Source organism: Colias eurytheme, chromosome 1 (assembly GCF_061535395.1).
Source record: "Colias eurytheme isolate Ceu_HAF_F1 chromosome 1, ilColEury1 Martin Lab GWU primary, whole genome shotgun sequence".
In the NCBI taxonomy this organism is placed as follows: Eukaryota; Metazoa; Arthropoda; class Insecta; order Lepidoptera; family Pieridae; genus Colias; species Colias eurytheme.
In genome coordinates, this window is record NC_142980.1 from 3,586,491 (window position 1) to 3,704,718 (window position 118,228).

Below are 118,228 nucleotides of genomic sequence, written 5' to 3' on the forward strand. Positions count from 1 at the left end.
AGGAGGTCGTTAAAATCTTAAATAATTAATAAATCATCACCTCCTTTTGAAATATAGGTGATATTTCAAAAGTTCCTCATACCGCAATATTCAGAGAAAGTTAATAAATTATTAAAATAAACTCTTACTAAAATGAAGTTACGGGAAACTAAATATAATTAATTATATGAGCATACGTAAATAGGCAAGTTAATGCCATTTAAAAGATATAAAACTTACATACAGCTTAAAATTATCTGAAAAATTATTACCAAAGTTGATCAAACCTAGATAACGTAAAAATTAAACTAGGTATGTACCTATATCTCCAACAGATTTAATTTTATTCAAATTCATTCAAAGGATGATGATGATGGTGATGCTGGTTGGATGATGATGATGCTGGTTTACTCTAAGGTTTACTCACAGTTTTTATATTATACACTAGTGGTCCGCCCCGGCTTCGCCCGTGGTACATATTTCGCAATAAAAGGTAGCCTATGTCCTTTCTCGGGTATTTAAATATCTCCATACCAAATTTCATGCAAATTGGTTCAGTAGGTTAGGCGTGATTGAGTAACAGACAGACAGACAGAGTTACTTTCGCATTTATAATATTAGTATGGATCAAATGGATATACTTATATATATGCGTATTATGCACTTCTACGGCAAGTACACTATATCTTATCTACACCATAATTACCTATAGAAATAGAAAAAATATATTCTGTCACAGGTGACTTTCCTACAAATCAATAATAGTGGTAACGTCTGTTCAAGAATGCAAGGAACAAAAATAATAATAATCGATCAATTAAATGGATTACACTATAGCATTGTACATGTCATCGTTAAACATAAGAACGGTCTTTCCGAATCTATTATCTGAAATATTTATCCGAATCCTGCTGCTATTAAGTGTAATAACAGTGCACCAACATTTTCAAAGACAACCCTACAGCATAACTCCAGAAGAATTAATTGGCGATTATAAAAAACCGAGACGAGATTCAATAGTTCCTGCATGGGTTATGATGTCTGTAATACTATTTGTGCCACTAGTAATCCTATGCCTGCCGTTAGCACTAGCAAGGAATTCCGTAGAAAGTACGCACGCATTACTTGCGTGGTCTTTAGCGTTGTTGACAAACGCGCTCCTTACGGAGTCGCTCAAAGTGGTAATATGCCGTCCTCGACCGGACTTCTTTTACCGCTGCTTTCCTAATGGCATTGTCACGTTTGAATTAGTATGTACGGGAAATATTAGGGACGTAATCGACGGAAGGAAGTCGTTTCCGAGCGGCCATAGTAGCTTTTCGTTTTGCTCGCTCGGCTTTTTGAGTTTGTGGTTGTATGGGCGACTTGGAGCGCAGTATAATGATATAAGATTTGCTATTTTGTGTGCTGTGCCGATAGTGCTGGCTACTGTGATAGGAGTCAGTAGATGTTGCGATAATCACCATCACTGGCAAGATGTAGTGGGCGGCGCTATGCTCGGCTTTGTTACATCATACATTTGTTATAAGTGTTATTGTGCACCTATCTTGGTGCCTGTAAGAATGTAAATTTGAATAAATTTCTACATATTACATACTGTAATTAATTGTAAGCGTACCTAATATGCAAATTTTTAACATTTCCTAGTTTAGTAAGTAGGACCAACACACATTCATTGAGGATTTTTGGGGTATTGTGAAATAAAACAACAATTTAAAATATTTATTTATTACTGAACATCAAGTAAGTACATACATTGTTTCTTCAACATCTTATGTTAATTTTGATTTCTTAAAGAAATAGAATTTAAACATCAATATTCAGTATAATGTTATCATTGAATCTAAGATTATTTCATAATATTTGGAAGAACCTGATGAAAGTACACCTAGTATACATGGAAGAATTTACTCGTAAAGTATAATATTAAAAAATTATTTTATCATCTCAAATAATATGGAAGAAAAATATCTTGTATCAACAGCTGCTTTACGGAATTAACACTGAATATAAAATATAAGAAAATAATATTCCTCATCATAAGACATAGGTTTCACGCTCAGTCTGGCGTCAGTTCAGTCCATCAGTCTGCTCAGAATGACAGGAGAATTATCGTCTAACCCAAGAAGCTTATATCTAATACACTGGAGATTGCACTATGACCATTACCTTGTAACAAGAAAATATGACGTTGAATGATGCCTGTATGTTTTTTTATCCCTTTCACACCTAACTTGGCAAGTTGGTATTTTCTTGTTACAAGTTAATGGTCATAGTGCAATCTCCAGTGTATCAGATATAAGCTTCTTGGTCTAACCGGTTGACTGACGGACTGTTGGTTCAGAATACCCGTGTTTTTCATCTATCATTCTCCGCCTAACTCCGCCATGGCCGGTCTTAAGCCCGGGTGAGAAAGGAGGAAGGTTGGTTCTTGCGTATTCGACCTAGCAAACCGTAAAACCGTCAACGCCGAGTATCGGGCGGCGGTCAAATAACCCGAACACTCTGCCTACCGACAGAGAGGGCTACCACAAGCCCAGAGGAGTAAATACCCTCTGAAAGAGTGGACTCGCCAACTTGCAGTAGCCAGCACGGCGTTTCACGGCTAAAACCCCTCATGATTAATATTCTGGCATCAGTCTAAGCCGGATCAAACTGATGGACTGAACTGACGCCACACTGAGCGTGTAACCTATGACTAAAGTTAAATATAAATGCATAAACACAAGCGAGCTTGGAAGACTATATTATGCTAATAAATTAATAATTATCACGTTAAAAAAATATAAGCTATTAAAATGCAACAAACTAGAAATTTCATTTCGTTAAATATATTCAGAATTTAAAGTCCAGAAGTTAAAAGAGAATCGTATTTTCTTTTTTTAACGTAACAATAATAGTCCGGGATACATCGCCCATTTTTGCAAGTGATTACTATCAAGCAAATTTTTCGTGAGTAGCTTTATTTTGATGAGATGCCCAATAATTTCATGTACGAAACTCTCGATTGTGGTAGCTACCAGAGGAAACAAGGATAAAATATTTTAATTTGATGGTTCTTAAATATTAATTACTAACTGAATGTTTTTTTTTGTTCAATCTCAAGATAATTATCTAAATTATTCGAAAAAATATTTGTCCTACAAAATCTATGGTTTGATCAAAGAGTCCCCCTTTCCAATGTGTATCGATAACGAAGTCATTATAAATGATTACTAACCAGCTGATTTTTTTATTTTCACTTATTTCATACTTATATAATTCAACAGACATATTGTCCTACAAATTGCGTAATAAATATTTGAGAACCGTCAAATCAAAAATTTTTATCCTTGTTACCTCTGTAAGCTACCACAATCGAGAGTTTCGTACATGAAATTATTGGGCATCTCATCAAAATAAAGCTACTCACGAAAAATTTGCTTGATAGTAATCACTTGCAAAAATGGGCGATGTATCCCGGACTATAATATTGTGATACAAACAAACAATACTACAAATATAATATGTAATAATATGTACTAAGTTTTCAAACATATACTGAAATACTTTCTCAACTACAAGGATTTACATACAAAAATATATATTTTAAGTACAATAATATACATAATTATTATAGTAAAAAATAATTGTCATATAAATTTCACAAGCATTCAAAAAACATTAAATTATTCCTAATACGTTTTACTTAATTGAATGTAAATTCATCAACATAATATAAATGTATATATTAAAAATGTCTGTAAAGTTAAAATCGTTTAATTGTGCGATCGTTTGTGAGGAAAACAAATTCGTTGTAAATTTATTTTTTCTTTAGTCCGTTACGTCGATTACAGCATCGAGTACTTTTCAGGAAAGGCAGTAAATACTTTAAAACATTCAATAACATTCAAATGTTATCGATTACAATGCAATTATTCAATACATTTAACATCGAATACGTATAATAAAAGCTTTCTCCATAGATAAAAACCACGCATTTCCCGTCTCTTAAAATACCTCACACAGCCCAAAATTTTTGCTTACCGCGAAATTCAGTTCATAGTTATTTTTATTTTAAAAGTTTTTGACTCCAAAAGCGGTTTTTTGAATAATTTATTTGTTTATAAATATTCGCCAACTGTAAACATGGTGTGATGTATATAACATTTATAATATAATAGACCCGTAGCAAAAATCCCTTATTCGGTTACCTTTCCTTGACCAACATCCAACATACCAATAAAATACAGATAATATAAAGAAGTCAGAATTCCTATACCTAACTAACACCTAAAACATTGGAATGAGAGTATTTTTATTGTAAATATTATAGTAGTACGGATTTTTTGTTTTTTTTTTGTATATCGGTTTGATTAAGTATTTTACGTGTTCCAAGTTCATGGCAATTGCATAAAATATTTGACACTACTGACTTAAGATACAATTTTTTTTTTTTTTTATCTTTAACAACATCGAAATACAGTAAAGTATATAGCCATTTATAACTATGTAAACTTTGATATGGAATGTCAATTTCATTAAGCATACTGAATATATTTTTTCAAAATATCTTATTATATAACATCCAGTCTATAAATTTCATTACTTACGAGATTATTTTGTTCAAGACATACATATAATTTGATACTAGTATATCCAAAAATAGTATGTAATTTTTTAAAAGTCAACTACATACTGTTTAAGCTCAAAATTATGCGTATAGTTCTTTTTTTTTGTTAATAACTACGCGCGCTATTTCAATTCTACAATACAGACTATTATAAAAATACCACAGATAATTAATGTCTACATTATCTATACCAAAAGCATAGATTTATATACTAAGATAAATACCAATACATTCGCAGGACTAAATAAATATTAAAAATTATTTTTACGTATGTTGTGATGCATCAGTATTTTAAGTTTACTGTATATAGATGTGAATTTACTATAATGTGCTTCAAATGTAAGGAGTCAATTCTAAATAGTTCAGTTGCTACCCAGACGGCCCGCTTATGCGAAAAGAAAACTATAGTTATTATATATTATGTAAGTTATTTCCATGTATCAATAGACCATAATATGTATATTGTGCGTGTTTTTAAAATTCGTAGATTTTAATTTGGACTCCATTCAGGTAAACATTCTAATTTCAACCAACAACCAACTTGCAGAATAAACATTTTTAAAGAAAATTTAGTCGAACATCAATAATTTATATTCAAGGAAAAAAAAATGTTTGTTTGTTGACAAAAATGTTATTTGCCAAAAACTTTACAAACAAGTTAGTTCATTATTAAATTAATACGTTTTAAGAGCAATTACGCTTCCCGACTTAGAAACTGCTTTTTCAAAGTAGGCGTAATTATTATCTATTTACTATTCTGCAAGTTGACCTACCAAATGTTTACACTGAATCCTTTACTTGTAAAGTCATGAAAAGGGTCAAACACGTTTAGTCCCTGAGGACCATCACAATAATACATATCATGGCACACAAGGTTCATTCCGCCACCTCTTGGTATATCAGGTCAATAGGGTTGATCAAGTATACTTGTATTCCCCAAAACGGTAGAGCAAATACGAGGAAAACAGCGACGAACTTAATCATCCTGTAGGTAGTTAGGAGTCACAATTCCTCGTTAACCTTCAACGAGCGTCGGCAAAAAGCAAACATGTCCTCAACGCTTCGATCACCGTCGTATACGCCGATTTCAGTAGCTTCGGAGTAGAGCTTGAATGTCGGCAAAGTTTTGATTTGGCCGAAATCGGTGGCTCGCAGGCTGTTGGTCACGTCGATGGCGACGACTTTGACAGACACGTTCTCGTTCTTCATTTGGGTCGCGAGGCGGCTGAACGCTGGTTTTGCTTCATTGCAGTGGCCGCACCCTGTTGATAGTTGGTTCAATCAAATGAAATAAAATACATCAATTTTATATTTTATAGACCGGAGCTATTAAAAAAAGACGGGTTGCACTCCGGGAGTGCCGGCAGAAGTGAAAACTTGATTATTAACGTTGAGCATGTTTGATATTTTGGAATGGTATCCGTCTTACGCTTTTTCGATCAGGTCACGTGTCCTGACGCGAGTTTAAGATTTTATACCCATTACAGAAAAAGTGCTCAACGCCGCTATAGAAGTTTTCACTTCAATATTGTCTGTTTTAAAGTAAAAGGTGGTATTCAAATAAAATAAAATGTAAACAATATAATGCCTTACAATTTCTTTATAAATATAAATTGAAAATATAAATTGGCCAATGTTTTTAACATGCCATTTTTTTATTTTGGGTACAAATAAACACTTGAGCATAAGTAATATGTTTTTGTGTACGTGTTATTTGTAATGTATTCGTATTTGTATACGTGACATGTCACGGAGGACATGTCCTTTAAGCCCTAAAGAATAATGCAAAATTACTAATGACCCTGTAAAAAATAATTAAGATAAAAAAGCAACTCACATTGAGCATGGTACATAACAAAGCTGGGCTCAGTATCGCCGAGTATCTTAAGAAAGTTGTCATCATTTGCTATAATAACGTTAACTCCGAAACCTTCCGTGGTGTGACTCTTGATGCCTCTCTCTTGCATAAGAGTGGCGTCTAATTGTGTGTGGATATATTGAACAAAGTCCGCCATCTGAAATTAACAAAAACTTGTATGCAATTTGCGCAAAATGTGTAGGAATAAAAAAATGTTATGTGGTTTTATGAAACCACGGTAAAAGTGAAACTTAGGCACAAAATTCTCGTATTTGTACGAAAATTATCGTACGGTTCGACCGTCAAGCGACATGCGCTACACAGAGCAAAAAGTTTGAGACGATGTAATAAAAGTTTCACTTTAATAAATAGGCATGCAGTTTAGATTATTTTAAGCTATTGCATAGCTTCTATCGCGGGCCTTTAGCGCGGGGACTGAATCGAGAAATTCCGTAACGAAAAATCCTCACGCTCCCCACTCCGACGGGCGGAGGTGTGGCTTGAAGGCATAGCATGCAATAGCTTTACCGCGGCAGTCCCCGAGTGCCACACGTCTTTTTAAGGTATTAGTATTATGCTAAAGCTAAGATGACGACCTGCTCAGAATTTAGAAAGATAATTTTTCTTTTCTCAAACTCAATAAGAAAGTATTGTAAATTTAAGGCACTTAAGTTTATCTAAGATACCGTTTTCTTTTGCTTTTTCCTACTATAATTTGCCTGTAAGCTTGTATTTTTGACAAATCGAAAATCCTATAAAAGACCACCAAAACACAATTCGACATTGGTGTCGAGCAAGAAGCTTATATCTAATACACTGGAGATTGCAGTATGACCATTAACTTGTAACAAGAAAATATGACATTGAATGACGCCTGTATGTTTTTTTATCCCTTTCACACCCATTTGCCAAGTTAGGTGTGAAAGGGATAAAAAACTTACAGGCGTTATTCAACGTCATATTTTCTTGTTACAAGGTAATGTTCATACTGAAATCTCCAGTGTATTAGATATAAGCTTCTTGATCTAAGATAATTTTCATGCAACCGTTTTCTTTTGCTTTTCCCTACTATAATTTGCCTGTAAGCTTGTTTCATTACTAAAATTTGCCTGTATTTTTGACAAGTCGAAAATCCTATAAAAGACCACCAAATCACAATTCGACATGTCAAGTAAGGACGGCTTAAGGACACATCACCAAATCCCCCAATTACCAATTGAATAATTTACCTTCCGACCCCCGGTATAGTCGTCAATCTTTTCGTAATGGTTAAAGTACTTCAATGTGGGGTACCCCTTGATATTGAACGTGGCACAGAGCCCTGCCTCCTTGGTACAATCCACGGCACCGAACATTATCATCAGATCGTCAGAGAATTGTTCCGCTGCTTTCACGAACTCCGGCTTCATTGCTTGGCAGTGGCCGCACCCTGGGCAAGGAAATTTATAAGAAACTAGCGGTCCGCCCCGGCTTCGCCCGTGGTACATATTTACGTTTTCTCTACATAAGAACCATCCTCGTACTTCAAGGAATATAATAAAAAAAGAATTAACGAAATCGGTTCAGCCGTTCTCAAGTTATGCGCTTACCAACACATTTTGGGATTCATTTTTATATTATAGAGAAGATTAATAAGATGATAAGAAAAGTAAGGATATTTAAGGGTTTTAAAGATAATTTTGACGCCCGCGCAGTCAAAGAAAAACCCGCATAGTTCCCGTTCCCGTGGGATTTCCGGGATTGCGTCATTTTCCCGGAATAAAAAGTAGCCTATGTCCTTTCTCGGGAATCAAAATATCTCCATACCAAATTTAATGAAAATTGGTTCAGTAGTTTAGGCGTGATTGAGTAACAGACACACAGACAGAGTTACTTTCGCATTTATAATATTAGTATGGATAGTATGGATTAATAAGGAAAAAGGGTAGTATGCTAAGAAAAGTTAGGATATTTAAGGGTTTAAAAGATAATTTTGAGTGACGATTGAATCTTTAATTAAACTACTAACTAGCTGACTAGCTTTTCGACAGCGGCTTTCCTCGCATGGGCAAAGAAATTTTCAATAAGAATTAGATGTTATAAAAAATAGTCTAGTCTCCTACTATCTTCAGACCTCATAAATCTTAAGAATCATAAACAAACCTTCAGAATCATATCGTGAAATCGTACCTTATTTTTTTTATCATCGAGTTCAGAAAACATTTTTTAAATCACCATCTCTACTTACATCCAGTACATTTTTTTTGTAATTTCTACTAAATAAAGTGTATAATACTTACATGGTGCATAAAACATGACGAGTGCATGTTTAACCTTACGCAGTGCATACTTAAACGTGTCGGTAGTGAGATGACGTACTGCTGTTTCTTCTTCAGACCATGGCTTCTCTATCAGTGTTGGTGGCGGTTCTTGGGGATCCTGGATAAGTATTTTTAGAATTATTAGAAAGAAAGAAAAAACATTTATTTCAAGGACATTAAAAATAAAAACATTCACATAAAAAAAAAACAACAAAAAACTTAAAACATAAAAAGCAAACATACATTACAATTTAACTACAACATGCTACAACTTAGAAAAGAGGAAAAAATAATAATAAAAATAAGGAGACAAACAATTACACTAAATTAGTACAGTATTAGTTTTTACATGATTAAATATATTGAGTTACTGTTGTAAGAAATGCTATTGAAAACATGTTATGTTTTTTAGGTTCAATCAATAATATCAATGTGGTGTAATTTATAACCCGTCTTGTATATCTATACGTATATAAAATAAATCTGTAGAAGGGTCAATTCTGTACATTGAAAATATGGAAAAAATAAATAGCAGGGGGTGTTACTGGATCGATACCAAGCCCAAATATGTGATTAAAAAAATTTTTGTCTGTCTGTCTGTCTGTCTGTCTGTCTGTATGTGAAGACATCACGTGAAAACTAACGGTTCGATTTCGATGAAACTTGGTATAATTATACCTTATTATCCTGGCCGTAAAATAGGATACTTTTTATACTGAAAAAATACGAAGAAAAAAAATAATCTTAATTTTTCAGTTTTATCCATAGACGTTGTTCTGTAGAACAGCGAACACACGTTGGGTATTATTATAGGCCTAGCCGTATTTGAGTCCAATAGATATTTATAAGATGTTATTGTCAGAGTTACTCAAAATGGAGAAATAAACCATCCACGCGAAGACCGACATCCGCGCGGACGGAGTCGCGGGCGGAAGCTAGTTTGCAATAAATATACTTATGAATAATTACAAGTAGGAAATGCATGATTTAAATTTTCTTATTTTTTACATGAATTTCTACTTTTATAAGTAAAGGAATAGCAGTAAGTAAACTTTGTATTCAAAATTTTTGTTTCTCAATCATTCAAAAACCTTAATCAGTTTACATCCTAAATTTTACATAGTTATTGTTGATTAAACCTACGTACACGACAAACAGACATACAAAAAAAATACCACAAACTCACCAGGAAAAACTCGACGATCTTCTCATGAGTGCGGTGATTAACGTCGTACTTGAATTTGCCGAAATGGAAGTACTTCATGGTCGGGTAGCCCTTGACGTTGAAGCGGGTACCTAGATCCTTTTGTTGAGTCACATCCACTACTGCTATGAGACCTTTGATCTAGAAAAAATTAGGTGCAATTATGGTTTTAAGGACTTTCAAAGGGTTATATGTTTGAGTATTTTGATGTTGAGTAACAAAGTTTAGTGGGAAATTGGCATAGTTTAAGCTTGTTGCAAACAAGTCATTTAAAAGTCAGGCAGTTTATAGTCTTCAAAGGATTCTATTTTTGAGTGTATGTGTTTTTTGATGTCGAGTTTAATGTTAGTGGGAAAGAATCTGCAATAGTTTTAGTTTTAGCAAAAAAGTCAATATTTTTTTATCTAGCGGTTTATAGTTTACTAGCGGTCCGCCCCGGCTTCGCCCGTGGTACATATTTCGCAATAAAAGGTAGCCTATGTTCTTTCTCAGGGTCTAAAGATTATCTGTGCCAAATTTCATCAAAATCGGTCCAGTAGTTTATGAGTGAAAACCATACATACATACATACATACATACATACATACATACAAACCTTTCCTCTTTATAATATTAGTATAGAAGTATAGATTGGGAGTAACCACAAATTGAATTTCATTCAAGGTGGAAAATTATCACGTAACGAGATATCAGAGTAGACGTATTTCAATTAATGTTTTTAGATTGTTTAAAAATGTGTATTTTACAGTTATTTTTTACTAGGTTTCCGCCCGCGGCTTCGCCCGCGCAGTCAAAGAAAAACCCGCATAGTTCCCGTTCCCGTGGGATTTCCGGGATTGCGTCATTTTCCCGGGATAAAAAGTAGCCTATGTCCTTTCTCGGGTATCAAAATATCTCCATACCAAATTTCATGAAAATTGGTTCAGTAGTTTAGGCGTGATTGAGTAACAGACAGACAGACAGAGTTACTTTCGCATTTATAATATTAGTATGGATTATATTGTGTTAACTACACATTATGATAAGCTTCACCTTCTATGAAAAAAGATCACAATATAGGTACATAAACATACCTCTTCAGCCTTCATCAACTCTTGAGCCTTGACAAGAATCGGCTTCAGTTTCTTGCAATGGCCACACCACGGCGCATAGAACACCACCAAGGCATTCTCTACAGCCACGAGCGTGATCTCAAAGTTGTCGACTGTCGAGTAGAAACATTTTAAATTTAGTTTTATAGAATTCAAATGCTTTGTAATGAGAATTTTAAAGAATATAAAAAGTTCGATTGCGAGGCAGGATTCGAACTCGCGAAAGAGAAAAGACGCGAAAAAAGGCTAGATACTCATCGAGATGTACATTCTATCTCGATGTAGATACTGTAGGGGCTAGTTATGTGCGGGTGTAATAAAAGATGAATAACTACGCAAAGGTTATATTTCGTTAACTACATATATTTATTCGTATGTAATTAATATTCAACCTATGTGACCAACCCGCGTCCCGACAAGCCCGTAACTATCTATGTATAACGCACAAACTGTTTATATACGAGTTACCGTGTGAACCTGTGGTGTGAACTTTCTTAGTAGGTACTACACTTGAAATTCGATAACTCGTAAATTGGCTTGTCGTCGCTACATCATTGATCATTCCCCCCATAAAATAAAAAGGGTATACAAGTAAAAAAATCTTACAATAAAATTAAACAATAAACAGAGGGGTGTATATAAAGTGTCGCTATATAAGGTTACAAAATGTTTACAAAATAAAGTATAAAAAATGTTCACAATATAAATCAATCCTAACGTATACAAGTGGTTAACAGTTAACACCTAATTTAGTTATACTATTTATGTTATTACAAAAGCTTGGTTGGTTCTTCTAAGTGGCGTGCGATAATTGTTACACGTCATCTAACACTTAGTAACATTAACATTTCAATTCTCAATACGTTCTTTACACTTGTATCGTTTAATATTACCAAACACTCATAAGCCATAAATCAAAAGTACTTAAATTTCTAAGTAGTAAACATTTCAATCAAAACTCAACACAAACATAAATTTATGTGAAATACCATACTTAAAACGTTAAACAATGAACTCGTTTCAAAATTACTTAAGTTCTATTATTTATTAAATACGATGTGTTGATTTCTATGAAGTCTTATGAATACTTATAATCATCGTGATTCTAATAAATATAAAATAGTTGAAACAATTACAAATACAATACTATTACCTAAATCGTACCGGTAATCGTATAGCTCTTCAACTACGCGTGGTATGTGTATTAGGCAATTCGCTACTTGGAATTTGTAACGGAACCTTAGTATCTGCCCCAGATGTCGTATCACTATCATCATTCAAATAATATGCAGGTTTTAGACGGTCTACAGATATTCTAACTTTCCTGCCAGTCATTTGAATGTAAAATACCTTTTCCTCTCGACTCAACACACGATAAGGACCGTCGTATGTTGGTTGTAAAGGTTTACGTGCAGCGTCGTTTCTTACAAAAACATAATCGCACTTTTCTAAATCGGGGTGAATAAATATGTTCCGTCTTTCATTCTGCCTAATAGCTACTGACTGATATTTCCTAATAGAGTCTCGTAATTTACTTACATACTCAAGACTGCTATCTATTTCAAAACTCGACTTTTTATCGTAATAATCACCTGGTAATCGTAAAGTTGTTCCGTACGTAATTTCTGCTGCGCTTATGCCGGTATCACTTCTTACTGCTGTTCTAAGTCCTAGCAACACAGTTGGTAATTCCGTAACCCAAGATGATGATATATTGCATAAACGAGCCGTTAATGCCGCTTTAAGCGACCTATGCCAACGCTCTACCACCCCGTTACTCTGTGGGTGGTAAGGTGTCGTACGCAACTTATTAATACCTAATAACTTCATTAGTGTAGCAAATAATTGACTTTCGAATTGGCGTCCTTGATCGCTTGTTAGCCTTTTCGGACAACCAAAACGAGAGATCTATCCTTCATATATTACACGCGAAACCGTTTCAGCCACAGGTTTCAGCAGTTATATCTCTCGTAGGAAAACATTCTGGCCATCGCGTCCCCCTGTCACTATGGTTAGGCAATACGTCCTAAAACCTTCGGGTGAAGTGGGTAAAGGTCCAATTAAATCAACATGAATATTTTCAAACCTATCGCACTGCAGAAACGATCCTAAACCTGACATTGTATAGGTCTACCCACAGAACAGTAAAAACATATAGAAGTGCGATAATGTCATAATTAGTATGAAAACCAGTGTCGCCAAACCCACACATTTAAACCGATAGTTATACAGTACACTACAAGTAAACCATTCCTTTGATTGGACAGCTTAATTTGAGTAAAAACTGACTTAGGTTATAAATTCAGCATTTATGTACCCTAACGCACCATGTTACGGTTTATTTTAGTATAACATCCCTAGGTATATTAGCTGTTTTGTTTCTCATTGCACAGAAATTCCAAATTCGAAAACATTCAGCTACTCCACAACAGAGGGCGTTAGTTTTTAATAAATATAACTTTGAAACTCAACACATAGAGATAAGGTTGAAATTTGTGTCACTCAACAATAATGACATTAACTTGATATTTATCTGATGCTATGCCCTGAGGGATGTCAGCCTTGTTATCGATAATTCACAAATAAATATTTTTTGTGTATTTTTCTTTTCTTTCTTTTATATGAGTATAGTATAATGTGTCACATTTTGGAGTATGTTTATTACTACTAAGTACATCTTTTTATATTATTACTACCGGTCCGCCCCGGCTTCGCCCGTGGTACATATGAAAAATAGATGTTGGCCGATTCTCAGACTTACCCGATATGCACAGAAAATTTCATGAGAATCGGTCCACCCGTTTCGGAGGAGTATGCAGACTAACATTGTGACACGAGAATTTTATATATAAGATTATTAAATAAAAAACGTAATAGAATAGTATTAATCTATATTTACAAAATACAAACAGAAAATATGCATTATTTTAAATCTTGGAACTGCCGTAGGTTTGCTGTATCGGTGGCCTTTGTTAGACCGCTTGCTGTTCGGCATCCAGTTAACTCGTCACGTTGCATTTATCCATTTCTCTTTTAAATTAGCCTCTTTGGGAAATCTATAAATAAATTGGACAAATGAAAGCTAAGGAAAAATAAAATAAAATTTAATATTTATAATGTTTGTCTTTTCTAAAGTATCGATACTGTCGATATGCGCCACAAGCATCACTAAAGCGACATTCGTTTGTTTATTGCAATAATATTCCAGAAAGTCTTGTTTGCTGTTCAATCTATAATAGTACTAATTTCTTACGGATTAAGGTTCATTTTGACTAGATATTTGTATACAATTTTGACAAATTACGACAAGCGAAGTTATAACATAAAATATAATTAAAATAAATAAAAATAAGACTTACCGATGGTATGAAATGCCTCCATTGCTGATATTATTTCGTCTGCTATAATTTTTGCACTCTAATACCGAACAACACGTCCTAATTAATGAATAAATATGGAAAAAAGGTTTGACAGCTGACAACCGACTCGAATATTTTTCTGCGCACAACTGAGAGCAAGTTAGGTGATCTTACCTTACAAGTGACACGTGGGCCACGCCCACATCACACTTCTATCTACTTTACTGTTCTGTGGGTCTACCAGAATCTGATGGCATATTTATATTTACGAAATAAAAGATTTTCATATGGCAATTTTATTTGACAACTATCAAATTGGTTGTCAAATTCTCTTTGCAATTGATGAATAATTTTTAGGATTTTGTCTAAAAAATCTTCGAAAATGTCGAAAAAGCCGCTGCGATCACAAGCAAGAGGTGTTGTTTATAATGTGTATAGAAAAACATTCGATGAAGAAGGGTCAAACACATCACAATTTTCAATTTTGAAGATTTTATTGGTAAATTGGACTTACCCGTTTTGATGCTTAAAATAAAAAATATTATAAGTCGGTAACTATAATATTGTTTGTTGATTACAATACAATTTTATGAAAACTTATTACAGGAGTTTCCAATACGGCTATTCGTCAAGTCCAAGCTGTCCAAGTCAATTTTTTATAATGTGTGTATCTTTAATACTTACGAAAATAAACATAGTTTTATTTTATTTTTTATTTTATTTTATAAAAAATTATTAGTTATCTAGTTTTGATTTGCATTATCATTACATCCATATTTTTAGATGGCATAATGATAATGAATATACAAATATAGGTATGTGTAAATAATAATATGTATTACATAGATAAAATTAGTAATATGTATATTATACATGTAAGTATGTACCTACATAATATTAAGTGGATATCTCATTATTAAGTACAGTATTGTTCACTTATGTAATGTGACTAATGATGTTGAGGACAAAATAAAAAATAAGCAGTATCAAGATCGTTCAGTCCATTTTCCCTAGGGTTGCACACTCAAAATTTTGATTTCCCAATTTGCCATCAGATTCTGGTTTACCTATATGTCGATTAAACTTCGATCGTTGACATTCAATGCATGTTTTAACCCATTGGCCAACGTGACGATTCATATTTGGCCAATAAAAACGATTTTGAATCAACTTGCGTGTAGTCCTTATTCCGGGATGACATAAATAATTATGTACACTATCAAAAGCAATACGTCGAAATTTATCAGTCAAATAGGGTCTAATTTTATCATTATCTAAATTACAATAAATAAATGTACCGCTTTCAAGTAACATTATTTTCTTTAACCTATTATTAGCGTCTTTCGAATTATAGTCCTTTCCACCTAAGATGATTTCTGTGACACATCGATTTTTGACACGTGTAGAGATGTCGGTTACTGAAATTGTATCAATTGTTTCCGATAATCGATAATATTCTATATGGAAATGAAATCGATTTGAATAAAGTACCAAAATTAGTTTTTTCGGCATTTCGCCAACAATTAACTAAGGAAGCTTAGCAAACAACAGCAACAAAAAGTCAACAATAACAATTAGTAAAAATAACAGAATACCACGTAAAGTATCAATATAAAAATGCAACTTGTATACAAGGCTGACGTACTCGTACAGACGATTGACTCGATTGACAAACGATCACAAGATGGGCGCCGATTATATGATTTTCCAACTCTATGATTTTTCAACGATCCATTTCATGTACACGAATTGCGTAGGTATTATATTTTTGTGTTATTTTATTTTATTTTTCATTATATTAAACTAAACAATACTGTTTTTGATTTATAAGCTTAAGATGTTCCATTTTTATATTTTTGGTAATAATGCCGCCATAAAATAAAAATATTATGCACTAAAATTATTTTGACTTTTTAAACATAAAATACGTAATTCAGAACACGATGAAGTGTCACAGGAATCATCCTAAATGAAAAGGACTATAGATAATTGTAACATATAAGAATCTTGTTGTTGTTCCTTAGCAAGTTCTGCGTAATCTATTACAGTGGGACAACTTATTGTTGCGACTCGTGATAACGAATCTGCAACGACATTATCTTGCCCGCTAACGTGTCTCAAATCCGTTGTGAACTCGCTAATGAATATCAAGTGTCGTGTACGTCTGGGTAACTCTTTCTCGCTATTTACTTTAGAAAACGCGTAAATTAACGGTTTGTGATCCGTATACACCGTTAACTGTCGTCCTTCGACCATATTCCGAAAATGACGAATAGCCAAGTAAATTGCTAATAACTCCCTATCATACGTACTATACTTGCGTTCAATCTTAGATAGATTCTTAGAAAAATAACCTACATGAGTATCCGATGCGTCCGTCATAAGTGCGAGCGAAAAAATCTGCACTTTATAAACCAAAACATAGGTTGTTACCTCGGCGATAATAATTAATGACCATTTATACGGTCGCCGTAAACTAAGATCTATAGTTATTAACTTAGTACCAAATGTCTTAATTACACTACCGTTTGCCGCGTAAGGTTTATAATCACTACACAGTACACTCACTCGCGGATAGGTTATTTTTCGACACTGGTAAAATTAAAACATTTTTTTAGTCGGCTCTCCTGCTGCTTCTGCCACGCACAAGGTTGAATGTACTTGCTGGCGTTATGCTTATAGCAGTAATGAAAAAACATAATTGATGAAATGAAAAAATGAAAAAAGTAATTTATTTTTCCTTACATTTTTAACATATTTTCCTCCATTTCTAATGGGTTTCACCCTACTGCGATTTTTTTGCACTTTTTGTTATTTTTAAAGGGATGGATTGCCATTTATCATAATTGCCGAATGTCCGAAGAGTTGTGGGCAAAAATTACCACTATGTGAATCCCCGACAATGGAAAAAGGCTGCGTAGCAGGCCTAAAATCAGATTGCGAGACCAACTGGACTCTCATTGCAAGGAATAGACTAAAATTTCTCGCAATAGGAAGACGTGGCCGGAGGGAAAAGAGGTCTTTGCCCAGCAGTGGGACAGCCAAGGCTGAATAAAAATAAAAAAATACATCATATAAAATACAAGAAATTGCGTCGTTACATTTGAAAATGTGGTGGCGAAGTTAACCACTGTCGTATAATATAGACTTATAACAATGAATTCGATTCAATAACGAAACAGTATTCTGTACTATTTCAATTTAAAATTTAATATTCTTAATCTAAATTTCATATAACAAAACCGTAATATATGTAGGTGTGCAACGTGCAGTTAAAAGCATCCTTGGTCGATAAAATAAATTTGTTAAATTAAATAATCTCACTACGCATGTCAGGAAAGGGATGCAACGTGTTTGCAATAAGCCAATAGAACCTCGCTTATTACTCGACCCCATCTTGTTTTAACGTATTGATTTGAACTGCATTACCGACAAAATGGAAGGTGCAAGCCTTTGTTACCTTATTGGATATATAATATATATATTTTATTACGATAAGAAAATTCTTGATTGAATTATGAATATAAGTTGAAAATATGCAGCTTTCATAAGGTTTGATTAGATTTCTTAAGAGTGCCATGATTAAATTTTAAAGTGCACTTTTCTAGGAGAATTGGATGTCTACGTTATTTAGATGTGCAAGCATGATTAAATTCTTTATGAATATATCTTGATAGAATTTGCGGTTTTCATAAAATTTGATTAGATTTTATAAGAATTCTCTGATGAAATATGAAAATGCGCTTTTCTAGGAGAATTGGAAATATATTTTATTTAGATATGAAAACTTATGATTGAATTATGAATAAGAGTTAATAAAAGATGCTTTCATAAGGTTTGATTAGATTTCATAAGAATTCCATGATTAAAATTGAAAATGCGCTTTTCTAGGAGAAATGGAAATATATTTTATTTATATATTCATGCATAATTAGTTTCTGTACGAATATGATTTGCAAAAATATGCGGTTCTTATAAGATTTGATTAGCTTTTATAAGAATTCCGTGGTAAAATTTGAACATGGACTTTTTAGTAGAATAGTATATAGTTACATATATATCATGGAATTCTTATTTTTTACCGAGATTAACTTACTACCAATAACTAAAATATAATATGAATATTGTTGCGTTTATCACGATTTAGTCAACCACACCTCTGTTTTGGGTTAATCTAAAAAGTTCGTTCACTCGTTAAATCGAGTTATATCCGAGCTCAGTTTGACCTGTTGCTGAACGCAACAAGTGGTAGTTACCAATGTTTGTTCTCTAGTAAACTTTTCTTTGTTAACCAATGAGTTTTCAGTTCATTATACATTCGAACCAACTTCATAATGGAATCCGTCATAGTATGGAAGTAAAGTCGTGTATTTATGGTACATAATGTGTTGGAAATGTAATTGAATATATGATTAATATCATACTTGATTACAAAATCAATTTTTTTGCAGGAGGTTTGGGTATCAATAAAATTATAGGTGTTAGGTATGTATGTTTGTTAAAGCATTTTTTAAAAACCAGAAGTCGGTTTACGAAGTGCTCATTTTAGCCCCCGATTAACAAAGGGTGTTATAAGTTTGACGTTGATTTCTGACTGTCCTTATGTGTGATGTTTTTGGCATCGTAACTCTCAAACGGATAGTCCGATTTCGATGCTGTTATTTTATTTGAAAAACAGTCTGATGGCGTAGGTTTATAGGTGTGTTTGATGAAAATCGGATAATTTCATCCGAACGTTGGACACCTATTTTAATTTAAATTACCTACACAGTTTTATACTACATAAATAATGTATACTATGGATAAATAATTGCCAATTTAACATTTGTTAAGTACAGAAAAGTCTGTCATTGTTGAATGGAATCATTGTTACAAGTTTATATTTATACGAAAGGATAACATCGCCAACACTTTTTCCGATATAACGACGTACTTTTCATAAGTTAAATTGCCAATTATTTATTCATATTGTATGATGTGATATAAAAATTGGAATATTCCCAAGTTACGTTAATAGGACACGCCTACTAGACCGGGAGATACTGACACAAAATTTCGAGTCATTTGTAACAGGATGGCGGTTCTACAGGGTTCTTAGTACGCAATGACAAAAAGAAAAATGATGGTGTGAACGCTGGTACCAACTGGTGCTAACGCCCACGCGACTAAGCCGCCGGGCTTAGTCGCGTGGGCGTTAGTCGAACTCGTCGGAAAATAGCGAAAGTCAAACGATTTGTAACAGTATGGCACTTATTTTTCCTGTAAGTTTGAGGATCAACGAATATAAATACAAAATTTCAAAGATCTAGGTGTTGGAAATCTTCACTTATATAAATTAATAATAAATTTATTTTTCAAGTATGACAGCACTTTTTCCCCCTACTAGAAGTATGGCAAATATAATAATGGTCACATTTTATCAAATACTCTCCAAAAAGCCAAATGCAATACTGGTACAAAAAGATAGGCGAAATAAAAAAATTTTGCAGATTTTCGGCGGTATGGCGACTATTTGGAATCGTCCGAAAAGTATGGCATGGCGATTTTCGTAAATGGCTGCACGACGATGGTTACCTGTGCAAAAGTTAGCTTGGTACAAATGGTTGAATAATTGTTTTTTTTAAATCAACACATTCGCGTCGGTATGGCGGGCTGTAAGTCATACCGGAAAAGTATGGCATGACACTACCGCCTACTTCTTTTTTATGGGCTATCGGTAAATTCTAAAATTTTTGTGTTACAAATCGTTTGACTTTCGCTATTTTTCCGACGAGTTCGACTAACGCCCACGCGACTAACCCACCGGTACCAGCGTTCACACCATCATTTTTCTTTTTGTCATTGCGTACTAAGACCCCTGTAGAACCGCCATCCTGTTACAAATGACTCGAAATTTTGTGTCAGTATCTCCCGGTCTATACATATAACATACTGCTACAATTTGGTACATTGATCTGTTTAATTGATTTTGATAAAACCTATCCAGTTAATTAAATTAAAATTTTAATACCCCGTCACTATTTCGTGATGGTAAGTATTTTAAGATGGACAAAATTAAATCTGCACGACGTGTAGGTATTGTATTTTACTATTTCATTTGATATTTAGGTACTTAATTGTGAAAAAAATATTCAATCCGACGTTGTGGGGTGGCCGCCATGATGGACAAATTTTCATGGAACATATCTAAGAAGCAAGGAAACTGGATTTGAAATAAAGAAAACTGCATCGAAATCGGTTTATCATTTTAATAGCTACGATACTACAAGCATAACACACAAAGACAAACAGAAATTAACCTCAAACATATTACACTTTTGTTTGTTCGTCGGGCGTTAAAAATGAGATACGTTTGAAATTGACTTGTTGTGTTTGAAAAATGCTTTGACATACATTCAATCCTCATACCTACCAATTGCCTACAAATATGCAGTTAAAAAAAATCGAAGCCCTAATCCGTCATGATATCAATAAATACTATATTCCATTGTATTTCCAATATATTAGATACCATAAAGGCATTATGAATACCATATCGCAGTTGTTCAAATGTAAAATAAGTCTCACAAATAAAGAAAAGTTTTCCAACTCCAATCGAGTATCTTTTCTACAGTAAAACGTTAGTACGACCTGTTGCATTCAGCAACAGGTCAAGCTGAGCTCGGCTATAACTCGATTTAACGAGTCAGCGAACTTTTGAGATCAACCAAACACCAGAGGGGTAGGTGACTATATTGTAATAAACGAAAGAATGTTAATATTATTTTAGTTGTAAGTAGTTAGTAAAGTAAACCCTATTATTTTTAATATTCCCCTAAAAATGTCCATTTCCTTATTTCTACTATTATTCCCCTTAAAATATACATATCTAATATGTAAAGTTATTTCATAATCCATCAGTATTATAATCCCCAGAAAAATATATTCATCCTCAATGTATCAGAGTTTTTATGAAACCGCATTTTCCATTTCATATTCATAATTCAATCAAAAGTTATATCTGAATAAAATATATATCAAACAAGCCAACAAAGGCTTGCCTAGGCTCCATTCTCGGTATCGCAGCATCAAATCAATACGGGATACAAGATGGGGCATAATCAGAGCAGCATCGACTATTTGCTCGATGCAAGTATGTTGCATCCTTTTCATTGACATGCGCAGTAATACAACTGCGTCGAAGGATTCCAGGTAGCCTAGCTGTATCTAGGTCATCCAGGGAGCTGGGGAAAATCAATGATAGCTGCTACCCACGCTTTCCAGATTTTACTGCGTAGGATGTTCCAACCCTTGATATTTTATGTACTTGCAAATGCAACCTACACTTAATAGATATTAAATATAATAGATATTGCCGTGTGGGCGAATTACTTGATATAATAATGCACCCAACATCCATCTCTAACACGTAATCGAAATACTTAATTACAGTATTACACTAATTCACATATAATATCAATAAAGGAGTCAAATATGTTAATGTAACTTGCTATACCTTTTTGAACCAAGCTATTCCATAAACGCTTTAAAAACATTACGAAATCTCTTGATATTTCTTAATTCTTGACATATTTCAATAATGATATGATATTTCAAATGCAAAATAAAGCAAAAGAATAATTACGTAACATTTCAAAAAGAGTTTTTACGCAATTTACCCGAAGCAATAGATTTCATGAACAATTCTTTCCGAGTTGGTAACTTGAAAAAGTTTATCGTGTGGGCGTTTTCATTATCATTGGCATGGTGACCAAAAGTTTCAACTGTTTTGGTGGATTTTGCAATTACCTTCCAAGTACTTAAAAATGAAGGATTTTAACTAATTATATTGAAGAAATTTATAACGAAATGTTACTTGAGTTTAAAAACCCCCGACTTTTGTGTTTTCAGCCATCTTGAAGTTAACATTTAACATAGTATAGCCAAGCCAAGCCTTACTTGTTGCTTGCATTTGATATTCACACGATAACGATTGCAATTTCAAAGTCAAATTGCTGAATAGTTAAGTTTAAAAAGTCGCCAGAGTTAAACTTTAAATTTTTGAAAAAAAACAACGTAGCATTTGGGGTCCATTGTAAGATTTTTTAAAATAAGTAGACATATTGTATAAAAAATGGTTAGTTTAGTTTAGGCGCTAAATTTATTAATTTGCCAAATTTCATAACGATCGGATATAATAAGGGCCAATCGGAAGTAGATTCAACAAATTATTTCACGTATTTCCTAGGTTACCCACAAATGCAATAACAACTGTCGATCACCATGTTTTATGATACACTTTTCAAACTCAAATTGAGCTCGAACTCATTTTTTTTTTCATGTAAACGTTTTTTTAAACTTTTCTTTTGAAAGTCACTTTTACCGAGAAGAATCGATAGTTAAAAAACTCTATAGCTAGGAAGCCATTGTACAAAATATCAACCCGAAATAAATTAGTGACGAAGGATCCTTGTGCATATTACCCGGTTCATGAAAAGCAGCGTACAGAAACCAAATGTATTTCATATTATAGAAATTAGTTTTACTTTTTATTCAATATTTCTTTTGCTACGCGATGCAAATGGGAAAAAAGATTTTCTACGTCTGTAAGTAATAATGAATATTATGTATATCGAGTATCGACACGACATACAGCAATGCCTTCCACTTTATGGAAGCTGAAGCTTTCCCATGGTACTTAAAAGTGCTCGACAAGCTTTCTACATAAATTATAAAACTTCAAATTTTTTTTTGTGATTTATAAGACATCTAGACATGATAAAAAATGCCATGTCAAAACCCAAACCTATAAGTGCAATAATCTCAACAAAGTGTACCATAAATTTTTTAGATTGTGGAATAGTATAAAGCTCGCTTCGCCAGCCTAATTAATTATTAAAGGCAAATACGTTTAAAATAAATTTCATCGCCAATTTTCTAATAGAATTTGTAATAAGATTAGTACAGAAATAGAATGCCAATATCACAGTGGGTAGCAAAATAGTCTGTGAAGACTGGTTATATAAATTGAAATCTGCAAATAATATTGAATGGCATAACACAAATTTCAAAAGAAGATATTTTAAAATACGTCTACCCAGGAGTAATGTAAAGCATATTCGCAGAGGCATCCGAGAAAATTCGCACATTGTTGGACATTGGCATTCGCATTGCAAAATATTGTAAGAATGCTTCGCGAATATGACAATCGGAATTGAAGTTTCTGAATAAGCTGAAGCCCGTAAGGATTTCAGAATGTCTAATCATAATAATAGTACAGTTCTAATTCAGCTCTCGAGAATTTCATTTCACGTCCACTGCGGTCCAGATCACATTATCTCGATTCCTATTTATCGTCTAAATTAATTCTACTACTAAAATCAAGATTTTTATTTCTATTAAAATTTAAAATCGAACCAGAACTACATAAGGGCCATTAAGTTACTATTTAGACTATTTTCATATTTTGAATTTTACTCCCTTTGACTTGTGAGAACAAGGGGTTCATGCTGAGTATTGATTGCGAAGTATTTATAGGATACTAGCGGTCCGCCCCGGCTTCGCCCGTGGTACATGTTTACGTTTTCTCTACATAAGAACCATCCTCGTACTTCAAGGAATATAATAAAAAAGAATTATCGAAATCGGTTCAGCCGTTCTCGAGTTATGCGCAAAATGTGTTGGTACACATTTTGCGATTCATTTTTATATATAAGAAGATAAGACTTCCGAGAATCTCAAAGTGTTGAAATATTGAGTTTATAAACAAAAGTTTCTCCTTTTTTTAAAGCTATAATTTATTTCGACATTTTCAAGTATTATTTATTACAACGACCTTTTTCTTATCGTAAACATTTGGTAAACTAATTATAAGCCCTGTAAGTACCACGTCATTTGAGTAACACATGTTCACAACTTGTGAAGATTTATATTATAGTTTCTTAGTAGTAAGGAAAAGAAGTAGCCAAACACGGTCATAAATAAAAGTGTAATGTTGAATACCTTCGGTACTCTATTTGAAGTTAAATAAAGTGATAATATTAAAACAACAAAGTTCTTAAATTATTTAGTGAAAATTAATCACACCACCACCCATAATCCCAATATAAAGCATACCAAGTCTTATGGAATTCTGCAAAATATAAAGGAATAGACGCTACGTTATTTTCCTATGTGTGGAAGGACAACAATGTGTGAGGAATAGCTTACTATTAAAATAAATAATAAATTGAGATCGATATTTAGTAATTTTCACCAACATCACAGAGTAGTATATTCAACAATGATAATTTACTCATTTCTTTATTCAAGGTAGTACAAAAGTAATTAAAACATAGGATTGTGACTTAATTTCTGAATAACAAAACCTTGAATTTATTGTAAAAAAAAATTCTCAGGAAAACGAACAAGTAATAGTTAAGGGAACCTGAAAAAAGTGTGTGGCAAGTTTTATATGAATTCGCTCAGTAGTTGCATTAAGACATGATGTAATGAAACACACAGAAAACACAGACAAACAGTATTACAGACTACAAAAAAAAATTGCAGTTTTAGGTTCAGTACCATTTTACTTTGACCTGTTGCATTTTAATAACAGTGAAGATAAATTTTAATTCTCATTACAACTAACAATTCCTCTGAAAATACAACAAAAGCCTTATTTTTTTTTCAAACACAACAGTAATATTCGCATTGGCATTGGTGAACGTCGGCAGCAGCTATTTGAATTCGCATATGCATTCGCGTGCAATGTTCAAAATATTATGGGCCCTCTTCACAATGAACAACGTTGGCCCAACAAATTATCTTCGATGTTTGCTGCGATTGCGACGAATAATAATTAATAAACATCTACAATGACGGCCGATCATTAAAGCCCTCTACACTATCGAGTTTGCCTCTACTCGCCCAACGCTGCCCATTTTGAAGAGCGCCCACTAGCGCCCATAACATACGTTACATCAGGCCCAGGCTGTCAATTAATTAGCTTACTTCAATAATAATATAACAATCTGTGATAACAATAAAGTTATTCGCATTATTGGAGACAGCTGTCAGAGACAAAGTTTCAAGTGCACGTCATTCACATTCGTACAAATACCACAGAATACATAATAGTAGCTAAACGCTACAGAACGGACACTCTCCGCCTCCCGCCAAAATTAAACTTACCTCACCCCCGCGCGATCAGACATAAAATGGGCCATATTTTTCTGCAAGGACGATACGCAACGAAGATTGACAACATTAATCAAATTGACTTAAAGTAATTTTATTATTTTGGATTTGTGATTATATCGTTTTTTGTAGAAAATGGTTAGATATTGTGCTGTTTACGGATGTATTTCATCAGAAAAACGCGAATTTTTTTTTACGCTAGTCACAAATCTGCCAACCATAAAGCGTTAACCCACACATTTGCAGTCTCTACAGTGTGACTGTCAAAACGATCATTTTGTATGGAGTGTCCGGGGTGTGCAAATACGTAAACACAAGTGAACGACGTCATTCGAAATTCGTGTTTTTTTTTCATACATGAAGGTAAATACTCGTAAATTGTCCGAATGTTTGCACGAAATTGAGTGCCCCGTTGTCTATTACAGTAGAATTAGCGAAAGAGTATAAAAAGAAATAAAACTTTTATGAGCTTTATAGTGAGACTAAATAAAAATCGTCCTGAATTTTTTATACTTACACTTGGTAATATTGAAGTGCTATGTAAAATTGTATTTTATAGAAAAAAATATTTTAAAGAGTAAATATCGAGACATATTTATGTGCAATGTGCAATCATAAACAAACCGATCGATTCGAACGGTTGTATGAAGCTATGTCAATTTATTTACATTACAAGGTTTAAGATGAGCATACGTTATGTACGCTATTCATTGCACGTTTTCTTGAGCTTGTCAAGTAAGAAAAAGAAGCAAAGCTGCAACTTAATTCAATTTATGAGACATAAACACTGATTTTACTCGACTGCATCGGACAGCGAACTAACTGCAGGCATTAAGCTGGGCTTACATGTGTCACAAGTTACGCATCGCGTCGGTTGAAAATATTTCCTTTTATTTAGATAAATCTGGGCTTTACTTCGGCATACTCATATCTTTGTAGAAACATTACAACGTATGAAGTTAATTTTATTATATTATGTTTATATATAGTAACGATGCACACATTACAGACTTTTACTAATAATTGATAAAATTTTTCGAACAATACGAATAATGGATGAAAACCGTTAAGCCGGGCACACGGGCTCACGACGCGATCACACAAACAAATTTTATATAATTATTGGTTTTAAATGCTAACCAAAAAATTAGAAGGCACCCTGTGTTACTTTATCTAAAAAAAATTCCATGCATCAAGAAGACTACGAAAAACAGTAACTTGTTACTTTAAATTGTGAAAAGGGCATTCGATATAATGGCTGAGTATAATGGTTAGGTTTAGTTTATTTGAAAATTGTGTCCACCCACGGCTTCACCTGTTTAGGTATTAGGTAGTATAATTGTCCGTATTTATGCAAAATGGAACCACTCGACAAATTTCGTTTTTTACTTTTATTGAAGAATACTCATTCAAAAGTGGTCTAAATTCTTATACAAACAAGAACCACATGATTTTTACGTTGGAAACAAGGTATACTAAAAGCAGAAAGGAACCACCAGCAACAACGAATAATACCATATTAAGCAAAACCGAACCACAGCACCACGGGACTGCTTTGTTCAAACAAATAAACGATATTACTATCATGTCATTTTATACAAAACAGATCCACACCTACTTGGTACCATTATACATTACACATATTTCTATTAATAACAATTATTTTTAATACACAAAATGGAACCAGGTTTCTGTGGTATGGTTATGCGTAAAATAAATACACAATTTGATTGTAATTTTTTATTGCAAAATAAAACCACAAGCATTCGGTTCTATTATGCATAAATAAATATTGTAAAACATTGTGAAACCCATCATCGCTATATGGAACCAAATGCCTTGACTTGTACAATGCTTCTCATCTTTAAACAACGTATTTCATTACTTAAATAGCTCAAAGTGCAAAACTCCAATTTTTTAAGTAAAACGTCGAACATCTGTCAATATAGGTGACATTCAGCGAAGTAGTTCGAATACGTGACGGTGTTTTTTTCCTCCGCGAAGTAAGTTCTATTGTTTTTGTTAATTACCTTTAAAATTAAATGTGAAAATGTTTAGTAATAAATAAATAAGCAAGCAATGGGTAAGAAAAGCATTGGAGACGAACACCGAAGATAATAATGAAGATACAACGGGTAAGTAGTTATTTAATGCATTTAAGTACTTATTGAATCTGAGATGCAGGTACGCTTTATCCACTTTTGATTCATTCCCGATTGTGGTGTGATTTTAAGAAGATAGTTCATTAAGTAAGTACAAGAGGAATCCTCTGTGGATTTACGTATTTTTTAACGACAATGTCGTTGTTCACGGAGGCGCGGCGAGTCGAATTAAGAGTCATTTTGTTACGATTCATCTGTCATTGTGAGATGAAACTACTAAAGTCTAAACCCTGTTTTAAAAATAACTGTCGATGATCTAGGTACCTACCTACTATTTTGGTAAAATACGTTTAGATTCAGATTCAGTACAGTACATTCAGCCACATCATTCAGCGCATATAATTATTATTTGTTTGATTTTAAAACTCGCGCGGCTACTGTTTTGACCGGAACAAGGCCCTAGCCTGCGAAATTCAAAATTTTAACAAGTTTATTTAATTTTTTGCTAGGGTTGCCTCTGTTGCGTATGATTTTTAGGGTTTCGTACCCAAAGGGTAAAACGAGACCCTATTATTAAGACTCCGCTGTCCGTCTGTCTAGTGTCTATCCCTCTGTCTCATGAACCGTGACAGTTAGACAGTCGAAATTTCATATTATGTATTTCTGATGCCGCTGTAACAACAAATACTAAAAAAAGCAATAGCAAATGCAATAGCTTAATAAATATTTAAGGAGCTCCCATACAATAAGCCGTGATTTTTTTGCCGTTTTTATAGATAATGGTACGGAACTCTTCGTTGCGCGAGTCCGACTCGTACTTAGCCAGTTTTTTGTACATGGCGCATGTACATACAACATATTCATAGACACGGCTTTATAAGAACTAATAATATTTTGCTGTCGCCATATACCTACCTACGTATAAAAGCCACGCGGCTTTATTGTTTTGATTGAAAGCTTTTTTCTTTTTATTACAGAAGATAACGAAGAACCTTATACGTCGCTGCTTCTGGAGAAGCTTTCTTCACCTTCTAGCGATATTCAGTCCATATTACATCTCATTCCACAAGATGCACAGTTTTTATAAGGGTCTCATTAGTGATGATGCAATAGAAGACCACATAGATGGACTAGACACGGTGGATTTCGAAATCCAATTTGATGATAACGTCGAATAAACGTCCTATATAAGTATTATTTTATATATTTTATTAATTAAAGCTTTAATTACGATATTATAAATACATAGTTTCATTTATATCATTAAATCCCTGGGATGTGGTTCCTTTTTGTATAAGAGAAAACCTATCAATTGATAAATGTTAAAAGGAACCACATGCACATTTTCTTAATTATCTAGAAAGTTTAAGAATATTCAGTGCAAATTTATATACACATACTTAAATAAGTAATTTATCAATGAATTTAAATAAAATAAATTTTAATTTTACTTCATCTAACAGAGCTGCAAATGTTTTTGTAAATCCTTTGATATCTCAGAAGTGCGTTTTTGCTGGGTGGTTCCTTTTTGCTTAAATACGGACAATTTGTATAGATTAATTATAGACTAAACACAATAGACGCCTCTCAGCGGGGTCGACAGATCTATCACCTAACTGACGTTAGGGAACGGGAAATTTTTGGTATTGAATAAATAGCAAAGCTCGATGTATTTGCATTATAATCTAATGAAAAATATTCCGGGAATTAGCAAAAAATGTTACAGATAATTTTTGTCGACAGATTATAATCTTACTAACGGTGACACATACATATTGTTAATATAACAATATTAAAAAATTAATATACCTACGTAAAGATGTAGATTATATTTAGACTAAAATACTAATAATAATCAAACACCAGAAAATTATAATAAAATTAGTCAACGTTTATAACCATACTTTAGCGAGTGTCGAATATTATTCAACATTTCGATTTCAGTGACAAAAAAATATTATAATAGAAACCCACTCTAAAAGGAAGAAGACATAACAAAAACAATCGTCCAAGGGCGCTCGTATACCTAGGTTCCGTATACATATTAGATCTTTTGATCGCGTTGACCTATAAGCACCTATAAGTTACATTTTTCAGACAAGATAGACTCAAGTCTTATTATTTTAAGCTTCATATCTTGAGCGATTATTGAGAAAAAAGTCTTGACTCTTGACTGACGGCCAGACGGAGCGATGAATAACGTAATATGTATAATAAATGTTCAGTTTTTCCTTTGGAAGTACGGATACCTGAAAATGAATCCTACAGGCTATCGGATGTCGGGAAGTGGGAAAGGTTGTTAAAGGTTTATTACATCGTTTTTCTCTATTTCCTGCAAAACGTCCTACAGAAAAAACTGACTGGCAAAGTAGAAGTGACTAAAAGATCTACAAATGGTGTTTGCGGCAAAGTTTCAAACTTTAGCAAATATATGGCGAGATATCGTTAAATTGAATTTTGAAAAAGTGTGAATATTATGCGTGCAGTAGTTTTTGTGTTTTTCTTTTCCAATTTAAGTAAAAAATATATCCTGTGTATTTTAGACATAAAAAGATAATTTTTATGGAATTTCGTAATAATATAAAAAAAATTGTAAGTAAGATAAAAATAAAAAACCAAAAACTGTTACTTACCAAAAAATATGGGAAAAAGTGTTCACACAAAAGTTTCTTTTTGTTACTTACAACTTTACGATTTTGTTTTATTTTTTTGGTACCTACTTATATTCCTTTCCTTTTCCATAAGGTTTCCCATTGCTGTTTTTTTTTTCAATTTCAAACGGCTTGGAAATACAATTTCGAAATAACAAGATTTCAAAAAAATCTTAATTACACAAAAAAATCTTATTTTATAAAAATTGTTATTATGTAAATAAATATCTCCTAATGTGAAGACTGCAAAAAATATTTCTTCAGTTTCTCGTCCATCTCCCACTCCGCTTTCATTATCATCCTGATATAACCATAAAAGATACAAATCGACCTATAAAAAACACAATAATTGCGCTATGGAACATTTTCCTCACCTGTCAAATGCTGCAACTGCGTATCCTCAGACCACGACGCCGGCGAGGCCTTCGGGACCTCGTTGATGCTGTTCGGATCACGCACAAACTTGACGATCGCATCCCTTTTGTTATCGCCGTTGTAGATTGTGCGAAAACGGCCCTTCCTGTGTAAGAATTAGATTATAAAAAAAAATAAATAAAAAATCTAGTCAGATTTTTTGATCGAGAGCTTAGCTTAATTTGGACGGTATTCTTTTTCATATAACCTAAAAAATAAAGTAAAAATTTTAATAAAAGAAGATAATTGAACTTACTCATAAAAGAATATTGTTGGAAAGCCTGTGATGTTGAATTCGACGCGAATTTTTGCATTGTCCGGCTTCGACACATCAATAGCGGCCAACATTGCTTCACCCTAAGAAAATTTATATTTAAATTTATTTGTTACGATATTATAAAGCAATGAATAAGATAACCAAAACCAAAAATTAAACAAAAAATTTAAAAAAGCCATTTTTACATTCATTTCAATGTTGTTTAATGTCTAAAACCACACCATTCCATATACAAAATAGTAACTCACCTTCAAATCGTTCGCAGCCTTTGCATATTCGGGTTTCAATACTTTGCAGTAGCCACACCACGGCGCGTAGAACATGATCGTTGCCTTCGTTTGCGTCGCCGATGCCTTCTTCAAGAAGTTTGTTATTGCCTACCCAAATAAAATCCCTATTAACATGTATATAAAAAATTCGGGAAACTCAATTCTGAATACGTATAACAAAAGCAATTTATTACAAAGCTCTCGTATATATCCGCAAGAAACCAAAGTAGGTATATTGTAATGTACATATATGTATATTACAAAAAATACTACAACTCACTCATTTTTTGTGACTTAACATAATTTCTCAAATCAGACATAACCACATAAACATAATAGACTACAGGCCCGTGTTGAAAAAATTATGGGTCATTTGACCCACCAGGTGACCTATCTAGAACGATATAAGAGAATAAAATAATAAGATTCAGCACTATGACGTCACTTGTAAGCTGTCCACCTGAGTGCAGATGAGAATTCGAAGGTTCAGGTAGAGATTTTCTCCCCTTGTCACCATGATTTTTGTACGGCGTTGCGGAATAATTGATTAAAAGTAGTATAGAAATAGTATGACACAGATGCCGTACAAAATCAAATGACCAAATTTACCCCGGCAACTGTCGAAAAATAAAAATAAATTTCGACTTTGTGGACCACAATTTTTGTACGGCATCTGTGTCATACTATTTCTATACTGCTTTTAAGCCATTATTCCGCAACGCCGTACAAAAATCATGGAGACAAGGGGAGAAAATCTCTACCTGAACTTTCGAATTCTCATCTGCACTCAGGTGGACAGCTTATGAGTGACGTCATAGTGCTGAATCTTATTATTTTATGCTCTTATATCATTCTAGATAGGTCAGGTGGTGGGTCAAATGACCCATAATTTTTTCAACATGGGCCTGTAGTCTATAAGTAAAACAAAAGCATTCTCCTACATTTCTCACTTTGTCATAATATGGTCTCTTTATATAAAGAGGGACCTACCGCAGAATTGGCAAGGTGGTACACATCAGTTGCAGTAGGGTCTTCCTCCCACGGCGCATCACCCGTTGGATCCAATAGGAAACTAACAATCGAGTTTACAGTCTCCGATCTCTCATAGTCTTTATGTAATTCACCATCCTTATAATGTTTTATATAATATGCTGCGGCATTGTCGATTTTAAGCTTCTTACAGAGCTTTTTGCCTTCACTCCCAACACAATCAATCAACACCAATGTAGCTCTACCTTTCAATTTGTTAGCTGCCTCGCTAAAAGTAGCGAGTATGGTTTTGGCATTCTTATGATTATTTACGTACAGTACTAATACATTTGTTTTTGATCTCATTAACTTTTTAAATTCTTTGAAGTCATCCACTTGTGTCACGGACGATGTCTGTTTTTTGACTTCTTCACTGTCTTCTATACATAGGAAGAGCAAAAGTAGCTGCAAAGAAAATGAATATGTAATGTAATAAAAAAAATATTCCTATATGAATAAAAGTTTGTGTTCGCCACCCAAATCTTTTTTTTTTTTCAAAAACTTATTTTCGTATTTATTTTTTTTTGTCAAAAACTTATTTTCGTAGCTTAACGCAGTAAAAGGTAAGTAAATAGTAATGCGAACAAAATTGTAGACAAGTCAATGAAAATCAATAAATGTAACTTTGTACTACGTGACCAAGCCAACTAGACCCTTTTCAACTGTGACGTCACCCGCCCATGTCTCGGGTACAGATAGCAAAAAAAAATTAATAATATCACTGTTCGCTCTCCGCTATGAATAGTCTTATTTTTCCCCATTTCGAGGGCTGTCTATGAATAACAACACAGTAAAAACTTAAACAAATAACAACGAAAAACTTAACAGTCAACAACAAGCTTTAACGATTAATAATAAAAAGTACAGAAATAACTAGCGATGCGAAACGTACGAATGCGTCGATGCTGCGAACCGTACTAAGGCGAACGCGGTACCTGAGGCGGTAAGCGGGCGGGGAGGCCGCATTCCACCCGAGCGTCTAGTTGGCTTGGTCGAATAATAAGTGAATGTACAACAAATAATGTCGTGTTTAATTTTCTAAAAGGGTTGCTAGTTTATGAAACAAAAGCCGGAAACCCTTTTTCCAAGAAGAAGAAGAAGATTTCCATTTCATATCCACAAATCATTCATTGAGGCATATAACAGCTTAGCAAAGAAACAATTTTAGCTCTTATCCTTTCTAACGATAAACTCCCTTTAATGTAGAACCACAGTAGACAGAATAAACAGTATGGATAGTACATACAAAACGTTCGAAACGGCTCACGCACCCAAACATGCGCGGACGCAGCGGTGTTGTCAGATTTACTAATAACAAGTTATATGGATCACCCTTCTATCTCCTAAAATATTGTGCGATAAAAATGTTAAAATTACGAAAGAGGAAATTGAAAATTTAAGCAACTTCTAAACTAATTACCTGATTAGTTGAGAAGTTGCTTAAGTATGAATTATAATTAATAGTTTTTGTCACAACAAAAAACTTTGCCTCTCTCTCCCACCGCTTTTTCTCGACGGCTTTTAGTAAATTTTGGACACCTTAAGGTATTACTTACTGTAAGTACCAGCTTTCCAAGATATAGTAATTATTTGGAATTTATCGCGGAAATGACATACTTATAAAGTTTATATATAAGTAAAAAAAACCTTTTTAAAAATAAACTTTTATTTAAGAGACATAATCCGCTAGTTTGGTTCAATACATGGCATAATTTTAGCAATCCCTTTTATTTGACACTACAATAAATACCTAATGTGTCCGCCATCTTGGATATGCCGCCATGTTGGATTTAGAATGACGTCACACATGCAAACCGAACATAGATACATTGCAAGTTAATAAAAACTGAAAAAAAATGTTAAAATAGTTAAATCTCAATAAAGCTGAGTTTTTTTTTTAATTACATCAATTTCTTTAAATCAAATGTTTAACAAAGTAAAAATAAAAAAGTAACAGCCCTATTGAGTCAAAGGCATAGTTGCTTTACTGTTTGTTCTGTCTACTGTGGTAGACATGTGCAAATTCCATATATAAACTCTTTACAGTGATACAGGCATTATTTATTACAAAGAATACTAGGATGGTAAACGTATAAAATAGATTTTTTCCCTAAGCACAGGTACATTTGGCCTGCCTATAGCAGCTGTCTCGCTTTAGTGATACCATACCAAAATGCAAAAAAGCCTAAATGATCAAATTTTCAAATTAAAATTAATGTTCATTATAATCTATTGTATTGTATAGTGCTTCGCATACACATTGGCTCTCCGAAACAGCTGAGGTCCGAAACTCTTCTCCGTTTAGTCAATCTACTGATAGGAAAAGCGATGAATATTTTATTTCCATTTGGCTTGGTTCCTTAGCATATTGTAATTTAAAGTTTACACTATATATTTTAATAATTACAGGTCTGTATTTAGGAAAGTGAAGTAAAAATCTAATAAGTAATTCTACAATTATTATGAGTAGAAAGTTCACTTAATTGATACATACTTTCAACTAGATACACTAAAATTTAACAAATTTAAAAAATTAAACATACTTAGGCATCGCTACAAAATAAAGAAGATATACTTATACTATTATCTGCATCTAATTAGGTATCAACTGTGGTAGTGTGTAGTGTAAGTTTTTTTCTATATTTTAATTGCATTAAAAATTATTTTTTATTTCATAGACCTCAAAACATCATAAGTATATGCTTAAGGTTATAGTATACAAATGACTTCATTCTTCCAGAATGTTACTCGATATTTCGTCTTTTTGTTTATGTTAGAAAGTTGGTATTTCTAAATAATATCAAAAAGTGTTTGCATTATATATTTATTTACAAATAATAGCTATAACTTAACAAGAATACAACAAATAACATTGTTGTGCGGCCGGCATGGCTTGTCTATCCGGCACTCCGGCAGTCGCCTACATATTTATAAATAGCGAAAATCAATAACCTATGATGGTTAAAAAAATGATAAATAACTTACCGTAAAACACAGAAAGGATATAACACGCATTTTGAAGCTTAATAACTAAATGTCTTCGCGAAATAAGAGTAGAATCTCTTATTTATATTAATAACACCTTGATAGAGTTTTACATTTGCACAATACAAGTCAACGTTTCGACTTCCACCCGTTATCTGCCCTAAAACCTCTCCTCTCAGTCGCAAGCTGTGCCTGTCTAGAGTCAAGAGCGGCAAGATTCAATCGTTTAAAGTTATACGTTTTCATAAATTAATAACTACTGTGCTTCGTCACCACACCTGCCATCTTCATGTTCCTAAATATACAAAGAATTATGCAATGATTTATTTTGTTTTTCTCGAAATTGAAAAATATAATAATTTAAATACATAACAAGTCAAATTTTTAATTATATTCAAGATTTCAAGACTGGACTTTTGAGGTGTGATTTGTCAATATCCTATACGTCAAAACAATAAGTCAATGTGAATTGTGAACAGATAAATAATGACATGGAAACAATCATTTTTCTATTTTATGATGTTGTACAATTCCACTACAATTCTGTTTAAGATGAAACGAACCCACTACTGTCTGACCTATGCCCGACTCTATATTATATTAATTATATTAGCTGAACCTTAGAATATCTTATAATTTTAACATATTATTTCAACTCTTTGTCGTAACTAAAAGATAAGGTACGAAAGGAAATAGGTACCTATCATAATATTGTATTTCAAGATCCTATAGATAGCTATAATACAATCGACTTGAATAATTACATGTAAGAAACAGATTTTGTTTGTTTATCAAAATTTAACTACCTAGTTAGGTAGTTACTACTACATAATTTATTATATGATTTTAAAAATGACTATTCTGTGAAAGTAATGTGTACTAATCGAATATAACCCGGGCAAACTCCCAATTTATTATTACTTTATTTATTACTATTGAAGACTTATAAAACAATATAAAGAATAGTATTTTGATTCTAAAAATGGGTTCTTTTATGTTTTACTAGCTGTGCTTCGCGGTTTTATCTACGTAGTATTTGGATTCTCTTTGGTTTTACCACGCATTGTTCTGCTCCTATTGGACCCGTTAGTAAAAATATTCATGCAAAACTTGAAAATCCATGCAGTACGTAGGTACTTTTTGAGTTTAGCCCGGATATACGTAAAGACATACAGACAAACATTAAACGAATAGTTTTGACTTTCCTATGATTTCAATATTTGTGTAGATATACAATGTAGGTACCAAGAAAATAATTATTGCTCGTTTTTGTTCGATATTGGAGACGGCACCAAGTAGATGCTTGAAATAATCACAGAATGTCTAATTATTACATTAATACATATTTAAGGGGGAGTCTGATACAGCATTACGTGATTTTATGTCGTTCTATAGGTACGATTTTATGGAATCTTTTGTGCGCGAATCGCACTAGGTTTGGCGTGTCTGTCTGTGGCATAGGAATTTTTTTTACTATGTTTGATGAAAATTTGTCAGATAGCTGCCGCCACAAAGTGGCGGATTAATTGCTTTTCACAACTAACTCAATATGGGTATTAAATAAATAGTAACTATATACCTACCTAAAACTACATATGACAAATTTCAATTCCAATATGACGTCGAACACAAAAGGATAAGTTTTTTCTTCAGTTACTTTACAATTGTAATTTTTTGTATTTGTGAAAAAAAGATGTAATTTTTTGTATTTGTGGAAAAAATGTAGGGTATCTAAACAAAGGGAAAATAATACAACATTTTCATTTTTAAACATTTATTATTCATTTTGTGATACATACATTAACATAAAATAATTAAATCTACCAATGGATTACACACTTGGGTCATTAAATAACATAATAATAACTAAAGAACGCTAGTAATTAAGGTACTTGTAGGGACATTATTGGGTAAATATTTAAGAGCTGATGTTCTGAGATTCATCGGAGGCTCCCAAATCTATTCCAGTGTCGTTGGCAGCATCATCCACTTCCTCCTGAAATAATATTCTAGCTTAGATTTAATATTCTAGAAAAAAAATTTATTTTTTTTTTTCATTATAACTCAAGAACGGCTGAATAGATTTTAACGAAAATTGGAACTAAAAAATGGAAAAAAAAAACTCATAAGAATTAGAAAAAAATTACAAAAAATGTTAAATTACCCAACCGACCGAGGCAAATAAATCCATAAAAGAATTGTTCTCTGTTTCGAACATTGTTTTTAAAAAGCAATCATTAAAAAATGAAATAAAAGTGCATGTTTTTATTGAAAATATTATTTTAATTCTTGGAAATTTATCTATTCATACCAATTGGTGTAACTCTGAAAATATTTTTGTTCAATCAGGGAGGACATTACATAGGCATCAATATAACTTTTTTTTTTATTGTCGATTAACTAAAATTTACACGATATATTTACCTTATAGACATCCACGAAGCTCTGCACTTCTTCCAACATTTGCTTGTAGTGTAAATTCTCCTCACGCAAAGCCGCTTTAATCTGGCACAGTCTTTCATTCTCTTTAAGAGCCTCTTCCAACTCTTTTCTATAAAAGATAGAAAGACGTTACACATACTTAATATTTTTTAAGACAATACTTAACCGTCAATACTGGACAAAATTTGACTAAGCAGAAGTTACTAGGTTTTAAATACAAAAATAGTTGTCAAAATCGGTTCACCTAGTTGATAGTTTTGAGTTAATTAACAAACTCACAGAAAAAACAGTCGAATTGAAAAGTTTTTGAAGCTGGTTGCGTCCGCACTTTAACTCGTGTAATATTCTGGTTAAAAGTAGGTCTAGGTATGAACGCGTAATAAAGCGTTTTTTTTTTTATATTTAGGACTACCGTTATTAAATAACCCACGGAAAGAAAACATTTGGAAAAAAGATATTAACTACAGACGTGATGTCCACAAATTCGAGGAAAGTGTGATCTTTCTTAATTTTCAAAAAAAAATGACTTAGACCTCAAGACGTTTGGGATAGTTATAGTTTATATAGATGGGAAATTACCCCATCCATCACCCGCACTCACGTACTAGACTACTAGAGTATCCACCATTCTTGGAACCCGGTATAATATTTCAATTTTATAAAATCTTGATTGATTGATGTCTATTTTTTTCAAATAAATGAGTGGGTAGTGCTTATTATAATTACTAGATATCAAATTATTTTTCGCATTCAAGTGCTATTTGCGGTTTTGAATTCGATGTAATTACGAGTGTGGGCCTAAGAGATTTTGATTCACAAAGCGCACACCATTCTTATTATTCCGAACGAAAAACAAAATATGAAGAGTTTGCTTGAAGGCGCTTATCTCGGGAACTATTGATCCGATGAAAAATTCTCTCAGTGTGAAGTCACATAAATAGTTAGCTCATTTATCGACGAAGGCTATTTATTAAGGCGATTATAGATAAGATCATTCACTATTCGCTCAAGTGAATATTACACTGAGAACATCGAACACATTTCCACGTTATTTCCAAATTTTTTCGAACCACTTCTCTTACATGACATTAGACCTATCCAAATATACCTTACAAGAAGCTTGTATCTAATACACTAGATATAAGCTTCTTGATACCTTATTAATATTCTCATTCCCATTTTAAAACTCGACAACTGGCATTCACAACAGATTTTCGCAACCTCTACCACCGTTTTCGTATTCAATCTATATATTTTTAGGGTAACTTAACATGTGAACTTTAATTAATAATTAATTTTTAATTCAATACTAAAAACTGGTGTTTAAAAAAATATATTTTTTAAATATTTAATTAATCTCATTCTGGACTGCAATTGTTTAGGCAGCCCTTTTGCAATCAATTTAGTTGTTCTAGACCGGGATCCTATATTAACAAGGTATAAGAAATGAGGCTTAGAAGCTATTTTGTGTGTTATCTCATATTTGTCGTATTTTAAGTAATCCCATCGCTATACAGACTAACATTTAATCTTATATATTTGTTTATTAATTATCAACCATTTTAAAAAAGCAGAAAGTTTTCATTTTAACTGTCTTTTTTTTGGGTTTGTACGCAAGACTAAATGAACCAATTTTGATAATAACTATTTTTTTATTTCGAATTTAATTAAAAAAAAAATATATTTTTATTTTAAGTTTTAACCTTTGACAGATTTTTTCACATTTTTAATTACATAAAAGAAGATTCTACAGAATTTAGCAACCCATAGGATTGTTAAACAATGCTCTATTAATATCCACAATTAACTAATTGTGGATATAAATAGAGCATTGTTTAGGAGTAACTACTCTTTTTAAAACTGAAAAAGCACCAAATTAATTTTAATTCCTTTGTTTGATTTGTCTTCATTTGGATAGAGACAATGACTTTAAAAAATGATAGTAGATTATCCTACAGATTATAACAAAGACTTGTATGAAAATTAGAACCAAAAATTGGAATTCTTAACTACAACCAACACAACTATGAAGAAGCTCTTCAAAAGCTTCTATATCTTCCGGAAAACTCTTAAGTATTTTAAAAACGTGATTGATCAATAGAAATTTCTTCTTCTCCTCCTAAAAGTATGCAACTAAGAAAAACAAAAGAATACTGGGATCCATTTTTTGCTTTCTGCAACCGATGCTGGAACCTATAATAAAACACTTGGAAAAATCAATACTATAAAATATCTTACCTTTTCTCTTCAGCTTGTTGATACCAATAGTTGTTGCTATGCAGACGCAGAGCTATACCCCCATCATCCATATCAACTTGCACACTCCTAGTCTCCGACTTCTCATTTTTCTTGTTCTCACTATAACAAAGGAATGTGATTTTTTTATTCAGAAAAATCAGACCAATAAACCAATGTGCAGTAATCAATATTATTACGTAATTTGTGCCTTCTTTATTGATTGAGCTCAGAATAAAATTGTCATATTAACACTTAATTTATTTATTACACACTAAATTAAGGAATTATTAAAGGGTGATTAGAACAATATATCTATGTATACAATGAAAGTTAATGCACTTATTAAATATTAAATCAAAATATTCATTATAATTAATTAAATTCAGACGAAATTCAGGAGAAAGGGGAAAGGTATCCACCAATATTACTTTCTCCTGCCATTACATATATAAGTAAGCAAAATATATATTAAAGCAAGCATACTCTTAAAATTTTATTAGGCTTTACATATTAATTTCACTACAAAAATTATTAAAACATCAGCTTTTGACCTTTTGGTAAGAAAATAGGTAGACAAACAATGTGATTTATTGCATTTATGTTGCGATCTATTTTCGTCCCTGCTTCAAAGTTAATATTATAATTTTATGAAGGGTTTTATACCTACAATGATATTAAGTAAAGCGTAAAAAGCTGTTAGAATATTTACCGGACAAAGTAATCTTCTATTTTCTGTTTTCTCAATGGTGTATTTTTGGTATCATTTTCAGTATTTTCAGACTCCAATAAATTGGATGGCTACACAATTAAAAATAAATTAATAATAGTTAATAAACAATATATTATATCTAACACATCGAATTAATCACTTACAGCACTCATTTTGTTTTTTTTTTCTAAATGCACGGAACACGAATTATTATCAAAATCAAAAGCAGTACAAACAATTAAAATATAAATATTTAAGTTTAGAACTGGAAATGGAAAATATTCAAAAATCAACTTTGTTTGTTACTTTGTAACGTATTGTCAAAGACTAAGCACCGACACAGACCAAGTAGAGGTTGGACACTGACAGTTAAAAAAATTACGGCAGATGTCAAGCAGATGGGCGGGTCCGTAAAAAATTGATTCTTCCGTTCATAAACTTATGCACAAACACAGATCTAGTAGATCTGTGTGCACAAACAAAGATCTATAATTTCATTTATAATAAATTGCACTGTGGCTTTGTAATTATTTAAAACATACAAATAAAACAAAATTATTATTATAAGTTACTTTTTTTGCTGGTTCAATTTTAATTACTGTTATCAGTTTAAAAACCTCAAATTTATAAAGCTCAGTTTAAAAAAAATTGAATGCTTAATCTTAACGTAGATTTACTTAATCCCTTCTAATTTGTGAAATTGAGTTCACACTAAATTCTGAATTTCAAATTGAGTTTGTTTGTCATTCTTTCACATCGCAACAGAGCGATTTAGAGCAGGCTCCAAGGAGATGTTCGTTTGCAAAAATAGCGGACCTAAATCTGACTTCTGATATATATTTTATAGATCTCAGACATCCTATAGACAGATGTTGCCAACCAGTTTTGTGGTCCCCCTCCCCGCACCCCGGTAATTAAATATGGCATACAAAGAAAAAAATAAAAATTTCCAAAACATGCCGTGTGGGCTATCAAAATGTCTCAAATTAACAATTATAGTCCATTGTTTATTGAATCGTAAACAATCGACTATTGTTAATTATTTAAAATAATAATTTAAAGATATTCATGAGTTTTCAATCTATAGTTGGTTTAAAGTTAACTCAAAAATGGAGCATTTTCGTAAAATTTCTAAAAAATCTTAGAGAAAGTGTAAGAAATGTTATAGTATGCTATATATTCGTGATCTACTCAATAAGCTCTTTCATTTGATACCCCACACGGCATGTTTTGGAAGTTTTTATTTCTTTCTTTGTATGCCATATTTAATTACCGGGGTGCGGGGAGGGGGACCACAAAACTAGTTGGCAACATCTGTCTATAGGATGTCTGGGATCTATACAATATTTATCAGAAGTCAGATTTAGGTCCGCTATTTTTGCAAACGAACATCTCCTTGGAGCCTGCTCTAATCTTCACTACATAGTATAAAACAAAGTCGCATTCCCTGTCCCTATGTCCCTATGTCCCTTTGTACGCTTAAATCTTTGAAACTACGCAACGGATTTTGATGCGGTTTTTTTTAATAGATAGAGTGTTTCAAGAGGAAGGTTTATATGTATAATAACATCCATTAAATAGTGGAGACGTACTGTTATTTTTGAGGTTTCTAATGTGATGTCATGAAATTACATTTTTTCCGCTTACATTGCAAACGCAGGCTGAACCCTACGAGTTTTATCAAAATAATGTACTAAGTATTATACACATTGAAAAGGTCTATAGAAAAGTCCGCGATGGTATATGTCTATCTCTTATGGATAACCCACAATAACTTTTTTTTGTCATTTACTTTTTACGACAAATAATGGCTAATTTTCGATGTGATTTTAACCAATACAGCATTAATCCTTAACCAATTAAATACCTGGCACAGATAATCTTTAGATCCTGCGAAAGAACATAGGCTACCTTTTATTAGGCGAAATATGTACCACGGGCGAAGCCGGGGCGGACCGCTAGTAATATATATAAATCTCGTGTCACAATGTTTGTCCTCAATGGTCTCCTTAACCACTTAACCGATTATAATAAAATTCGCATACCATGTGCAGTTCGATCCAACTTGAGAGATAGGATAGTTTAAACATGTAGGTACCACGGGCGAAGCCGGGGCGGACCACTAGTTATACTATATAATTTTGGCATCTGGAGATAGTTCGATGTGAGCTAAATAGATAAAGAGTGACAATTTGTTTCCGTGGTGAGCAAAAATATTTAGATTTCAAAATCACAGTATTTCTCTTGGATATTAAAATATGTCATAATAATACTTTTATATTAGGTACCTTAGTTAGGTACATATTATTTCACTCAAGAGAGTGAAATAAGTGCCGTGGTTATTTGTTATTAAATCCTCAACCAGTACCTAATTTACATAAATGTTTGTTCTAATCACGTTTTAATTCACGAGCGCCTGAGCATCATCGACCAACCACTTTTCACGACAGTGACATTTCAAGTGAGTGCTGTCACATTAAGTGAATACTTAATTTATTAAAAAACTTATTCTCCACCTTTTATTGTTATTATTTCGGATAGTGTAGAGTTTTTTATCTCAGAAGTGTTTAAAATAATAAACACAATTTAAGATTAATTTAAAAATTAAAGCTAATTTGATGTTGTGTCATTCGCCACGAAAGAAGTCCTACGGTACCTAAAAGTACGAACTAAATTTGACAGATCGGACATATGGTTCAAGTCGCTGCAACGTGTTACCGAAACATTATAATTGGTAGGCAATTGGTAGGTATTGATCCTATAAATTTTCTCAATGTCACATAGGTCATAGCTAGTTAGTCTGTTCTCTTTGCACAGTACGTTTATGTCACAATTTTATTGGCTGATTTGTGTATCGAAAATCTGTTCACCAATCGCAGTGAGGGTTTTTAATTTTAATTTTTAACTCTGCGAGTTAGAAGTAGATAACGTATTTATTCTATTCTACCGGCGAGGTGACCCAGCTGACCGCTACCTACCTGGTGATCGCTACTTGCAACAGATAGTTGTTTTACTAAAGGCAAAAGTAAGTAAAATCTTTACTTAAAGCTATACATTTAATCAATTAAATCTATGTATATCTTGAGAAAAAGATTAATATAGGGATTATAAGTTATCAATGGCCGCTTTGATAGCAGACAATTAATTTCATAACTTTTATTACTCTGATTAAATCACGTATTATTACAGGCTAAAAATCAATCATGGGTCGTAAATTTGTCGTTGGTGGTAATTGGAAGATGAATGGTGATAAGAACCAAATCAATGAAATTGTCAACACCTTGAAGAAGGGTCCTTTAGACCCCAATGCTGAGGTATGTGCTATATACCTATTCGTACAGATCGTTGTATCTCTACAAATAATAAATACAATAATTTTAAAAGTGAAACTTTTATTACTTCGTCTCAAACTTTTTGGTCTGTGTAGCGCATGTCGCGTGTATCGCGGCTGCCGAGTAGGTATACCTACTCGGCAGCCGACCGTCACGCGACATGCGCTACACAAAGCAGTGTTCGGAACCGTTCGAACAGTTTCACTTTTACCGTGGTTTCATAAAACCACACAACATTTTTCAATTTTCAGGTGATTGTTGGTGTGCCGGCAATCTACTTGTCCTACGTCAAGGGCATCATTCCTGACAACATCTCGGTGGCCGCCCAAAACTGCTGGAAGGTGCCCAAAGGAGCATTTACCGGTACATATATTATTCTAGAACTTAAAAATATTTCCTCATCATGATTTTAACTCGAATTTACTTAAATTTTTTTGTATCAAATTAGGAAAATTTTATTTTGGTTTTATGATATATGACATGTACAATTTTTGGTACAGGTGAAATCTCTCCGGCTATGATCAAGGACATTGGTGCGAATTGGGTGATCCTGGGGCACTCTGAGCGCAGAACCATCTTTGGTGAAAAAGACGACCTGGTTGCTGAGAAGGTATTATACAGACTTCATAAATAATAGATGTTTTGGGATTACTAACTGTCATTCATAATATTATTTTGACTACATGTAAATAGGATTTCGTTGTATTTACAGTCTTTAATATCTAAATACATGTACAATATATCTTATGATTATTTTCTACTAACTTTCCGCCCGCGGCTTCGCCCGCGTTCTCAAAGAAAAACCCGCATTGTTCCCATTCCCGTAGGATTTCCAGGATAAACCTATCCTATGTGTTTATCCAAGTTACCCTCTATACTATGTGTGCTAAATTTCATGCAAATACATCCAAGGAATAAAGTTTAAGGTTAAAAGTTTCATACAAACTTCTATCCCCTTTTTTACCCCTTTAGGGGATGAATTTTCTAACATCCTTTCTTAGGGGACGCCTACGTTATGACATCTACCTGCATGCCAAATTTCAGCCCGATACGTCCAGTGGTTTGGGCTGTGCGTTGATAGATCACTATATCAGTCACCTTTGAGTTTTATATATATAGATTACATTATTTTATATTACAGGTGGCCCATGCCCTTGAATCGGGCTTGAAGGTTATCGCTTGCATCGGCGAGACGCTTGAAGAGAGAGAGGCTGGTAAAACCGAAGAGGTGGTTTTCAGGCAAACACAAGCCTTGGTGCCAGCTATTGGCAACAATTGGGACAAGGTCGTCCTGGCCTATGAGCCTGTCTGGGCCATTGGGACTGGCAAGACTGCCTCCCCTGCTCAGGTATGTGAACATATAAATTATTATTCGATTTTCAAAAGCAATTCTTATTAATGTGCTATTTTCATTTAAATGTCTTCCTCAAACTCAAACATTCATTTATTCAATTAGACTACTATTTAGTAGCACTTTCGAATCGTCATTACGTAAGTTTTTTTTAACATTTACCACTGTAAGTATGTAACATTACGTAAATTTGGATTTTTTGTATCAATTATTATTAGATTTTCAAAAGCAATTCTTATTACTGTGCTATTTTCATTTTAATGTCTTCAAAAATATTTTTCTAATCTTATCTATTTAATTTGATATAATGATAGAAGATATTTTTATTAGTCGTTGTTACTTGCAAATTATCTAATAACTATGTTTTCGCCCGCGGCTTCGCCCGCGCAGTCAAAGAAAAACCCGCATAGTTACCGTTCCCGTGCGATTTCCGGGATAAAACCTATCCTATGTGTTAATCCAAGTTACCCTTTATATGTGTGCTTAATTTCATTGTAATCGGTTCATTAGTTTTTACGTGAAAGAGTAACAAACATCCATACATCCATACTTACAAACTTTCGCCTTTATAATAGTATTAAGATCTAATTATTTTGCCATAGTATTGTTTTTTATTAATCATTCTATATGTCCACAGGCTCAAGAGGTCCACGCATCTCTCCGCAACTGGATCTCCAAGAACGTATCAGCTGATGTAGCGCAGGCTGTACGCATTCAATACGGGGGGTCGGTGACTGGCGCGAATGCCAAGGAATTAGCTAATTGTGCTGACATCGATGGGTTCCTCGTTGGGGGCGCCAGCCTGAAGCCCGAGTTCGTGGATATCGTGAACGCCACTAAATGAGTGTGTACCTTCCAGATATTCCCCCCTTGCTTGATGTAATGGTTATGAGGCATTGCGAAGTTTGTAGCCAGCGGCGAATTTTTTTATAAGGCAACATCGTAGGACGCATATTTTTGAAGTGTTTACCTACATATACAATTTTTTCTAATTGAGCAAAACTTTTTGAAGGAAAATTTTGGCCATTGTACCATCAGCGATTTATACAAACTTCCATTGCATTCGTGACCACATACAAGGGAGGAACCCGTTCGTACACGGTTATTTCGTTCTCGAAAATCAGTGTACCCGAGAGATTAGAGAAGAAATACTCAGTGATATGAATGGGCAGCGACTGTGTCGTATGGACTGATTCTACAAGTCAAAGTGACATGCATAATCTCGTGAAAAACATTTAATAAGTGTCTATTTAACCACCAACAATATTTAGTACTGGATATACATGCATACATACATACATAAAGTATGAATTCTTATTGCATTTAAAATTTAAACAAAAATCTTCATTTTATCAGTACTAAATGTTGTATCAACTTATTACTAAGTAATCATGTATTGGAACTTAAAATAAGTGTATTTCTACGCACAATTATGATTTGATTTGTTTTATCAGTCAGTTTGCGTTAAGTCAGTTTGTTTGTCATATGTTGATATTTTTTCGACTGTTATTTTTTATCGGCTCGTCTGATAAATCGTTAAGGTTAAGTTTATTTCCATTTGTTTTAAATGTGCGTATATTTAAATAAAAGTCTATGTCGTATATAAATTGTTTTTTATTAACAAGCCCGTTACACAATTAAATCTAGTTTGAGCGATGCTTATTTTAATAATATCTTAAGTATCAAATAACCATTTATCCATTGTACCATTTTCATCCCGTTCTTAATAAAAATACACAATAATTTTTACACCTCAATTCATTGCTCATATTTTTATGCAGGTACAATTAACGTATAAGATTATACAATACAAAATTAATAGTCCTATTATCCTATACAATACCATAGTACTACATAATTGTATTTTATATAAAAATATGGAATGAAGCAAATGCATATAATCTCATACATAAAGTATGTTTACAATATTTTCTGACAAAGTACTATGTTTTTAATTTTTTTTTTTAACATTTTAACTGGCCTTCAGCAGAAAAATTAAGGCGTCATTTATCTTATTGAATGCGTCAGCGATTGTATTTTATACTCGTACCACAGAATACCTAATAGTATCTAACGCTACTATACCACAACAATATTGATAAAACTGTTGATGTAAAATATACAAGCTAAATAAAAGATGCAGAGGCCAGAGGGTTATATTCATGTAGACATTTTTAATGTTCCCTCCACGAATCGCGATGCTATCTTTTCGTACTACTTGCTGTCGAATGTATGTTTCATCGCGAGGACGCAGGAGAGTCGCTCTTGAATGGTTGAAAGTTGAAACTTATTTAATTTTATCGCCTTAATTTTTGAGGTAGATTGGGTACTCAAAAATGCTATAGAGTAACATTTATTTTATTATCCGCTTATCCAAATAGAACTATCCTAGATTAGACTTAATTATGTTGGATGATTAAAATATTTTTGATTCCACATGCCACCTTAATAAAATTAAATATTTATAAGTGTTTCTAATTTTTATAACTCCACATAGGTACTTGTTAATATAGCAATGTATTATGTCAAATGTGGCCCACCAACTCCTAATACATATATTAACTATAAATTTTAAAATCACAGGAGCAGAGGCACTTTATAATACCAAGTACCAACTCCATTCATATGATAATATTGATCATTCATACGTCGTTAAGAGTAAAATTATAACTAAATGAATGTAAAATTTCAAGTCTGGTAACGCACTAAAATCTAAGATGTAAACCAAAATGCTAGTGATTATCTAAAACTGCTGGTCCCAAAAACGGCAGATGTTTAACCACAGGCTCTCCGTAACTAAATAAATCTCGGACAGGTTCGAACCATCTTGCTATAAATGACAGTATCAGTAGCCAGAATAAAATCTTGACGATCCAGTCGAGGAAGTAAAGACTGAAAAAGAAATAGAAGAATATTATATCAAGAATCAAAGAAATTTCATTGCTCATTAGTCATTACTAGTCAAGCATTTAACAATAGGAATAATAATATTTTATGAGCCAATCTAATACATTAAGATACAGTGCAAGTTAAAAGGATGTCTCTCTAAGAGATCACGAGAGGAGATTAGATGTATACTTACAAGTTGTGATAATGTCTGTTTAAGTAGATCTTGTTAGGATCTTCCTTGAAGCAGAACACTCGACCGCCCTCAACACAGCTATGCAGATATTGCACTTTATCCACCTCCGTCAGATCTGTGTTAAATCTTTTGTTATCCTCCTCTGTTAGTTGTAATTTAATGTTATCATAATTCGGGCAAGGGAAGCTCCATGGTCTTATTGTGAAGTATTGCAGTACTTCTAGACCTTGACTTATTCGTTCTTGAACTCGAAGCATGCTGAAAAAAAAAAATTGTTTTTTTAAGTACCTAGAAATACTTTTCCATTACGTTGTACGAGATTACGATAGAATACATTAAGCTGTAATGTAATTTATTCCTCACAAAGTTATTACATTTTTTTTGTTACTAATTGTGATGTTATCTTTATTATTTATAATCTAATGTAGTTGCTGTTTCTGTATGAAATTCTGTAAAGTTACAAATACGTATTTTAAAATATATCTTTATCACTTACAATCGCTTTTGTCCGGTAATAAGCAACAGAAAGTCTATGCAATAAGCTGGCAATAGGTGGTAAAATATTCTCTTGAACTCGTGTAATGCATAATTCGTGGTTATGTCACCATTGGGGTACCACAGCGGCCACGCGAGAGGGTATTTGCGGCCATAATCCTTAGCAATGGTGAGCACCTCTCCCCAAGTTGTAGGCTTCTGATGGCCAATGTTAATATTGTATATTGGGATCACCTCAGGCCTGTTGGAGAGTAACTTGAATTAACAATAGTGAAGGAAGTAACAAAATAAAGTGTGATGGAAAAATATCGTGTCAAACTTGCATTTCTTGCAATTATATCTCCTTTCACAACCGGTGTTTCTCCGAAAAACGTTATCTGATTGGATTAAAAAACTCTATCTTTATGTAGACGTAAAGCGTGACTTCGTTAAGATAAGACATAGTTTTGTCATTGTGGTAGGGTATCCATGGGCGTAGCCACGGTGGGGCAGGGTGGGGCACTTGCCCCACCCTGGCTCTGACCTGGAAGGTACCTAACCAAATCTAAAAATCGAAATTATCTAGGTACTGACTACAAAACTTAATATCCGTTAAAAAATTCTCACTCTAAACTTGTCAGTCGACACAAAAAAAATTGCGATCTAAACAAAAAGCTTGCGCTTCTATGTTACATGATTTACCTAAACCACTTTTGGTGCCAGAAAAAGTAGTGTAGTACTGTTACCCCATTCAAAGCTGTTTTTTTTAGCCAAATTCGCACTAAATTTCCCATCCAATTTCACTTTTGTTTAAGGATAAGTTACTGACCATAAAAGCACAAAATGCTGACAGATCCAGGTGGAGCTACGCTCGAAATCTTACATAAAATATTTTGGCCGATGTCTCGGAAACTATCCATTTTAAGGCAAAAAATATTGGGATTTTTTTGTAGGTAGTAAAATTTTACATCTTTTATACTTTGTAAACTTTTTGTAAAACTTTCCGTTTACGATTTATGGCCTATTTAATGAGCCGGTTAATCATCTTTGGCAAGTAACTCTTTAAATATTGGATTAATCAATGAAATGCATAGGCATTAATATACATATGCATTATCCATTTATTAAGATTACTTTATTTGAAACTTTTTTTTCTAATGCTTTTTTTAGTTATTTAAAGTTTGGCGATAAATAGTAAATTTCAAGGTACCTATGTATGTTTCGTATATAATATTTCGTACAACTAAATAATATTGAATAATTATTTCATATTCGGATGCAAGAATAAAATAAAGGAAAATATTTAAAAAAATGTATTAAAAATTTTCTATAAGAAAAATATCAAAAATTTTGCCGTTTCGGAAACGGTGAAAATCCACTTGCATTGGAAATTTCTTCTTCGTTTTTATTACATCCATAAAAAAACTTTTGGCCTGCCACGTCACCCGCCGAGCGGCGGCATTTCTACATTTTATGTGGAACAACTCAAAAAATATGAGCACTAGAAAAAAATTTCAAACAAAACTTGAAGAGAATAAAGTGACCCAAAAACTATGTACATATATGCATTTTATTCATTAATCCAATATTTGAACGATCAACCGGTTCATCAAATAGGCCATAAACCGTAAATAGTAAGTGTTACAAAAAATTTACATGATATAAAATATGCGAAATTTTACTTTCTACAAAAAAAATCTAAGCAACTTTTGCCCTAAAGTAGATAGTTTTCGAGATATCGGTCAAAAACTATAAGATTACGAGCAAAGCTCCACCTGGATCTGTCTGCATTTTGTGTTTTTATGGCCATAACTAGCTTTCCACCCGCAGCTTCACCCGCGCAGTCAAAGAAAAACCCGCATAGTTCCCGTTCCCGTGGGATTTCCGGGATAAAACCTATCCTATTTCCCGGGATAAAAAGTAGCCTATGTCCTTTCTCGGATATCAAAATATCTCTTTACCAAATTTCATGCAAATTGGTTCAGTAGTTAAGGCGTGATTGAGTAACAGACAGACAGACAGAGTTACTTTCGCATTTATAATATTAGTATGGATATGTGACCATTAACCTAAAACAAACATGAAATCGGAAGTGCAAGGTTTTGCTTTATTTACTGAGTTATTTAAAATGGTTTATTTTTCTATTTACATAGACCTATATTTTATGGTAAAAAGGAATTATATTATTGTATTAGACAGATAAACTACATATATAATATAGGGATGAAATTTGCAACATAAACGGCTGTAGGTATCTTTTGTTTGTTTTGATTTATATTCATTATTATTTCAGCTTGATACCGCCACGCGTTCTTGAAAAGGTATTCGCACAACAAAGTTTGCCTGTCGGTTTGTCTGTCAACACACTTTTTCTCAGGAACGCGTAGAGTTATCAAGCTGAAATTTATATCGAATACTCAAGTCTACGGTCTAATTCTAAAGCTGTAAAAAAATCAAACTTATAAGCCAACGCAATCAAAAGATACAGACATTTTATGCTACAAATTATCGCAAATTTCGACATTCGCAAGGGAATCAAAACCTGCATTGTACTTCCCGTGAACACAGAGTCTTGAAATTTGGTTAAAAGCAATGTCTTATAGCACAGATAAAGGAAAATTGCTCAAACATACATTTTAGAGTTACAACTTAATAAAAAGTAGGTTTGTTCGGAGCCCTCGGTGCGCGAGTCCGACTCGCACTTGGCCGGTTTTTTTTTTGCCCCACCCTGTGCCCATGGCTAGCTACGCCCATGAGGGTATCTATGGTACTCACTTTTCTTTCCTGTTCGACTCAATCATGCCCAAAGCAATGATAGCATTGATTGCGGTGTCCACTGGTATGACCTGTGCGAGCAAGCTCCCGTCGCAAAGCATGCTTCGGATCGCGCCCTTACCAGCACCCAGCATCAAACCCACGGGACCGTTGAGGTTATCCACCCAACCTGGCAGAGGTTCTGCTAAAGCTGGACACACTGGAAATAAAATAAATAAATTGTTTACTTCTTTCCGCAACTTACATGCCAAAATATTCATAACTAGCTACGCCTCATGGTTTCACCCGCCTTGCTCTTCTCCTATTGGTCTAAGCGTGATGATATATGTATAGCCTTCCTCGATGAATGGGCTAACTACTTAACTCCGAAAGAATTTTTCAAATTGGACCAGTAGTTCCTGAGATTAGCGCGTTCAAACAAACTCTTCAGCTTTATAATATTAGTAAAGATGATATAAGCTTCTTGGTATAGATTAACGTACAAAATACAGGCTATATATAATAATATGGTAGAAATACCGCGGTAAGAGTTGCAGTCGCCGCGGTCGCCTTTTCCTTTGTAAAGGGTTATGATGTTAGCGTCACGCATATCCAGTGGCACTTTACCCCGATTCCAACACGCAAAACAGGCGATAACTTAACTATTTCGGGGAGGATTCCGTCAGGATCCAAGTCGTTGGAGGATGGTGGCATTCGATTTAAGACATCTTGATTTATGTCAGCAGGTTGCGAATATAGCGCTGATAGTGTTCAACCCATCTTGATAATTGGCGGTCACCATTCGTAATGAGAGTCCCATCCACTTCCTTTAGAATTCCGGTCTTCTTCGGTAGAGGTCCAAGAGCCTTTTTTACTACAATGCTAGTTTTTTATGTATGTACATAGGATACTAGCATTGTATTATTATCATATACATTTTACATTGAGACCGCTACGTCATATTTCAATAGAAATTTCTACTCTTTACGGACATTTTGATACGCTACGTTTGCGTAATGATGATATCAGTATTCCTAGAATAGCTTTTCAAGTTTAGGCCTTAACGCTTTCTCAGTACGAGAGGTAATGTTAGTTTACATTTAATTATAACATTGTATAATGGACATGTTTTTATTATTTTTTGCTATGAGTCTCTTTTAATTGATGGATTTGTATTAAAATGTATACCTATCTTCTTATATATAAAAATGAATCGCAAAATGTGTTGGTAAGCGCATAATTCGAGAACGGCTGAACCGATTTCGATAATTCTTTTTTGATTATATTCCTTGAAGTACGAGGATGGTTCTTATGTAGAGAAAACGTAAACATGTACCACGGGCGAAGCCGGGGCGGACCGCTAGTTTTATATATCTAATAAAGCATGCATATATGTATAGGCAAAATCGTGTTAAGTCTATATTTTATATCTCAGTGTTTACATGTAATAGACATCTGTAATACGCATGTACGCATGCAGGTATTGATCGGTCAGTACTTACCTGTAAAGTGTAAACCCTCATTATCTATGGCTACCTAGTTATCTATGAGTTGCAATAGACGTAGCTCTGCACATTCTACGAGATAAATTTTAAATGAATGCAACTTAATTAATTAAATTCAACGAATCGGTACTATGTATAAATAATCTTGATATGACACGATTGTAGTATAGGTACCTTTTAGTAGTATGTAGTTTTTGTATTTTCAATAAAATTTTCTTATTCTAAAAAATTAAGTATTCAAACATTATAGAACTAATTGTATAAAACGGAGCTTTATAATCTCGTTCATAAGCTGATTTTTAATTATTATCTTGGAAGTCAAATGTAACAAGCTTATGAACTAATATAATTTAATTCTAAATAGTTTCAAACGTGAAACTATGTAAAAAATTGCATAAATCGTGAATTACTTACGACTACGTTAACACTGTAAGATCGTGTGAATTTTAAACTAGATTATTTATAATTTTTTCTCATAAACAAGTTGTCACGAACAAAACATTTGATATTTATAACCTTTGTTATCAATGCATTAATAATAACTTCCATACACTTACCTATACTCGGTCTTGCAATAACCACTGGTAAAGATTCAAACGCTTCCGCGACAATGGATTCGGCTAGTCTCTTAGAGAAGGTATAGCAGTTTGGATGGGCGCCCAAAAGTGAAGGAGTCAGGAGCGCTAATTGCTTATCATCCAGCCATTCTATGAGTCTCATTATGTCAGATGGTTGTACGGTTGGTGCATGGATCTGAAATCATTGTAAATATCAATTAATAAAAATAATACAATCTTTGTTTTACCAAAACATCATAACCTTACATAATAATTGCACTGTCTCTTGAACTAGAAAAGATCTGTATCTCAAGAGCAATCAGTTTTTATTTGCAAAAAAAAATATGTAGCTTAAATCAAAGACTAACTGCAAACTATTGTAAATTTTTTTTAGGTACTTTGAAAATCTTTTGTATTTGATAAAATCTAATTGATTATGTAAATGATGGCATAAATTATAATACTATGAGAATATAGCTTTTATGGCTTTTTTTTGTGTAGTGTTTCTCGATGTTAGCCAGAAGTGCTGCTACATCGTAACACGAACGCGTTGGTGAACAGCCCCCCTACATTACGACGACGACGACGATTGATTACGTCAATCTCATACATTCCTAATCTATTCTATTTAACTTTACGCTAATAGAAAGCCCCTTGTCTAGGGGGGCAGATTCACACTGTTAGCGACATACATGCGACATACGCAACGGCGTCCCCACTTGATAGGAATCACGAACCTCGGCTTGGGCTGTCGCTTGAGTGGAGGAGGCTGGAAAGGCCGGCATCGGTCGGGCAGTTTTTATGGCATAGTAACATAAAACATGAAGATTTTTTCATTGCTAGTATTATAAGATACTACCTAATAGTCGTTAATTTTGAACTCGTAATGTTTTGCGCGATTTTATTAAGTATTTTTTGGGGCTTGACTTTTGTGTTAAAGATGCTTACAATACCTTTACCTTTTCCTCCAAAACCGTATAATCAGGATAGCAGAACGCGGTAGATAGATGCACCACCAGTTGCAGCTTCTTCAATCTTTTAGCCACATTTAGAGTCCTTTGAGTGCCGCAAGTGTTCATATTAACATTGTCCTTTAATGGTGCTTCTAGCCTTAACGTCGCAGCGAAGTGAAACACTAAGTATATTTCTTCGGATAGTTTTTCTATATCATTGTCCGATAGACCAAAGTTCTCGAAGAGCACGTCACCCTGTAATGCCTTTATCTTCTTGAAGCTTGTTGGACGTTCGTTCCTTATGCGGTCGAAGAGCTGGAAACAAAATTTAGGGTTTTATACTTTTTATGTATTTTGACGAAATGGATGTTTGTCTATTTAATATTGAAAGCAGTTAAAAGTATTACAATTTTGAAGTGAAACTTCTTTAGGCGTGTTGAGAGTAATTTCAAAGTCACGTCATGGCAATACCGTCACGTCATGGAGTAAGGCGACCATTTTGGTATCTTTGAATCTTACCAAAGAAGTTTGACTTCTGACACGTGTGCTCGGCACTCACGCTCTTTTTTATTTGTCTTGTACCTAATATTTTACGTTTTCGCATATTGGTAGAAAGCATAGTGTTTCTAGCGTAATAATGAATGAAAGGAACTTTTGATTCTTCGACATGCCGGCCGGTTGATGATGATGTTGATGATGTTTTCCTTCACCGTTCGAGCAGTGGTGTATATATGTTATGTGCAGATAAATTGGAAAATCAAATCATTTACTGCACGCCGCGCCACCGCTTGGTCTCGAACCCCTAGCTTATCGATTTGATGTCCGAGGTCCTCACCACTAAGCCACCACTGCTTTATTTTTATTCACGGATTGGATTTTATGTATTCCGACGTAATTGATGTATGGAATATTTAAAGTGGAAAAAGTGTTATTTTTTTATTTGTTATGTTCAAGGGTATTAAAATATAAATGAATGGAACCCACTTTTTGCATCAATAAGTTAAGGCTGGAAGCATAACATAGTAATAGAGATTTTCTAATGTATTTTACTATATCAGAAAATTCCAACGTAGTTTATCATACCAGTGACCTATTTAGGCTGAGGTAACGTGGAGGTAACCTATATTATGTTTTGCACTAGATAATTAAATATCTCCATTGAAGCAAATCGAGTCAAGCACTCGGTAATCATTCCGCTCAGTCGGCATAGCAATATGTTATTGTATCCGAAAGAGACATAATATTTATTATGTTAATCCGCTTAGAGGCAGCTTTTTTTTTAAATAACATTGGAGCGTCTGTGTTTAATATTGAAATAGCCGATTTTTACCAAAATAGAAATTTTAAAAATATTTATATGTCTGTCTGTTTGTTTCGGAACGACTGGACTGATTTTGACAGGACTTTCACTGACAGGCAGCTGCTTATAATGGGTAATTTAGGCTATTGTCTATACCGATATTCCCACATGAACATTAGGATTCAAAGGAATAAACTCAGTCACGCGCGCGGGTGAAACCGCGGGGTGCAGCTAGTGAATGATATTTCGGAAGTCTAAGTTCGGAAGTATAATGTAAGTATTACATGGTATTACGTTACGCTGCAACAGAGTCGATTACCAAATATGTAGTACCATAGAAGTGAATGGCCGTAGATGGAATTTTAGAGGTTTTGGCATTGAGAAACTATTTAAAATATTACGGCACATATTTTAAACGTGGTATCATTAATAATGTCCAATAACACTGACACTAAGAATAGCAAAGCCATAGCTAGTTATTAATTATTACAATAATAGTCATATTTAAATTAAAGTTGCTCTCTCCAGAATATAGCAGTCTGAGTTAATCGAGCGAAGTAGGTCGGGCGATGGATCGGGAATATAATCCATCTTCCGGTCACAGATTAGTAAATAGTTACTACGGTCCGGTGAGGCGGCGTAAGACGTGTCCCGCTCTCCGCCCCGGGAGGGTGAGCCACAGTAAATTGAATACGAAAAGTACGGTAACTACTTTACTAAGCGGCTTTCATAAACATGCGCATCAACGAGATTTGTAAATAGTCCGAGTCGTCCCCGGTCCCGGTATTGTCAGTAGCGAGTGAACTCTCAAAGAGCGCACGCAACGACTTCAACGGCCGCGGCGTATCGCGAAAAAGTTACGCCGATATATGACAAGTTAAATTGCTTGCTTCAAGGGTGCGTAGGTATATTTAATTGAAATGGTTTCGTTGCTTTACTGTTCGTTGTCAATAAACTATGTTAGACACGCAAACCTACAGCTGGCAATCCGCCTGCCCCTGTAGGTTTGCGTTTGGGCTGCCGCCGAGGGGGTTACGTCTATCCACCTGTTGCCTCAAAAGAATACAGTGGAGTTTAGTCCGGTACACTTCTATTTTTCTCCACTATAAAAGGCACAGAAAAGTTATACACGTTGTTGGGCTTTTATGAATTTTTTGCTTTGTTTTGGAATAAATTAATGTTCAGTTATATCCTAACGGGGAGCTAAATACCCACAAATATAATATTTATGTCAATTATATGTAATATACATGAACGTTTCTCTCAAAATACATAAATTCAGATAATCTATTAGATGCAACTCTATCTTTATGTGATAATTATGTTAAATGTGATTTTATATATATTTTAGGTACATTTTTATTCTCTAAACACAAGAGCATGATATGATTTATGTGTTTATTGTTTCTTGAAAATAATTTAAATTTAGTTAATATAAAATAAGTAAAAATAATAATTCTCATGCATGCACGTATTTGTTTAGCTATGAAAAGAGAAACAAAGGGTTATTTTTTATCTACATTCAATATTTAAATAAAGAACAATTACTTACTGGCAACCTCTGCATTTCCTCTAACCTCTGATTGACGGATTTCCCGCGCTTTGGTCGCATTAGTATATAAATGTTGCCAATGTCAGGGACACTGTAGAGAAGCTTCTCAACCAGCACCTTCCCCATGAAACCGGTGCCTCCGGTCACGAGGACACTCTTGCCTTTATAGAACTCCGCCACAGACATCCCGGCCGGCATCCTGGAAAAAACAATTCATTTAGAATCACATCAAAGCATTTTTTTCGTGTTTCAATGTTTCGAGAACACTGGATTGATTTAAGCGGATTGTTTTGTATTTCCTTGAATGGTTGTCGCTTAGAACATAGGTTAATAATTGGTAAACGATTGAAAAAGTAACAGATAAATGTTGTGTAGATGTTTGATGTCACATCTAGCGGGAGAGAAACAAGCGGCAAGAGATTAAGTTTCCTCTGTACCTAGGTAACCTAGGTCCTAGTCTTCTTCTTAAAAGTCGACTGTGAGATATTTTGTCAGTCAAAGAACTTTCATTTAAAGCACCGTCATACATAAATAAATGTATTGTTTATTGTTTACTTATGCAAATAAAATCTAGCTAGTTATGGACACTTTCGGGTCTTTTTACGTGTTGCATGCAGGATGCTTTATATGTGTTTCATTGGTGTGATATTTTTTTCTAAAAAATTCCCTGAAAAACTTACTAAATTATGAAGTTTAGAATTTTTTACACACACTTCTTTTTGTTCAATAATTACATAGTAATTTAAGTAATAAACAACATAAACTACTTATTTAAGTTAACAACATAAACGTTGGATACATAGCGGAAATTAACACGTCAATTCTCATGTGCTTTGCGAAGGCAATGGGTGAATTAGATTACTCAAGATAATTGAATCTGAGCGTGCGTTCCGTTAGAAAGTAATTTATTTGGAACAATTTTAGGTAATGCTCGTTGAGAGAAAGAGCGAAGCCAGCTGTAGTTAAACGCACGTGGTTAGCCACGTTTTGACAATAAGTTTCAAAATGGCGTGTCGAAATTTCTCGGTGATTTAAATCTTTGTTTGGATAAATATGGCGGTACAATTTTTTTGCAATTGTTAATAGATTAAAAATGTAGTGTAGTTAAATAATAATTATCATATTCACGACATTGATAGATTATCTTAATATATATAAATCTCGTGTCACAATGTTTGTCCTCAATGGACTCCTAAACCACTTAACCGATTATAATAAAATTCGCACACCATGTGCAGTTCGATCCAACTTGAGAGATAGGATAGTTTAACTATATGTTTAAACTATCCTATAGTATCACGGGCGAAGCCGAATTTCATAAGTTTTAGTTATATTTTTTTTGCTTATTTTTTCGTTTAGACTTTGGGAGTGTAAAACTGTAAACTTGTACTTAAACACTTAATTAGGAACTTACGTGAATACTTTTTTGTTTTCATACTAGGTATTATTGTATTCCTCTTACTATATTATATCCTAGCCGAATATACATAATATTTCAGTTTTCGATCGCTCTATGCTAAATTACTTAGCTGTTTTTGTTTTGAAAAAAATATCATGTCTCAATGGTGAAACGTAATAACTAATAACACCTTTAACACACACATTTTAGACGATCCTCCTTGTAATGATAATAACATTACTTAAATAATGAATAATTACTAAGTACACCTAGGTACATAGGTATTATAAACTATGCCATACACCATTTTATTGGTAAAAACTAAAAATACATACTACAAATACACTTTAAACGAGTAACATGTAAACTAAGTATATGTCGTGGCCATATCGTAGATTTGCTCATTTCATGATATGATCGATCATTTCACGAAATGGTCGCATTTCATGAAATGGCCAACATAGTTTGATCAGATCGTTAAATCGTCAACGTTTCACGATTTGGCCATCCACATTTGGCCAGATCGTATAAAATATAAAGAGTCCATAAGATTTTTAAAAAAATCAGAATATTCTAAAAACTTGTTTAATGTCATTTATGTTAGTGCCGCGGCAGCGGCCGGCGAATGCCAGAAGCGAATCGTTTTTGCAATAAAAAACAGTTAGGTTAGGTTAGGTTAGACTGATAAACAACGCACGAGCCGAGCGAGCAAAGCGAGCGTGCCGCGCTAGCGGCCGGCGAGTGCCAGAAGCGGATCGCTTTTTAAAAAACAAACAATTATAATACTATAGTAGGATATATAAATATATACCCTAAAAGAAAAAATGCGTCTTAAATTATTTTATTTAAGACGCATTTTTTCTTCAATACATATAAGATATCCACATTTTCCATAGTACTCGAACCGTCGTAAATTCTTTGCTATGACTTTCTTCATATTGTTATTAAACGAATTATGAAGTTTTTAACTGCGAATAATTAAATTTTCGCCAACAGCCGCCATCTTATCACATAAACACAGAGCTTGCAGCGCCTCTACCAATGATTAATGTAACTATTTCACGATATGATCAAATAATTTTGATCATTTCATGATAAAACCGCGCGTTTAGTTGGCCATATCGTGAAACGATTTCTTATCATTGATCTGCTCAAGCCACATCATGATGTGGCCAAACGAAATTGGCCATTTCACGAAATGCGACCATTTCGTGAAATGGCCAATCATATCATGAAATGAGCAAATTTACGATATGGCCACGACATATATATGTATTAAAAAACGTCAGGTTAGCCATCACTTATGAGTATAACCACAGAAATACATCGAGAGTACATATATTAACCCAAGAATGGCAGAACGAATTTTGTAATGATTTAAAAAAAATTTCATAAGTGGGTTGGGGGAGCAATAAAAAAAAATCTTTATTTCACCTTTAGATTATACAAAATTGAATATGAGGCTCTGGTTCTCTTGCTAGGCATAGCCTGTGTTAAGAGAGCCAGTCCCTTCCCTTGATACATCTTGGTCTTGGCAATGAGTTACTACCTAGGAATTTTATAAAAAGCTAAACTTTGTAATTTTACTGAGGTATTTGTTTAAAACAAGATCCTATAATTAAACCGATAATTATATACAATTCAATAAATATAGGTACACATTTTATATGATATTTTGAAAATAGGTCATAACGTCATTTACCCCGTGGTTAGGGTGGCCCATTCCAACTTCCAATCGCGATCGTTATCAGAAATAATTAAATATGGCTTTTCGTACCTAGCTATATAGTATATCATTGCATGTATATTTTTCTCAAATTTTATGGAATCATAGTATTGGTACTTAGCTATTTTATATTATGTACCGAAGTTTTTAAAGTGAAACTTTTATTACATCGTCTCAAACTTTTTGGTCTGTGTAGCGCATGTCGCGTGTTTCGCGGCTGCCGAGTAGGTATACCTACTCGGCAGCCGACCGTCACGCGACATGCGCTACACAAAGCAGTGTTCGGAACCGTTCGAACAGTTTCACTTTTACCGTGGTTTCATAAAACCACACAACATTTATTTTAGTGGAAACTTCTGTGAGGTGTTTTTGCAAAAATTTTGTAGGTTTTATTTTGAAAAGAATAATGAATAGTGCGTAGACAAATAGTTTGAGCATTTTTAATAGCCTATTGTTTGACATACAATAATTATTATTTAACCATGTGCATGTCAAGGCTATGTCATTATAATGATGTAGGTAGTATCTAGACAGAATACAAATTATTATTTACGATACCTACCTATTTTATCCGTTGAACGTCGTAACGTAGGATATTAAACGTATGAAGATTAGGGTTGTTGAGGATTCCTCTTCCGCTTCCTCATAATGCGGAAGTTCCGCAATATTTTGGGTTCCTCTACCGTATATTTTGGGTTCTTACCGCATCCTCAAAAATGAAAATAAAAAAATCCTCTTCCGCTATCGCTTCCTCAAAATTCACACTAACGCTAACACTTCCTCAACAACCCAAAAACATTGTTAGCTTATTAGGTATTATTATTAATATTGTTTTCTTCGATATATTTTTGTTTGGAACTTTTTATTTGAGAAAAAAGGATAGTTTCATACGAAGATTTCGTCTAAATTTTTAAATTATTTATAATATTTGTTGTAACTAATATAAAGTGTGTGTAACTAGTACTATAGCTAGTAAATAATAAATTAAAGAAACTTTTATAATTTTTAAACAGACACAATTCAACTTAAAGGCTGCATAGATGAAACGTTTTTTTGAAGAAAGAAACTATCACACAAGTTCCATGTTTCACCCATATGTTTAGTCGAAATTTAGCCTTTTCTCATCTTGCCTTGACCGAAAACGGTATTAAAAAACGGTATCTAAGTAGTATATTTCTATATCATGTTTCGGTTAAATATATCATCATCACTACATAGTATAAAACAAAGTCGCTTTCTCTGTCCCTGTGTCCCTTTGTATGCTTAAATGTTTAAAACTACGCAACGGATTTTGATGCGGTTTTTTTTTTAATATATAGAGTGATTCAACAGGAAGGTTTTAGTAAATAATTTATTAGGTTTTAGACAAAGCGGGCGAAGCCGCGTGCGGAACGCTAGTTTACTTATAATGTTAGGATGTTGATTCACACATAAAATGCGTTATATTGTGTGATTAAAATTAATGGTTCACTTAGTACAAACTTAATTTGCTTTAATCATACTCCTATGAGATAAAATCATAAATAAGGTATTATGTTAAAATTAGCCATATTTAATAATGTTGAACAGTCACTCGAGTAATTGTTGGTAATTTTTTTATAATTGTTGTAAAAATGTGCTAACCTGTGACATTATTTTGTATCTCTGCATCATAATTATGTATGTGTATATTGTATACACAATTACATATCTAGTATAAATCTAATTTAAGTCCGACGTAATACACATTATAATATGTTAAGGTTGAAGACACCTTTTGTTAAAACCTCATTAGAATATGAGGGGATCTTGCATATTTAACGAGGTAATATTAATATTATAACGTTTTTTTATAATACGAGAAGTTGTTTATGAAATTGGTATTAACTATTAGGCAGGTAAAGCTATAGTATTCTACAAAAATTTCTTCCTGTCTGGAAATTTGTAGATGTACCTCGATTTTTGTCTTTGATCTATTTGTGTCTCGTATTTGTATAAAATTATTATGATGAAATTGGAGCTTCCTTATAAAGCAAAGGATTAGATAGATTATCTCTTGCTATGTCATTATATATTTATAAACATTATCGTTACATACATTACGTTATAATAATACCTATAGCTAGTAAATAATAAATCACATTACATCATCCTGTCAATTAAGTTAAATTTATGTTGTTTATTAATATTTGAAATCAATGGGTCAAGTGGGAAATTAAATAATGGGTATCAATATATAAATATATATATATATATATATATATATAAGTATATATAAAAAAATATATATAAAAAAAAATTAAACCAATTCATTTAATTTTTTATCACTTACTTACTTATAACTAATTAAAAGGTTAAAAATTATCACTTCAAAATCAGGATTGCGATATTTAACTGAACTACGTATTAGCACAGACTAATAATAATATACTACGTAGGTATATTAGTAAGCTGCAGAAAAAAAATCTTCTGTATTTATTAAAAACACAACTTACATGCAAAAATCCTTATACAGATAAATCAATACACTCAAGTGTAAGTCGGCACTTGCATTGTTGATATATGAAAACTGGTTCAAAGCTCTTGTGAGTAGAGTGTGAAGGCTCTTGTTGGGCAATGACCTGATAACGATTAGCTTTGGAATTTCGTGTGTAGTGATTCTATGATTAAATAATTGTATTTGTACTACAGTCAAAAAGTTTATAAGTAAATAACTACTTACCTAATTGATTTTTAGGGTTCCGTACCTCAAAAGGAAAAAACGGAACCCTTATAGGATCACTTTGTTGTCCGTCTGTCCGTCCGTCCGTCCGTCCGTCTGTCAAGACCCTTTTCCTCAGGAACCCGTGGAGGTATGAAGCTGAAATTTATATCAATTACTCAGGTCTACTGTCCCTTGAAGCTGTGAAAAAATCAAACTTCTAAGCCAACGCAATCAAAAGATACAGCCGTTTATGCCGCAAATTTTCGACACTTGCAAGGGAATCAAAACCTACAGGGTGCTTCCCGTGAACTCAGAATCTTGAAATTTGGTACGAAGCAACGTCTTATAGCATAGATAAAGGAAAAATTACGAAAACCATAAATTTTTAGTTACATCACATAATATATATTTTTTTAATAATTTTAAACTTACTACCACGGAACCCTCGGTGCGCGAGTCCGACTCGCACTTGGCCGGTTTTTTTGATAAAGTTCCTAAAATATTAGCGATTCAATTCGTAATGACTTATTTAAATTTTTCGAAAACAAAATATGCATTACCAACGAAATTGTTATTGCCCACTCGGCATATAAAAAAATATTATGTAGGTATATAAAAACTCGTAAATCGTAATATTTTATGCTATTGGAAATTTTCTGAAAAAAATAATTTGTAATATTCTTAATCATAAATTTTGAACTTGTATAAGTAGAGTAGAGACTTATGATCAAATCAGTTGTTTTTCAGAGATATAAAAAATACCATTCATATACTTACGCGCTGGCTTTCAACAACGGAATACGGATACAAATAAAAATAAAAATATTATTATTTTCAAATATGGGAATATGTTTTATCAAAAAGACTGGTTTTGGTTTCAACATTGAAAATCAAAACCAAATTTACAAAATTCCAAATCAAGTTGAGAAATCCGATTTGTATGAATTTATGCCCTAAAATACATCGTAATTAAACACCATTATAGTTAGATAGGTATCATATGTTTTTCATAATTGGCAAGTTCAGCTAGTTTAAATAATCTTATGTTATATATTCTATTGTCTAGTATAAATTACCAATGTAGGCAATCGTTTTATGTTCACAAAAAATAATGAGCGTGTATCATAGTTCTCACGAGAAAATTAGCAATTTATAACCAAAAAACTAGATTGATTACAATTTACAGTAAATATGCCATAATGTTGACTCTGTAATACGTGCATTATCAATAAACAGGGACGTAATTAGCATGTAAATAAATATAAATCAAATATAAATTTATATAAATGTATTTAAACGTGATTTAAACAGTATTGTGTAATTACTAATTAGTATTTAGTTGCAGCAACAAAAATCGTTAACAAGTTGATTTGTAAAGTAATATTTTGAAAAGTAAATTTTAAATAATTTTATTTTAAAATCTATCTATTATTAATATTTAAGTTCTGGATATCATACCTAACTTTCAATTTCGTGTGTTATATTATATCTGTAGAATCAAAAATAAAATTAAATAAAAGTTTATTGACATAATCAAAGTAGTAAGTACAACATAACCCAAAGAAGATGGAATAAAAATATCATACAATTGTACAGCCACAGATTGATCCATATTCAGATTTCAGGTCACTTGGTCAGGTTACAGGTATCTATTTCTCAGGGACCTATTTAGGTCACAGGTTCTATTACCAGTGACCTAAATATGTATCCAGACTTATTATTTATATAATATCTAAGTATTCAAATGAGTTATTTTTATAGTCGATTACATATTCACAAGATCCAACCCTGTTGCTTGCAACTTTGTAAGCTAACCACTCGCTATGTTACACTCAATCTACAACCAAGCCGTCGATTTCCATGTTATCAAAGTAAATTACATCGGAAAGTGAACCTATATTATAAAATTATGGTTCATTACGAATCTATTACGGTTGTAATACACTAGAGCAATTGATCTGAATTCAGCTAGGACTGAAATATCCTTTTATTTTATTAATGATTCTATTTCTAATAATACGAATATATTAAAGTTAACAATTTAATGTAAATACTCCCGTTTGTTCTTCTTTCAAAAAAAGTAAATTAAATAAATAAAAAAATCAAACAAAAATTACGATTGACGACGATTACATGAATTTCGATCAAATGTTTTTAAACACTTATAAGTATTAACGTATATTTTGTTTACTCGTGACATTATGAAACTTATGGTGAAAATAAAGTTCAAAGGTCTTCCACGACTGGCAATGAGGAGCTCGTTTAGATCCTGTTCATGCGGTTGTATTTACTTATATATTGTAGCTGATCGACTTGTTCTGTGAATGTATGGATAGTTTCTTCAATTTCTCTGTGAACTGTTTATATTCTAGCTTGTATGCTACAACTAAGTATGGTAAAGATATACTATAAATTTTAAAGCAAGTATTTTCGTTACAATAGTGACAAAAGCTACAGTTTAAATACATATCAAAAAATTTACTAGTATTTCTTTAAATTTTATTATAGTACTAGCGGTCCGCCCCGGCTTCCCCCGTGGTATATATTTACATTTTCTCTACATAAGAACCATCCTGGTACTTCAAGGAATATAATAAAAAAAGAATTATCGAAATCGGTCCACCCGTTCTCGAGTTATGCGCTTACCAACACATTTTGCGATTCATTTTTATATTATAAGATCATTCAATAGTTCATTAACTTATTTGATAGACAATTTTAAATTAAAATTAAGGTAAAATCACACTATACACAAACTGTACAGTGTACACGTAACACGACTGTAATATAAATAATAAAAACGAATGTAGTCCGACCTTCTAGGTAATCATATTTTGTCAATGTCGCACGTGTTATTGCCACTATATACTGTTTACACGCTATTTTACGAGCTTCCACAGTTGTAGAGCAACTATTTAGTAATCTCTGCTTGTAGTACGGTTGTAGTGTACTAGTGATTTAGTGAATGACGAAGGGTCAATGATCCCATTTGGAGCTTTTCCCTTTTCTTACCGCAATCACTCTCCGTGAACTAAATTACAGAAAATTAGGATTATATGGGTAGTGGGTATTCGAGGTAATGATGTCGCGGTTTTATTGTTAGGGTCGACTGTGGTCGAAAAGGGGAAAGTGGGTATAGGAGGATGAGAAAAAATAAATAATAATGCCAATGGTGAACCAAAATCAGGATTAGCGTGGTTTAATGAAAAATATGAAACCTACACAAATTTTAAAAGCTTGTAGCAATGAAAAATGCGAACTGTAAATCTGCACTAAATCGTGAAAAAAGGCGATACAGGGGGGATATTTTGATAGTACGATGTCAGATGATCCACAACGCAAAAAAATATAGGTAGATTAAAGGTATAAATGAAAGCATTGCAATAATTAAACTAGTTTAATGTTGATACCACAAGACTAGTTATCTCGAACCATCCAAATTAATCTCGACTCACTATTAGTACTTCGCAATTACATTCTATCACATTACCGTAACATTTCTTACTTTGTAACTAGTGTGTCACGCTGATTATCGCGTGTAAAGAAAGTTTTTATTTTCTCATTTTCTCTCATTCATCTCAAAAATGGGACCCTAGCTATTACCGCAGAATATATTAGGTAACGTTATTACTGAGACTTCGGTGTCTGTCTGTCTGTCTATCTACAGACTGTATCTCAAAAACCGTGATAGCTAGAAAGCTAAAATTTTCATATAAAACTCCTATTGTTTGTATTATTTAAATATTAATTTGCATTTCTTATTTAACTTTTTTTTCCATTACGTTCGTAGCCACCATTCTAGATCCGTAGCTGCATTGCAAAGTGTAATTTCATCAGATCAGTCTGTCGGTATGTCATATGGCATAACCATTTCACTAGAAAACCAACAATAATTTAAATTATTCTTTGTTCTAGGTCTTGGCGTTAAAAAATTAATATGATTTTATACGAATAATTAACTATGCATATGAGTAAAGCTTGAAGTAATAATTAAGCAACATATTATGACGAGTTTACATTCTAATTTTTGAGTATTTTAAATACTTTTTAGATGATTACGTGGTTGCCTGGAAGAAATCGCTTCAAAGCGATAAGGCCGCCAATTTGTACGGTGAAGATACATTTTGTATGTTATTGTATTTTATATCTGTGCATTGTACAATAAAGTATTTTTTTATTTATTTATTACGTGGATAATTTAACATCATGGATATATTCTATGTCTTACATATTAATAAAAAAACATAATGATATGATAAAAAATGTCAATAATATTTCACCACACTATAAACATTATCACGACACTTGCTCAACTCCGCTCAAAGTTAAATAAATACCATAATATGAATTATTCTGTTTAGAAATAAGGTCTTGGTCCGTTCATAGCCTTGTGTGAAGGATTTTTAGCACAAATATTAACCATTTTAAGTGCATTTATGCGTATCACGGATAACATTTTCATTTACATATTTTATTATAGTGTAAATAGAGATGTCTGTACCAATGTATATAATATATACCTACACATAAACATTATATACGTACATAGCTTTAGAATATTATGAATACAAATTGCGAGAAATATCCATTGAAAGTTTTTATCCCTTACAGTATTGTATGTATTATGTATTTACAGAAATTATGTATACATATGTTTTTTAATGAGTGACACCGAATTATAATTAATTTAATGTAATAAATATAAATAAATAAATTTTTGTTTATCTAGGTCTACTGAACGTACGTACCTAACGTAGTCATTTTCCTGGACGCTCCGAGTCCGCCTAGGTTTTGAATGTACGGTCATGACGAAAAGGCTTCTCGTAACATACCTATTTTTTAATACAGATTTTCAGATTTTTTAAATAATTTCATTATTTCTTATTTAAAGTTTAAATGCATGCTGACGAAATACATAATCAAGAAATATCTTCCTAAAATAAGTATCAATGCGAACAATTATCTAACAGACAAACAGACTGTCAAACATCCTCTTTACAAAAGGCAATATCCCATCCGAGAACAAGGCTTATCAACGTGTAGTCTTAGTTTCCTTACAAGGAAAAAGTCCATGGAAAAACTTGTATTGACATAGATGATAGAATATAATGTTCTTCTTTAGCATATAAGAACAATTCTACACGCTCATCGGTATAGAAAGCTAAATGCATGCATCCAGCTTATTCTTTCGATATGAATGTAAACGTTATTTAAATACGAATTATGTATTTAAATTTGAATATGAATTTTAGTATGTAGGGTAGGGGTGTGATGAGGGGGGTCTTTATAAAAACATTTGTATCCAAAATTAAATGTAAAGTTCCAGAATTATGTGACTTACATAAAATATAATTCAAGAAAGTTTTAAAATGCATGCAAGCAAAAAGGCAAGCTAGAAAATAGAAATATAAGTTATCGTTAAGAATAATTTACAAGTACCTACCTAAGTACAGTTACAGTACACAGTACAGTATTTTGGTTTAGTAAGAATACATTCTATTATTACGCATTATTAAATTTTGCCACTAACAATTATTAAGACCAAATAAAAATGGCTACATTGTAAGTTTAAATCTACTTAAAGATATTGCAATATACTTTTGATATCTTCCTCCATCTTAGCATTGCGTTACTCATTGTAGGATTTCAATTATGAAGAGCTGTACTAATTAAAACCCTTGCGTTTCCGTTGTTTACACATGCAATCCTACATAATAACTAGGTTTGTAAACATAGACTAGGGCATGTAGTTTGTCACTTTTAGAAATTATATTTTACGTTTTACAAAATATAATTTTGTATGCTTTTTCTTGATGGAAGTTAGAAATGTTTATGATAGTGTACGAATAAACTTTTAATTTTTAAACATATTATATCTAATTTTGTAAATGCACTGTTTATTTAATAATTAACATGTGCTTTTTGTGACGAGTTTAAAGCGTTTAAAATTTACTGGATCGGAATACATTTCCAGGATTTATATAACATTTTTTATGGCTGAATTTAGGTTAACTGACTGCAGTAAAACGCGTCACGTGATACGTCTGCGATCCAAAAATCAATGTTTTATAAGAACTGATTTATTCAACTATCTCTATTGTAAAATATTTTTTTGCTAAGTTCAATTGCGTTTATATTGTGTCACTGTATCTTGATGTCGAGATATCCGTGTAAAGAAATATCTATTGATATGCTGAGATACAACGAGAGCTTATTTTTTAAACGGTTTTAATTAATGTTATTAATATTATAACAAGGAATTCCTCAATTCGTAATACATAATCTCTGAATTCTTACTTAGTTTACTTTAGAAAATAAAATAGTTACTTATTGTTTTTTTCGAGGTTATCTCGCGTGGAGCCGCGGCCGGGGCGTACGGCTTGTCTTATTCTAAATTCTAAATACATATCCCAATTCCCATTTTAATGTAATATGAAAGGGATTTCTGTTCATACTTACAGTATACTAACTAGTAACTATATCTTCTGCGCATAGGTTCTTCTCATTCCAGACGAATGTATCTTTAAAGGAATAAGGTTAACTTTACATTATGAGCAATGAGCATCCATAATGTCTTCATATATGTATTCTTACGATTCTTCCTTAATTTCTTGTGATAAAAACACGGATTACCTCTAGGTGTCATCATGTCTACATGTGATTTTGAAAGGTTCGTTATATTTCCTACCTTCAAAAACATAGATAGATACGTTTCTCCATCTCATACCGTTACATAACGGTTTCTAGAGAAAAGACTGTCCGAATTACATGGAAGAAATGAATTAGAAGGGAACGAAATGGACCGTTTCTAATTTATTGATTGTTCCACGAACTATAGGTATATATATATACTGTGGTATACCTACATAATAATATGTTCCCACGATTAATGACTTATATGTACATACCTATAGATGATAATCCTTTTTAAACAATTGGTTCATCACTACATAGTATAAAACAAAGTCGCTTTCTCTCTCCCTATATCCCTTTGTATGCTTAAATCTTTAAAACTACGGAACATATTTTGATGCGGTTTTTATAATAGATAGAGTAATTTAAGAGAAAGGTTTAAGTATATAATTTATTAGGTTTTAGACAAATCGGGCGAAGCCGCGGGCGGTAAGCTGGTTTGTACTAGACTAGAGTTCTAATAAGTACCTATAAGTGAATTTAAAATGTGCGTGATTTCTGAATCTCAGGCAGAATTTTATTGGATAATTACCGGTAAATGTTATTCCGCAAGTAAACCAGACGATAAACATTATGGTTGTTGGTCATAGTATTTGAGCAAAATTACAAAATAAAAATACAAATCTTTAAATATTTTAATTAATGAGGAATACATTTTAAGCCTATCTTTGAGTTTATAACCATATAAGAACATACATCCTTTTTAAATTACCTAATCATAACATTTATGAAAAGGTAACTGCCAACTGGTAAAACAAAGAAAAAAAACTTTCTTTAACCTTTGAGTAAATCTCGTTAAGATAACTTATCTAAAGTTACCGAAATGAGTTTTTCTACCTTTGTTTTGGACATAGTGTTGTAGTAACAGTGTGCCTCGTTTCTTTTGAACGAAAGTGATTATATTTAGGGCTATAGAATAATGAAACAAAAGGTAAAAGGCTTTTATGTTTTGTACTTTTAAACCGTCATTACTGAGAACCACGGAATATTCTTAGTACGCAATAATATATTTGTGAATTGATCAAATGCATCGTAATTCGTACCTATATATATAATATGTTTGTAAATTGATAACATGGTTTTGAAACTGGTTGATTTGATTAGATTTGATTTACATTTATTGATCTGATTTGACCCTGGAGGTCAAGATATTATGGTTTTTATAAAGATACAGTGAGATGCGCGTGTACACTACGTATTTGTATTAGCAAAACCTAGTATAGTTATTTTGTTCGTATAAGTATGATGAATCAAAACAATTTCCCTATAATCCGAAGGCCGCGAGGCGCGATCAAAGGTGGGTCGCGACCCATATCACACAAGTTAACATACACTGCCCTAGATAAAGCTGGCTTCATTGAGTTTGAGATTAAGTTTGAAAGAATTCGATATACCTATGATAATCAAGTCACGATTTATTTTGAGTTTGAGTTTAAAATACTTTAGTAGATGATAATGAAGTCTTTTCGATTTAATGTAATAAGAAAATAATGTACGTAATGCTTCAAAGAACGGGGTTTAAAATGACGAAGAAAAATGAATTTGAAAGACTAGTAGACGCTACAAATTGTATGTATATGTCACCAATTGTAAGATCGAGAGGAAAATTGTTTGAACTTTACCCTTAATTAGCATTACGTTGCTAGGTACCTCACAACTAACTAAATAAGGTTAGGTACTCTAGTACCAATGCCATATAAAATATAACACTTAAATGGTCTTCGGTTACCTTAAACTCTGGTCTACTTATAAATAATAATATGTAGTTTAAAAAAACTAAAAAACACGCTTTTCGTAGAAAACCGAACTAAAAAATAGAAAATTTTATCAAATTATTGTATTGTCATCGGTCCTCAATAAATCTACAAAGTTTGAACGAAATCTGGCCGTTTAGAGTGGGTCAAAATCGCGCCCAAAGAAGTCGGTTACAAACATACAGTCGGTTACAAACATACAGGTGAAGCTAATATAAAGCGTGTAAAAAAGCCTTTGCGTGGGTGTGAACTCAAATAATCTATACTTATATTATAAAGCTGAAGGCTTTGTTTGTTTGTTAAATCGCGCTAATCTCTGGAACTACTGGTCCGATTTGAAAAATTCTTTCAGTGTTAGATAGCCCATTTCTCGAGGAAGGCTGTAGACTATATATCAAAACTCTAAGACGAACAGGAGCGGAGCCACGCGGTTTAAACCGCGGAGCGCAGCTAGTTCTTAATATACCAAAATAAGTAAATGGGAGTACTTATGTAATTTGTAAAATTAAATTGTAAAACTGACATGATTAAAAAGAGAAAATATGGAGTTTCTTGCCGGTTCTCCTCCGTAGATACTGCTTTCCGAATCGGTGGTAAATGTTAAAAATATATGTACCTATAATGAGTAATGACGTTTAAAAAGTGCTTACGAAGTCTAATTGAATAAATAAATGTTTGAGTTTGAGTTTGAGTTTGGAGATAGATCTATTGAGTAAAACCTGTTTTATTTCAATAGAGTTTAGTGATTATTATTTATTATGTTGGTATTTGTATATATGTCAAATGTCAATTTATGAATAATAATACTCGCACTAAACTACTGCGGTTATTGTTCAAATTCAAATACATAACATAAGAATTTATTTATGTTTTTAGTTTAGTTAGTTTAGTTTTTATCCAGTTTGAGAGGATGGTACAATTAAAGTTTAAAATATAAGTAGTCCCCAAGTTTATAAAAGTATAATTTAAAGACTGACTAAAGCATTCACTAAAAATATATTTTTAAAATAAAGTTACATTTTCAAAATTGGTAATATAAATTTTAAAATAGGTAGGTACTATACAATTATATTTTAACATGAAATCTTTAACAAATTAAATAAATTGTAAAATCTAACAAACAAATTAAACGTACCTACAGGAAAATTAAAATCAATTAATTAAATGCAAAATACTTTTTGTTATTTTATTCAGATTCTATGAGAAAATATCAGTTCAATTGTGTAAATTAGCTAATGGGCATTGATAGAAGACTAAACTACATCTTCTAATACGATTTTTATTCTATATCAGAATAAAAAAAATAACATTCTGATTAAATGAATAATTTTTTTGTACATGCTCTATTTATATTAGTAATAGAAAGCTAAGTATATATTCTATACACATGTTTGTAAGATATATAGATACAAATAATAATAATATGTGTATTTCTGTACAAATTCGCTGTATTTGCAATAATTGTATTCGCATTTCGCAACGTAAAATATTTATTAGCAACCAAAATATTATATTAAATATGAACTTATATTTAATAATAATCTTTTTATTCTTACATTCAACTTAATTAAAATACACACATATTTAAAAGTTAACCCAATCCAAATTAAAAATTCGAAAAATTAATTAAACTTATATATTAAAGCCGTATTATTTATGCTAAATTATATTCATGTCATATTTTAAACTAATTGGATAAAATTGGACTAAATGGAATCAAAGCGAATTACACCGCATTTAACGGACTGATTGAATACAAATTGACAATGTTATTTATTGACATAACAGAGTCATCATAACAAAATATACAACAATACATATTATTTACAGCATTTTTTATCCTGTTAGTTAAATTTAAAATGAATTATTTGTTATTTGTTTATAGTGTTACACGGAGATTGAGGATCTTAAGGCAATCATATTTTTTTACATTACATATATAATTATATAGGTACAACAATTCAGGTCCTTAATTTCATCTTTGAACTAGTTTGATAAAAACACCGTGTAAGTTCGCTCAGCAAAAGAAGCTATAAGTTATCATAAAAAGCGCTATTTTAGTGAATCCAATTGACTATTTACAAAAAAGTCCCATTATACCTATACTATTTATATTTTGCGTGTGCACAATTTTGTTTAGATTCAATTTGAAAGATATTGGAAATCGAGTAGTTATTTATTTGAGTCATTAAATACTTACTACTAATTATTTACAATAAATTCATTAAAGTATACGAATTTAAATTCGTCTATTATTTTGGGACGGATTTTAAATAGATGAGGAGCATGGTTTATTTTTCGCTTAAAATCAAAATCTATCTCAAAATGACGTAAGGAACACGAGAGCAAAGCCCATAAGAAAAACTAGTTGGTTATGATAATCTTTAGATAATCGACATACATATAAAACCGTTATCTTAATTATTATTTAAAGCCGAATCTTGTATGACTTGTGTTAGATTTAAATAAAAGAATATTGATATAAATCGAACGGTGAAAGTTGTAGCAAATTTAAATTAAAATCTCTTCAGAATTGCTATAGATATCGAAAAACATACATACATATACACACGAACAAATAACCTCCTCTTGTTGTTTTGGAAGACGGTTAATTAAAATTAAACGAGTGTTTATCTTAAGATTTATTTCTCAGAACGGTTTCACTAATTTTTGTTTCATAACGCGGGTCGGGAAACTATAAATGACCAAATGGTGTAACGAAAAATATACTTTGTTCCGGTGTAAGCTTGCCAGTACATTTCCAGAGCTATTGATAATTGAGATGTATCGTAAATGCAGTTTATTTTCATCAGCTAATTGTAAACTTGATTAAGTATTTAATTATTTTACGAAACTAGTTTAAGTAAATAAAAAAATTCAGTTAGGTATTAATTGATTGGGTTGAATCTAAAATTTAAGTAAGAAATAATCATGATTTTTTTATATGTATTATGCAATTAGTTATATTAATTTAAAATAAATCCTATTCCCATTGGTCTTCCTCGGGATAGAGATCTAAAGAAGTCACTCGATGATTTCTTTAATAAGTTCATACGCACCCGTTTAATTCTTTTTCTTTTAAAAATAATTTATACATAAAAATTAGTTTATACCAATAGTCCTTGATATATAAAAATAAATATTGCATGTTAAACCGCAGCAATGTTTGTTTATGTATCTCAATTTTAAACATGATTATTGGTTATCACATTTTTCATCTCAAAAAAAAATTGCAGCACAAAATGTTTAAACGGAATTGCCACCAAAATATTCAAAGTTTAAATAAAATATAGTTGTATTATATACTCACACGTTAGAATAAGTCGTGAAGGTTCGTCGCAACGCACTGCTCGACTGGCTTGCTGGCCAGGTTGCGTCTACATAAAATATTTGTGATCTAGTAGTAAGGTGGTCCTCGCCTCATTATCATACATTAATTAGCTTTAGCAATTGTGACTGATTTGCGGGGATTTTCTTCCGGATTACATGTTTATTTACCTTATTTATTTAACTATTGTATTACGTACTTGCTCGTGTCTTAGGTATTTAACAGTGTTAATTTTTAACCTCTTGACCTTTATAAATAATGGTACATAATTCATAATGACAGTAGATTATAATCTTGTAATTGTAGTTTTTATTTATTTAATTACGTGTTTTAGCATACATTAAACAAAGTATGTATAATATTGTTTTTAAAACTCTACTAGCTGACCCGCAAAACGAAGTTAGAGAGGACACCTTTATATTTCAGGAACTTAAAAAAGTTTTTCGCTATCGAACCTTAACAAAACATTTCATAAAAATCGGTTAAGCTTAAAAAATGAGGAGGTTCCACGGCTTTAAAGAAAAGGAAGAGGATCTCATTTTGACTATATTTTTTTTTTGTTCAGTGAACACCGTGACAGTAGAAATTTATAAAAGTTTACATAAAGTGGACAAATTAGCGTATAAAGAACCAACGATTTAGCTTAGCTTATCGGTCTTAGCTAGTTCTTGTAAAAAAAAATGTGCCAAATTAATCAAAGCCCCTCTGCACAGGAAATGAAAAGAAAACACAATATGCTATTCTCAAACTTTAATAACACGAATAGCCAAATAAATTACTTAACATAAATCACTGGTTACGAATAACAGGAAATAAAAACATTTATCACAACTTGTCGCTATATAATAATGGTTAGTTGGGGTCGTGGGGTCTATACGTGGAGGGACATGTCGCCGAGTTTGTGGACCGGCCACATGCACTCGCAGCCAGCAGGGATCACCATCGTCAGGGTCTCCCAGCAGTCACTGCAAAATATAGTCATCTGTATGCGGTTGCCATGGTTACTGTGGCAGTGTGGTAGCGTGATCTACTGTGGTGATTTTATGATACTCTGCCTGTGTACTCTGCTATATAGGTAGACTGTAGCCTAAATTGAGTATCCAGTATAAAAGATTATACATAAGTGACTTAACTGTTTTATGTTCGTATTTGTAAAATAACGCTATGACAAGTATATACGAATAACTGACTAATTGGCTCTCAGCATTGATAGGGAAATATTCATAAAAAAATATGGGTAGGAATGTTCAGAATTTGATCTAAATTCTGTCAATCGTCTAGAAAGATGCAAATGAATAAAAAACCTATCTTCTACTATTATGATGAAATTGTTTGTCCACTGACAAAAACTAACGTTTTAAATAGTGATGCTGCTTTTCTTGGTCATGATTAAAAAAGCTACCGCTGTTCAAATGAAAACAGTATATTTTCAATTTCGTTAATGCAGTCGGCTCTCACGACGTCAGTAGGCGAGCTACGTTGGTATAAAAATGTGCCAACTTTGATCGATAAAACGCGAACCGAGCAAGACTGAGAACTAGACCAAGTGCAACTGCAATAGAATTTTTACCGTGAGTGTTCTCTTGGAGGCTCTAATGTTAACGTATTAGGCATTTTGGTATTAGATGTTACATAATATCACAGACTAATAATAAAATACTACGGATAATATTATAGTGAAGTCCCGTGTCCCCTAGTGGGGTAAGGGGCAGATGCATTATTCATACATCTGTTTCACTGATCGATTTTCTTTAGGGACAAGTAGGTGATCAGCCTTCTGTGTCCTGCCAGACCGAGACATTTTTTTTTCTTCGTCTTCACCGGGAATCGAACCCGGGACCCCTTGGTTCTACGCTCACGCGTCAACCACTGTACCAAGGAGGCGGTCAATACGGATAATATGCATGTTCCTTATTATGATGATGATACATTTTAGAATTATATCGGAAATTAGAATTGATGAACTAACGGAAATTAGAACAATGTTGAGTTTTTTTTGTATATTTGTAACAAATGAATTAAGGTCCTCTTAAGATTTAAGTAAAGCAAGAATTACTTATACCCACACGAATACATTGTATTTCTATGGAACATAGTATAGAGAAGTACTCGAAAGTGACAAATGTGCAACAACAGTATTTTAAAACTGTTGACCTATGATGATGTATTGCTGTGTCAAAGACCTTTAATTAATTATAAATTTAATAAATTAAGTTTAGTGCCAATAAAATATGACCATAGTATCAGTTAGTTAAGTCTGTAAAAGCATCTATTTATAAATTGAAAAATAAACATTAATTACCAGAAAACCTGGTAATTAGCGAGGAAAATACAAATGAATCAATTTTGTATCTTATTTTTGTTAAAACAAAAACAATGTCTCTTGGAGAGGGTGAATTTCTTTTTCTCGAATGTTATTTATCTTCGAATTGTCCTGCCAGCCCGGGACAGTTCTCATTAGTGAGCTTCGGGTATTGAACTTTGAATGAATGACCTTTCGATTATATTTCTACAAGTCAACTATTATATATTATTGATTAATTGTAATCAAGTATCTATATAATGGTTATTCACAATTATTTAAATTTAAGTCTAGCAAAACAGAAACCCTTTTTTATAATCTTAGCAAATACGTCTCGTGTAGATAGAATGAACTCAAGTTAAATTACTATAAGGTTCTAATTAATACCACATTAAAGAGAATACATAAAAGAGTAGATTATTTACCTGGAATACCGTCTTCGTGTTAAATGTATAGTTTTGTTCCACTGTACGCATGAGAATCCAAGACTCGAGCATATCTGAAACATTTATTTCCACTATTAATAATATTATTTATTATTTAAATAAAAATAACCTTAGCGTAGTTCTATGGGGTATGTTTACTGAAAATAATATGAAGAGGAAAATTTCAATCCTAAGGGTTCCAAATCTCGTTGGAAACAATCGCGTATTTAATTTTCATTTCATTTTCAATAACAACAAATAAACGGTAAACCCAAAATTTTCCATTAACCTTCTCAAATAAAGAAACATAAAAATGAAACATAAACATTTTCAGTTCATTCTTATATTATGATCACCCATCCTAATACAAACGCGGAAGTTTGTAAGAATGTTTGGACTATGGATGTTTGTTACTCTATCACTATATACGCTGTATTTTGATAAAACTTTAGAGTACTAGGTAATATATCACAATAACACATGAGCTATAGAAATTTCATTTTTCCGCGGATGAATCAGGTATAGCTAGTTTTTCTACAAGACCAGCTCAATAACTACCTCATTAGTAACTCCAATCTCATCAGCAACAGAAGTGGTGCACGTTATCTCCTCATAGTAAGCTGGCCGGTACTCGAACTCATTGGTGTTCAGTCGCTGAATCTTCCTCTCCAAGTGGCAAATTGGATAGTGTTTCTGGAAAGCCTTGGAACATTCATTTTAGGAACATGTGTTAGGCAGAATTGGTATAATTGTATATATTTATTATATTTATAGATGTAATTATGTTATGGGAATTACAAATTGACCATTTAATAATTTCTTCAGAACTGTAAATCTTAGAGTAAAATATACTAATGTGGACAGCATTTCTTACCTGAGCACCCAATTGACGCATCTCCCTCTCTCGCGAGGCTTGTAATGATTCTGTGTACTCCGGTAGTGACTAAAACATTGATGTCAATTTTCAATTAATAAAGTTTGAAGCTAGAGTAGACAAGTTTGGATTTTCTAATCGTTACATTTACTATTTTTTACCAAATTAACTACATCAAAATCAGCTTAACATAACTTTTAAATAAAAAATAAATCATAAAAAATTTATAAAAATAGTGAAAAAGACGTAGACAGTTTTTATATTACCTCAGCAGATTCATCGCAATCTTCCTCATTATCGCGCTGTTTAAACCTAGCTGCCATTTGGCGATTCCTCTCAAGTCTGCCCAGAATTGTGTTCAGGACTTTATCCGGGTTGGGGATCCGTAGAACATGCTGGAAGAAGTCTTGGGCTGCGTCCTCGCGGTACGCTAGCAATGTTCCCGCCAAACACACTGTTACGCAGGTCACCTGCGATCAAGAGTATTATTACTCATTCATTAAATTATTGTCAAGAGGAATAATTCATAGTCACAGATTGGGATCCGGAATTGGCAATTACCAATTATTATCTACAGTCACAGAAATCAAAATATAAGAATGTTTATTATATCTGTGTCTACAGTTTAATGTTATTGTAATGTCTAGTTAAGAGTCACACTTAAGCTACTACATAATATTTAAACAATTAGCTTAACACATGACTTCTATATCTTACATAAATGCAATTGACCATCAAATACTTAAATAAAAGAAATTATTCTGTAAGCGACACAAAACCTCATATTATCGCTTAGAGAAAAATTAAATCTATGAATTAAAGCAGTATGGTTTTACCGCCTTACATTTAGATTAGCAAAAACGAATAACAAACATATTGCGATATGCTGTGTAAAAGGATTATTGGTAATATTATTGTTATCGTAATTCGTTGAAATTAAATATATTATAATGATTATAATTACGTTCACTTCAATTAAACTAAGACGTGGGCTTTGGTAGGTTCTATAGGTTTTGTTAAATTTATTAAGAAAAAGAAAAAGAGAAATTAAGTACCTTAAAGTACAATCTTATTCCATAATGTTTTTAACATTATATTAATATATAAATTAAATTTAAATAGTAAACATCTTATTGCGTTCACCTATTTCTTTTTAATTCGATAATTCGATACTATTATATGACAAAATTAAAAAAAAAATATTGCTGAGTCCTCTCACGACACACAATAAAATCGGGCAGAATTTGTAAGTCTGCATTTATTGGAAACTTAATTGGAAACAAAGAGATTGTTATGATTGAAATACGATGCCAAAATTATATTATGTTTCAAACGGAGTAAGCGTGTCCCCGTCTCATAGTTGATTAGTCCCCACTGGGTCGTGCTTTGATTGGCATCCGTTGCCGCGCAGGATTCAAGAGCGAGCAAACCTTTGGTATTATATTATTGTATATTATATTAGTATATAGATACTTTAATTAAATAATAGTGTAGATAGATTAGTTACAAGGCACTGATCCCGGCTTAGCCCCATACTGTTATTTTTTTTAATGATAATCGTAATCATGTCGTCAAACCAAAAATATTAACATTCGTTAGGCCTCTATTGAGTTATAATATGGTGTAACTGACGCTTTAGGCTGGTTCTAGTTATCTTTAATATATAATTTAATAATATTATATATTATATACCTACTCCTACATATAATTCATTAATTAGCAATACAATAATGTTATATTCTTCACACGCTTTTTTGACAGAGTAATTAATTATAAAACATAATACTTATATATTTTTAAAAGTATGTATTTTTGCATATGTAATTGCATATGTATTTTTAAAAGGTTAATCGTCAGCAATTTGATGTAACAAGTACATAATATTATGCAATGAGAAACTACTGTTATTTTAATTGTTAGGAATAAAATATGTATTAATCTAAATAGTTTTAAGAAACAAATTTGAGAAAAAAAATATTTTCCTTAGTTTACCTACGATACATAAATGAATCCAAAAAAAGTATTTTTTGTATAATAAAAATAAATGATTAACAAAGACCCGAAGGTGTTCAGCAATGAATAATTATAGTTGACAGTTGTTAAATTGTTCACCATACCTGCGGTCAAAAGTGTGACCCAAGAATTACACATTGCACGCATCAAGTGATGAAGTGAGTAATGTAGGGTAGAAAGGATCCTAAGCAGTGAAATGACGTGTAGGCAAAATATAGTGTAAAATATTATACACGATCAGTAGAAAAATACATCGCACCGCTACAGTAAACAAGTAAGTCCTTTTTTATGTTGCAACACAGAAATAAACCCTAGAAAGTCGGTTTCAAAGTTGTAAATTCGCAATAAATTTTCGCAAAGTTTTGTTGGATTCCACGTGGCGAATGGTGATACCATACAAATTTGATCTGTATTTACTGTAATTTTTCGAGAATATGACAGATATGTTATTGTTATTTAATTGATACGTCACGGCCAATAATACGTTTGAAAATTGATCTTCTACGGTTACAATGGCGAATATGGTTCGTGCAATTTTGCGAGCAAATATTATGCCATTTATGTAGGTATTAATATATTTTTTTTAATTTTGACAATCGCCTATATCGATGTTTTAAAATATCGGATTTAGATCTATATCTATATATATATAAAAGAAAGTCTTGTTAGTTACTCCACTTATAACTCAAGAACGGCTGAACCGATTTAGCTGAAAATTGGCAGGGAGGTAGTTTAGAGCCAGGAGAAGGACATAGGGTACTAAATATGTACCACGGGCGAAGCCGGGGCGGACCAATAGTTTATTTATAAAATATAATTAACGATTACGATTAGAAAAAGATTATGGATTTATTATAAAACATATTATGGATTTATTATATAACATAAAGCAAATGAAACTTAGATTTGTTTTTATAACAACCAGAAAAAGAGCATGCGATGCACTTGATGTAAGGTGATCACCGCCGATAAACAATCGGAATATTGTAATTACGTAAACTATTATATTTGTAATTTATATGGATTACATTCAATAATCTAGATCAGCAGATTTCCGCCTTACTGCAGCTAGAATAGCTTCCGAAACGTAATGCTTTTAGTAGTGTGGTTTTTGAATGAATTTTAGGACAGTCCTAATACGGACAGACAATTTTTGCTCACATAAACTAAAGGGCTGTAGGTACAGATTAATTAATATTAAATAAATGGTATGCTTCTAATTTCTTAAGATGTTTGGAGGATTTTATGTTATTTGTGTTAACCTAATATTATGACATTTATTTTTCAGGAAACATACTTATATTAGGCATAAACTAGCGATTCGCGGGTATATTTTCTTTTTGGAAGATTTTCAAAATTTTTATCTGTAAAATATTTTTTTACATTTTTTTTTATACAAAATCTATTCTCTTGACAATAACGAACTCATTAAATTTATCCAATTTGAAGTACCTAGACGTTTTGAAGTTATATGTGTACAAATATTTCGGTGATTAATTTTTATACAAAAATATTTAGCATAGCATTATAGTAACTGATATTTACAGAATTCTACATTTTAAAACATTAATTAATATAAACAATATTGAATTACAAACCGCATAATCTGTTCTTATAAATGATTACGATTGTACTAATAATTTATTTTGGATTTGTATTTACTGTTTTGTATCCATATATTATATGTATTTAATAAATATCTTTTACAGGGGATATAATTCGTAAAAATGGATGTGTTTAAAAAGCTGAAAATGTCGAAAAAGGACGCAGGCGATGAGTGCATACCCTTGAGATCGAAGGTGGAAAAAATTAAGTAAGTATGCTTCGTAGATATCTATTTATAAGAACTTAAATTTTACAAAAAAATCAATAGATTTCTTATCCGCTTAATAAATAAATATTTAACTAAGGGCTGATTTTTCAATCCTTGGTTAAAACTTATTCGTCGAATAATGTGTAAAACTACCATTTTAAAAACGTATTCTAATTGCCCGTTTTTGACAGTTTACGTGACATTTAAATAATATCGTGTCATTTGTGTAATATATATATGTAATACTTTAATGGACGGATAAGTTTTAACCAAGCATTGAAAAATCGGCCCTTAATAACTAATTTATTGCATAAAATTGTCTTATTATGTACTAATATTAATATGTCTGTAAGATTTATGTATATTTTTATCTTAACTGCTGAACCTATTTCGATAATTCTTTTTTTATGTTTTGTGGAAGTCCAAGGACGGTTCTTATGTAGAGTACCACGGACGAAGCCGGGGAGGACCGCTTGTTCTGAATACAATGAAATTTTATATCATCATTAACATTATCCTAATAAATCATATTTTATTTTTATTATTTTAATCATATCTTTTTATTTTGTCGTAGATTTGCTTAATATTAAATACATATTTTACTTCAGTATGAGCTTAATGATCTAAGAGTATGAGTTACTGAGGAATTAATTTCGCATGTATAATTTAGATAAATAAGATAATCCAGCGTTTTTCTATTTTAATCGGACTTCACACGAATTGTTAGGTATTATTTAAGTACGAATATTTTCAATGAATACATGTTTATGCTAATAGTGAAAAAACAGTACACATTATAAAAAGGATGTGATTCTTGTAAAAAGGTATACCTACCTAAAGACTTATTAGTTATTATCTATGATTATAATTATTTTATTGATCTATGTAACTATGTGCAAATGCAATTTTTAAAACAAAATGAAATTGCCCCACTGTCAACTTCTAAAGTTAAGGAGTAGGAGGAGATTATACACGACTATTCGTTTATAGACTAGAGTAGATAATTTTTGAAACAAAAAAAATCGCAGTAGGATGAAACCCATTAGAAAAGGAGGGGAATATGATAAAAATAAGAGGAAAAATAAATTACGGTCAATCCGAGTTCGGGAAGTGGGAGGGGGGAGCTTTTAAGAGAAAAAAATGGATTCTCTCGATTTCCGACAAAACCACAAGTCCTACGGAAAAAAGTTCAATGGCAAAGTTGTAGGTAATAAAAAGATCTACAACTTTTGTATTTACAAAATTAAAATCGGTCAAGTAGTTTATGACTATGAGCCTATTCATTACAATGAAACAAACAAAGTTTTCCTCGCTTTATAATATTAGTGTAGATTAGGGACCGATCGAGTAAAATTTGATTTAAAATTTTTCAAAATTTAATTGAAACGTTGAATTATTATTTTTACTCAATAAAATGCCATTACTTATGGAAACGTGATTATATGTTTGTATTTCTTATGATCGTTCAGTACCTAGATGATATTGTAAGTATCGTTTTACAATAATAAAAAGGAGAAATACAAATTCCGATGTAAGCATTAAATTGATACTCGGTAGGTATATCAAGTGTAACTAATCATATTCAAACAATGATGTCATTATAAATAACACTTACCCTGAGAATTATATTTGATGAAGGCATGTCTCAAGTGTCCTATAATTTAGTCCCTTAAAGACAATAGCTACACTATTTATGAATCAAATTTCTGAACGAAACTCTTTTTATATCAAAATTTTTTATTGGTGTTACAATTGTGAAGGTGTTTTCATAAAATGTCGAAGTTAATCCTGTGGGTAGACATAACAGGGAATGGCTCTTTTATTTTGTTATTAAAGACCACCAAGATTAATAGGTGTGTTTCAATAAACACACAGTACATTCTTAAAAATAGTGAAAAGTAACTTGTTTTCTAATTAAAGTTGCATAAAATTATCAAAATATATTAGATAGGTACCTACTTATATCAGGAAAATTTATTTTTTCACTCCTATTTTTTCATACAAATAATACTTACCTAATTACACAGGACCCTGCTTTCTCTGATGGTATCTGATGGTAATGTATTATAATGTAGGTACGTTTGTATTGTTTAAAGAAAAATCTATACTAATATTATAAAGCTGAAGAGTTTGTTTGTTTGTTTGAACGCGCTAATCTCGGGAACTACTGGTCCGATTTGAAAAATTCTTTCGGTGTTAGATAGCTCATTTATCGAGGAAGGCTATAGGCTATATACCATCACGCTACGACCAACAGGAGAAGAGCCACGGGGGTGAAACCGCGCGAAGCAGCTAGTAATTTATAAAAATGCGGTGTATCCATACTATTTATTACACCGCACCCCATTCATTTGTTATATTAGTCGGGAGATTAAAACAAAAAGATAATCACAGTTATCATCAGCCCGCGATTTATTTGTTAACGTAATTACAAAAAATCGACAAGAGTCACTCTAATTTCGGCGGGAAATGGAGATTAGGTTTGTCAAAGCTAAGAATTACGTAGCAATTTTCCGAATTGCTTGCCTATTTTCGGAAATCCAAGCGACCGAGACTTGTTTTTATTAATGAATATATTTTAAATAAATTAACACAATGATTAATATTGGTATCCAAGGGAACGACTTACAAATGAAAAATTCTGAGTGTTAATCTGGGCAAAGCTTGAGGCAAAGTGATTAATTTTGCCCATCATATTTTTGGTCCAAAATTAGTTTCGTGGACTGGATGGAAAAAATATGTAGTTTACGTGATCAAGTACCTACATTTTAAAATGGAGGCTTTTATAATAACACATATTTTTTATATTTTAGGCAATAAGGTATTGATTAATATTACATCAGAATTTATTTTAATCTAACAAGTTAGTTACTCTTTCCAATAATTATATGAAGTATGTAAAGATTATAAAAATACTGCCTCCACCGTCCTTCCTGCCGGCAAATGAGAGTAAAATGTAGTGCTAATTTCCTGTATGTCAATTATTGCTTCCGTTGGATAAGTTTTCCTTTTTGGTTTGAAAACGAATATTTGTGCTTTAATATTTTTTGAAGCTCTTAGATTGAGAAATATGACTGTATCATGTGGGATTTAGTGATGATATTAGTGTAATAGGTATCTGATACTTTGGTTTATCAGGTCCGCAGTTACAGGAAATCCCATATGTCGTGTGTGTGTGTAGAAAATATTGAACACTATCTTTTCGCCAGCGGCTGTACACGTAGTCAAAGAAAAACCCGCGTAGTTTCTGTTGCCGTTGGATTTCCGAAATCAAACCTATCTAGTGTCCTTCCTCAAGTCTAAAGCTATCTCTGCACCAAATTTTAAGTAAATTCATGCAGAACTTTTTGAGATTAGCCCAGACATACAGACAAACAGACACAAATTCTATAAACTACATTATTGGGTTTGGTATCTATTGTAGGTAGGTCACGTACTTTCACTTTAATGATAAGAAAAATATAGACTAGTCTTATATTATATGATTCAATAATACATGATATAGGTACTTAGCGATAATTCGATTAAATTCAATTGATTCATTTGAATACGCAGTGAAGCAGTGCCGGCATGTACTTACCTAGTTAAAATAGATATGTACCTTAGTAGGTACTAGGTACTAAATTATTTATGCCATTGGAATAAAAATCCTACAGATAATCACTTAGATATTAAGTTATGACTAACTATTTGAAAATGTGCATATACGTACTCTTATTTAATAACGTTTTATTATTTATACAGGCACTAACTGCTCCCCGCGGTTTCTCCTATATAGCCTTCCTCGATAAATGAATGGGCTATCTCACACCGAAATTATTTTTCAAATCGGACCATTAATTCCTGAGTTTAGCACGTTCAAACAAACAAACAAGCTCTTCAGCTTTATAATCCATACTATACTATACTATATACATATACATATTATACATATTTAATATTATAAATGCGAAAGTCTGTCTGTCTGTCTGTTACTCAATCACGCCTAAACTACTGAACCAATTTTCATGAAATTTGGTATGGAGATATTTTGATACCCGAGAAAGGACATAAGATAGGTTTTATCCCGGAAATCCCACGGGAACGGGAACTATGCGGTTTTTTCGTTCTTCTGCGCGGGCAATGCCGCGGGTGGAAAGCTAGTATTAACTTATTAAAAATAAATTAAAAAAAAATTGTTAATACAGTATGTTTTATATTATTTCAGTAAAGTACAAAGTGATATTATTGCACCGGGAACCAGCGGAGTCTTCAGACAGGTAAGGTTTAAAATTTAAATACGATATAGGTATGAATAAATTATTATACTTACTTCAGTATATTATTCTCGTTTATGACAAACTATCTTTCTTAATACTAATATAAAGGCGAAAGTTTGTAAGTATGGATGTATGGATGTTTGTTACTATTTCACGTAAAAACTACTGAACCGATTACAATTAAATTTAGCACACATATAGAGGGTAACTTGGATTAACACATAGGATAGGTTTTATCCCGGAAATCCCACGGGAACGGGAACTATGCGGGTTTTCCTTTGAAAACGCGGACGAAGCCGCGGGCGGAAATCTAGTATACATACCTATATAGGTATTAATAGGAGAGCCTTTTTATCGCTTGCTCAGCTTGTACGTATACCTATGTAGTGTTCGAGAAAATTTAGCTGTTCAGTAAAATAAATATTATGATGCAATTATTTGTTAAAAAATAAGCAATGTACATTGTGCTAACCTACATGTTATAAAAAATTGCCACCTTTTATGCATTTCCGAGTGCGATCTTTCAAATTGAAACTATAGTAGCCTGCTGTGGTATTAGCTAGGTACCTACCAATTTGAACAAACTACTACCTTTACTAATTTGCACTAGTCTTCAATAGGTAGATAACAATGTAGGTAATCAGTAATAGTAATAGCCTGCCAAGTCCACCACATAACCTTGGTCTAGATTATAATTTCTATAAACATGACCTCAACTACTATCCTATGTGTTAATCTAAGTTACCCTCTATATGTGTGTTATATTTCATTGTAATCGGTTCAGTACACAGATCACAGAAACTAAAGGTTCAGTAGTATTTGCGTGAAAGAGTAACAAACATATATACATACACATACATCCATCCTCACAAACTATCGCATTTATAATATTAGTAGGGTACGACAGGATGAGGATAGTCGCGTCGGTTGATAACATTATATGTATAAAAAATTTACTGAATGTCCTGCCGCATCATTCAATAACACATCACACTTTAGTAAAAGGTATCAACATAATTAATACCTATAATACAGGTATAATCTCCATAGATTACCAACATAACATTCTATGTAGGTATCTTCAAACGCAGCACAATATACCCACGAGACGCCACAGTAGATGGCATGATTCAATTATGGTGAGCGATAAAGAGGCAGCTGAAATCCATTCTGGTTATATAGCCACATATCAACGTGCCACTCATAAAGCGCTTGTAGGCTATTCTTCTACTTTACATTCACATTGGAGATCTAAATTTCTTTTCGACCAACTAAGATATTAATCTGGAGAATGTAATCTTAATCTTAATCTTAATCTTCCTTAATACTATTATAAAGGCGAAAGTTTGTAAGTATGGATGTATGGATGTTTGTTACTCTTTCACGTAAAAACTACTGAACCGATTACAATGAAATTTAGCACACAAATAGAGGGTAACTTGGATTAACACATAGGATAGGTTTTATCCCGGAAATCCCACGGGAACGGGAACTATACGGGTTTTCCTTTGAAAACGCGGGCGAAGCCGCGGGCGGAAATCTAGTACTTATATAAAAAAAATACGTGTGGCACTCGGGGACTGCCTCGGTAAAGCTATTGCATAGCATGCTGCATGCCTTCAAGCCACACCTCCGAGCCCGTCGGAGTGGGGAGTGTGAGGTTTTTTCGTTACGGAATTTCTCGATTCGGTCCCCGCGCTCAAGGCCCGCGATAGAAGCTTGCAATAGCTTAATAAGATGAATTATATCTTGTCTATATAAAATTCTCGTGTCACATCTGAGATCTGAGGACCGACCAACATCTATTTTTCATGTGATAAGAGTGGCAGAACAACGTTTGCCGGGACAGCTAGTTATGTATATAAAATCTTCAGTGACATTTTATATCTACTAACTGGGCTGTCGGAAAATATGTTGTTTGAAAATAGCAGCAATATACCTATGCAAAGAGATGTAATTTGTAAATAGGTAGTCGGAATAATGAAATAGTCATCAATCTCGACACTAACATCAAATACTAATAATTTGTAACACTGGTTACGCTTCTTATTAATGAACCGTAGATACATAATTTTATATGTATTAGGTAGGTATATTTAACCAAGATAAATATGTAGGTGTACCGTAGAGCTACCTCTGTATTTTATTAAATTAACGACATATTGTCATATTAGCCACAGTCATGATCATATAATATTATTCTAAGATATTATTATGATGAATCGAATAAAGTGGGAACTGGGAAGTTAGGTAAATGTTCACCTTCACATGTTTATACAGTATTCGATATTTGAAATTTGAATTTCAAATTCAAAATGGGCTTTGTAATCCGTTAGTGTTACCATTAAATATAGACCATGCAAAAAAATAATTTACTTTAAAAATTAGCCTACAATATAATTATTAATTATTAATACTTAAATGTTCATTAGTTAAAATATGAAAAACTTATTTTTTCAACAACAAAAAGAAACCTACACTACATGGCACACATGTCATTTAATGCTAGTTTGCAAAAAAATTGTGTAAATAGCTGCAATATAATGCTAAAAATTTTAATCAGCAATTTAATTTTTTGCAGGCATCATTTGGAACTTGTGACCAACCATATATATCACCGTTTTCGTCATTCCATAATATCTTCACACGCTCTTTGAGCAATAGGTCGGGTGGCATCGGAAGTTTATTCACACGCAAAATGGCGACCAGTGTTAATCCTCCGTGTCCGTGGTCGAATAGTCAAGATGACTATGAAATTCGGGATGTTATTGGTAAGTAACTAATTTATTACGTTTAATAGCATCCCTAGACATCGATAGATGTAATAAGATTAAGAAAATACCGCCTCATTTCTTTAAATTTAATATATTTTCGATGTGTCATTACCATCTGTCAAATCATTAATTAAATGTCAATAAGTAATGCAGTATTTTGCCGATTCTATCGTTATTTCATATTAAAGACTTAAAAATTATCAGTCTATTATCCGTCTGAAATGTTCAAGACTATAGCAAGCTTTGTTTTTCAAAATATTTCGGGTTTGGGAGGTTATTTTTGAATAAACATTCAAGGAGACCCACTGACACATAAAATAGGTACTTGGTTCATTTACATAGTAATGATAATGTAAACAACACATTACATATCTCTGTAATTGAGTTTGCTTATTATAAAAACTACATAAATGTAGTGAAGTGGTATCATTTCCTTTAAAATTATTAAAGTTCAATAAAAAATCAAAACTAAGAATTATATAAATAGGTGAAAATTAAAACTTTCATTTTTCACCTTAGATAAATTTTGTACTGTTTTTTATATGACTGCTTACATTTATATTACCTACATCAACATACTGCTTGTAATATTACAATTTTTATTTAGGTGACATAGACAACCTGTTTCCTAAATAAATTTTAATTAATGAACTAAACTCTAACTTTAAGGGGTTGGAGCCACCGCAGTTGTATACTCAGCTCTCTGCAAGCCTCGCAATGAAAAGTGTGCAATCAAAAGAATTAATTTAGAGAAATGGAACACATCTATGGATGAACTGCTAAAGGAAATACAGGTATACTTAGTGTTGTTTTTTTTTATAAATCCTATTCATCAATTTGTCACATTCATTATTCATAACTTATCTGAGTTATTGGTATTGTGAATCATCAAAATAATAAAAAAATAATATAATAAGATAACTGCATTTAGGTTATTTATTGTATATTTCTTATTTGTTAATATACAAAATCTTCAGTAGTTTTCTTAACTTTTACTTTATTATAACTACAAATAATGTTAAAACGTGAACACAGATAAATATTGTATACAGAATAAATCAACCCTATCTAGAAAGTATCATATTAGCTCAGTTTTGTTAATATTTACAATAATTTTTTCACAAAAAACCGGCACCTTTACCAGCCATTGCTAAATGATATCTTAAAGTCACTTTGAAACAACCTTTAACCAACTGAAAAATTGTAACTAAATAGCATAATACATATAAATTCATTTCATTCATGTTTTCACAAACAAACTATGTGATATTAAGTGATAAGACTGGAGAATTAACAATGTGTATAATGGCAAAAAATGTAAATAGATTTCTTTTTACAAGAGACCTTCACACACAGATGTGCAAATAATAGTGTTCTCTTTGTCCGTGTGAATTGAATATTCATTCATCATTGTATTAAAGTACTAGCCTTTGCTTACTCTCTATTTGATACTATTCTTTCAGAAACATCTAGATGTTTATTTTTACTAATCATGTCTGATATTTATTGATATTTAAAAAGAAAATATTTTGTTGGTAAAATTGAAGAATTGATACCATTATTCTGATCAATAACAACAAACCATATAAAGAATATTATTCATCTTAATATATAAATATAAATCTCGTGTCACAATGTTTGTCCACAATGGACTCCTAAACCACTTAACCGATTATAATAAAATTCGCACACCGTGTGTAGTTCGATCCAACTTGAGAGATAGGATAGTTTAAACGTGTAGGTACCACGGGTGAAGCCGGGGCGGACCGCTAGTATTCATTAAATTAAAACATACAAATGATTCCAGGCTATGTCCAGTTGCAATCATGTAAATGTGGTCACATATTACACAAGCTTTGTTGTCAATGATGAGCTGTGGTTGATTTTGAGACTTTTGGAGGGTATGTACCTTTAAAACTGTTTTTATAGCAATGAAAAATTATTCTGTGACTAATAATTATTTTTAACACTAAAACCAAACCACCATTGGTCAGAACTTGACAAAATTAAAATGGGACCAACCAGAAGGGACTCATTTTCAAATGAGAAAGGAATCATTAAAATTGGTTCACCTAGTTGGAAGATCTGAGGTAACAAACCCACAAAAAATCAGTTGAATTCAAACTTCCCTCCTTTGAAGTCAAACCTCCCCTTTTTGAAGTCGGTTGAAAAGGACAATAAACTGAAAGATCACAAGGTTAACATGTTCATATATCAGGAAGTTGTACAATAACCTGATGGTCTGCGATAACAGTCATTCATATGCAATTTTAACAATGAGCTGCAGATTTGTTGCCACAAATTGAATTGCAAGATAAGAATGGAGTCAGGGTTATAGGTTTCTGGGTCCAGTATTATTGTACTATACAGAATAATGTTTGGTATTCTGTCCCATTTGCAAAATTAGGCTTTGTATTGACAATAGGACAATATATCATATCGGTTTCACTGATTTATGTTCTAATGCCCAATGGGTTATTCCGTTCTGTGGCTCTAGGGCTTAGATGTTTGTTAAATATCTGCTAAGAATCAAACCTTTTGTTTACTTTAATTTCATATTTATTTATATTGATGTGTGTAGTGTTATTTTGGATCAAAAATAGTTTGATTGTTATTATGAATGTTTATGTTAAAAATTTAAATATTCCAAGATACAAGACTATGAAAGTATGAAAAATAAAATGCTGACAAATTAGCTATATTATAAGCATGCTTCTTTTTGAATAAATTTATCATACACACTTTTAATTTGTTTTACCAAGTTAGCATATTAGGTTACATTAGTGCATAAGAACAATTTTTAAAACGTGATTTCTATAAATATGTTTAATTGTCTGTTTCTTAAAATATCTCCAATCAATTCATGATGTCTTATATTGAATGCCAAGTAAAAACACGTTTTGAAACATAAGTAAAAAATTTGTATTATTGCTGAATATAATGTCAGTATGAAAATCATGCCCTCAATTTTTTTTTGCATATTTTGTATGATATAATGTCAGTATGAAAATCATGTCCTAGTTAATCAAACTATGAACTATATTTTTCTATTTTTTTTTAATATTGGTGAATATGTTTGTTTTAGGCTTTTGTTACTGACAGATTAAATTTTAAAATTTATTTTTCGCCTCTCATATAATATTATAATTTGGAAGTAATGTTTGATCGTTTGTTTGGCTTTCTTTCAACTACTAACGGAAAGATTTTATCTCATGATTTGTCTGAAAATAGCTGAGAGGCTAGAGAGTGATACAAGCAATCTCATTCCCACGGAAATTTCTTTAGACGCAGGCGAAGCCGCTAGCGAAAAGCTAAAGACCATAAGGTCTTTAGCTAAGTATAAACTAGCCAGAGCTGATGTATGTTAAAATTATGGAAAATGGTATATTTATGTAATTTTATATTTATTTTCCAGGCGGCAGTCTCCTTGATGTAATCAAACACAAGATGAAAGTTTCAAATTGCAAGCACGGTGTCTTTGATGAGGCCACTATTGCAACTGTACTCAAAGAGGTGCTGAAGGGACTGGAGTATTTCCACAGCAATGGACAGATTCATAGGTAATTTGGTTTTTTTATAAGAAAATTATATTGTGTAGTATTATAGAAAATATTATTATATTATGCTATGTAATTTTAGTACATAATCGTGTATAGATTGTCTAATCTAAAAATGAACGCCCCTCCACTGTGTTTACGCTCACATTCAAAGTACGTGTATAGACGCAATACACACAAATTGGTCTGCCTCATTGGTCGTTCAGTCCTCCAGTCCCGTCCATGCCCGAACGACAGGACCAGTTGGCCAACTAGTGCATAAATGACGCGATGCACGACAGAACGGACGTGTCATTCCGTACATAGCGCGCTCTCCCCGCCATACAATGCTAGGCACCTGAACTGATCGCCCGATTAGTTGACAAATCAGTGCGCGAGTGTCAAAGTTTGCAGTAGAATCGACGCGCGCACACATATAAAGTGGTTCAATAATTATTTGTCCTCACACATTGAAACAATTAAGTTTAGTGGAGGGGCGTTCATTTTTAGATTAGACAATCTCTACTGGTTTATATTTAACTGTATTCAGCTGTGTGTATTAGGTAATAAGAATTTTGCTAATGTATTTAAATATTTCGCTATAGTGTGAACTGCTAATGTATTTATTAAAAATGCAGCATTGTTTGTTCTGCGAAAATATTAAATTGCGTGCATTTGCTAATAAAATAAATGCTCATTGCGAATTTCTTAAGAGGAGATTATTAATCAGGGTTCGGTGTTTATGGAGTCATTCAATAATCATAAGAAAATTAAGCCTCAATGATTAAAAATGCTGAAAGAGCAATTTTATTTTGTAATATACATGTAATCAGTGAATGAATTTTACATTATCACAAAATTATGTTTAATTATAATATTATATCATTTACTAATATATAAAGCTGAAGAGTTTGTTTGTTGGTTTCCTTCCTCTGGAACTGCTGATCCGAATTTCAGGGCACAGCTAGTAATGTCTCATACATTTTAATTCAAAATCGGTCAGAATATCGTCAAAAATATCTAAATTACAAAGATTTAGGCTGTGTAAATTTATTTGTTTGTTATATGTGTGTAAATTTGTTAATGTCATATGGTCAGCGCAATTTTATTTGCTATTTTAAATATTCCATTACGAAAGCTCAGCGATGTTTTTTATGAAATGTTTATTATGCTGCTATGCAATATTTCTAGTGTTTATGAATTCTAAAATTAATATTTCTGAAATTATACTTTATTAAAAACATTGATTTATTGACATTATCAATGAGCTGGTTAAAAGCTTGTCTGTTGAACTTTCAAGTATAAACCAATTAAATTATATTTTCTCTCATGGGTCATGAGGCATATCTTTGTTACCTTTATCATTGGTCGAAGCTTTTTTTTAATACAGTCTACTGGGAATCGATCCTACGACTTCTCGTTTAAAAGCTTTGACTAAACCACAATATTAACCAAAAAACATTTGAAGTGTCCTATTTTTATTTATAATTATTAGACTAAAAATTCATTGTTCGCAATTTCTATAATGCTTTAGCTACATAATAATTGTGCTATGCAATTGCGTTTTTGCTTTGGCGTATTTTGCAGGACGAGTGAAAGATGTTTTGAGATCAAATAATCATAAAGTAAATTTAACCCATTGAGCCCCGAACGGCCCGATCGGTCCACGACACAGTAGATTTTCTATTGTGCCTGTGATTCCGGGGCCTAAAAAAATGTATATGTTTTGACCCTGTGTATTTTCATAAAAAATTTCATCCAAATTGGTGCTGTGGCTTAACTGTGAAAGCAAAATACGCATAGCGACAATACCACTTTTTTACCACTTACCGCCTTTAGCGATACTTAATTCATAGTACATAAAGTATAATATGTACATGAAACGAGAAATATAAAATTATTGCGCTAAAATTGCTTTAAAAGTTGCGAAAGTTTTCTGGGCGACTCTTATTGTGCTATTTATAGAAATAGATTGTGCAGTATGTTGTACGCAAGAAGCTTGAATGACGCCTGTATGTTTTTTTATCCCTTTCACACCTTACTTGCCAAGTTAGGTGTGAAAGGGATAAAAAAAAACACAGGCGTCATTCAAGGTCATATTTTCTTGTTACAAGTTAATGTTCATACTGAAATCTCCAGTGTATTAGATATAAGCTTCTTTGTTGTACGTATTGTGTAGTTTTAATTAAATGTTCGAGTAGCTAGAGATTTAGAAATAAGCTGTCAATGCGTGTGACCAAAGAATTGTTCTAAAGTAGATTTGCCTGAGGCATTGTTACAGTGATCAACTTTCTTTTTGTTGGTTGTTAGCCTTCTGTGGCTTACCAAATGTTTTTATCAGTCTTCTAGAGATTTAGACATCATCACTCAGTTTAACATCTATGCTATACTAATATTATAAAGCTGAAGAGTTTGTTTGTTTGTTTGTTTGAACGCGTTAATCTCAGGAACTACTGGTCCGATTTGAAAAATTCTTTCGGTGTTAGATAGCCCATTTATGGAGGAGAGCTATAGGCTATAATATATCATCACGCTAAGACCAACGGAAGCGGAGCAATGCGGGTGAAACTATATACTTATAAACTATTATGCATATGTTTCACGGATCGGTTTTCTTTACGGACAAGTAGGTGATCAGCATTCTGCCAAATTGTCTTCATTCAAATATCTAAAGCCAAAAATTTATTTTGAAAATTTTGTCTACCTGTTTGTTCTGTTTTCAAGTCATAACTACTGGATGAATTTTGATGAAACTTTTTTGTTGTTAATCCTTGGCTACATAGAGATATAATTTATTTGGAAAATTTTCATTTGAAATCTAATCTAAGCATGGTGGTTTGCTTCCTTACATTAAAATAAAAACGTGACTGCGTCTGTCTGTGCACGATAAACCTAAAAAACTACTGCACCAATTTTGATTCTGTTTTCATCAACGGATAGTGGTGGGGTAATCGGCGAAGGGTTTATTTTATAATTTGGTAAGTTTTAGATAGGGTGTGCGAAGCCGGGGGTGAAAAGCTAGTTGTTTTAAAAGCATCCTTTCCTATAGCTATCCCATTATTTATTTCAGGACGATATCTATTACATACATAATTTGTCTATACATATAAGAGCTTAAAAAAACGAATATAACATTATGACTGATTTGTGTTATAAGATGATATGGAAATTTCTTTTGATGATAGGAAATGTAAATATGCTAATAGCACCTAATATGACTAGAAACTGTGATGTGGACCAGGAAAATAGGCGTTTGTCGTCGAGTTATACGTATCACTATAAGTACTCCTCCCTAATACCACACCCCGGACACTCCATACAAAATTATCGTTTTGACAGTCACACTGTAGAGACTGCAAATGTGTGTGTTAACGCTATAAGGTTGGCACATTTGTGACTAACGTAAAAAAAATTCGCGTTTTTCTGATGAAATATTCCGTAAACAGCACAATATCTAACCATTTTTTACGAAAAACGATAATCACAAATCCAAAATAATAAAATTACTTTAAGTCAATTTGATTAATGTTGTCAATCTTCGTTGCGTATCGTCCTTGCAGAAAAATGTGGCCCATTTTAATCATGATCGCGCGGGGTGAGGTAAATGTTTAATTTTGGCGGGAGACGGAGAGTGTCCGTTCTGTAGCGTTTAGCTACTATCATGTATTCTGTGCTAATAATTTAAGTACCCCTCTCTAAACTCCTAACTAAATTGCAGGGACATAAAAGCGGGTAACATCCTGCTAGGTGAAGATGGTACGGTACAAATAGCAGATTTCGGTGTGTCCGCCTGGCTCGCTACGGGCAGGGACCTTTCCAGGCAGAAGGTCAGGCATACATTCGTGGGCACACCGTGTTGGATGGCGCCGGAGGTTATGGAACAGGTAAATTTGGAATATTTTATTGATACAATATAGAATTTAAATTTAAAAATAACTATACATGTAAATAGATGAAAATCCATACTAATATTATAAATGCGAAAGTAACTCTGTCTGTCTGTCTGTTACTCAATCACGCCTAAACTACTGAACCAATTTGCATGAAATTTGGTATGGAGATATTTTGATACCCGAGAAAGGACATAGGCTACCTTTTATTGCGAAATATGTACCACGCGTGAAGCCGGGGTGGACCACTAGTATTATATAAATAAGACCAGAAAATTACATTATTACCAAAAAAGAACGTGTGTGCTGAGCACACGTGTCAAAAGTGAAACTTCTTTGAAGATTCAAAGATACCAAAATCGACACCTTACTCCATGACGTGACCTTGAAATTTTACTCATAACACACCTCAAGAAGTTTCACCTATAAAATGAACCTCAAACTATCACTTAAAAAATTCAGAACACTTTCACCAGTGGAAAGATGGCTATACTTTAATTAGATTATATCTTAGATCAACCCCAATTAATCTAAATTTAATTTTTGTTACATTCATTACAGGATCACGGTTACGATTTCAAAGCCGATATCTGGTCGTTCGGAATCACGGCAATAGAAATGGCCACGGGCACGGCCCCCTACCACAAGTATCCGCCAATGAAAGTGTTGATGCTCACACTGCAAAATGATCCCCCAAACTTGGATACAGGTCATTATTTATTTTATAAATGCGATAGTAATTCTGACTGTCTGTTTCCCTTGCACGTCATAACTACTGAACAAATATTGTTAAAATTTCGAAGACATAAAGAATGTATGTAAGTGAAGTAGATAATAATTAATAAGTTTGTTTGACCTCGGTTGAATAGATACTTAAAAATAGTTTCTATCTCCTGTATGCGTAAAATATAATACATATTTTTGTTTTATATCATAGGTGCGGATGAGAAAGAGCAATACAAAATATATGGGAAGACGTTCAGGAAAATGATCGTCGATTGCCTCCAAAAGGATCCCTCAAAGCGTCCGTCCGCGACGGAGCTCTTGAAACACCCGTTCTTTAAGAAAGCCAAAGATAAGAAGTATTTGACGCAGACTCTGGTTGCTATCGGACCTAGTATGGAGACTAGGGTTCACAAGGTCAGTAGATATTTTTTTTTATATTTGCTACAAACATGATTGCGGACAAATATGGGCTGATAATGATGATGATGATTCACATGTAACAACATTTTAAACATTAAAAAAAGAAACAAAATTTAATTATAAATTTATAATGTATAAAGAAAATTCGATCGTGAGGCGGGATACGAAACCGCATCCTTCACACCAATCCGGGGCGCCAATCCGCTTGACCAATTCATTGATTTTTTTCTATTATTTATAAATTTATATTTATAAAGCATTTCAATGTGTGTAATTTAACAAAATCGATTTATTTCCTTTGAACTCATTGATTTATTTTTTTTGGGGTTATTTTTCGAGGTTTGTAAAAAGTCGTAGAACAAATGTTGTTGGGATTGATGTAGTGAAGCTGCCTGCGAGAGGATTTTCAGTAATCCTGTATAACCAATAATATTTACTTTACTTACTTAATATCCTAAGGCCCCTAGGTGGGGCAAAAGGCGTCAACAGTACATCGCCATGTCTCGATTTTTGGCGGCATGTTTTATTCGCACTTGGCCTCTGCGATGACAGTCCGACGCCAACTTAGTTTTGGACGACCACGTTTTCGTTTTCCCTGGGGGTTCCAATCCAAAGCCTGCTTTGGTATGTGTTCCGTGTCTCTACGTAGCGTGTGGCCAATCCACTTCCACTTTCGGCGTTTAATCTGTTGGGCGATCGGTGATTCGTTGCAGCATTCCCAAAGGATAACCAATAATACTGAACCATATTTCCAGGCGAGCAAACGCCAGCCTGGTACCTCTGGGCGACTACACCGCACAGTGACTGGGGAGTGGGTGTGGAGTGAGGAGGAGGAGGAGGGAGCGGTGGATACAGCGGACTCGGACAGCGAGGAGGGCAGTGACAAGCGGCCCATGAACGAGCTGCTGCGGGACGACTCCAGTGCCAGCGACAATGAGGAGGTAACATAAATCTTCATTTAATTTATATCCCAGGTAATCTGGGAATAAAAAAATACTGATCTAACCAGGCTTTTCTATATATAATCCATACTAATATTATAAATGCGAAAGTAACTCTGTCTGTCTGTCTGTTACTCAATCACGCCTAAACTACTGAACCAATTTGCATGAAATTTGGTATGGAGATATTTTGATACCCGAGAAAGGACATAGGCTACCTTTAATTGCGAAATATGTACCACGGGCGAAGCCGGGGCGGACCTCTAGTTTAATATAAAAATGCGTCCCTTTGAATACTAATTAATATTATTTGTTCCAGGAACAACACCCACCGATAGAAATGAAAGAACTTCCTGTATCAAATGAGCCAACTGAACCTCAAACTATCAATTTAGTTTTAAGACTTAGGTATGTTGTTTTTTTTCATGTGGATACTATGTATGTATAAACACATCAATATAATTTTCCTAAATATATCCCAGAATATCGTATTTTCCGTAAATATTTATGACAGAAAAAAAAACACTACTTACTTCAAAAAGTAAAATGTTAAGTAAGCGAGAGACGAACAGGAATGTCGCCATTTTAAATCTCTTAATCTGACTAAGTTACAAGATGAAGTAGCGACACGGCCTGCCGCAGCTCGTCGTGTTCTCCCGTACACTTATCTCTCTGCTGTTGAAATTATCCGTATTCATCTGTTTTGTTCTACTATATAAAACGGATTTACATCATTGAGTTACTATGTACTACGTACTAGAGAGGGCATCACTACTACACTCTTTTTAACACGAGTTAGAGTCAATCGTCTCAAACCAATATTTATTTGTTACATTGATTTAGTTTATTCATATTTAATAAGATAAATAATATTTATTTGCTACATTGTAATAAGAGGCAGAATATCTACAAAGTGTATGACTCACTCCCCCCCTCACCGCCGCGCTTGTCGCACAGATTTTGTTCGAAGTGTCCTCTCTATAATGATCAATGATTTACATAGATTTGTATACATTTCAGGAACGCGCGTCGAGAACTGAACGACATACGCTTCGAGTACATAACGGGGCGCGACACGAGCGAGGGCATCGCCGCGGAGCTGGTGGGCGCGGGGCTGGTGGGCGCGGGGGACGCGGGGCCCATAGCGACCAACCTCGCGCGCCTGCTGCTGCGCCCCGCAAGCAAGACCGTCACCTTCCACCTGGTGGGTATACTGTGCTTACCAGTGCCGGTGTAAGGGTCACTGACACCCCGGGCGAAAATATAGTGGCGCCCACTTGAGGTGTTCTGAAGGTTTGCACCAGGAGAGGCAAGACTCCAATTTCAGACCTTGGCGCCCCCCAGAATTTGTCGCCCTGGGCCATCGCCCCCTCTCGCCCCCCCCGCCGGCACTGGTGCTTACCAACTACTATTTAATAATTAACAACTATTAATAATTAATGAAACAATGTAGACAAACGTTGGTGTTTCTAATAAATAAATAAATAAACTAATGGTCGTTCCCAATATTCAAGTTTCCTTCAAGAAAAGAGCTTATTTGTCCATAAAAGGCCGGCAAAGCACCTGCAACACTTCTAGTGTTACAAGTTTTTAGGGCGGTGGTGACCACTTAACATCGGGTGGCCCATCTGCTCCTTTGCTTGCTCTGACATAAAAAAAATATTCAAACTACGGTTATAGATAGACATATCTCCGATAGCTAGTATGGTTCTATCTTTCGTAAGATAGATACGATATTGGGAACGGCCATTACTGGCTGACAGCTGTCAAAACGTTATTGGGACGCTCAATTAGACAAATTCAAATAGAAAAATATACCTCTAGTAAGCAGTTAGTCCTCCAGACGATAGATAGCGATCAGAGATAGGTTAGCTTATCGCTAGTAAGCTTATTGGGACGCTAAAACAAGAGATAGATAGCATTTTCTATCTTTAGTAGGGTCAAACCGAAGATAGATACGATATTGGAAACGGCCATAAGAATAGGATCGTTCTTGCTGCCATCTTAACACGTTAACAGTCTAAATAGTACCGCCAGCAAAAAAGTGCAAAACATAAGTTTAGTATATTTATTATTGTTCATAGATATAGATTGAATTATTGTATAATCATTATATTTATTTAAAAAATACTCTCATTGAATTATATTAATGGATAATTTTGGATAAATATTATATATTTAGTCAAACGAACTCTAAAAAAACTAAGTTTATGCTATCGACAACATGTTTGCCAGCCATAGCTATGAAGTTTTGCATTTGCCACCATAAAATTGTGATTTAATAAGAAGGCGTGTGGCCGACAAAAATATAATAAAAAATCCGATCACTTACTTAATAAAAACTGAAATAATATTTGTATATTTTCATAAATATGCTTTCAAATCCTACTCATAAATAATTAATTTGGCCTGAAGTGTATTAGAAAAATCCTACACATTGAAATATTAAAACTGAATATAATTTGTTTATTGATTTTTTTGCACACCATACACTTTCGGAACAAAGTTTGCGCGTATTACTGAGCAAAATGGCGTCTTGACAGTCATATTGGTTGGTGGGAGCCGTGGTGCACATAGTATTGTGACTTGATTTGCTTCGAGTTCATAACCGATCTGACTCGATTATCACCCACTTTAAACAAACAAATTTAATTAAAACTATGTACACTTATAGAAAATCGGTGACTATACAATAATTTCATCTTATTATGTCTTATATTTTTTTAAAAACTATATTTTTTTTCCAGAACTCAATCCCACCGAACGAGCAGTACGACGAGAAGTCACTAGTAGGGTTCGCCCAAATTTCAATTATATCCGAGTAATGCGGTCCGATAAGTTGGTGCTCTGCCGTATTCTAGTTTATTATTATTATTTCGTCAATTTCGAACGTGTATTATATTCTCTGTTTCGCTATTTACTAGATTCTATTTTATCTCAGATATGTGTATTGATGTTAATTTTGTGGATATTTAATTCGAATTTTTATGAACATATTGTCGTAATGAGCCTAAAAGGCTTTATGTAAAGAATATTCGAGGGTTAAACATAAATTACATAATGTGATTTTTGATTTGAAAATATGTTTATAATTTGCGTATAGGCAGATATTGAATTTGAGTTATTAGCAAATTAATTAGTGACTAGAATTCAATATCTTACGGATGTTATTATTTCTTTTATATCATTTTAGTCATAAAGAAATTGACATTTCAAATAATTTTTATGTGTAATATCTGTTTTTATGCAAAAATACCAAGTGTGTAAACGTCGCTAAATAAGATTTTCCAGTCTGAAGGAATTTCGCATACAAGTGAAATAAATATAATTTATAATACATGTTCTGTTTAGTGTTAGTTTGCGGCTGTGCCGCGGCCTTTCAGATTTAGTTAATATTGCTAGATGCAATTTAATTGCGGGGAAATTTGTATGCCGTTATAGCCATTTAATTTTATTTATTTAAATTTATGAAACAACTCAGAACTAAAGTACCACACCCCGAAATAATGGGATATACGCAAAAGTAAATAAAACAATGGTGAAAATTTTTGTTTTAAAGAAAAATCTGTTGGAGTTTTCTTAAAATTTTCATAATTTTTTTTCCCATTATTGAATTACATTATTTTTATTATGTATGAATAAATAAAAATAGAAATATTAAGAAATATAATAAGTACATAATATGTATTATGAAATATATAACTATTTCTCTGTCATATATCCCATCAATTTTGAGGTGTCCATTCTAAGAATGGCTGGTGGCAAACCTAACTATGCTATATCTCAAATTTTATCATAGATAAGTGTTTTGTCTCCTAAAAACTGAGAATCTCATATACTTAGCTTTTCAGTATGAAGATTAATAGGGATGTGTTAAATAGACTAGCTTACGTATAAGTAAATTAATGGCTATAACATATTCACTATTGCATTTCTGTGTTGCGAGTAATGCGTTTACACGCAGTACTAATACATTCCTTTTTGTAATTTATCGTTAAATATTATAAAACAGTGGGGCATAAGCCAAGTACGCGGAAAATTTAGTAGGTTTTGTGGTAAGGAAACTAATATATTCGCTAGTGTTGTAAATGCGAAAATGTTTCACGTTTAAAACTGGAACGTTATATTTAAGCCAATCGCTATTGTGCGCGAAGATACTTCGATTCTATTGGCTGCCATTTGAATGGCCGTTTACTTTTGCCGCGCATTTTGAAAAATAATAATAATAAAGCGTAATTCTGTAGACTTTACAAATCTTTTGACGCGTAATTCCCTGCAAAGATTACGTGCTATAAAACTAAGATTTTAATTTATTACACCGATATATAGAAGTATGGTTCACACAATAGCACGGACGTCCTCAATGATCAAATATAATTTTATATGGGCGTTAGGATACTAACAATATCCAGATTATATAGATATATTATTATCTAGAGTCTATACTATATTTAGGGCCGATTTTTCAATGCTTGGATAAAAATTATCCGTCCAATAAAGTATTACACGATAATATTAAAATGTCACGTTAACTGTCAAATACTAATACTTACGTTTTTAAAATGGTAGTTTTATACATTATTCGACGAATAAGTTTTATCCAAGCATTGAAAAAACGGCCCTTAGACGGATAGGTTAGGTTTGACAAACGAGTCATAGATCGTCGATTTGTCGTTTCCTGGATTATAGTCATTGTTATTTGTTGGCTTTAATTGATAGTTCAATAGCGGTTGCGTCCGGTTCGTTTCTCTCAAATTTATACTGAAAACAGTAAAATACTAAAAAAATATTTTTAGAAGTTTTCAATAGGTTGCCAAGGCTTTTATATCCTAAGCTATGATCAAAAATACCTGAATATTTAGTAAAAATATAGATAATATAACTGATTATAAATATTATGTAGAAAAATAACCGGACGTGCGTTTTACAGTCACCAAAACATTGGATAAGGACTTGATCATTGTGCCGAACCAAAGATCTTGATTTACTTAAGATTGTAGTGCTTATACATTATGTTGCGTATTATGTGAGGTTTAATATTGTTTGATTTTTAATATATTTATAAATTTATATAGCTTTGCGATGATAGTGAAAGGTGCGTATCAAAGACGTATTTTAGTTACGTACACCGGGTGTTATTTTGGGTATATAATGTACATTTAAGGGCTCATTTTTCAATCCTTGGTTAAAACTTATTCATCGAATAACCTATTAAACTACCATTTCAAAAATATATTATATTTGTTCGTATTTGGCAGTATACAGGTGACATTTTAAAGATTGAAAAATCGTCCCTAAAATATTTAACTTATATTACTAAGGGCTGATTTTTCCACCACTTTTTAACCAAGGATTGAAATGGGAAAACATTCGAACCAGATTTTCGATTATTTTAACTGCATAATATATTGTTACATTCAAAGGAGAATGACCACAGGTGGTATCGGTAAAATTTTAGTTGTGCCACGTATTCGTGATATTGTTAATTCCTATTTGTATTTATAACTAGCGGTCCGCCCCGGCTTCGCCCGTGGTACATATTTACATTTTCTCTACATAAAAACCATCCTCGTACTTCAAGGAATATAATAAAAAAAGAATTATCGAAATCGGTTCAGCCGTTCTCGAGTTATGCGCTTACCAACACATTTTGCGATTCATTTTTATATATAAGATGATCATATGTATCACTATTAATACTTAATTATACCGGATAAATTGAAATAATAGTAAAAGTTTGTGTTTTGAAACATGTATGACCACGTATGGAATCGGTAAAATACTAGTTGTGTCATAGTCTAAGATCCCACCGCAGGATCAGTGCGTTCATCGGTTTTTTGCTGAAAACCGAATTTTTATGTATATTTATAATTAGGAGAATATATATCGACTAGGTTGCCAGTCAAAATTTGGCCGCAAGCATGTTTAAAATTTTTCTAATCGATTTTTGGGAAAAAAATTCGTTCACTTGTTTTTTGAATAAAATGTAGTCTACATCACGTCAAATGATATAAAAATTCTAAAAAATCACGGTTGCCGCTTTTCACCTGGCCGCAACATCTTGGCAGCCTGGTGCAAACAGGTATGATTTCGATTCATTTTTACGTTCATAACGCACATTTATGAATCATATATCAAATTAAAGCGAATTTTTTTCTATTTATTAGCATATATGGTTGCCTAATTAAATCCCGCCGCAAATAAGGGTTGCTGGCTTTTAAAAATTATAAATATAGGATTAGTGCGTTGATCGTTTTTTGCTGAAAACCGAATTTTTATGTATATTTATAATTAGGAGAATATATTATATCGACTAGATTGCCAGTCAAAATTTGGCCGCAAGCAAGTTTAATTAAAATTTTTCTAATCGGTTTTTGGGGAAAAAATTCGTTCACATGTTTTTTGAATAAAATGTAGTTTACATCACGTCAAATGATATAAAAATTATAAAAAATCACGGTTGCCGCTTTTCACCTGGCCGCAACATCTTGGCAGCCTGGTGCAAACAGGTATGATTTCGATTCATTTTTACGTTCATAACGCACATTTATGAATCATATATCAAATTAAAGCTAATTTTTTTCTATTTATTATCATATATGGTTGCCTAATTAAATCCGGCCGCAAATAAGGGTTGCCGGCTGTTAAAGATGTTGAATATTTAAGATTGAGTGTAAACATGCTTGCGGCCAAATTTTGACTGGCAACCTAGTCGATATATATATTCTCCTAATTATAAATACATATAGTTACATAAAAATTCGGTTTTCAGCAAAAAACGATCAACGCACTAATCCTATATTTATAATTTTTAAAAGCCAGCAACCCTTATTTGCTTTATAAATAATGTTTATTACGATTTACTTTTCACATTTGTCTTGTAAATTAAAATATTACCTATGTAATAAATGTAAAACTTAACGTTCATCGTTAGTTTAAACACGATAAAGTATTTTTTTAAAGTGTTGAATAACACTATTGTTTTATTTTTATTGTCGCGAACTGCGGCTTATTTACATAAAAACTTTAATCGTTTCTAAAATTACTAACATCAAGCTTTAAATTGAGCTATATTTCATCGTGACACAATAAGTTTGATTGCGATACCAAATGCCATAGTCACTTGGGCAATCTCCTTTGATAAATACATTCAAATTCAATTTCTTTGGACACAGCTTTGTCAAATTCTTCAAGCTCAAAATATGTCTTTGATAATGCAACGAATTCTTTTTAAATTGTTAATAGAAATGTTTTGTTTATAATTTAATAGGCGTATACTAAGTAGAAGTTATAATAATTTGGTTTTTTAATATTTTTTTTATTATGACGAATTTTAAATCTCAATTATTGTAATTCCGAATTTATTCACTCCTAACGTTGTAGTCGAGGGTGGATCTTTATAATTTTATCGGAAAATCTCATTTGAATATTATTTTTATATGAAACATTTGGAAAAGGAATTTATCACCTATTTGGTACAAAATAATTTAAGAATTTAATTTTATCAGAAGTCTCTTACATAATATTGACACCTTATTTATCGTATATTTTATTTGTTATATTGCAAATTTATTATAGTAATATAAACACTTGTGTCTAATCGTTGTCGCTAAAAATCTAAAGGTCTAAACGTATTTCGTATTTTCTTAAGTAAATATAGAATTTAAATGAACATTGGGTAATTTTAAAAGTAGTTTCATATCGTACGATGTGTGCCGATTAATATCAATATTACTATTAATATAGAATATATTATAGCATACAGGTAGGTATGCGATGCAATACTTGAGGAAATAAAAGTTCATAAACTCTTAACTTCTCTTTGACAGTAATTTTGTGTGTGTATATGTAGGCTTATGTATAATTCAATAATTACTATAAAAATACCATATTTAAGAAATGCATTTATGTCTTCTATACGATATATATAATTTGCATTTAGTAATAAATATTAGATTTGGATTATTATTGAATCGCAGTCGTAAAAGATCTAGAATTGATATATTTAATTCCGGACTTTTCGATCTATGATCAATGCAAGTATCCACAGGCCTATACACTGTAAAGTGTCAAATATCGATAGAATAATATAACCTAAAGATGTAATTTTAATCTAATATAATGTTTAAGGCAGTTTCCTTAGAATGTACTGTTTATTTTCTTGGCTACTTATTATAATAGATAATGGTATAATCTGGTAAAATAATACGTAAATAAATAAATAAAAAATAAAACAATAATAGAAAGAGAAAAGCGATGTTGCGTTGATATAATCCGAATTTTAAACAATCTTAGAATATCTCGTATATACCTTACAAGGAAGTATACTCTTCAATTTTGACGGATTTTAGTATCTGTGATTTCTGCGTATCGTAAATGTGTGCCAGAAAGGGAGTATTTTTTTATATTTTTAGTGATGGTATTAATATTATATAGTATTATAATTCTGATATGTTTGTGCTTATAATTAGATGCAAAATTTTAAAATTTTCTGAGAAACAGTACGTTCGCAGACCGGTCTATCTTTTGTCTCTTTCTAAATGAATTATTAAATAGTAAAATTGCTAAAGAAAATCAATCAAATTAGACTTTTGTATACCACATGTGCCATTCTCTTATGTCTAATCAGTAAAGACAATTGGAAGGAACTTTTAGAATTAGCGTTATTTTTTTAGCTTTGTGAAACATAGCAATTTTAGTGGTTTTTCTTATGAAGTATGAGGGATGTATTTAGCGGTCACTATCGACACTAACCCCAGTAGAATAGCGTGTGTATAGTATTGATATAATCGAAAATATATATTTTTGTAACAACACTATCTTTCTATATAATATCTCGTTTTATAGCGTATATATTAAATACATTGACAATATTTTCATAGTGCATTATAACGTATAGGTGTTAAATTAGTTTATATTTGTAATGTATGAAACTACACTTCGTGATGGGAAGGTTTTATCAATTAATGAATAAATTCGTTCTTACACGTGACGATATTTACACTATACGATATGTCGTAACGATCGTAGCTTTGTATCACGTCGGACATATCTGAGATCCATCCACGGACTATCTTAATTCCAACTATCGTTATTTTCATATAAATTAAAAATTTTAGACTATAATATCTTTCGAGTTACTACGACTCCGACTAATATATCATTGATGATACATTTGTACAAAGTAAGACGATAAAGGCTTGATGAAATCTGAAAGACTGGAACTATTTGTTTTCTTTCACTTTACATATTTTGTTCTTTCCCTAAAAAATCTAGTATCAATCTATCATTCCCTTAAATAATTAGGATTATAACAACTTTCTATCTTGCTGTTTCATTCACTTTTTTGGTCCATCATAAACATTTTATTTCAAATATGAAAATTGGACATTATTAATTGTATTCTGGAAAGTTTAATTGGGTTTTACTACATTTTATTCATATCTTTTCATCATCTTTAAGTTTCAGTCTTTCAATTGTTATACATGCGCAATTTCATGTATATTTCCTTATTTGAATATCGCGTAATTCGATTGGCTCTTATAATATCGTCAATTTACTATATCATAAATGTAAGTTACTTAGAAAAATTATATTAAACTAATTTTCAGCGCGATTGTTAGATAATGTAACTCAGAAAATGTGTTTCTGTATACCATTATATTATATAATCTCTAAATTTTGTCGGTTTATATATAAGAATTGGTGTAATACGATTTAGTTTGAGTGTGCAGTTTATTTGGATGGCAAGTGATAATATATTGTAGCCTCTTTCTCTTTAATGACATTACTATAAGCTTACAACAATAAATATGCAAGTGTTACCTATAAGAGTGGCCTGAGGTCATTGCAGACATGCATCCAACCATTGCATTATTGCAATTATATGATTTAATAATTAATTCTGTATCTGCAAATGAAAGAATATTTTGTTATAGTTTATTTGAATTCGGAATCAGCAATAAATTATTTTATATTATTTTATCATAATTTTATACACCGTTGCGTCCATACGACTCCAATGTCAAATTGAACGTAATAGACTATCTTCACAATCGAGTGCGTTGGCCCAACAAATGTTTGTCGATGTTTGCCGCCATTACGGCCATTATAAATAAACATTGTCGACCGATCATAGACATGTAGACTTGACCAACGTTGCTCATTGTGAAGATGGCCCATAAAGTGGTATGAAATTGATAGTTGACAATACTTATACATTGCATAGTTTTGATGGCTGTGAGAATATCAAGTTGTAGGTGTAGCAATAAATCTCTATTGGTCGAATCTCGGAACGGAGCTTGGAATTGTTAAATATCACTTTCATAAATTTATCTTGCGTCCTTTTGCAATAGCAAATATGCCTGGATAGGGAGTAGGCTCGGATTGAAGTATTGTTATCTGTAAATGTAATGTTCAAGGGTGTACTAAGCCGTAGTTAGGCCACGTTTTACATTTTAGTGAGTGTTTCCCAGTTTCATAAATTTTGACTTCTGTGTCTGAGAAATCTATATTTTTCTATTGATTTCGCTGTTGTGTTTATATTAATTGGATAAAAGTATCATTTAAGTATCAAATAATAATAATACTAAAAATTTAAATGTCATATTCAAAATAACGATCAAAACAACACAAATAACACCTGCGCTGACTCACACCACTCAAATAGATTTGATAAATAACGGTTGTCTGCAGTTGCGAGTCTTGACTTTGGTCGAGTAAAGATGTCTAAGAAATATTATATCAGTATTTAATTAATACAATACAATAATATAAATAATACGTAATACAATCACGCTCTAATATATATTTAGAAAGGTTTATTTTTGCAAGTGAACAATGCCCTGATTCGGCTTAGTGCACTCTTTATAAATAACCATATGTACGACATGACTAGAATAAATTAGTGAAACTGGATGCGTCTACAGTATTTGAATTTTGTAATATAATTTTCATAGTATAATTACAATTGCATAGACTACATAGAATACATTTTAACTGTAAACGAGCATTTACTTGTGTGTCACATTATGTCATATAGCGTGTGAATGTAAGATTGTTTAATATTGTATTATAATATAGATTTAGGGTCGTCGCGCACTTCCGGTTTTGGCCAAGTGCATACAAAAGATCTGATACAAGCCTCGGTCAAATTGCGCGTAAAACGCCAGTGCGCGAACGCTCTTGTTATGATTTTTGTTTCTCATGTATTCATTCCTATTTATAACGAACGTAACTATTTTACCTCATTCTGTGCTAAACTGGAAAATGATATGTTTAATGGATTAGAAACGAAATTATATTGGTTTGTTTTTGCCCTGCCCGCCCCATCGATATATTTCCCATTTATTTTTGTATATAAAAATGCCCCAACCTGAAATTTTAATCAGGAATTATTTATAAAAGTCTTCGGTACTTAATGTGGTTGTGGCAAGAATATTATATTTTATATTATCATATTATATTAAAGCTTTGGTCAATAATTGAAAGTATACATAAATTTGGTGTTTAATATTGCGTAATTGTTTATGAAAACTCTATAATCCCTTCGGGCTGTATTCGTTTCATGCATGTACTTATTTCGGAATTGATGTGTCTTAGCCTTATTTGTAAGTGAATGGTAATTATAAATAAACATTTGATAAAATTGAACTATTTTGTGATTATTTTGTATTAACTGTTTTTTTTACAGTATTTTATATTTATTGTCTCAAAACAAGGGATGAAAAATATGGTCCCTGTATCTTTCTTTAGTTCATCAATATAATGGTTATTACGTCGTTGGCTTGTTATCTAACGCTATTATTTTCCCAAACTGTAATTAGTATAGCTTTAAGTCAACACGGTAAACCACCTGAACGTAAAAATATGAAGTAAAGATGTACGCAGGGTATTTTGTTTATCATGGTGATGCTGTTTTTTGAGTGTTCTTTCTTTATTCGTTATTGTTCCTTATTGAAATATCAAACCAAAAAAGTGCATTTTTGAAATGGATTACCCACACGAAAATGGTTTTAAGTACAAAAAAAAAACCTAATAAAAAGCGTGGTTTATGGAATTGTATTATCCGGTGCACCATCTTCTGCATCTGATCTTACGTCACTGCTTTCATCAAGGAACGTATCCAGCGGTTGACCTACACGATCGCTCTGACCGCACCATCTTTCCACTTTAGTTGGCCTTTCATCCTCGTCGTCGAATTAAGTGAGATCCACCTTCATCGCGTTTGCACACGAATGCCCATTGCAGAAATGGCAAGCCTTGGAGCAATTCAACCCTGCTTTTTTGCAGCCGCATCTAGCCCCACATCCTTTTTCACATCTGCATTGAACAAATGAATGCCATAAAATCTAAAATATCAATTACTGACATTAATCCCAAAATTAAACAGTCCCCTCGATTTGCAGAACTTTAGATATTTTCTTGAAGGTGAAAAAAAAAATACATTTTTGCAGATTGCATAAAGTTCCGGATCGCTTATGAGGTTGCAATTTTGTAAATGCATCAGAATAGATGTATTAGAAGTTTGCAACCAAGTTTCAAAACTTTTGTAATTATTCCGAGACCACCTTCTCTAAAAAATTGCCACGAATTAATAAACATGTTCCGGTCAAAGTAAAAGGTTGCAAAATACAATCGTTCGGTATATTTTTCCGATATATTTGTCAAATTTGCAGAACTTTTGGAACGTTTTCCTTCAGTTTAATAAAGAAAACCATTAATTTTTAAGAATAAAAAATGTTCCGTACACTTAAATTGGTTTAGTTTACACACGTAAGAAGTGAAACTTCTTTATGACGTTATTTTTCAAAAAATAATTTACTATTAATTGCAACTTTACAGATATACGTCGAATCGCGCGTGGTAGGGATAAAAAAAAGATGGCGCGTAACAGCAAAATGTCACGCGTAACGAAAGAATGTTACACTATTTTTTTTTCCAACCCCGATAAAGAAGTTTCACTTCAAAAGTGTTTGAGTTTGATGTAGTTTGAGTTTGTTTGATTGCCAACTTGCCAAGTTAGGTGTGAAAGGGATAAAAAAACATACAGGCGTCATTCAAGGTCATATTTTCTTGTAACAAGTTAATGTTCATACTGAAATCTCCAGTGTATTAGATATAAGCTTCTTGGCTATCATTGACTACATGACTTTGCGCTGCATCCCTGCTAATTTACTAAATAATAACATTACCGAAGAAAAACCCTTTCAAGATAATCGGAATGACCACATCGGATTACGTAATGGTAGAACAACGTTATTTCTCGAATTCGCTTTTAACCTTCATACTAATTATTTGCTATCGCAGTTACAACTAAATTAAAAAACATAACAAAAACCTACCACACGATTCTAAGCGTTAAAGATGGTGTATCAGCTGATATTTTGGCGTGCACTAAAATGTGTATTCCTTAAGATACAATGACGCGTTGAGCGTGATATCATTCCGGGAACTGTTTTGGTCTCAGGTTTCAGACGCTGGAGAAACGGTTGTGAAACAATAATATTGTGATCTATGGCATGCGATGTAGAAACTAGCTTTTTAACTTAGTTTTATTACATCCAACAGAATGGGTTTTATAAATTAATGTTTGTAAGGTATTTTCCTGTCGTTAATTCATTCTAAATTTCAGAAGGACTTAGTATAAACTGCATACTGTGGCAATGTATAATAGGAGAATGTAATTCTAATATCAACGCTCTCCAATCAGTCAATGATGCATAAAAAATAATATAATAATATAACAATAAAATAAAATATTTATTTTGTATTACAGTGGAAAGTTTTATACTTAGTGCCGGTATGTCAACAAAAAGTTCTGCGTTCATTATCACGCAATACAAGATACCCAACGGACAGAGCATAGTTCGACCTTTTCAAATGAAAATGAAATTTAACGAGCGCATCTGCTAGAGAAATGAGCACAAGGTTTGTTTACGTGAGATTTATAGTTGCGCGCGAAAATCCCGCTCTTCCGATTGATATCCGCAAATAGCGTATGACCTTCCCACATTCCTGGAGAATGCGCTCTGTTTTGGTTTAGTTTTCCATATTCATTACCTACATAGGATAGCCTTCCGCCCGCGACATCTAATGTGTTGAAGGAGGTACCCATGGGAATGGGGTGTTACTTTGCAGTTGCCCCGCGGTTTTACCCGCATGGCTACGCTCCTATTGGTCTTAGCGTGATTATATAATATTATATAGCCTTTGTCGATAAATGGACTATCCAGCAAAAAAAAAATGTTGTGTGGTTTTATGAAACCACGGTAAAAGTGAAACTGTTCGAACGGTTCCGAACACTGCTTTGTGTAGCGCATGTCGGGTGACGGTCGGCTGCCGAGTAGGTATACCTACTCGGCAGCCGCGATACACGCGACATGCGCTACACAGATCAAAAAGTTTGAGACGATGTAATAAAAGTTTCACTTTAAAAAAAAAAACAAACTCTTTAGCTTTTATAACATTTATAAAGTGGTTTGGGTAAAGTTGGCGTCCGCGTCGTGCTGAACATTCGCGGCCAGTGGATGAAACTTGGATATTTTAAAAGAACAATATATTGTGAGCAAAAGTTATTATTGAAAGCCCGACGCCACTAGCCCACACAAAAGTACCCAAACCCCTTTATAACAGTTAAAATTAGTCATTACTTCATTAGTGTATAGTTTAAGGATTATAAAGGATGCAAGCATTGGGTAAAGTTGGCGTCCGCGTCGTGCTGAACATTCGCGGCCAGTGGATGAAACTTGGATATTTTAAAAGAACAATATATTGTGAGCAAAAGTTATTATTGAAAGCCCGACGCCACTAGCCCACACAAAAGTACCCAAACCCCTTTATAACAGTTAAAATTAGTCATTACTTCATTAGTGTATAGTTTAAGGATTATAAAGGATGCAAGCAAGTACACACTACTACTAACTAGCACACTACTACTAGGAAATAATATTGTAATACTGTGCTACTACACTGTACACAATAATATAATCCTTAATGAAACCACATATACCTATCGTCTTAGTTCTAATGTTTGTTAAGTCAGGTAAGAATGAACTTACTTATGTATAAGTATTATTTATCCATCTATCATCGTCTTTTAAAGTAAAATTTTTCAAACTCAACCCAAACATTTATTTATTCAATTAGACTCCTTCTAGAAGCACTTTTGAATCGTCGTATAATACATATTTTTTTACATTTACCACCGATTCGGAAAGCAGTATCTATGGAGAAGTACCGGCAAGTAACTCCTTTCGTGCATATAATATACGCGAATAATTATTCTACGTGATAAATAGTTAGGTAGCTACTTCATTGACTGCACAATTGCACATACTACTTGTATTTCTAATACTGAACCTAAAAACATTAGTACAAAACAGTAAAGAGCATAATCTGTTGATCACGTTATAAGGATAAATATAACAGCCTGTATTAATTCAGTTGGACTTGAACTGAATTTCCAATCCTTCCTTCCATGAATAGATATAATGCTAGTAAGTATAATATTATCGCGCTAGAAGCATGAGGATTAGGTAGAGGAGCTTTGCGTATTGTGAGATGCTTTATTCAATATCTATTTTATGGGGTTGTGTAGATGTTATTTGAATATTGTAACAGATCTTATTAGTAGATAGTAACAACCCGTATGGAATCTGGGTTAGGAAAACATTATTTTATTGTTATCAAATTTAATTTGAATTGCTTGATTGTAACTTGATAAATAAGAAAAAGGAATCTGGTACGTAGGTACAGTTCATATATTTTTCCATACTTTCCATTTCATGTTTATACTTTTCTGCGTTGATATATTATATGCTTACATTAATTGAATATTTGTAGTGTACTTCTAACTCGGATGTGTAGGTACTGATATTTTAGGGGATTACCCAATACATAAAAATGTTTTGTAATCTTTCAATTCAAATACGTAGTATGAGTTATTACGTTTAATATTTATCACTGCAATACATATCGCCGAATCACGCGCCATGTCAAAGGTTTACAGTGATTTCTCGGACAGATAACGTTACAAGTATATAAAAGAAATGCTTATATAGAAAGTAAAATTAATATTTACCTATTTGTTTTATACGACGCGGTACACTTGAAATGATTGAAATATATTTTTAAGTCTACCAGAAGCTTTTTAAAAAAAGAAAAAAAAACAAAGCACATTGATAAAACAATACGTACAAGTACTGACAAAATATAATCGATATCTATCTTTATTATGATAATAATTGTTAAAAATTTTGATAACTTACAAAAAAGTACCCGAAGCTGGGGCGAGCAGCTAGTACATTATAAAACAATAGGTAAACTTATAAATACTAAAAAACATGACCACTTATAACTCAACACTGGCTCAACGGTTTTTTATTTGTTAGATTTGTCATCCATTGGATTAGGATAATTACTGCCAATGTAAGAAAACTTTTCAAAAATTGGCATGAACCCTGGTAGAGCTGGGAAAAGCGTAGCGCGTAGTAATATAAAAAATATTCAATACCTATAGTAAAGCCATGATAAAATGCATCAATGGAACTCTGTCGAAAACAGGCTTGTAGCTATACAACATTCGCAGACTTGCTTTAGTTTATAACACGTAATATTATATTTAAAAAAAATTTTAGTGCGTTTGACTGTCGATATGTTTCTTGCTTCTTCACAATAACGAGTTTATTATGACTGTAAATTGCTCATAATAAATAGGTTACTTTTAATTTTTTATACAGGGTGTCCCACTATTGGTATACTAAGCGCGAAGGGATTTGTAGTTTTGCATAAACTAATCACGTAAAAAATACTTAAACAGCAAAATTACGTCAAAAATTTTTTGCTAAATTTTTCCTGAAAATCCATGTTTTCTTCTCTAGCTTCGCGCAGCCGGCATATACCGCTTCGCTAATGTGAGCATTTTGTCTATGAAAACTTCATCTTAAAAAACGATAGCTCACGTGCTGGTGGCAAAGTTGGGCGGGTTGCTTGTTGGTTTTCTTCTCTAGCTTCGCGCAGCCGGCATATACCGCTTCGCTAATGTGAGCATTTTGTCTATGAAAACTTCATCTTAAAAAACGATAGCTCACGTGCTGGTGGCAAAGTTGGGCGGGTTGCTTGTTATTATGGATGTACATATAGTGTTTTAAAAATTCATCTATTTGAAAAAAAATGCGTCTGGAATTTTATAAGTATTTTTTACGAACTCAGCGTATGCTAAACTATAACCTCCTTTGAGCTTAGTATACCAACACTGCCGTCCTTTAACTAAAAAGCCGTTAACCAACAAATGGTCAATTTTCAGTTTTAAATGTAGGGTGACAGAGTTCAAAATTCTCTATCTTTCTGTCTAAGAATCATTTCTCTAGCATTAATAGTTATAGAGATATGAAAATATTGTAAGCCGTTAAATAACACAATTTTCAGCGATTCCATAACTTGAAAGCGTCTAACCAACACTACTTCGCTAAATTTCCTTTAAAGTACCTTAACCGCCAGATTTAATAATTATTTTTTAGCTTTTTACTTGACTATAAGTACGTTATCAGATTATACTTGACTATATGGACGCAAAAGGACTATAACTGCTTTATGATATGCTTTCATATAACGATTCCAATGGAAATCCTTACCTTATTTGCAGTTACTCGCCCTTAACGCTTTTTTAGTTAAGTAATTTTATTTAGGACAAATTCTAATAACACTTTTTTGCTTAGCTACAAAGCAGCTAACCCTCATTTTTTAGCTAAAAGGCAGTTATCCGATTCTGGTGATGCATCAGTTTTGGGGATGAGAGTGATGATGAAATAATGTCGCCCCCAAGCAGAGTACCGATTGCTTTTTATTTTCTTTTACAAGACGTATTATTTCTGATCAAGTTTACTTAGTTTTAAACAATCTAGCAGCTAAATTACGGAAAATATAACAAGTCAAAGTTACGAAAATTTGGTAGGTAATGGTTACGACAGTGCGAACTTTCAATCGTACTTCTCTGTTTAGACTCTGATTTGTCTCTGTAACCGAGAAAGAAGACATAGGCGGTCTATACTATGTATTTAATTTTTAAAACGATTTATTAATTATGTAATTTACCCCTTGGGTGGAATAAGTAATCGACTGTCAAGCAATGTACTAGAGATGGTAATACAAAAATTGTTATGAGTACTTTGACCCGCCTTTGACCCGCCCGCGGGAGACCATTTTGCCACTATTGCTATTTTTTCTTTTCTTTATGTTAGATTATTAAGATTTGTATTTTTTTACATGGTAGCAAATAAAAAGTTTTCTACCTCCTGCTATTTTCCACATATTCTGGTATATTATATTTTCTAAATGTGGATGAAAGACAAAGAGTCTTCTAATCATTTGATAAGCGGTTCTACATTATTTATTAAGAGCATCCCACAATGTAAGAGCTTGAAGCCCTATTGAAACCAGGGTGTTTTTTTTTAAACCTCTTGCACAAGTCTTAGTTTTTTTTTCAGGAAACGATTTATGTTTACATTTTTTGTGGTTCTATATGTACTCACATATCCGTGACTCGTATGATGGCTTCGCAGAAGAGTATTTATAAAATAACGTTATAATTGCAATTCTAAATGAAAATACGGTTCCAAAAAGAAAAGCGAGAAGATTTATCTATAATCTTAACCCCTTAATGAGCCTCTGTAATGAAATAAACGTGAACATGACGAGAAATAAAGGTTAATTTTATCAACTTAAAAGAGTCATTTAGTAAAACAGTTACAATACTTGTTACTCACAAACAGACGCAAAAACCATTAATTTAGATAGTGTTTAAATCCTTAATACTTAAACCTAAAAGCTTTTGATCCTTTTCCTTTCCACTGGTTGACCTAGAGGATGTAATTCCCGAGAGCAAAGCCTCAGACAGCAGCAAATTTTTAGCATTAGTAAGATTAAAATTTAGTACAACTATATAGAATCATAGTACAAAAGCATCTAAAAGCCCTTAACCGTTGATTATTAAGTTTTTGAAATTTAAATTAAAGCGAAAGTCATAGCTTAAAAGTAGTTATAGTAGCTTAACGACGTTTAAGGTAAGCATTTTATTACTAAATAAAAAAAAATCACAAAATGAAAATAAAAATACTAAATTACTTAGCTAAAAAGTC

At 32.6% G+C, this 118,228-nt stretch overlaps 6 protein-coding genes across 6 annotated transcripts; 2 read left to right on the forward strand and 4 right to left on the reverse strand.

Moving 5' to 3' along the window:
* Positions 1-3,448: 3,448 nt before the first annotated feature.
* On the reverse strand, positions 3,449-35,721 carry LOC149910948 (protein disulfide-isomerase A5). Its single transcript, XM_090101411.1, has 11 exons — positions 35,288-35,721; positions 32,264-32,707; positions 31,253-31,381; positions 30,984-31,084; positions 30,688-30,833; positions 11,027-11,157; positions 9,936-10,094; positions 8,729-8,867; positions 7,679-7,878; positions 6,429-6,606; positions 3,449-5,853 (listed from the first exon to the last, which is right to left on the reverse strand). The coding sequence occupies exons 1-11, from the start codon at positions 35,315-35,317 to the stop codon at positions 5,594-5,596; spliced, it is 1,917 nt and encodes a 638-aa protein (XP_089957537.1). The 5' UTR covers positions 35,318-35,721; the 3' UTR covers positions 3,449-5,593.
* A 1,323-nt stretch (positions 35,722-37,044) lies between these two features.
* Positions 37,045-41,025, reverse strand: LOC149910949 (uncharacterized). Its single transcript, XM_090104489.1, has 5 exons — positions 40,841-41,025; positions 40,677-40,765; positions 39,968-40,087; positions 37,712-37,838; positions 37,045-37,283 (listed from the first exon to the last, which is right to left on the reverse strand). The coding sequence occupies exons 1-5, from the start codon at positions 40,847-40,849 to the stop codon at positions 37,206-37,208; spliced, it is 423 nt and encodes a 140-aa protein (XP_089960615.1). The 5' UTR covers positions 40,850-41,025; the 3' UTR covers positions 37,045-37,205.
* Positions 41,026-43,496: 2,471 nt separating this feature from the next.
* On the forward strand, positions 43,497-46,932 carry Tpi (triose phosphate isomerase). Its single transcript, XM_090101435.1, has 6 exons — positions 43,497-43,701; positions 43,866-43,990; positions 44,260-44,371; positions 44,509-44,618; positions 45,150-45,356; positions 45,997-46,932. Exons 2-6 carry the CDS (start codon positions 43,880-43,882, stop codon positions 46,201-46,203), a joined length of 747 nt encoding a protein of 248 aa, XP_089957561.1. The 5' UTR covers positions 43,497-43,701; positions 43,866-43,879; the 3' UTR covers positions 46,204-46,932.
* A 28-nt stretch (positions 46,933-46,960) lies between these two features.
* Positions 46,961-75,155, reverse strand: LOC149910951 (putative fatty acyl-CoA reductase CG5065). Its single transcript, XM_090101422.1, has 8 exons — positions 75,102-75,155; positions 57,537-57,735; positions 54,691-54,999; positions 53,732-53,927; positions 51,691-51,889; positions 48,938-49,177; positions 48,442-48,699; positions 46,961-48,251 (listed from the first exon to the last, which is right to left on the reverse strand). Exons 2-8 carry the CDS (start codon positions 57,732-57,734, stop codon positions 48,092-48,094), a joined length of 1,560 nt encoding a protein of 519 aa, XP_089957548.1. The 5' UTR covers position 57,735; positions 75,102-75,155; the 3' UTR covers positions 46,961-48,091.
* An 820-nt stretch (positions 75,156-75,975) lies between these two features.
* On the reverse strand, positions 75,976-84,188 carry LOC149910952 (uncharacterized). The gene is made up of 6 exons (XM_090104707.1): positions 84,162-84,188; positions 78,987-79,190; positions 78,721-78,789; positions 78,405-78,548; positions 77,847-77,920; positions 75,976-76,084 (listed from the first exon to the last, which is right to left on the reverse strand). Exons 1-6 carry the CDS (start codon positions 84,186-84,188, stop codon positions 75,991-75,993), a joined length of 612 nt encoding a protein of 203 aa, XP_089960833.1. The 3' UTR covers positions 75,976-75,990.
* Positions 84,189-89,407: 5,219 nt separating this feature from the next.
* LOC149910953 (serine/threonine-protein kinase OSR1-like) lies at positions 89,408-102,126 on the forward strand. Its single transcript, XM_090104596.1, has 11 exons — positions 89,408-89,576; positions 90,249-90,373; positions 91,387-91,480; positions 92,995-93,139; positions 96,834-96,999; positions 97,567-97,714; positions 97,943-98,145; positions 98,907-99,092; positions 99,412-99,500; positions 100,113-100,296; positions 101,840-102,126. The coding sequence occupies exons 1-11, from the start codon at positions 89,504-89,506 to the stop codon at positions 101,915-101,917; spliced, it is 1,491 nt and encodes a 496-aa protein (XP_089960722.1). The 5' UTR covers positions 89,408-89,503; the 3' UTR covers positions 101,918-102,126.
* Positions 102,127-118,228: the final 16,102 nt, after the last annotated feature.

Coding starts and splice junctions, on each gene's coding strand:
- LOC149910948 (XM_090101411.1), bottom strand. CDS start 35,317: ATGCGTGTTATATCCTTTCTGTGTTTTACG. Junction 31,085..31,252: donor AGGCTGCGAACGATTTGAAG/GTGAGTTACTAT, acceptor AAATTTTCTTAG/GGTGAAGCAATGTTGGCCGC. Junction 7,879..8,728: donor CGTCATGTTTTATGCACCAT/GTAAGTATTATA, acceptor TTCCTTGCCCAG/GGTGCGGCCACTGCCAAGCA.
- LOC149910949 (XM_090104489.1), bottom strand. Junction 40,088..40,676: donor ATAGAAGATTACTTTGTCCG/GTAAATATTCTA, acceptor CCTTTGTTATAG/TGAGAACAAGAAAAATGAGA. Junction 37,839..39,967: donor CAACAAGCTGAAGAGAAAAG/GTAAGATATTTT, acceptor TATCTTTTATAG/AAAAGAGTTGGAAGAGGCTC.
- Tpi (XM_090101435.1), top strand. CDS start 43,880: ATGGGTCGTAAATTTGTCGTTGGTGGTAATTGGAAGATGAATGGTGAT. Junction 44,372..44,508: donor GCCCAAAGGAGCATTTACCG/GTACATATATTA, acceptor TTTTTGGTACAG/GTGAAATCTCTCCGGCTATG. Junction 45,357..45,996: donor AGACTGCCTCCCCTGCTCAG/GTATGTGAACAT, acceptor ATATGTCCACAG/GCTCAAGAGGTCCACGCATC.
- LOC149910951 (XM_090101422.1), bottom strand. CDS start 57,734: ATGCCGGCCGGGATGTCTGTGGCGGAGTTCTATAAAGGCAAGAGTGTC. Junction 53,928..54,690: donor ATACGGTTTTGGAGGAAAAG/GTAAAGGTATTG, acceptor CAATGATTTCAG/ATCCATGCACCAACCGTACA. Junction 49,178..51,690: donor GAGTCGAACAGGAAAGAAAA/GTGAGTACCATA, acceptor ACTCTCCAACAG/GCCTGAGGTGATCCCAATAT.
- LOC149910952 (XM_090104707.1), bottom strand. CDS start 84,188: ATGCCTTCATCAAATATAATTCTCAGG. Junction 78,549..78,720: donor TGCGTCAATTGGGTGCTCAG/GTAAGAAATGCT, acceptor GAATGTTCCAAG/GCTTTCCAGAAACACTATCC. Junction 77,921..78,404: donor AGATTGGAGTTACTAATGAG/GTAGTTATTGAG, acceptor TAAATGTTTCAG/ATATGCTCGAGTCTTGGATT.
- LOC149910953 (XM_090104596.1), top strand. CDS start 89,504: ATGGCGACCAGTGTTAATCCTCCGTGTCCGTGGTCGAATAGTCAAGAT. Junction 97,715..97,942: donor TCCCCCAAACTTGGATACAG/GTCATTATTTAT, acceptor TTTATATCATAG/GTGCGGATGAGAAAGAGCAA. Junction 99,093..99,411: donor GTGCCAGCGACAATGAGGAG/GTAACATAAATC, acceptor TATTTGTTCCAG/GAACAACACCCACCGATAGA.